General features: G+C 39.3%; 1 protein-coding gene across 4 annotated transcripts; it reads left to right on the top strand.

The window, feature by feature from the left end:
• Nucleotides 1-22361: 22361 nt before the first annotated feature.
• On the top strand, nt 22362-61586 carry VLDLR (very low density lipoprotein receptor; the record flags this gene model as incomplete). Of its 4 annotated transcripts, XM_080708745.1 has the most annotated exons (19): nt 22362-22443; nt 36519-36641; nt 45475-45597; nt 47162-47284; nt 48963-49334; nt 49475-49597; nt 49684-49806; nt 50531-50650; nt 50754-50879; nt 51345-51516; nt 52100-52318; nt 54753-54871; nt 55699-55838; nt 56165-56306; nt 57620-57766; nt 58652-58735; nt 59091-59171; nt 59943-60112; nt 61551-61586. In XM_080708745.1, 19 exons carry the CDS (start codon nt 22362-22364, stop codon nt 61584-61586), a joined length of 2625 nt encoding a protein of 874 aa, XP_080564871.1. The 4 variants fall into 4 exon arrangements, with proteins under 4 accessions (XP_080564871.1, XP_080564873.1, XP_080564872.1 ...); XM_080708747.1 differs by lacking the exon at nt 47162-47284; XM_080708746.1 differs by lacking the exon at nt 58652-58735.
• Nucleotides 61587-142917: the final 81331 nt, after the last annotated feature.

The raw sequence follows: 142917 nt of genomic DNA, 5'->3' as shown, positions 1-142917 counted from the left end.
GTGATTTCTTGTATATGATTTCAATGGCACAGGCAACAGAAGAGTATACAAACTCCCTAAAAAATAAAAAAAAATATTGTATATCCAAAGACAATGTAAACAGAGTTAACAGTTACTAATAGATGGGATAAAATATTTCTAAATGCTATATCTGAAGGTATATTAATATTCCAACTAGAAATCCTAAAAATTAACAACAATAAAGGCAAACAATACCATTTAGAGAGAAAGACTAACATAAGTAATGAATCTCCACAGATAACCAATCTTAGTTGACTGTTGGATGGAAACTCTTGTTTCTCTGGTTCTGGTGTGTGTTACCTATTTCTTCTTTGTAGTTAATCTCTTTGAGTATTTTCTCTAGTGCTGGTTTTAAAGACAAAAATTCCTTCAGTTTCTGTTTGTCATGGAAGCTTCTTATTTCTCCATCTAATTTGATAGAAAGTTTTGCTGGGTAGGAAATTTTTGGCTGGAAGTTGTTTTCTTTCAGAGTTTGGAATATGTTATTACTCCAAGCCCTTCTGGCTCTCATGACTTGGTTTGGGAAGTCTGGAGTGATTCTAATTGGTTTGCCTCTGAATGTCACTTGGCCCTTTGTTTTTGTTGCCTTTAAGATTCTCTGCTTGGCTTCCACATTGGTCATTTTGACAATTATGTGGCGTGGGGATCCTCTTCTCCGATCCTGTCTAAAGGGAGTTCTATAAGTTTCCTGGACCTGTGTATCAACCTCTTGCTCTATGTCTGGAAAATTTTCTGCTATTACTTCCTTGAAGAGATTGTTGATCCCTTTGGTTTCACTTTCTTTTCCCTCCTCTATTCCAATTATTCTTAGGTTAGCTCTCTTAAAATGGGCCCATATTTCTTCAATGTCAGATTCCTGCTGTCGGATATTTTTTTCTAGATTAGAAACTATGCGTTCATTTTTGGAATGATCATCTTCTAAGAGCGAGATTCTGTTCTCCATGTGGTCTAATCGGTTGTTCGTGCTTTGAATTGAGGCCTTTACTTCATTAATTGCATCCTTTATCTCTTTTTGGCTCTCTCTGAATTCTTTTCGAAGCACCTCTATTATTTCTACAGTTATTTTCCTGATTTGATCTTCTAGAAATCTCTGATTTTCAGTTTTATCGGGTTCTGATGTTGTGGGCATTCATTACTCCAGTGTTATTCCTCTTTCCCATGATTTCGGAAGTTTGTGTCTTCTCTGAGTTCTTCCCTTGGGTCACTATTACTTTGCTTAAGGTGCTCTGGATCTTGAGTCTGTAGTATCTCTGACCCCACTACTCCTTTACTGGGTTGTATCACAGAGTCTCCGACCCAGGGAGTCGATAGAGGCTACTTTAGACTATGGGGGGTGCCAGATTGCATGTTCTCCTATGGTGTGATATCTCTGCCACCACCACTCCCTCACTGGGTCAAGTCCCAGGGAGTACAGTACTGGGATTTCTCCTCTGTGGCCCGCAATTTGACTCACTGTTCTTGAGTACGCAGATGTAGCTGTACTGGATTCGGTGAATTTTCTGTTGCTGCTGCCAGTGGCAATATGGCGCCGCTGCCACACCCTCGGCCATGAGGCTGGCGTATTTTTTCTTGGTTTTGTTTTCCACTCTGAATCCCTGCAGCGTGTGCTGAGCTCAGCCACTGGGAGCTTTAGATTTTATCTGCGGAGAGAAATTCCGCCTGGCTGTTCCGCAGCAGCTCACCTCGGCTTGCTGTAGCCGTCCGGTGAATTTGCTGCTACCGCCGGCAGTATGGCGCTGCTGCTGCATCCTGGGGCGTGAGGCCAGTTATCTCCTCTGTGGCTCTGAGTTCTATTCTCAGTCCGCTTTCTCTCTGGAGCCTGGTGATTTTTTTGTTTCTCTGGTGATGGTGTTTTCTGGCTATGAAAGGCGCTGATTTTGTGGTAATGGAGATTGGTTGTTAGCGGGGCTCTTAAGCCCTGCTTTTCTCGGTCGCCATCTTCCTGGAAGTCCTTTTTTCCCCCTACTTTTTAAGGCCGTCAGAGAACAAAGCAATCATACACAATGGCACTGATTTTTTGAACCCATATATGACAAAAAGAAAGAAGATCAGCCTCCCTTCTTAGGGTCCCACTCTAGTACCCGGAGAAGGTGGAATGTTTTGACAGCATCTGGAGAGCAGAAAGCCACCACAATTTAGAAAAATGAATTTACCTATCCCTTCGTGGAAACAAAAGGAATGCAAAGGTGCAGAGAAAGAAGAGAAATTTCAAAGCAAGACAATAAGGAGACAAAGACATCTAGACAAGGTCAAAAAGGGCATATCAGCATCTCCAAATTATTCCAGACACACCTTCAGTGAACTCACAGTTGTAATTAAGCATCAGAATGTTTTTTTTATGTATCTGGGAGGGAAAGGCACAAAGGTTATAAAGTGAACAGCAGACCATTGAGTGCCTGCATTAGAGGACTAATTTGAAAATACACATCAGTATTTCCCTCTATAATTAATACTTTTCCCCCTTTCCATTCAAAAAGAAAAAGTTCTCGACCATGGAGGGAAAGTGATTTCTGAAAAGATGCTTTTAAGAGCCAAACAGCATCACACTTATTATGACCAGGGAACATTCTATTTTACTTCTTTTTATGATGGGGTAGATCTTACAAATGATTTTATTTTTTTTTTTTATTATTATTTTTTGGTGGTACTGGGGTTCCTGGAAGCCCTTCTACCTCTGGGCTACACTCCCAGACCTATTTTATTATTTTATACTTTTTTTAAATTTGGAAACAGGGTCTCTTAAGCCAGCGCGGCTGGCTTCGAACCAGTGCAATCCTCCTGTCTCCGCCTCCCAAGCGCGGGGATTACAAGCGTGTGCCACCACGCCCAGCTATGATTTCATTTTTAAAACTATTTCAGGAGGTGCACTTGTTCCATCTTGAGAGAAACATAAAACTGAGTCGCCAATCCCACATTCAATGAAAAGCTCTGAGAAGTTCTCCAACTCTTTCGGGGCTTATTTTCCCACTGTTTATTTTCCTTCTAATTTTGTTTCAGCTGAATCCTCCCACCCTGGGCTCTCATCTCCCACTCCCCCCTCATCCCTTTGATGACCCCCTTACTCTGTTCCAACAACCCACTCCCCACAGCACCCCTTACTCATGGTATTTGATGTGTGACACACTTGCAGAAGTTCTGAAGCCACCTGAGAATTGTATCAAGGCACCCTGCACACGCCAGTGAGATGAAATGTAATAACTTTATGCTGCTTAGTTAAGTGAAAAATGATGTGAATTTGTATGAGTAGCCTGACTGCCTCAGCGTTCCCCAGGAGGAGAAAAGAAAAAAATGAGGAAATATGCAAAAGTGTGAATAGCAATAACGGTAATAAAAATTATCATTCATCCTTTGCCTTCCATTCCCTCATTTTCTGCATCTTCCTTGAGGCGTTTGTTCTTCTACATTCAGAGGTGGGTGGCCTTTTCCAGACCCCAAACTTTTCATATTGATAAGAGCATGCTGGCTCTGCCCGGCTTAGTGAACTATCTATGGGTTTGCACTTTCTCCTCAGCTGAGCACAGCGCGGTGCTCCAGGTGCTCCTCACAGATAACCTCTAACTCCATGGCGCTCGATGTTTTGCAAAAGTTCAGCAGAAAATTAGTAGTATAGATGGCCATTTGCCTGGAGGTTATTTCTTTTCTTTAGACCCTGAAAAGCGCCAACAATGACGGACATTATGCAAAGCAGCCCTGTGCAGTTCAGTAGCAGTTACTATGGGGCATTTGAAGAAATGGATCATCGGAGTCCCAGATATCATTTTTATGAGTAACTGAGAGAAAAATTACCTCTATTCTCAGTGTCACGGACAAGTCAACTTCTCCTAAAATACTTCATTTTAAAATGATGATTTTAAAGTAAAAAGTCAGATTTTTAAAATCAGATTTTAAAATCATGTGACCAAATGAAACTTCCCTCTTTGCTGTAGCCACTAAGAAGCCCGTAGCCAAATTTTTATTCCACAGGTACACATTTTCTATATCTCACTTTGCTTTATTTATTTTCCTCTTTCTCATTTCTTTTGTATTCTTTTTAAAATTGCTCTAAAGTCTTTATGAAACAAAATCTTATAAGAAAAGCACCAGCCTTACTATTGTAAAGGAAAACAAATTTGAAAAATTACCCATGGTGATGAAAGTATATGATCAAACACACCTTTGTTCTTCATGAAAATGACTGCCAGCAAGATTCTTCTTTGGCAAAACAATACTGATAAAAGAAAAGAAGAGTGCTTCTCCCAGCTTCAATATTTGCTCTCTGAATCCTGGGATGTTTCCCACAAGAAAGTTGGATCACTTTAAGAAGTTCTGAGCTAGCAAAATATTTTCATTGACTACATTCGAACAGTTTTTCTCTGGAGTTTGTCCTAAGAGAATGTGTATGCAAGAGTTTGCCTAGTTAGTTGATTTGCATCAGTATAAGGATTTTGGAGAAAAGAATACAGATGAGAATGAATCACATGTATTACTCTTTCAGACACCTCCTATGGAGTAGTAATAGAATCTAATTCTACTCAGCTGGGAGTAAGTCTACAGGAGGTAGCTAGTTCCACTGTAAACATAGTGTACACTTCCTTTAGTATCAAGGCTTTTGTGTGCTGGTATCCTACTCTACTCACAGGTCCCAGAGGACTTCAGGATGGATATGAGGAGTAAGAACTATAGGTATTATGGGATTGAGGGAGGATGTTTGTTTCCATACTTAAAAACTTTCCGTGCAACGTGATCCAGAGCTGCATTGTCCCTCTGCCTCCCCAATTACTTTTAAAAAATACTTCTATCATCTGGGTGTGGTGGTACACACTTGTAATCCCAGCATTTGGGAGACTGAGACAGGAGGATTGTGGTTTGCAGCCAGCCTAAGCTACTTAGTGAGGCCCTTTGCAACTCAGTGAGACCCTGTTTCAAAATAAAGAATAAAAAAATAGGGCTGGAGGTGTAGCAAAAGGCCTCTGGGTTCCATCCCCAATACTGTAAAAAAAAAAAAAAATACTCCTATCCCTTTTTGTTGAAATGGAGCTATAACTTGTCACAAGGTTCTTCTATGGAGCCTTAGTTTTAAACAATGTCCTTTCCTACAAAAATAAGCCCCCCCCCCAAAGATGACTGTATTACCATAAGCAATGCTTTCTAGATGAAATAAATTTTTACCATGTATCAGGAACCATGCAAAGCCTTTTATTATTATTCTTTACCACTAGCTTCAAGATAGGTCAGAATGTCTGTGTCCCTCCAAAATTCATATGTTGAAGCAATAATCATCGTGGAAATTTTATTACATGGGGCAACTGGGATGTGATTAGATCTTTTAGGCGGATTTAAACCTTTTAGACAGAGGCCCAAGGGAGCTTGTGAGCCCCTCAAACACTGTGAGAGCACACAGAAAGGGCCATCTTTGAGGAGCAAGCCCTGAACAGGCACTGAATTTGTTGGACCTTGATCTTGGACTTCTCCGCCTCTGGAACTGTGAGCAGTAAATTTTGTTATTTATATATTACCTCCTCTAAGGCATTTTGTTATAGCAGCAGGAATGGGGCAAGATAAAAGGTCTATCCCCATTTCAACGTTCAAGCTCAGATCACAGAGTTACTTGTCCAAGGTACAGAAGCTACTAGATGACAGAAACAGGATTGAAACCCAGATATATCCAAATCCCTAAATATGAACACAGCCAAGACTCTACTTATCCAGAAGAACAGAAAGTCTAAACTCTTCATGACCTGCCCACCTCTAATGAATCTAAGAAGCCCCAGGTAATTTCTCATGGGCAAATGACCAGGTTTTTCCCCATTTGTTTCCTAGAGTCAGAGCTCAGATGGCTCCTTTCATCCTGGAAGGTCATCTTAGATCCCCACAGAAGATGGTTGCTTTGGAAAACAAAGGCAAAAATTGTGGTATCCTATTAAGCTCACAAAGGCTTCCTTTGTTTATCTCTGAGTTAACTGGAAGCCATCAGCACCTCCAGCTATGTCCTGAGCAGTGTGGTGGGGTTTGGGCCTCTACCTTGGCACTTCTCAGTGGCAGTGTTAGCACCCTCTAGAGCCATCTTGGAAATATAAGGGCAGGTCTTGCTTGTCACAAGGCCTGGAGGTGTGTTGCTTGCTTTTGTAGGCAGGGCCCTGGATTCTAGATATTCTACAAAGCAAGAGACATGCCCTACATGTCAAGGAAAATGATCCATGTGATCCAACAGTCTACAGATGCTCCCCTAGGCATTAAGAGTCTTCCCTTTCACCCCATTGCAAATTATCTGCAAAAAGGTCCTGATTTTATTTTATATATAAGCATATTTTTAAAATTTTTTTGTAAATACATTTTCTAGGAATTCAGCAATTATGTCTGGTAAAAGAAAGACTAGTGTTAATTTTGCTTGGGACATTAATTTTGCTTGGAACTAGTGTTAATTTTGCTTGTGTTGTACCTCACCATTTCAGAAAGTCTTATTATTAACAGCTATAGCACTTGGGATGATATTCCAGTCTCCCACCCAGTAGACATGAGACTGTTGGCATAGGAGGCTTCTACACATGCAGTAGAATCCCTGCATTTTATCTTCTAATTAAGGCAGGACATGTTGTTTTTTTATACCAAATTGTTTGGTATTTATTTTTCTTTAATATTATCCATAGCACATTATTTTGATTATTTGTGTAGATTATATGTGTGTGTGTGTGCCTGATTTTCTGATTTTCATTTCAAGACAGAAAAGAATCATTTATCTCTTCTATGAAGGGTAACCGATAGTATTGACAATTAACTCCCATTTCTACCAACAAACCCCTATCTAGAAAACACAGATCTTAAGATAAAAAGGGTTCCCTACCCTGTGTTATCTCAGATGAGGGTGTCCTGCATCAAAAGTGATGTGGGTTCTACACTGTTGACTCTGTAGAGTCACATAGCCTCATGCTCAAGGGAGAACCCTTGGCTTGTTAGAAAAAGGTGAGAGCCTGTGTCCCTGCTCACAGCTAGCATTTATCCCAACTAGTACTTAAATCCAGAGACCTTTAGATAGTCCTGTGGCTCCAGATCACTCTGCCCACCCTGACAGTTTCTGTAACCTGAAATCACAAAGACAAAGGTTGAAATTTTAGTCCCATCCTTCCCATAAGGGCCACTAAAATCCTTGTGCAAATTTACTTATTCCTCTCCCCAAACCTCCCCTCATTATTTTAAGTTCTGATTATCAACACATGGTTACAGCAGAGAGCTCACTGGATGCTCTGCCCAGACCAATGAGCACATTTTCATTTCAGAGCCAAGTGAAGTACTGTAAGAGTAAGGCAAGAATTAACTCCTTTCACCAGCTGGAAAAAAAAAAAAAAGTGAAGCTCAGAAGGAGTTAATGTAATAGACTTTTTTCAAGGACACAGAGCTCATGAGTGGCAGAGCCTGGATAAAAACCCCAGGTTTGAGTCCAAATGCTAGCACAGGTCACACCATATTAAGGTGGTGAAAATGGAAAAATTTTCAAAACCATGTGAGACAAACAAACCCCTTCTACAACATCGCTTTTAGAATATACTCTTTTTTTCTTAAGCAACTAAAATCACACTCTGATAAACAGAGATAATATTACTTATGATTTAGATAACATTTACTAATCAGTATGGGCCAGAAATCCTTTAAAATTCACACACACACGCACACACACACACGCACACACACACACACACACCCTGCTATTTGCTCATGAATGGGACATGCCAGGTGATTTAAAATTTTATCTAGGGGCTACCAACTTGATTTTGAAATTATCAAATGCCACTGACACCACTATTAGCCCCTTTAGTCCTGAATTCAAAAGTCTGGCAGAGCCAGGGAAAGAGCTAGAAGCCCCAAAAATCCCATCTTTAGGACACTTTTCTTACAACAGCAGGAGAGCTAAGGTTCTTGTCATGCCTCTGAAATGACAAGTGGCTTTGTCAATGACTATTTTTCCTTTCCTTTTACAAGCAGGTTGCCTTGACACCCACCTCTAAAGTCCCCTCTGAACCTGGGGAGAGCATGCCAGGCTCCAGCAGGACAGCTCTCTTGGTACCCCTCAGAGGTAACCCAGAAAGAGCTAATCTGAGAGTTGCCCACAGACCTGCAAGGAAGGGTGCTATGGGCTGGGACCTGGAAAACCAGTACCCACCAGTGGAAAATCTTCAGATAGAAACCTCAGTACTCACCTGTGAAAGTATGTGTGTGTATGTATATATATATATATATGCATCAAGATTCATGCCTGTTCCACATTATCAGTATTGACCAATACATAGCACACCAGAGATTCACACTGGAGGCTTAAAACTACACACTGTGAAGTTTTACTTAACTTCTTATTTTTACTTTAATTTCTTTTTTCAGAAACCACTCTAGGGCTGGGGACGTAGCTCAATGGTAGAGCGCTTGCCTCATATACACAAAGCCTTGGTTCAATCCCCAGCACTGCATGAATGAAAACACACCACACACACACACACACACACACAAAAAAAAAAAAAAGAGGAAACCACTCTAGTACAAAATAGGTGTTTCTTGTCCCTAATCCAGGACTGTGCTGCTACATGATACAAGGATTCCAGTGCATGTGGCATCTATGAAGGGTCTGTGCCTTGGGCTCTAAAGAATAGAACTTTACCAACACCTTAAACATTTTGGGTCTGAGTTCAGGTTCTGATAGGAATTTTAGTAGGTTATAGAAGACACAGAAAGTATAAATTGGGTATAGGTTTGCCCTCATTAGTCACGGAAGGGGGAATGGACCCTTTAAATGTGTACTAGGAGCCTTTAGTGTGGACTCCATGGCCGTGGACCCAACAGTACAGGAATGTCAATGCAGGAAGAAAAGGTTAAAAATAAAGACAAAGTTACAAGGCAAACAAACAGTAATGTTTTTGTCATTCTCCAACCTTACAGAATACATTATACAAAATGACAAAAATGTCTCCAACTCCCTCCCAAATAATACCAGAGACCAAGGTTTAAAGGTAAATGTGAAAAACATTTTTCAGAGGTTAGTGTGGGAAGAGGGGACAAGGGCCTTATAGAAATAGGCAGGAGCAGCAGGTTAAACCCAGATGAATGAGTTTATTTAGCCTTTGGAAGGAAAGACCCTGAAACTTTCTCAGCAAGAATAATGTGCACAACAAGAAAAGATGACAAGACGAATTTGGCAGCGCAACTATAAATACACGCCATAAAACATCACGGCCTCTTACTCAATCCAAATAAATCAAAGAGTCCTATCATTCCTCCAAGATTTTAAAAAATTAACAACGGAGTATTTGGGAAGAAAAATACCTCCCAAGTCCAGTCATGTCAAAGATGCTGTGGACTTGCTGCTTTGGTTGTAAACCTAATAAGTACAGTGCCAAATCTAGATGCAAGTATTCATAGCTGAGCAAGATTTATAGGGCCAGTAACATTTCACACCATAGAATCTTTGGTGATTAAGAAAATAAAGATTCTGATGGCTACCAAGAATCTGTGAGAGGAGGGGTGGAAGAGCAGTTATTAATCAAAGGGTAAAAAGTTTCAGATAAACAGGAGGAATAAGTTTGGCGATATTTGACAGAGCAGGGTCACGGCAATCAATAAGAATATATTTTCTACTCAAAATAAAATTTTTTCAGGTATCTCACCATAAAAATAGTAGGTAAATGAAGTGATGTGTATGTTAATGAGCTTCATTTGGCAAACATTATAAACATATATTAAAACATTCCATCGTACCCCATGAATATACACAACTATGATTGTTCAATTGGAAATATTTTAATAATAAATGTAAAAGTAAAATTTTAAAAATGTTAAGGATGAAGAAGAGAAGAAAAATTCAAGTGAATAGCCATCCCCTCTAACACGCACCAAACCTGTTTGTAGAAATAAACAAACTGAAGGGAGCTCATATCAGAGACAAAGGAAATGGGAAGAGAATTTGATCTGGTAAATAGTTCCTGCTTTCACCTTCAATTTCCAAATAATCCTCGTTGCAATATTTCCGATAATTTCACCTGAAATGAACTTGATTTGAGGAAATGATATTAGACCCATAAGGCACAGCTCCATTTCTCTTCATATCCTGTGAATTTTTTTATGGGCAGAGCTGCCCGAGATTTCTTAAGACAACCAAACAGGAGGCAGAGCAGGGTTTGGTGCAGGAGGTGAGATTTAAAAAGAAGAAAATAAGCCGGGCTTGCTGGGGCATACCTATGATCCTAGGACTTGGGAGGCTGAAACAAAAGGATTGCAGGCTTGAGGCCGGCCTCGGCAACTTAGCAAGATCCTGTTTCAAAATAGAGGTGGAGTGCCCCTGGGTTCCATCTCTAGTGCCAAAATAAAATATAAAGGAGAAAATAAGTAACTTTATCGGGTTATAATTCTCTTGCAAAATAGAAAAAGCAGCTATAAAATGACTTAAAATTGTAGCTTCCTTTTCTATTTCGACTCCAAGTTACTGGCAGAATTTCTAATCAGTGCAATTTGCTACAAGATCATAATCAGAGCAAGCAAAGGAGGATCACTCCATTCTCCTTCTCAGGGAGTCCTGGAAGACTCCAGGTACGACCTGTAGGAAATCAGGTTAGTGCTAGCTCTCAGTACCGCGTGTGTGTGTGTGTGTGTGTGTGTGTGTGTGTGTGTGTTCTGGGAATAAATTCATTCATTAACTCATACATGCTACACAAGCACTGTTGCACTGAGCTACATCCCCAGGCCTTTTGATTTTATTTTGAGAAGGGGTCTCAATGAGTTGCCCAGACTGGCCTTGAACTTGTGATCCCCTTGCCTCAGCCTCCTGGGTATCTGGGATTATGCCATGCCTTGCTCATTTTGTTTTTACCTTGCTTAAAAAAAAAAGATGCTAGATGAACCTCCTAAGTATGACCATTTGGAAGAAACAAATACAAAGCTATAAAAATTCCCAGTGTGCCATTTTAAAGCACGAGACAGGCTTCACTTAGATGTCATGTGGCCACTCTAAGTATTAACGCCCATTCTCCGGTGAGGGTTGGGATTGGAATCACTGGGGGACACTTTGCATGAACTCACGGATCTCTGCTTGAGCTCCTCTAAAGTGCTGAAAGGAGATTATTCTCCTTAGGGTCAGTCTCCAATCTCCTCCCAGGCAGTAATGATATTATGTTTGCACAACACTTTGAACCTACTCAGAAGAAAGGCAATGTGCAAATTCAAGACATTTTTCTCACACCATGTATGAGGCATAGCTACTGTTTTTTTTTTATTTGTTTGTCTGTTTCACGTGTAGAAAACTACCCCCCTGCCCACGCCAGTTCTGTAAAGTCACTACACAAGTAGGAAGAAATTTTTCATGACTTTTCGAGATTATCTGTTGAGTTTTTCTATGATCTTTATGCCAACCAACTCTCTCTCCCTTTATTTTTTCTTGAAGACCCTGACACAGAGGAGAAAGTGAGGAAAAAAGAAATGTAAAGATGGAGAAATGTAAAAGTATAAATTGAACAATAATCCAGCCTCTTTGTAGTTGTTTATTCCAACAAGGGTGCCTTTCTGGTGTTCACTAAGAAAACCTGATGAAAGGATCTCTGCCTATATTTCCATTTAATTCCACCAACATGGTAGCCCCTGCATTGATTTAAGCCATATTTTTTGCCTTTAAGGTACATATTTCTTGTCATAGGAAAGAGGTAAGTTTTGATCACAAAGAAGGATATTGGGATCTCATGGTTAAGAAATTGAAAAGAAAGTGTTTGACGCAGTGGAAATCTCAGGTATGCCTTATTCCCTAAGCTTCACATCCCTATCCCAAAGATCCCCCTCTGTGTCTGTTATAGAATGTCCCTTAAAGAGTTCATTTTTGATATGCAGGATTGACATAGTTAAGTGATGAGAGTTATAATCTCAGAAGTAGGATGGATTTATCTGGGTGGTGGCCTGGGCTGGGAAGCTGTGCCAGGAGAAGGTCGATCCCGGGGCTGCAGCACTGAGGAATCTAAATGTGTCCTCTTCCACTCATCCGCTTGCTTACTTCTGGCCTCCATAATGTGAGGAGCAAAGTGCTCTCCCTCTCTCCACTTTCCATCACCATGCCCTGAGATCCGGGGTTCCCGGCCTCACGTAGACTTAACCCCTAAATCTCTAGGGAAGTAAACCTTCCTTCCTCCCAGTTATAGGGTCAGTTCTTGAGATTGCTGACTAAGACACCATCTCTATCCACAGTAGACCTCTGATCTGTCCTTCCAAAAGACTTCCTCTCATCTTCTTTCCAAAGTAAATTCAAGTCAATTTAGGAAAAACATTGTGCTTCAATTTGGATAAATAACCAGGAATGCTTTTTTGGTTTTGTTTGTGCTTTGGTACTTGGGGATTGAACACAGAGACATTCTATCTTTGAACTACAGCCCAGCCCTATTTTATTTTTTATTTTGACACAGGGTCTTACTAAGTTTCTGAGGATCTCACTAAGATGATGGAGATGGCCTCAAACCTGGGATTCTCACATTTCAGCCTCCAAAGTACTAGGATTACATGTGTGCACCACTAGTCCAGCTAACAATGGACCCTTCAACTGTACAAAGAAGAGTCTCCCAACGGGTAGAGCTCCTTATGCCCCTTATTTACATGGACCTACTATTAAGAAAAACAATGAGATCCAGAAAATTTCCATAATTAACATACTTTCTGGCAGTTTTCCATTTCTTGTAGGGTAAAGGAAAATAATTCATAAGATCCCTAATCAGAGTTCCAATTTCTACCAAGTCCAAAAAATCTGTTCTCACCATGGTTTAGCACAACAACTACATCCTATACCTTGGTTGCTCTATCAGTTGAAATCACTATTCCTTTATGTGTTTTCAAAAACATATTTTCTCTTCCACATAACTCATTCAAGAGCTCCTTTAAGATTTCAGTCGGAAGACCCCAGTTCCTGCTAAAAGGCTTCTCCGGTTACAGTGCAATCCCCTTCACTCTTTGATCTGTCTATCCATTTATAACAGACTTCTGACTCTAGGAATCATTAAGTGGTCTTTCCTTTCTTAGATGGCAAACTCTGTCATGCCTCATAATTGAGTGGGCACTCAATAAATGAACGCTATAGTACTCTGAGAAATAATACACTTCCTATTGGCAGCAAATCTAAGAGAAAGTTCCTTAGCAGAGAGGACTGTCAATTACCACTTAACAAGCCTAAGCTGGCTTCTGTAGCAAAAGCAAAACAATAACAACTTGCTCCCCAACGTCAGGCACACTGCTGTCTGGATGCTGCCCTCCAGTCACCTGGCACGATATTGGTCCCACGGAAGGTGCTCAGGGCCTTGTTGGCAGATTGACTCATAAAGGCATGAGACTGGTGATATGTAATCCATCACCTGATAGGTATACGCCAGCTGGGTTCCTCACAGTGAGGCTGTGCCCAGCTTCTGACCTCCCATGGTCCTTGGCTCTCGTACAGCTGACAAATCTAGCTGGCTGTGAGATGCTGGGCCAACAGCAGGAAGCACAGAGCAAAGACTAGGAGGCTGTTTTGGAAAGGGATTAGCTTTTGTCTCCCCTGCAGCAGCAGCCCCAAGATCCCTGTCTCCCTACGGGTGAAGACTTGCTCAGACTTTCCCTCAGAAGCTTCTTTCTGTACTGCTCTGGGCCAGAAGCTCAGGCCTGACTCCAGGTGATGCACAATTAGAATGCACATTGGACTAACCTGGGAAGCCTCAAAATGCTCATGCCCAGGCCCCACTTCCAAACATCATACTGGAGCAGAACTTCAAAGTTCATATCTGTATAACCTCCTCAGGGGATTTTAATGTGAAGTCAGAGTGAAAACCATTGCCTTATATCGTTCAGACCCTAAGGCCATACCTTGAAATTCCTTTTCCTCTGTGTCACATTGGGTCTGTTATCATTATCATCGTCTTCATATCATAACAACAGATGTCATTAACAGTAATAGCTTATTGATATTGAGCATTTGTTTAAAATGCTTTAATTATATGAATGCATTTGATCCTTATAAAAAGTAGGTACTAGCCAGGCATGGTGGCACATGCTCCCAGTACTTGGAAGGCTGAGATAGAATCACAGATATTTGGTCAGTCTCAGCTACTTAGCAAGGCCCTCTACAGCTTAGTGAGACCCTGTTTCAAAAAGAAAAGAAAAGAAAAGAAAAGGAAAGAAAGAAAAAAGAATAAGAGAAAATCGGGCTGAATGTGTAGCTCAGAAGTAGAATGCCTCTGGCTTCAATCGCCAATATCACAAAAAAAGAAAAGAAAAAAGAAGATGTTTTTGCTAATCCTATTTTTCTGGTGAAAAGAACTGATGCATATAAAAAGGTTAAGTAATTTGCCTAAGATTTCATAGGTAGGAAGTGCCAGAGCCAGCCTTTGAGCCCAGGATGCCCAGCTCTATCACCCATTCTCCTAAACACTAAACTATTTTGTCTCCCTGTATACTTTCACTGCATAAAAGCTTTTAGCTACCCATTTGCTGCCCTCTGGATCCTGTCAGAGAAAATCACTTTTCAGATAGTTACATTTCTAAATATGCATATCCAATCCCAACATCTCTTGATCAAAACACTTCAACTGCTTACTAACTGCTTTTGGGCTAAGACTCTAAACAACGGACCAGTATATTCCCCAAACTGTACTTCACCTCTCTGGTGTCTCCTCCACCATGAGCTGCGCTACCCTCCAACAATTCTGAGCTGCCTGCTGTTCCTAGGTCTACAACCGTATCCTAAAATCAAGCTCAAATGCTAGAACTGTCCTCCATTGTCCAAATGGAGTTGTTAGTGGCTTTTGAACTTCTCATACGCCTATTTTCAAAACAGTATAAAGATGTTAGGATAAAACTGTCCTAAAGAGCCAGGCTAGAAGAAAGAATATTCAGTTTTTCAGGAGTACAAGCAGCAGTATGATATGAATTTAAATTACACATACATAACAAAGTAAGAAAATATTAGATTTATCGATTATGTATTTCTATAAAACTCCTAAAAGTATAGAACTGGAATTATGTTAGCTTTGGGGGGTGCATGCCTATAATATGCAGCAACCAAGGAGGTTGAGGCAGGAGAATAGCAAGTTCAAGGTTAGCCCCCAGCAACTTAGCTAGACTCTGTCTCAAAATAATTGTCTTATTAAAGAGCTGGGGAATCCAGGTGTAATCGTGCAGGCTTGTAATCCAAGTACTTGGGTGGCTGAGAGAAGATTATTACAGGTTTGAGGCCAGGTTCAGCAATTTAGCAAGGCCCTCGGTAACTTAGTGAGATCCTGTTTCAAAATTTAAAAAATAAAGTTGGGCTAGGAGTGTAGCTCACAGGTAGATTGTCCCTGGGTTCAATCTCCAGCATGAGATGAGAGAGAGAGAGAGAGAGAGAGAGAGAGAGAGAATGAATCATTCAGTGGTAGTTCTCTCACTTTAGCAGTGCCAGTCCCTAGGTTCAATCCCCAGCACTGCTGAAGAAAGGAATTATCATCATACAGTTGTGCATATTAAATAATTTACCACCTTATTTGCAACTTGTAGATAAAATTTTAGGTGTCTTCAGAAGCGATGTATGCTTAGCTATCTTAATAGGGATGATAAGTTCCTCACTTCCATTAAAAACTCTTGATTTTTAGGAGTGTTTTAAATGCTATTGTACTGTGCTCCCAAAGCTCCTATAAATTGTTTATGTCAAATGAGAATAATACAATTCGGGGCCAGAATCATAGAAATCAGTTATCATCGTTCCCAGAAAGCAAGTAAGAGTTCCCAGTGGCCCAGCATCTCCTTCTTGTATTGAAGAAAAAAAAAAAAAGGTAGCAAAACCCAACACTTTTTAAAACTAAGTACATCACGGTGTACACAGTACAGCCCAGAATGCGTCCAAAATTGATCTACTTCAACTTGGAATATAAACAACTTGTGATTTGTTTTATGTCTCCCGGGTCTGTAAATCTATCCACTGCCTCTTCTGACATTCTCATCTGTCACTGACCGGACAATGACAGTCTGTCCCTTCTTCATACACAGAGAGGACATCTCTCTATGAGGCCACCTAAGTCCTAAATAGTTTCCCCCTTCTCTGCCCCTGATAAAATGTTCATGTATTGCAGAGTTAACCTATTTCTCATAATTCTAACCCATGGTGTCTCAAGTGTGGTTCTAGTGACATTTTGAATTGGGTGACTCTGTTGTGGAGGGCTGTCTTGTACACGGTAGGGTATTCAGTAGTATCTGTGACTTCTAGCCACTAAATATCAGTAGTACTTCTGGCCCAGGTATGACAATTCAAAATGTCTGGAGACACTGACAAATGTCAAATGACAATGACAAACATTTTCTGGGGGGTCTACTTGTTCCCAGTTGAAAGCCACTAGTCTACCCATTTTGGAGTTTCTCTCCAACCATAAACTATTTTTTTTTTACCACATTTTTACTTCCTAAAATGATTCAAAAGCAGTCTAAAAATTGTCTTTGGCCTTGGGACTATAAAAAAAAAAACAAAAGTTCTTACTAGGCTGTAACCCCGAATCAGGGTTCATGTATAGTAAGTCCACATTAAGCATTTGATTTGGGGTTGATGAAGGGAAGGAGAATTGACTTGACCAGGATGCAGAAGAAAGCCGCTGGTTGAGACAGTCCTTATGAATCCCTACATTGCTCTTCTGAACGCTCTCCAGGAGGGATTGGTTACCTCCTCTCCACTGGGCGGCCCATTCCTCTAAGGTTACTACCTCCAGGAGGGTGCCTCTACCAGGCATAAGTGAAAGCTCAAGCTACACTGACCTAAGTAACAAAGGGAATTTATTGGCCCAGGTAAGCGAGGAGACCCACACAACTCAAGCTTCCAGGACAAGCTGAGCTGGGCTCAGGTTCCTGGTTTAGGTGCTAATTCTCTTCAGCTATGTCTGCTCTATGAGTGCATTTCATCTTCAAATTGGCTTCTGACAGTTCTGGCCTTTTACTTGCACCTCACATTAGTTAGAAAAAATTTGCTTTCTGGCCAAGTAAAAGTCCCAAGTTTTACCAGAACTAAAACATATTGAGTAATCTTGTGAGGGCCTAAACATTTAAGTGATGTGGCCAGAAAAGGCCATAGGTCCTCTAGTTGAGGCTCTGGACCAATCACAATGGCAGAGGGAGAGAGTTATGCAAATGAGTTTAGGATAGTGGTTCTTAAAATGTGTTCCCTGACCAGTGGCATCAGTAACTTTTGAGAACTTGTTTAAAACAAGTAAATTCCCACCCCAGACCTACTCAATCAGAAACTTTGGGGAGTGTAAGCCAGCAAACCTTTATCCCATTATGATGTATGAATACAATGCACCAATAAATTTTTTTAAATAAAAATATCTTTTGAACATCTAAGAAAAAAACCTGTCTTTAAACAAGCCTTTCAAGAGATTATAATGGAAGCTAAAACTTGTGATTCATTGATTTGGAACATCAATTCCCACTTATCGAACCCAGAGAGAAGAGTGAATTATGTGCATTTCACTGGTCTGTCACACAATTAGAAAGTTACTATAAGCCAAGTTTGGTGGCTCACGCTTGTAATCCCAGCATTTGGGAGGCTGAGACAGGAGGATTGCAGTTCACAGATAGCCTCAGCTACTTAGTGAGGCCCTCTGCAACTCAATGAGATCCTGTTTCAACATAAAGAATAAAAAATAAGGCTGAGGGTATAGCTCAGAGGTAGAATGCCCCTGGGTTCCATCCTCATTACAGCAAAAAAAAAAAAAAAAAAAAAGTTACTATAAAAATACTTTTTCAGAAAGGAACAGCTCTTTTTATCTCTCATTTCCAATGCTGAAACTATGTAGATAGGTGCTAATGAATTAGTAAGTTGGTTTAAAGATTACATATGAGACCCATAATTATTAGTCCAAGGGCCTTGAAGAAAAGAAAATGACAAGCATTAAACTTAGCATTTTGTATGGGCTCTCATCTACTCCCTTCAGAGAAATTGGACAAATAAATTTACACATATTTGATAGTAGTAAAGCTATTTAGCAATTAAAACTGCATTGAATAGATGATTCTTAAAGACAGTCTCTTAGTCGTGACTAATTCTAAGAATAAACTGGAATAGGCTTACATATACAGATTCCTGGGTCTACCCTATACCTAATGATTCAGAGGCTCCAAAGAAGGAGCCTAGGATTCTGCGTTGAGAAAAACAGTTTCTTCCTTTCCTTTCTTTACCATGCTGCCTCGCTACAGGTTTCTCTAATTTTTCTTCCTCCAGTCTTATCTTACTGCCCTCAAATAATTCACCCCTGTACCCCTTGCAAAATGATCTTTCTAAAAAATTGTATTAAATCCTTGATTAAAATGTATCATAAGGTGTTGCCATGCTCCAGAGGATAAACCCAAAGCCTTCATATGTCATACTAGGCTTCACCTAATCCACTACTGACTTTTCTTCTTCTGCATTACTTCCCAGCATCCGTCCATTTGAACCCACCCAGGAACCACTCTGAGCACCTGCACTGCCTTGAATACATGCTGCTCTGATGTCTTATTTCCCTCTATTCACCATGGCCTTCTTCCCTCTTCCCAAGTATATGTCAAGCAAATGCTATATTATACTGGGGTCACAAAACTTTAATAGATGAAGAACACAAGAATTTATTCTCATGTGCTCTATATCTAGAGTTGACAAGTTTTATTTTTTTTTAATAAAAAGCCATATGGTCCATAAATTTAACCTTTGGTGAGCAACTTATGATCCCTGTTGCTGTCTGTGTGCTTATACAAACAAACACCAATTTAAAATGTTTAAAAAGTCATTCTTGCCGGGTGTGATGGTGCACACTTGTAATCCCCATGCTTGGGAGGCTGAGACAGGAGGATTGCACAGGTTCAAAGCCAACCTCAGCTACTTAGTGAGGCTCTCTGCAACTTACTGAGACCCTATTTCCAAAGAAAGTATAAAAAATAGGTCTGGGAGTGTAACCTGGAGGCAGAAAGCCCCTAGGTTCCACCCCCCAGTACCACCAAAATATATATATATATTTTTAAGTCATTCTTATTCAAAGGTCATACAATAACAGACTACTGGCTGGACTTGGCCCATGAGTCCCAGTTTGCTGACCTCTACTATATGTGACCATTGCCAGAGACATGTACATGGTAGGGAGCTACTCAGATACATAGTTCAAAATGAGTCTAGACATTTAGAGATCTGGGCTAATGGAGAAGCCACTTCTTGAATGTTTCATGTCACCATATAGACAAAAAGAGAAGCTCTTAACACAATTTGATGTCCGAGTCTGGAAATGGCACCCTCTGACTTCTTTTTGTGTTTTTGTGGTACTGGGGTTTGAATCTTAGAGACATTCTACCTCCAGCATATGCTTCTCCTGTCTTAGTCTCCCAAGTACTGGAATTACAGGCATGTAACACTGCAACAAGTTACACTATAACTTTTTCTCATGAATCAGCCAGTGAGTCTTTCAATACCATATGGGGGCCAGATAAGTGCAATCCCACCCTGCGTCCAGAAGTTGGCAGAATTCAAATTCCTTGGTAAAGATGATGGTATACTCAGTTGAGCACAAACACTCTAGAAGCCCGTTCTCATATGCTTATCCCGTGGCCAGGATCCTATAACCCCTTGGGTATCTCTAGAATGTGGTGTGGTACGGGGAGCACTGTGATTGCCTGCTTGTCTGTCTCCCTTCTTACATCTCCAGCCTCCTCAGAGGAACATCTCCATACACCCACTGCCTTGCAGAATGCCTGTCTTTGGGGGTGTGGAATGTGCATTGCTTTAGCAAATAAATGAATGCCGTGGACAGTGGGAGAGAGTGGGATTGCCTGTGTTACCTGAAGGCTTCTGGAAACCAGTCGTGTCAAGCTGTCTGAGTCCCAGTAGTTCAACTACATCTATCTCCGCTCACAACTGACTTATTCTTTTTGTTATTGGTTATCTTCTACATTACTCAAATTAACTTGTTCTTATTACCACTTTCACATTGTAGGCACTACTTTGCAGACAGCTGGTTCATGAGGACACAGAACACTTTGAGATTACATGGGTTGCTTCTGTTTTCAGTTTACGAGTCAGGACATAGGCAGAGAGATGCCTGCTAATTTTTTCCAAGATACACAGTCAATCAGAAGTTATGCTTCCTTTTGATTCAACAAAATGCTGCAGGACCGAACAGAGCAGCAGCTAACAATGCTAACAGTTTATTTAGACTAGCAAGTATAATACGTGTTTGTCAAAGATAAATCTTGTTGTACCATATCAATGTTTAGCTTGTAATGTACATTTCTCTCTGAGTAAAATGTAAAAAACAAGCTATGTGACTGTTTATTAATGCTGTGCTTTTCCATACTGGTCCTGTTCATGCCCGCGATCTGGCCAGCCCACCTCCATGCCTGTGAGGTGGACAATACTTGGGGCACATCTGCCCTACTAAATGCCATAAATTTCGACTGTTGCACATGCAGCATGTGTGTGGCTGCTGCAGTTTGTGTTGACCATGTAACCACAGGGTGGGCAGAAGAGCATTCAGAATGCAGGAGTGTGTGAGACCTCAGCCCTACATAGAGTTAAGCCACTTTGTGTTTTCAGCCACAATCTGGATAAACTCTGGTCCTGTCAAAATATATCCTGACTCAGAATTTTCCTCACCTGTCTCCTGAGTACCATAAGCTCCCAAATAAACATCCCTTCCATGGGCTACATATGGCCAGGAGAACACAGTGACTTCTCAAATCACCAATAGACTAGAGGCAGGACACTGTATTTTTGAAATCTACCAAGTTGGAGTCATTCAAGACAAAACAACTTTTGAAAAAAGATGTATAAAAACTCTTTCTTGAAGAAAATAAAATAGCTCAGCCTCTCCTCCCACTCTTACTAGCTGCTTAACGGACCACGGTAGACAATATATCTCAACCAGGGGACAGTGTGCAAGAAAACTAAAGTACACAAGACGCAAATTATGGGCTCAGGTAATCAAACACAAACCAAAAGTCAATCCTTTTTAGGGGTGTTGCTTTTTCCTCCTTAAGCCTTTTAATTGAATGTTACAAAGCAAATCAAGAAGAATAAATCTGTGGGGTCCCCTCCCCCAAACCAGAAAAGGTTAAGCTTTTAATTACAGGCTCTCAAACTATCATTTTGTGCAATTAGCAATTAACTATAATCGTTGATGAGAGAATGCAGAGCTGCACTAGCAATTTCCCTCCTCCTTGTCCCAGACTGGGTTATTTTAGTCTTGATCTATTATAGAGGACAAGCCACAACCACGCGCGCTCCCTCCCTCTCACATGCTCGCTCTTAACTTAAAGACACATTTAATTTTTGACAAAATGGCATCTCAACGTGCAATTGGGATAGGCACCCCGAACCCCACACTGGACCCCCCTCCAGTGTGGACCCCCCCTTCCCCTACATCACTTTCCAGTTGGAGAGAGGAGGCCCGAGAAGATGCTACCTACCGGCCTCACAGTACCAGCCTCTCTTGGGGTAGAGAGATGCTCGCAGCCCCGGGAAGCTGCACCCCCCACCCAAGCTGCAAGCCCCGTTAGTGGAGAGGCGGCAGCAATAGCAGCGATAGTTGCATCAGTGCTAACTGCTGCTGCTGCTGCTGCTGCATTTACTGTAGGCGGCTGCCGGGAGGGTACAGTAATGACTGTAGGGAGCGCACAGCTGCTGCGGCGGCAGGTTCCCTGGATCAGGAAATTAGGACAGGCACTGGGGATTGGAGGCGAGGGCGGTGAGCGAGCCAACCAGCGGCCGCTCCGGGGCCGTGAGCCCGGGGCAGACGCGCGGAGCAGCCGGGCTCCTGAAGCAGTCCGGATGGCGGCGGCAGCCACCACGGCCACTGCCACTCACGCTCACACTTGCACACACACTCGCACACCCCGGGCACAGGCACCCGGCTGCCTGGCTCGGGTAAGAGGAGCGCGTGCAGGACGGCTCGAGCCACCGCCCCCTGCTGACCACTCCCCCTCCCGCCCCCTCGGGATCCTCACCCCGCACTCCAGCCACCGCCAGTGTGGGTGCTCCGCGGCCAGCTCCGCTCTTCTGTCTTCTCGGCTCTCGGCTCCCCACCCCCTCTCCCTCCCCCTTCTCCTCTACCCTTCCCTCCCCTCCCCTCCTCTGCAGCGCCTGCATTATTTTCTGCCCGCAGACTCGGCTCGCACCACCGCTGCAGCCGGGGGAGGTGGGAGGGTGGGTTGGCTGGTGGGGAGGAGGTTGTGCAAGTTGTAGGGGAGGGGGTGCCCTCTTTTCCCGCTCCCGTTCCCCCTTCTAACTCCTTCCCCCTCTTCCTCCCTCTCCCCCTCCCCGCCCCCACCGCCTTCCTCCTTTCGGAAGGGCTGGTAACTTGTTGTGCGGAGCGATCAGCGGCGGCACCATCCAGACGGGCACCATGGGCACGTCCGCGCGCTGGGCGCTCTGGCTGCTGCTCGCGCTGAGCTGGGCGCCCCGGGAGAGCGGCGCCACTGCGAGCGGTGAGTGGGGACGGGCCCCTCCCCAGACGGCCTGGGCGAGCGGGGTGCCGGGGACGTGTGTGGGGGCCGATGAGCTCGCCCACCCCCTCCTAGGAGGCGCCTCGGCTCTCCTCGCCTCCCTCCCCTCCCCGCCCTGGTGGCGCTTCTGAGCTGTCAGAGAGCCGCGGCTGCAGGGAGCCGGGCTGGGGGGACAGCGGGGTTTGGGGTGTCTTAGAGCCTGGTTTGAACTAGCTTCCATCCCCAGGTACCTCCTCCCTCGGGGCCACTGCTCTGCCTCGTTTATCCGCCCCCTTGACAGGGGCTGGGGACTGGGGCTTCCGAGCCACGAACAATGGTTCTGCCTCCTCTGCCAGGCGGAGTGTTAGGCAAGAGGCAGAAAGCTGGGCCTGGCCCAGAGGTGCGCGACAGCCCCCAGCGGGGCCCCGGGACTTGGGCAGGGGGCGGGGATGGCGGGGAAGGTGGGCGCCCTGGAGGAGTAGGGGTGCGGGCCCCGGCTGGGCAGGGAGTCCAGGCAGGGAGTCGCCCGCAGCCGTGAGCAGGCACACGTTCGGTGGGCGCTGCCTGGAGGCTCCGCGGAGCCAGAAGTGCCTGCGCCAGGGCTGAGGCTCCCCCGGCGCCCGGGGTCTGGGGGCGTGCGGGTGACAGCAGTGTGGCTTTAAACCGCCCCCCCTTGCCCCCCAACCCGAGCTTCTCCCTACCCACCCGGCGCCTGTGTAGCTGAACTGAAGAGGGGGTTGGACCAGACTTAATCGGGTTAGTTTGCTGATCCTAGGTCCCAGCGAGTCCTGATCTAGTCGCCCCGCCGTAATTAGCCTCATTCTAAACAATAGATCAAAGGCATAGTGCGAGGTGTGTGGCCCTGGCTTTTGGGGAAGGGCAGGGTGAGGGGTGACGAGTCGAGTCCCTGGATCCTGCCGCCTGGGTCTGGGAACCACGTCCAGGTCTTCAGCTACTGTCCCACTTGAGCCGGACAACTTCCCTCGCAGGGGAAAGCAAGCCCTTCCAAGGGGTGTGCTCAGAGTCTTGGCGGGTCCCTGGAGTGATCTTAGGAAGAGTCACCAAGGGGTTTGCGTGCCAGCCAGTTCTAGGGAAATGGGACAGAAAGCTGCCCCAGCTGAAATACCCACTCCGCCTCCTGTGGCCTGGTGGCTCAGAAGGCCCGCCTGCCGGCAGTCACGTGTCTCCAGAGTGGGAGCGAACTTTCAAGTGTGTGGTCAAGCAGCCTCTCGGTGATACTCGGGTTTTTGCGTCCCCCTGCCCCCTGCCCTTTGGTCCCACAGTCCCGAGCATGCGAAGCTGGATCGGGCTTTTCTTCTCTCTGCGATTGGTTACTGGCGGGATCCCGGTTAGGCGGATCACGTGGCTCCCCAGACTCTTAATTTAGCCGCCTGAGAAGCTTTATCTTTAAGAGAAAGTAAAAGACCCAATAGGCTCCCAGCAGGCTGTTCCCTCAAATGTTTTCCCTTGCCTGGGCTTTTTTTTTTGTTTGTTTTGTTTTTTTGGTGAGTATGTAGTGTCATTAGAATGTGACTTGTCCTAAACCTTAGAGCCTAGAAAAGCCCTGCTTACAAGAATGTTCAGATGCTAACATTAATCATTAATGGATGAGTAATACTAATATTAAACGATCTCTCAGAACAGTGCCATGACGTACTTGCATTATATATTTGCACCACAGCCAAACACTGAGGTGTACCAGAGACCACTGACAGTTATCCAGGAGGTGGGAGGAAAGACTCCTACTGGCTGTGCATCCCTTCATATTCATGGGACTTAAGAATAACATTCTAGCCAGGCGCGGTGGCCCACACTTGTTATCCCAGTATTTGGGATGCTGAGACTGGGGGATCATGGTTAGTGGACAACCTCAGCTATGTAGTGAGACCCTCCGCAACTTAGTGAGACCCTGTTTCAAAATAAAGAATAAAAAAAATATTGCAGGGGTTGTAGCTCGGAGGTAGAATGCCCCTGGGTTCCATCCCCAGATCTGTAAAAAAAAAAAAAAAAAAAAAAAAAAACAAAAAAAACAAAAAAACAAAAAAACACAAAAAAACAAAACAAAAACATTCTTCTTCCCTGTAGAATGCCAGAAACACACCTAAGCTGATGAAAGGAATTAGTAAAAGCCGTATGTTCACCTTGAGTTAGGTAGGTGAGGGTTGCCTTTGTCACACTGTAGAATAAGTGACATGCCGACAAGAGGAACACATGCAAACCCAAGTTCATCAAATAAGAAAGTGGTTCCTTTCTGCTCTAGAGCAAGTTTGAAATTGGCTGAGGCAGGTCTTGACCCTAAGCCAACCCAGGCCTGCTCCCATCTTAAGTTCAAAGTCCCAGGAATGGGGGTGATATTCTGGCTGCTCTTCGATTCTTACCCTTTCTCATCAACCCTCGCTGCAAACACAGTGCTGTTCCAAGACACCCTAGGACAGGACAGGAGTGCATGGAGACTGGCTTAAGTAAGACTAACAAGAAGAGTTAGCGTTAGCATGCCCGACTGCAAATCATCTGTGATTCTAAGGTATTTTCCTCCAACCTAGGTACAGATTAAAATCTGGAGTACCATATATTCTTCAAGGCCAGAGTCTAGAAGAATCAAGGTTTTGTGAGAGCTATGTTAGATATGGCTAGCAACTACCAAGAATAGGAAGAAACTTCTCTTATTGTAGGGAAGTAGGTTGATATAATTGGCAAATAAAATAAAATAAAATAAAAACCTGGAGTTGAGACCTGCAAGATGAAGGAAAAGGCCACTGGTCTGTCTAGAGAGCCTTAAGAGAAGGTCTAATGATGATACTACACCTCACTGAAATTTAAAAATAAATGGTCACGAGCCAAGCCCTGGCAGGCAATGGTAGTTTCTTGAGGCCTGGGCTGGCTTTATTCCCTCAACCTCCCTCTTGCCCACTTCATTTGGTGCCTACCTCGAGTGCCTGTCCTGCCCTTTGATTCTTTGCTTTAACCGCTCAAGTCTTCAGATACCTAAAGCATGTATAAAAAGGCCAAGTTCAATAGAGCTGTCAAGTGTTAAGACTTCTGTACAACAAACTGCATATTTAAACACCAAGTACAGTTAGCAAAGGTGGCAGCTCCACCCTCAATAGAAATACAGAGTTGATTGAAGTGTTTCTGCCTTGTATAAAACTGAATAACCATGTACTTGAATTGAGTCGTTTTGTTACAGTTCTGGGAAAGGTGAAATGTAGTTATAAGCCCCTTCTGAGCTAAAAATGAAGCTAGGATAGAGCAGGAAGCAAGCCATATGGTTGCAGATTTTGACCTCCCCCCCCAAAAAAAAACCCTAAGACTTGGCACGCATGGCAAAGAAACATAGACCACTCATAGTAAATATCTAGGTCATTTTCTATTTCTCATAGAGTGTGAAGCAAGTTGTTCTTGGTAAGGGGAATCCTGGTCAAGAGGAGGCATTACCTACTTCAAATCCTAATTAGCTTCACTTTGGATATACTGACCTAGCCCTGGAAAGGCCACCTTTACTCGCTAGCCCATAAGAAACTACCTGCTTCCAAGGTGTGGTGAGGTCTTTAATGATTCTTATCATGGCTGTATCTGCCTCATGAGAGCACCTCATAGTGGGCTAGGGCAGCTGCCCTTCACGTGGTTTGGTGGTAGATTCAAAATCACTTAGTTTGTTCCCTTCTAGTTTAATCTCAAGAGATTACTTCGGCCACAATCTGATAGGTTACTTTCAAGGCAACCAGGCCCCAAGTACGTTCTTTTTGGGTTACAAGTGTGTTGCACTTGTTGAGAAGTTAATGGTTCAGAGGCACCTGTCTTCCCCATCTAATGAGGGAGGACTCTGAGAAATGGCAATTTTTCCAAGGATTTGGGGGTAGAGTATGACCTATCCCCAGGAGAGTCTGACTTTGTGAGATCCCAATTTTACTCTCTACATTTATTGATCTAAATCAGTGTCTCTTTCCTAAGCTCTGCTGTTAACTTGAAATAAAAACATTGAACTGTTAATACCAATGAGTTAGACATACTAACAACTCTGTTAGAGCTAATGAGATAGCAGGTGATACCTTAAATTTAGCCCACCTTCCCCTTCATGTGAAGTCTCCTAGGAAGAACTTGGGTCTGCTATTATATCCAGAATATCAGCAATTAAGAGTGTATCTAATAGGTGCTATGAGAGTAGGTACAGAGATTCTGCTAGGAATAATTAATGTCTTCTCAGAGAGCTTTTACTTGTTTTATATTCTAGAGATGCTATATGAGTAGGGGAGGGAATATGCCTGGCCCTGAATTTAAGACATAACTTTAGGGGTAGAAGTTGTAAGGCAAGGACACTGGCCAGAGTGGCTGCTCCTGCCACTAACTTGGGGCATCTGGGTTGCCCCTGATGGCCAGTTATCTCTATCTGTCTAGACACAGTGTTGGGTTTGGGGATCTGCAATTTGCCAAGCAAGAAAAAATGATAAATCTTGGTGAGCAACAACATTTTCAAGTTACTTCATGGTTTATAACTTAATATTTCTCCCCAATACTATGAATAAACAGGATTTTCATTTTATAGACTGCCTCTAGTCTTTAGTGTTCTTAAAAAAGCCTTCCTAAGATCTAAGTTATTAACTGATCTGTAGGTTTACTAAGCAGGTTGTGAATTAAAACCACTCTTTAATTTACTTTAATTTGAGGCCACTTGATAAATACCTGAGTACCTCCCATGTGCCATATGGCACCAGGCAGAGGGAACCATTAAACTGGTCCCTTCATGGAATTTCTTCTAGTACTGAAATCAAACCAAGAAACCAATGATCCAAAGATAGGCTGAACTAAAGGATTTGAGTTAGAAAAAGTAGACCCAATGTCTACTTTTAATCATGAAAGTAGCAAATAGTAACAGAAGATTGCCTTATTTCTCACATGCTACTTGGTTATATCTTAGGAATTTTTTATAAGATCACCAAAACTTAAAACTTTAACATGGTGAAGCCAGAAACTGTCCTGTCTCTGTCGATGATCTTGCAAAGGTGATGAAACTCGAGCACCAATGGATTGCTGCCAACATTTCCTGAGAGCATGAAAAAGTCAGAAGTAAAATCCAAGTCTGATATATTACACTTCTAACCTTACCAGTTAGCTGCTGCTGCTGTTCTCCATGTGTTAAAATCTCTCTCCTCACATGGAAATGAGGTTGATACACTCATTCTGACAGACAAGTATGTGAAAGCACATTGTTTTAAAATGAAGACAAGCTGCAAAGATGAAAGCGCTCTCCTAGGCATAAGGGACAGGAGCCCTTGTAACTTGACCTTTCAAAGTATTCGAGCTCATAAAACATCTGATCACACATAGTGTAGAGTTTATAAAAGCTGGAAGGAATATTTGGACAGAATTCTATAGTTTAGGTTAGCTTTAGCAGTGAACAATAAGTCAATGGACACATCCAGACAAGAAACTCCTGCCTAGAGAATCATTGGGTGCCAGGCACAAGGTCCTGAATTACAAAGATGAATTCCAGGTGCTGCCTTCAGGGATCTCTGTGTCTAAAGGTAGAAACAGGTAGATAAGCATGATGTCTGTGAACAGGGAACTGTAGGAAAGCAGCCATATCACACCTGGTTCTGTCAAAAAAAAAAATCATGGAGGGACTCATGGCAGAGGTACCATCTGAGCCCCCGAAAGTGGACAAGTGATCAGGTGTACCAGGAGAAAATGGCAACAGAACAACTGTGAGGTAGGCAGGGGCCTGGGGAAGAGAGCGAGGCCTCTGGGAGCTGTTTACTCCACTGGAATAACCTGACATGTGATGACCCAGAGGGAAAAAGATTGGGGAAACTGGTATGGAACTTGGACTTAATCCTAGAGAATCTGAGAAGCCAGGAAATGACCCCATCCTTGGCTCTCCTGGCCATTTTAGGTTGCTTGAATCACTGTCTTGATTTGGACAGAGAATGTGGCAGCCTGGAGGCAAAAGAACAGGAAACCTAAATTTAGATCACGCGGGAGATGAAGATTTAGACAGGACCAGGGGTTGATGGCCAAATATCAGAGGAGAAGAATCTGGGCTCATTTCTGAGTTATTGGTTTCGAATAAGTGATGGGGCAATTAAAGATAGGATGCACAAAGAGAGGAAGATAGATTTTTGAAGGAATTTTTTTTTCCTGTGCATGCCTACTAAGACAGCCAAGTACAGTTTACCTATGTAGTTGGATCAAAGCATTGACTCAGGTTGTCACCACCATGTCTGTTCTAACAGACTAGCATTTATCCCCTTTATCCAGCCATGGACGTAAGGACTTGTGGGAGTTAATAGTATATATAGTATTACAACCTTGAAAATGAAGTAGCCTTTCCACTATGTGTAGCTTCCATAGCTTCTTAACCTTAGCGTGGTGATCTCCAAGTATGGTCCATGGCCAGCAGTGTCAACAGTAACTCTTCAGAAATGCAAGTTAGGCCCCACCTGGCCCTAGTGAATCAGACCCAGCATTCTGTATGTTCACAAGTCTTCCAGGGGATTCTGATACACAATGGGGCTAGAAAAACCACTGACTTAGTTTATCCGCCATAGAAGCTAATAATAACTTCATGGAATATTAGGTTGAGAGCCTCTGTTTTAATTTGACCAATGTGCCCTAAACAAGTAAACCAAGAGCCATAGTCCTTCTGGGAAAAGACCTAAGGAAATTCTAGCAACTATATATATATATATATATATATATATATATATATATATATATATATATATATATATGCAGGTCTGGGGATGGAACCCAGAGGCACTTGACCTCCAAGCTACACCCCCTGTCCTATTTTTTATTCTTTATTTTGAAACAGGGTCTCACTAAGTAGCTGAGGCTGTCTGCGAACCACGATCCTCCAGTCTCAGCCTCCCGAATGCTGGGATTACAAGCATGCACCACCGCACCTGGCTTAGCAACACTTTTAAAAAGTAGGATAAGAAAGAGAAACCATGTTATATCTCAATAAGGCTGTATTATGAGATTATTGTCCTGAAAATTAAAAATAATTCTAGATTAGTCTACATGGGCTCTACTCTACTACCTAACTGCCAAGGCAGCAGAATATTCTAGAAGCAAAGTCCTAAGTTAGGCGTTCTAGTTTATTCGTATGCTCAATAGTGTGGTATGTGGAGCCAGAATGCCTGGGTTCAAATCTTATCTCTGCCCAGGGTGAGTTTGGGTAAGTTACTGTATTTCTCCTTTTTAAACAGTCTTCCTGATGTGTAAATGGGGAAGTAATAGTGCTGACCGTGTGGAATTGAGGACTAAATGAGTTACAAGATGAAGCCTTAGAGCAGTGCTTGGCCAACAAGACAAAGCATTGTTATTATTCAAGATTCTTAACATCTCCATCAGATGTAAACAGAAAACTCATTTGCCAATTGAACTGCAAAATTCACTCATTTCAGTGAGTCAGAAGAATTACCCTAAGTGGCTCAGCAGTTTTCAGTTGCCCCTCAACTACTTCTTAAAGCTTCTGAGGCTGATCGAGGCCAGAACACAACCTTTGATGCCTCCATATCTCTCCCTTAATACCTTGTTGCAGTATTATTTATTTATTTATTTATTTATTTATTTATTTTGCCTCTGGTGAACTTCCTTCCCTGTAGGAAAACTTCTTTGCTGACTCAGAACTCTGCTTGTCCTAAAAGGAGTTTTAGCCTATGAATAGAAAATTGGCATTAATGTAACAAGCTGTAGAAGTGAACCAGACTAAAAATAAATGCCCTTGGTGGCCCCAGAAGTGCCAAAACAAATGGACTGAAGAAATTCCAGCAAATGATAAGGCTCTTATGCTCCAGCCATGAGGAGCTGCCTGAGAACAGCGAAGGCTTGGCCCTGGCAGCCCAGCAGTGTGGCAGCAGGAGTCCCCTCTACAGGTTCTAGTACACCCAGAGCCTGACACTCAGAGACAGCTCCCCTCTCTTCTGGGCATTCATTCTGGATGCTGCTGCCAAAGCCCTACAGGGAAATCTGCAGCCTATCATTTACTGTGAGGTCTGTGTAGTTTTTACTGAAACTTACACATTGTTCTTCTGTGTTAACCTTGCAGGAATAATTAGACAATGGCAGGCTGACTTCTATGTGTATTAAAGACCCTAAGTCTTTCAAAGCTGGTGAACTGCCACTGTGTCTGGGTAGCAGCTTTAACTATTTAGGTAAGCAAGGTTCCTGGGACAGGGGTGCTTTGAAGGAAGTTTGCATGGACTGATTCCATGTGTATAAGTAAGAGCAAGTACTTCTTTGATACTTTGGAGGATTCATTCATTACTACTGTAAATAGCCACATAAATAAATAGGTACAAGTGACTCCCAGCCTTCTAACCCAAAGCAACAGAGATATTCATTCTAAGTAGTAGAGCTAGAAGGAAAGTTAAACATTTAGTTTCTTCATATAAAAGGACCCTTTGTGTGCCAGGTGCTGTGGCATATGCCTATAATACCAGTGCTTAGTAGGGTGAGAAAGGAGGATCACAGGTTTGATGCCAACCTCAGTAACAGAGGGCCTGTTTCAAAATAGAAAAAAGGGGTATGGGTATGACTAAGAGGTAGAACCTCACTGGGTTCAATCCCTACTACCAAGGAGGGGAGGAGGGGGGGAAGGAAAGGAAAGAAGGAAGGAAAAAAAGAAGGAAGGGCCCATTTCAAATTCTTACACAAAATTTTAGTATTCAAAATAAAGTTTTTCTGATTGAAAAATAAGTAAAACATCCAGAATCCTCTCTAGTATGACCTTTTCCCCCAATTTCAACTATCCTTTTAGCCATAAGCCATTTACTCTGGGACACTGATTCTGAGGAGCCCACTAAAACTTTGCATTTTACTCCAATTTTTTTTTACCATTCCTAACAGAGAGTTCCTAGAATACAGAATACCTAGTACTTCTACATATAAAATTACATTTTTTTGAAGTGTCGCTAAAGCCAGGCGTGGTGGCACACGCTTATAATCCCAGCATTCAGAAGGCGGAGACTGGAGGATTGTGGTTTATGGACAGCCTCAGCTACTTAGCAAGGAACTTCACAACTCAGTGAGATCCTGTTTCAGAAATTTAAAAAAGGACTTAAATAATAGGGCTGGGGTATAGCTCGAAGGTGCAATGCCCCTGGGTTCCATCCCCAGTACTACAAAAAAAAAAAAAGTGTCACTAGCTCTAGCTTAGTCTAAGAATTAAAAGAACCTCCAGAGTTGATGATTTCAACTTACCCTGTTCCCTTTATAAAAATATAATACTGAACTTGAGATTTAACGTTCATGGATGGAAATAGACTACAGGTCTATAATCCTATAATCCCCAAAGCTTTGGAAGCCAAAAGCTTCTTAACTCATTTGGTGCTTTCAATTCTCTAGGACCTTTGTACAGTAGTAGTTCCAGTTGAGAACCAGAGATGGAAAGGTAGACTCTTCTTTGGAATTTGGAGCAAAACCCACAGAGTTCCAGCTGGGTGGTAGAGGTCTCAGGATTCAATTTAGCATCTGAGTTCTTCCTGCTCTGCATAAAGCAGAGAATTAAGCAGAATCAGGGAGCACTTTCTGCCTGGGAACAGTCTCTCAAAACAAAGTACTTGGGAAAGTAGAAACCAGAAAGACATGGCATGAAGCTTAAGATCTTTATTGGCCCCTCTTTAAAGGGTCCTTTATAAAGCCAGCTCGCCTGTCCACCCCCACCCTCATCTCACTCTTCTTTTAACAAGCAGAGAGGTTTTAGTAGTATAGTGTACAAATGCCAGTTGTTCTTTCTTCTGAATGGAGTGTCGTGTGTGTGATGGTAAAGTACAGCTTTATGACAATCGGACAGAAGCTTGGATGAAGTGCACATATGTGAGATAAGCAAGGGTAGGAATTAACCTTATTGTCTTAAGATAGTGGAATGAATCCCAAGAAAATGCTTATGTCTGCTATGAGCCTGCTAAATATTCACTCTCGAGGCAGAGTTGCTGAGATTTTAATATAACTTACTACTGTTCTTGGCTTGTATATTATAACTAAATTCAGAGACCTCTTTAAGGTGATAGTGAACTAAATATCAGCCTTAGAGTATTGTATGCTGATTTTTAACCCGAGGCCAGCTTGAGCAGCTCTGAAGTCTATAGCTTAACATCTCATTTTTAAGAAAGGCTTCTTGCTGAGCATGATGGCACATGCCTATAATCCCAGTATGTGGAAGGTTGAGACAGGAAGATTGCAGGTTTGAGTCCAGCCCCAGCAGCATCTTGAGACTCTTAGCAACCAAAGGAGACCCTATTTCTAAACAAAAAATAAAATAGTGTAGGTTAGAGGTAGAATGCTCCAGGTTCAAGCTCCAGTAACCCCTCAAAAAATGATAGGGCTTCTTTTGCCAGCATGGAGGAGCACATTTTTAATTCTAGTACTTGGAAAATCGAGACAAAAGGAACACAGGCTCAAGTCCAGCACATGGTAACTTAGTGAGACCCTGTTTCAATATAAAAGATAAAACAGGGCTGGAGGTGTAGTCAGAGATGGAATGCCCCTGGGTTCAATCCTAGTACCCCCTGACACACAGACACACACACACACACACACACACACACACACACACACACGTCTTCATCTTCCAGGTACACGAAAATGGTACCATCTTTTTGACAATTAAAAACTATCTTTTGACATCTACTTTTGAGTTTCTATCCAAGTGTGACTATATGGTTAGCGTTCTATTTCAATGTCAACATTTTTGTCTAATTTTGACTTAACCTGTACTTAATTAACTAAAACTCTTTAAAAATTCGGAGCCTTTCAGTCTTTCTTGTCTCCTATGTGGGACCTGACTATTCTATGTATATCTTTGTTCTCTCACCTGGTTCTTTTACCATTTTTTCAAAGCACTCAAAGTAGAGTCTTACTACTGCACAGTCCTCACAGGTGCTGAGGATCTGGAGCTACAGCATATGGGCCCTGGACACACACCCAAGCACTGACAGTGCTCAGTGCAGCGAGGTGGGGAGGCGGCCGGGCACTCCACACTGCTTAGTGGTAGAAAACAAGCAGGTGATGTTTCCAAACTACAGTCTCTACCCTCCTCTTGTTCCCCCTCCTAACTCCGGAGTATCTTATATCCAATAAATTATTTATGGAATGAATAAACATGATGAAATGTTGGTAGGAAATGCCATTAAGTTGTATTGCTTTGTAGCTGGGTCCTAGCTTGACTCGGCTCTTGGGAGGAGCAGAATTCACAAGCAATATGTTTAGTACCTGGAAGTAACCTCACCCACACAGTAAGTAATCTTTACCGGGACCAAACTTGAATCTCCCTGGGAATTAGCCTCAAAGCACAGAATTCTCCCCGATAGCAGGGAGTAGTTGACACTGGGGAAACCAACCAGAGTATTGTGCACATAACACAAGAGTTCCAGTCTGTGCTTGTCTCTGTAGTTTCTGTTTTTATGCCAGCATGCCCCAGCTGCAGATGCTGAGAGTGGCAGAAAATCAGAAGGCTTTCTGCTGGGACCCTCCCCCACCCCACTCCGCCCAGTGACCTGCACGCACTGTGTGGGGCTGCCGGTGTCCTCAAATATTTGCAGTACATTGGCTTTAAGAGACCAGATCCGCCTTTTATCTCAAAGCAATCCAGTCCTCCAGAAGGACAGAACTGCCAACGATAGGAAACGCCTGGAGTTAGCTAGCCTGTGCCAGGCAAAACATAGAGTGCCCTTCTTCCGATCTTAGTTGAAATAACTGTGAATTAAGTGTCCATACCTCATACAGGGGAGACTTGAGCACAGAGAAACAGAGCCCAGGCCTGGAGCTCTACCTCACTCCATTTTATTTTCTCACTAAATTAGAAACAGTCTCCATTTGCCTCTTCAATACACTTTCTCCATGCTTTTATCTTATCTTGGAGCTGTTTTGTAAATGTGTTTGTTCAATTAGGCCTCAGTACCTAAGATGAAGAGCCATGTATTAAACCTCTGCACTTACCCTCTCCTTGATGACCTACTTCTATATCTGCTTGATTTTGCTCATGATGGGGGCATCATTCACGAATAATAGTGTGCATGTGGACAAGAAATTCTGTGAAAGGAAGAGGGTTTGGCTGGATGATTACAGCCACAAAATGTGGCTTAAACAAATGAGGAAAGTGAGCCCTGAGGCAGATGTGATGCCCGTTGCTGATATCTGGGCAAACTGGGTTCCTTTGCTTTTGGTCTGGTTCCTTTGGCCCAAGATCATTCTTCTAGCCACCATATCCATTTTTCAGGAATCAAGAGCAAGAAAATGAACCACTGTCCTTTTAAGAATACAGTCATTCCTGACTAAATACTAGGGTTACATTCTGAGAATTCTGATGTTAGCCGCTTCTGTCACTGTTAGCATCATAGCATTTACTTACACAAATCTAGATGGTGTAGCTCCCTACACACTAACTAGACTATGTGGTACAGCCCACTTACTGCTTGCTCCTGGGCTACAGACTTGTACAGCATGGAACTGTACTGAATCCTATCAACAACTGAAACACAATAGTAAGTATTTGTGTCTCTAAACAAAGAGAAAGTAAAGTAAAAATATGGCAGGAAAGATTTAAAGTGGCACACCAGCGCAGTGCACTTAGCATGAAGGGAGATTTCAGAACTAGAGTGGCTTAGATGAGCCAGTGAGTGAGTGAGTACTGAGTGACTCTAAAGGTCAGGGGCATTCCCATGCGCTGTGATGAACTTTATAAAATACTCTCTGCTTAGTCTACACTAAGTTTCTAAACAAGATATTTTCTTTCTTTGATAATAAGTCATCCTTGGTTTAGTACAACTTTTTTGTTTTGCTTTGCCTTGATCTTTTGTGCTGGGGATGGAACCTAGCAGTCAGACACCTACTAACTGAGCCATATCCTCCACCCTTAGTGTAGTGTTTTGTTGTTGTTTTTGTTTAATAAACTTAATTTTTAAAAATCATGTGACTCTTGTAAAACCACTTAGCTTAAAAGATAGCTACATGGCACAGCTATAGAGAAATACTTGTATCTTTATTCTATAAGCTTTTTCCTTTTTTTTTTTTTGTGTGTGTGTGTATGTGTGTGATACTGGAAGTGGAACCCAGAGGCTTTTCTACCTCTAGGCTGTATTTGGAAACAGGGTCTCACTAAGTTGCTGAGAGCCTCACTAAGTAGCTGAGGCTGGCTTTGAACCTGTCTCAGCCTCCCAAGCACTGGGATTACAAGCGTGCACCGCCACGCCCGGCGCTTTTTCCTATTTTTAAGTTTCTTATTTTCTTTTTTAGGTAAACTTTTTGTTAAACACTAAGACAGAAATGCACACATTAGCCTAGGCCTACCCAAGGTCAGAATCATCTGTGCCACTGTCTTCCACCTCCACATCTTGGCTCCTGCATGATCTTTTAGGAAGAAAAACACACATGAAATTGTCACCTCCTGTGATAACAAGGGCTTCTTCTGGCATCCTCCTAGAGGGCCTGATTGGTTGGGCCTCTGCTTGAGAAGTTATTATTCAGAAATATGTCCATGGTGGCTTGCTTGTTTTTTTTTTGCCATAGATTTTCTTTTAAGTACACAATGCTCCCTAAACATTGCTCTCTATTAACAAAAAACTCTCATTATTGCGGTCCATGTTTTTGACTTATAAAGGAGTTTGTTGAAGTCCACAAAAGATTGTACTAAAACCTTCCCTGAATTTTCTTAGGAATTCTTTTTATCTTCTCCTTCTTCACATTCTCTAGACAACAGGAATTCTTTAGTTCTATCATAGTCTTATGGGACCACCATTGTGTATGCAGTCCATATTGACCAAAATATTATGTAGCCCATGATTACATTTCTTAGAAGTTTTATATACCATTCCTGTTTATATTCTATTAGGCAAAACTTAGTCTTATGAAAATGCCTCCCCGCATGAAAGGCTAAAAATCCATTGTTTAGTATTAGCGTGTGCCCACCTGAGAACTCATTTCTGTTGTTCACTGCCTAAACACCCTTCCCATGCTGGCCCTTATGTCTGCAGCTGTCCTGAGAGGGTCCGTCCCTATCTATGGATGTTGGGTAACTTGCGTCTCTAAGCTATTGCCCTTCTATCCTTGCTTTGCTAAATGTCTCCTCCTGATTCTAGGGAGAAAAGCCACCAAATGTGAACCCTCCCAATTCCAGTGCACGAATGGCCGCTGTATTACTCTGCTGTGGAAATGTGATGGAGATGAAGACTGTGCCGATGGCAGTGATGAAAAGAACTGTGGTAAGTAAAGAGCTTGGTAATCTTGCCATTCACTCTGCTTTGACTCATGCATTTTATTGAAATGTGATGATATTATCTTAGTTTCTACAAATGTGTCAAGATTCTGCAAATAAAAATTACTCCAAAGAATTGCTCTGAACCAGAGTCCAAAGAATCTGGGCTAGAGAAATATAATTAAATGTTTGATATGGAGTTATCAGCTTCAGTATGGAATGCTGAAGATAAAGTGGGGTTTCTTTCAAATGATAGGACCTGGTTTATCTTAGATTAGGCAAACATGTAGTATAGGAAGCTGAGAAAAGGGGAGGACCAGAAATAGAGGATCACAGAAACTGCTTACAAGTAAATTTTAAATAAATTCTTCTATAACTTTTGAAAATTCTGGACACTACAAAATCCCTTATAGTTCCAGAGGGTTGATTATCTTCTGGCCTAGAATCTACAAGCCAGCACAGATCAAAGATTAGGTAAGAATTCTTTCCTAATTCTTTGCCCATATTTTTGCTGATTCTAAAATATTAGGCAGGAGGGAAGACATTCTCTCCTCTCGAAAAATGGGGATACAATATCATGCTATTCATTAGTATCTATCAAAAGATTAATGTGAGAAATGCCTATGTGTGCAATCTATATAACTTCATGTTAAACGGAACAGCTGAGAATTGTTCTGTGGAGAGCACACATTTAGGTGCCTTGAATACATGCTGGAGTTTGCTTTTTGATACCTTTGTTCTGTGTTATAAAAATCCTGAAGCTGGGCCGGGCGTGGTGGCGCACGCTTGTAATCCCCACGCTTGGGAGGCGGAGATAGGAGGATTGTGCAGGTTCGAAGCCAGACTCACTGACTTAAGAGACCCTGTTTCCAAATAAAAAAATATATTAAAAAAAATAGGTCTGGGAGTGTAGCCCGGAGGCAGAAGGGTTTCCAGGAACCCCAGTACCATAAAAAAAAAAAAAAAATCCTGAAGCAATTTTGTATGGGAATATATTGGTGCTGCTGTTGTTATTTATCTTTTAGAAGATGTTATACACAGATGTTCACGCTACAAACTAGAAACACAGAAGAAAAATAGAAGCTAACTGGGGCTTTCATTGACTACCGTCTTCTTACGCTCTTACCTGTTTCTTCACTTGGCTTACTAAAATGTTATTAAGATTGTGACAGACATTGTCTTAAGCTTACGCTTTTCATGTACAGATCTTTTATGTTTCTTTGGAAGCATAAAAAGTCCATTCTGCAGTCTCAGGGAAAAAATTTTTATCTCTAATCTCAAGACCAAGAATAGTTCTCCAGCGCTACACTTTTCATTTGCATTTGGCACTGAGATTTTAATCTACCACACAAGACAATGAGTCCCATGCTATTTCTGGGTTACCTAGGTAATATAGTTCTCTCAGCAAATGTCTCACTAGAAGGACCTCATTCTTTCAGCTGTTCTCATGGTGTATGTAGCAGTTCTTCCTCTATTCTAAACTGTATTTTTGGAAAACCCCATTACTCTTTCTTAAAAAGTAATTGTTCTCTTTATGTTGTAGAAGTCTTCTTTTCTCATCTGACTTAGTAGGTATTGGCCTGGCTCATCTTAGGGGTAATCACTGGCTTTTCTTGAAATGATTTGCATAAATGCCCTCTACTAGCCTCATGGTAAGAGAGTTCGGGTGAGGGAGGGAGGCAAATGAATAGTGTAGTGAATCAAGACCATTTGAGAGGGCAATTTTAAATATATGTTTTGTCCAAAATTTATCATTGCCTCTCAGATATGAAGGTAGAGGAAGAGGAATCATTGCCCTAAAAGCTCTGAATGCTTATTCTGAAATACCCCTTGAATGAAAGGGAATTGCTACATAAGTACTTAAAAACTTCCCATGCCACCTCCTGATTTTCCTGTCTAGCCTTCTGTTTAAAAAATGTATTGGAGTTACACTCTGCCACCCATGCACTACCCCCAAGGTGTACTGTCTCACTATAAGTCTAAAGAGACAGGGCCAATCATCATGGACTGAAGCCTCCACGATTGTGAACTGTAATAAACCTTTTTTCTTAAAAGTTCATTATCGACTTCCGGGAAGATGGTGACCGAGAAAAGTGGGGCTTAAGAGCCCCGCTAACAACCAATCTCCATTACCACAAAATCAGCACCTTTCATAGCCAGAAAACACCATCACCAGAGAAACAAAAACAATCACCAGGCACCAGAGAGAGAAAGCGGACTGAGAACAAAGCTCAGAGCCACAGAGGAGATACACCGGCCTCACGCCCAAGGACGCAGCAGCAGTGCAAATACTGCCGGCGGCAGCGGCGAATTCACCGGATGGCTACAACAAGCCAAGGTGAGCCGCTGCAGAACAGTCAGGCGGAATCTTTCGGCGCAGGGAGCATCTAAAGCTCCCAGTGGCTGAGCTCAGCACACGCTGCAGGGCTCAGAGTGGAACTCAAAACCAGAGAAGAAAAAATACGCCAGTCTCATGGCCAAGGGCGTGGCAGCGGCGCCATATTGCCACCGGCAGCACCAGCAGTGAATTCACTGAGTCCAGTACAGCTACATCTGTGTACTCAAGAACAGTGAGTCAAATTGCAGGCCACAGAGGAGAAATCCCAGTACTGTACTCCCTGGGACTTGACCCAGTGGGGGAGTGGTGGTGGGAGAGATATCACACCATAGGAGAACGTGCAATCTGGCACCCCCCATAGTCTAAAGTAGCCTCTATCGACTCCCTGGGTCGGAGACTCTGTGATACAACCCAGTAAAGGAGTAGTGGGGTCAGAGATACTACAGACTCAAGATCCAGAGCACCTTAAGCGAAGTCATAGTGACCCAAGGGAAGAACCCAGAGAAGACACAAACTTCCGAAATCATGGGAAAGAGGAATAACACTGGAGCAATGAATGCCCACAACCCCACAACATCAGAACCCGATAAAACAGAAAATCAGAGATTTCTAGAAGATCAAATCAGGAAAATAACTGTAGAAATAATAGAGGTGCTTCGAAAAGAATTCAGAGAGAGCCAAAAAGAGATAAAGGATGCAATTAATGAAGTAAAGGCCTCAATTCAAAGCACGAACAACCGATTAGACCACATGGAGAACAGAATCTCGCTCTTAGAAGATGATCATTCCAAAAATGAACGCATAGTTTCTAATCTAGAAAAAAATATCCGACAGCAGGAATCTGATATTGAAGAAATATGGGCCCATTTTAAGAGAGCTAACCTAAGAATAATTGGAATAGAGGAGGGAAAAGAAAGTGAAACCAAAGGGATCAACAATCTCTTCAAGGAAGTAATAGCAGAAAATTTTCCAAACATAGAGCAAGAGGTTGATACACAGGTCCAGGAAACTTATAGAACTCCCTTTAGACAGGATCGGAGAAGAGGATCCCCACGCCACATAATTGTCAAAATGACCAATGTGGAAGCCAAGCAGAGAATCTTAAAGGCAACAAAAACAAAGGGCCAAGTGACATTCAGAGGCAAACCAATTAGAATCACTCCAGACTTCCCAAACCAAGTCATGAGAGCCAGAAGGGCTTGGAGTAATAACATATTCCAAACTCTGAAAGAAAACAACTTCCAGCCAAAAATTTCCTACCCAGCAAAACTTTCTATCAAATTAGATGGAGAAATAAGAAGCTTCCATGACAAACAGAAACTGAAGGAATTTTTGTCTTCAAAACCAGCGCTAGAGAAAATACTCAAAGAGATTAACTACAAAGAAGAAATAGGTAACACACACCAGAACCAGAGAAACAAGATTTTCCATCCAACAGACAACTAAGATTGGTTATCTGTGGAGATTCATTATTTATGTTAGTCTTTTACCTATCTCTAAATTGTATTGTTTGCCTTTATTGTTGTTAATTTTTAGGATGTCTAGTTGGACTATTAATATACCTTCAGATATAGCATTTGGAAATATTTTATCCCATTCTATTAGTAACTTTTAACTCTGTTTACATTATCTTTGGATATACAATATTTTTTTATTTTTTAGGGAGTTTGTATACTCTTCTGTTGCCTGTGCCATTGAAATCATATCCAAGAAATCACTGCCAATTTCAATGCTGTGAGGTTTTATGACCCAGATTTTCTCCTAAAAGTTTATAGTCTTAAGATTTATATTTAGGTCTTTTATCTATTTTGAGTTAATATTTATATATGGTGTTAGGTAGGGGTCCAATTTTATTCTTTTCCATGTAATTATTATTTTTCAACAATATTTAGTTAAAATATTATTATTTCCACCACCAAATGTTCATGGAAACCTTGTCATTAATAACTTGACAATATAGGGAAGAATTTAGCTCTAGGCTTTTATTTAACTCCAATGGTTTATATATCTGCCTTTAGAACAGTACTACACTGTTTCAATTATTGTAGCTTTATATGGTTTGAAATCAGAAAATATATATCTTCTAGCTTTGTTCTTTTTTAAGATCATTTTGGGTATCTTGAGTCCATATTCCATATTAGGATAGATTTTTTTCCTGAAAAATCAATATATAAATATATGATAGTTTCACCTAAAAAAAATAGAAAAAAATATTCTCTGGTAAGAAAGAAAGCAAAAAGAAATATTGAAATGTTATCTTTATGTTATCAAAAGCTTGGTATCAGACAAATGAAACTTATGTGAGATTATCATTTTTAATTTTGGATAAATTGCTATAATACTAGATGTCAACCACTAAGCCAAGCATGGGAAGGAGGGATGGGGAGGGAATGGGGTGGGGATCAGGTGGGGGTTAACTGGCGATGTGTGCATGTATGTCTACAAAAGTTTTCTTTGTATCCCACTATGATGTATGAATACAGTGCACCAACAAAAAATTTAAAAAAATAAATAAATAAAAGTTCAAAAAAATATATTGGTCTGTTTAGGTTTTCTTTCTTTCTACCACCAAAGGGAAATGATTTTTATATAGGTAGAATCTACAGTATCTTATATAAAATCCATAGTGTACACTATGGATAAAAATATACTATGGATTTTATATAGATATATGTATATTTAATTGGCACGTTGTAATCATGAGATTCAGAATGATAGAGGCATTACATGCACAGAGCACTCAGTGAGCTCCCTTAACTCCCGCTACCTCTGCCTCCCCATGCATGACATTGAGATTGGCATTTGAACTTGATTACAAGCCTCAGCAGAGCTCATTCTTTCAAGCATAACAACTAGCATATTTAGTCAACTTGAGTTTAGATTCCATGAGCCATGTGTTTCTTTTGGTCCCAGTAACTCCTTTTTTAAAGTGTTAGTCCGAGCTAGTTAATAAGTAAGTAAGATGCCCTAAGTATAAAAATGCCAGTTCTCTTCCCCTGGGGAACACCTAAATTTTTATCCTTATCTCAAGGTAGAGTTAACTATCTTTCTTTGCCTTCTCAGTCTATACTCAGATAGAAAGAGATGAACTCTGTAACAATTTGTTGATCCCTATTTATCTTTGCTCATATGCTTTGTTACACAGCCAGTCTTTCATATCATTATGACATTTTCTACTTCTTAAAATCGTGTCTTTTTTAGGACCATTCCCCTATTTTGTTTTTTAAAGCCTCTGAAAATTACTGCAGGTTGAATGGTAGCAACTAACCTTGAAGACTGGCCTCTTCCTCCATTCTGTGGAAAACATGGGCCTCGGATAGCACTTAATGTGTTAACCCTGGGGTTTGTATATTAAGGTGATTTTAAAAACAGGTATGATACAGTACTTGGGAGGCTGAGACAGGAGGTTTGTGGGTTTGAGGCCAGTTTTAATAACTTGGAAATGGGTGGAACTGGAGAACATTATGCTAAGTGAGATTAGTCAGTCACAAAAAATAAGAAATTGGATGCCCTCCCTAATATATGAAAGCCAGGGAGAAATGGATCATAGGAGGAACTCTTGACAAAGAAGGATATACTATAGATGAGCAAATAAGGTGACCTAACTGACGGGATGGGAGGGGGGGAACAGGGAAATTCTCTAATGTTCATGATGTACATTAACAAACATATCAAAGTCAACCATTAAGCCAAACATGAGAAGAAGGGAGGGGGACGGAATGGGGCGGGAATTGGATAAAAGCTAACTGGGTGAAGTGTGCATGTATGCCTCTACCATCTTGCACTCCATTAAGATGTATGACTACAATGCACCAATAAAAAAAGTTTAAGAAAATTAAACATAAAAAGGACTGGGGGTGCCGGGCATGGTGGTACATGCCTCTAATACCAGTACTTGGGAGGCCAAGACAGGATGATCATAAGTTCGAGGCTAGCCTTAGCAACTTAACAAGGTCTGTTAGCAATGTAATGACACCCTGTTTCTGTTTCAAAATAAAAAAGTAAAATAGGGCTGGGGATGACTTGGGGTGTAACATGGAGGTAGAATGCCCCTAGGTTCAATCCCTAGAACAAAAAAAGGAGTAAGGAAAAAGCAGCAGCTGTGGATCTCTAGAATGGCCTTTCTTGTTTCCTTGGCTGTATATAACTCAAGGAGATGAATAATCGATCATCATAATTCATCAACCCATCTTGAATGTTAGAAATTGACTAAAATCACTATGGCCCAACTTCACAATAGCTAAGGCTAAACTAGAATGGCCCAAGAGTAACCCCTAAACTCTGAGACCTCTGCTTAGCTTAAACTCCTGATTGAAGTGGTCTCTTTTACATTTCCAGTAAATTGTGGACTTGTATCTGAGTTGCAAGCACAGCATAGTTGTTAAAAAGGTATGTTTTTAAATGAAAATTAAAGTAAGAAGTATAGTTGCATAGGCAAGGAAAGAATATAGTGTTAAAAAGGAAGGATAAGTTTAGGGTATTTTGTCTGGCTACTTTATTAAGATTCTTCCATTCTCTATGACTTCTTTGAATTAGGTGATCAAGATGCCTGGTTTGCCTAGGACAACCCTTATCTATGCTTATTTTCCTGTTATGATTAACAGTGTCCCCTTGGACAACAAATCATATTTCACAAGTACTGAAGAAAAGATCTGCCAAGGAAGAATTGGTAGAACTGAATCCCTGCCATAGGTTGCTATAATGCTAGCAGTGAGTTATGAGTATTATTAGTGGCTGCTTCATTGACTTGTAGCCAGTAGATGTTAGACAATCCTTTGGCTGGAAGAGCTAAAATCTTCTCTCCCTTGAATTCTAGATAGGACCACTATCCAGGACTGCCTTTAAGTCCTATCTAACTGTCTTTAAGTTTTCTCCCATTTCTACTGGGTAAGTACCTTTTTTCCAGTAGATCAAGAAGGGTGACGATATTCAATACTGGGGCTTCACCTTCTATCTTTACACTAAATGCATGTATTATCAAGAGATATCCTAGACTGGTGTCTTGCTTCAAATTGCTATAACAAAAATACCATATGCTGAGTGGCTTAAGTAACAGAAATTTACTACTCATAGATTTGGGAGCTGGGAAGTCCAAGATCAAGGTGCTGGCAAATCTAGTGTCTGGAGAAGGTGACTTCATGATTGTCTTTTCATATGGTGGAAGACAGAGAAAGCAAGCCATCATTCTTTTTTTTTTTTTTTTTTTTTTTTTGCTGTTGTTTTCTGGTACTAGAGATTGACTGAATGAAAGGCATTCTACATCTGAGCTACACTGCAATCTCTTTGTATTTTGAAATAGGATCTTGCTAAATTGCCAAGTCTGGCCTTGAACCTGAGATCCTCCTGTCTCACCTTCTCAAGTACTGTGATTACAATCATGTTCTTTTTATATTTGTGTGTGTGTGTGTGTGTGTGTGTGTATGTATTTGCTGTACTGAGGATAGAATCCAGGGGAAGTCTACCTCTGAGCTACACTTCCATCTCTATTTTTTATTCTTTATTTTGAAACAGAGTCTCACTGAATTGCAAAGGCCTCACTAAGTAGCTTAGGCTGTCTGCGAACCATGATCCTCCTGTTTCAGCCTCCCAAATGCTGGGATTACAAGCATGCGCCACCCATGCCTGGCTAATTATGTTTTTTATAAGGCACTAATTTCATTCATGAAGACTTCCTTCTCATGACCTAATTGCTACCCACTCCTCCTTCTCATACTATCACGTTAGGTATTAGTATTTCAACCTATAAATATGGGGAGGACACACATATTCAATCCATAGCAAACAATTGCCCAGTGTTTCAGTCATGCAACAGATTATTTGAATTGTTGTGGTTTGTCTCTTTGGAAACTCATGCTGAAAATTAATTTCCAATATAATGGTGCTGAGATGTGGTAGGGTGTTTAAAAAGTGATTAGATCATGATGAAAGAATAGAGCTCTTCTTGCACTGGATTAGTTACTGAGAGTGTGATTATTATAAACAAGGCTACCCCTGTGTCAAATATTCCCACTTTCCCTCTCATCTTTCTGTCAATGTCCTGGCATAGAACAAGGCCCTGATCAGAAACTAAGCAGATACCAGCACCGTCTTCATAGCCTTCTCACCCTCTAGCCAAAATAAATTTTCTTCCTTTACAAATTATCTCAGGTATTGTGTTAGAGCAACAGAAAATAGACTTGGATTAAGACACTTAGGAAATATGTGAATGACTTGGAAGAAATGCATGAAGAGAATTTAACTTACTTGATGTCAATGTTATAAACGGGCAAAAAGTTCATTGTAAGGGGTCCTGGGTTGTAATGACAATGGACAATCGTTTTTTCTTGGCTTCAGGAGCTGCCCACTGAATGAGTTTTCTAAAGTTGTCCTGGATGTTGGCAGTTGAGTGTCAATTGACTTGGCTTTACTTTAGGGAAAAACATAACACAAATTAGCCCTAGTACAAAGATGAGCGTCTTGGGTTAGTGACTTCAATTTTAACCCCATGAATAAACTTTTGTAGTGAAGAAGACATGTGCTGAGTCTGACTTTGTGTGCAACAATGGCCAGTGTGTTCCCAACCGATGGCAGTGCGATGGGGATCCCGACTGTGAAGATGGTTCTGATGAAAGCCCAGAGCAGTGCCGTGAGTGTGACTTGATTTGGACTGAACTTTTCCAAGCTGTTCTGTGTCTCATAGTGCTAAGTAATGCTTAATCTACTATGTGGTGTTCATTTTTTTTTTTTTTTTTTTTTTTGCCTGCCTTAAAGTTTAGGTCAATTGACTCCGAGGTCAGACAAGTTATTCATAGTCTCCATTAAAGAAAGTTCTCCCTGGTCTAACAAGACTGACATTCTCTTGGGTAGCTTCACTATTGAATATTTAAAACTGAAGGGAGCAGATTTGATTAACAACTCCTTGACTAGGTGCATAGATTTTTAAATGCTTGATAATAATGACTCTGAGCAGAAGAAACTGTGGTCCTGGAAGATGTGAGGGCTCCCCAATGGCCAGGTATAAACCTTAAGATGCACAGTTTTTTATGCTATGGAAAAAATCTGTAATAAAGGGGTAAGGAGTCTAGTGAAAGGATGAGTTTGTGATTTCTTTTTAAAAATATTTAACCTATAGTTACTAAAGCAGGGATCTGACAACTTGTTCTTAAATGAAAGATACTTCATAGGTATGCAAATGTATATCTCTGTCTGTAGGCTGATACTGCAGGGGAAAAGTCTAAGACCAAAGAAGATGATGGTTTGGAACAAATTTGAATCATTGGAATGTCAAGATGAAGGAACTCTTAGAAGTCATCGTAAAGCTGTAGAGGCCTGCTGACATAGGAAAAAGGATTAACATGAGCAAAGTCTAGGCCTAAAAGCAGAAACTTTCAATTTTCTAGGCAAGAAATTAAGGGAATAATTATAATATTAGTTAAGGCAGATCAGGGAAAGACCTCAGAGTTCAAGACAAGGTTTTTTTGTTTTTGTTTTTTGTTTGTTTTCAGTACTGGGGATGGAACATAGGGACATTCTACCTCCAAGCAGAGCAACACCTTCAACCCTATTTTTTATTCTTTATTATGAAACAGGGTTTCACTGAGTTGCAGAGGGCCTAAGTAGCTGAGGCTGTTCATGAACCATGATCCTCCTGCCTCAGCCTCCCAAATGCTGGGATTACAAGCATGCACCACCATGCCCGGCTCAAGACAAGTTTTATAAAGATTCAGACCCAAGTTTTAGTGGCAGATGACTAGTAAAATCAAGGCGTAGGGCATATTTCTGAAAGATGTAAATCTAAAAGAAGTTTCGAAGGAGGCCTATCAAGGGACCTAGGCATTGGGAGATTTCATAGGTGTTGGCCCATCTGGTCTATAATGGAGTTGGGTTTAGGTGGCAATGCCTGGTGTGCCCACTTGTTATCCAACAGATACATAATAATCTAGCAGCAGGTCAGCCAATCAACATAAATGTGCCAAGTAAAACAAAAGCCAGAGCTGAGCACGCCATGGGACCTTGAAGCAGTGACATGCTCAAGGCTTTCAGGTACTCTGCCAGGTGGCCTTGGTTGGCATGGCTTCTAAGGAATGGAACTGGCAAAGGATCTGCCCAAGCCTCAGCTAGTTGCAGGTGTGACACTTGTAGGCAGCACAGGAGCAGCAGCTTTGCACGATCAGTTCTGAGGCTCTTTTGAGACTGTATATCATCAACAGATATGAGAACATGCCGCATAAATGAAATCAGCTGTGGCGCCCGTTCCACTCAGTGTATCCCAGTGTCCTGGAGATGTGATGGTGAAAGTGATTGTGACAGTGGAGAAGATGAAGAAAACTGTGGTAAGAAGATCAGTGTGGAGAGGCATCTCCCAAAGACCCCTTTCCTCCAAGCAGGGTGGGCAAGGGATGCTAACATAGGTGTGAAGATCCAGTAGCATGGCCTCACTTTTCAGTGCTTCTGCTATCTGCTCGATGCTAGCCCTTCCTAACTGCCCTGACACTCCGAAAGACCTTCTCATGGCCACTGACCATTGCTTGTAGTTTCTTTTAGGCAAATAGAGATAGGAAGGTGAGTCCTATGGGGGCAGTTAGATTTAACTGTAGCTCAGTGAAGCAGCAATTGTAAGGGCTTTTGTCTCCATTTTGACTGTAATTCATGAACTGCCCAAGCTCAATAAAACTAGAAGGTGAACAGGGCCAGCAAACACGTTCCTAGGTCTTAACTAGATTGGCTTATCAGAATAAATTACTTGATTAGTATATAAGCACTCCTTATCCCCAAGCTAGATTCTACTATGACCCTTCCCAAAGTTAAACTAGCAGTGAAGCATGAATGAACATGTGGTTAACAGACGCCTAAAGAAAAGTCTACCCAAACTTTGTCTTCTGTCACAATTCCTATTTCACTGTTTTCTATTATTTTACCTTTTCTTCTGGGAAACTCTGCAATAAAAAGCTACATGTTAAAGGTGAGGCCCTGGGAAAATCTCTAGGTTGAACAAACATTACTTTGAGTGTTCTATAAAGCTACCGCCCTTTTTATAAGCTTCTACAACCTCCAGCTCCCAAGTGTAACAAGTGTGGCCTTCTCACACAGTCAGGTCCCAGAGAGCTCAGGGCCCTTGCAGTTGAAACACCAGTCTTGTGTGTAGAAGTCACCTCTTGAGGTAGAAACCGCTGCACCTAGTCCAATGAGTTTTAGTGTTCAAGCCTAGAATTCAACTTCATGCATTGGTGAGCCCTGGGGCTGCCAAGTGTAAATTTCCCTCATAAATCTAGACTTTGCTTCCCAAGAGAGTCATGGTCTCCATTCCAATCACCATCCAATTATAACCTTAATGTGTTTGGCAGGAATTTATATCAAAGTACAAACTGGCTAATACGATTAGCTTATCATTATTAAAATACATGGTGGCTAGATTGTGATTCTAGCCCTAGAAGTGACTTTTAAAAAGTGAAAGTGTTTAAGACTTGTTATTCTTGATCTTCAATTAAAGGACCAAAAAGGAAGGAACTGTGTATACTACTACAATAACATATGGCTTGCTTCTTTTTTGGTAATAATGTCTTATTGTTTAGTGTATTCCATGGCCTGTATGTGATATTCTCAGCTAGTGATGCAATCTGGCTAGACACAGTGTGTCAATTTAGGTATAACTTAGTCTCTGCCTTCCAAAATGAAATCCCTTCAGTTTCAGTTATTCATTACTGTTCCTTTAAGAGTCAATTGTATTTCTCTTCTCAAATTAATTTCTCATCTTCGATTATTTTCCTGGTACTTTATTTCTTTTCTTATTCATGACGTGCCTGCATTTTTTTTAACATGCTGAGACTGTTCCTTTGTACTTCAAGAACATGTTCCTGAGATAACTCCACTACAGCTTTTAAGTTAAGCTAGGAAGCTAAAAGTAATGATCAAAGATCCATTTTTGTTTTGTTTTGTTTTATTTTTGAGAAAAAGAGTCATATAAAAAACCAAGGCCGAAGCACTTTTGATGGGAATCTTCTCTCCTCCCAGGCAACATAACGTGTAGCACCGATGAGTTCACCTGCTCCAGTGGCCGCTGCATCTCCAGGAACTTTGTGTGCAATGGCCAGGATGACTGTAACGATGGCAGCGATGAATTCAACTGTGCCCCTCCCACCTGCGGCACCCATGAGTTCCAGTGCAGCACCTCCTCCTGCATCCCCATCAGCTGGGTATGCGACGATGACGCAGACTGCTCGGACCAGTCAGATGAGTCCCTTGAGCAGTGTGGCCGCCAGCCAGTGATACACACCAAGTGCCCAGCCAGCGAGATCCAATGTGGCTCCGGCGAGTGCGTCCACAAGAAGTGGCGATGTGATGGGGACCCAGACTGCAAGGATGGCAGCGATGAGGTCAACTGTCGTAAGTAGTTTCTCATCAGCATGACACATTCGGTTCCCTGCCATGTCAGTTTGGCTGGCGTCCCCTCCCAAACTGGTGTCCCCTGCTTTTGTAGCTTCATGAAAGTGTCATAGCTATCATGGCGTCCCCTCCCTTTGTAGCTTCCAGAACCTGCCGGCCTGACCAGTTTGAATGTGAGGATGGTAGCTGCATCCATGGCAGCAGGCAGTGTAACGGCATCCGAGACTGTGTCGATGGCTCCGATGAAGTCAACTGCAAAAATGGTGAGGGTCTTTGTGCATTGGTTAGGCAAGGGGCTGCTCAGATCAGATCTGCTAATGGAACCTCTCTTTTATGTTTCTCTTTGTAGTCAATCAGTGCCTGGGCCCAGGGAAATTCAAGTGCAGAAGCGGGGAATGCATAGATATCAGCAAAGTGTGTAACCAGGAGCAGGACTGCAGGGATTGGAGTGACGAGCCCCTGAAAGAATGTCGTAAGTAAAGGGCTTACTTGGGGACAGAGGGAGAAACTTAACTCAGTCCACAGTCACTAATGCTGTTTGGACCGTGCATGATGACTGGTTATGCTTTTAATGAACTAAAATCTAACCTAACTATTAGGCTTAAGAGTAAAATTTTATGACTTGAAAAATCTAGGCAGTGATGCAATCTGCCTGGACACACAGTAGGTCATCATGTAACCTCATCATAGTTTTACTTCCTTAAAGATAACTGGTCAGCAATAGAGAAACTTGGCTAAATGCTGTTTAACTGGTAACTTGCCAAGGAGACAGGGTTTACTAGTCTCCCTATCCACCCTAAGATGCACATCTTTGAAACAAATAATTAAGTCTTAGAAAAGCCTTTGGGTTTTGCCAGGCCAACTTGATAAGTTATCACAAAGATTTAAAAATTTAAAATGTTATAAGACAGCCAGGCGTGGTGGTGCACGCTTGTAATCCCGCACTTGGGAGGCTGAGACAGGAGGATCGCACAGGTGGGAAGCCAGCCTCAGCTACTTAGTGAGGATCTCAGCAACTGAGTGAGACCGTGTTTCCAAGTAAATTATAAAATAGGTCTGGGAGTATAGGCTAGAGGTAGAAAGCCTCTGGGTTCCACCCCCAGTACCACCAAAAGAAATTAAAAAATAATAAAATGTTTTAAGACAAATATCAATTGAGCATAAGTTGCCAAATGACTACTACCTTTTTATTCCAGATGTCAATGAATGCTTGCTAAATAACGGTGGATGTTCCCATATCTGCAAAGACCTAGTTATAGGCTACGAATGTGACTGTGCAGCTGGGTTTGAACTGATAGATAGGAAAACCTGTGGCGGTGAGTTGGAGAAGAAAACCCAGCCCCCGGGGAAGATGGAAAAGGGCAGTGTACTTCTAGTAAGGTATAGGAACAGCAAGACTAATTCTAATTTCCCTCCTAGATATTGACGAATGCCAAAATCCGGGAATCTGCAGTCAAATTTGTATCAACTTAAAAGGCGGTTACAAGTGTGAATGTAGTCGTGGCTATCAAATGGATCTTGCCACTGGCGTGTGCAAGGCAGTAGGTAAATGGACTTGGACTGGTGTTGCTCTGGTACCTTTATGAGTAAGTGCTTATAAAAGGTACAGCCAGTGACTGCAACAGTCAGACTAAGTATGAAATTTTGTAGTACTTGAGAGCAATGCTATTAAACTCCTAGTGCACTAGGATAGGTTAAACAGTAGATCATCTACACATCTGCCTTGGTCATTCCTTTTGCATACATGGAGATTTGCTTACTTTCTGCTCCTGAAACCTAGTACAATTTCAAATTAAGCAACTTGCTCATCGGCTGCCCTATTGTTGAACATTGTAACCCCAGGACTGCTTTTCTAAACAGTGGGAAACACTTGCAGGCCCCTGGGGCAGGAAATCCAGGGTGTTCAGCACTACCTATGCTTTGTTAAGTGCTCCTCTGCTGAAAGAAGGTAACTTAGAAGGACCTTACCTTTTACAGCCAAGCTAAGTCTTCTTAATTCCTGTCTTGCAGGTAAAGAGCCAAGTCTCATCTTCACTAATCGAAGAGACATCAGGAAGATTGGCTTAGAGCGGAAAGAATACATACAACTAGTTGAACAGCTGAGAAACACTGTGGCCCTCGACGCTGATATTGCTGCTCAGAAGCTGTTCTGGGCTGATCTAAGTCAGAAGGCCATCTTCAGGTAACTTTTCTTTCCATCCCTGTGTCTAAGCATAAGTCACTGGCACTTGGACTCCGGGAAGGTTTTTAGGGGTTTCTTTTGCCTCTTGCTCCAGTCTAGCATCTAATTACCTGGGAGTATTAAATCCAACACTGATTCTTAGCTGTTTTTCTTAATTGGAAACTAACCACTGTCTGTATAATAAGCGGTGGCTACAGCTGTAAAACGGTAGCACATGACATCTTAATTTCTCATATTTTCTCTCCTTTCTCCACTGAGAACTATTCATCGTGCTATAACTAGAGACGGTATTAGCAGCCTTTTCATAATTGTAACTGTAGAAACTCAGATGATGGCTACTGAAACAAATAGCTTCACCTAGAATTTTGTGCTTGTATATAGCATACATATATATCAGAAACTAGATAACCTATAGTATTATTGATTTAGCATCACAGTTGAATAACTTGAGTGATGAGCTATGGTGCTACCAGAGACCTATCAAAATAAAGTTCTTGACCATTTTATAAGCAGAAAGTCCATTCATTCTCTAGGCTCTAATGGTGACATACTTTTAAATTTCTTGTGACCTATTCTGTTTCAGTGCCTCAATTGATGACAAGGTTGGTAGACATGTTAAAATGATCGACAATGTCTATAATCCTGCAGCCATTGCTGTTGATTGGGTGTACAAGACCATCTACTGGACTGATGCGGCTTCTAAGACTATTTCAGTAGCTACCCTAGACGGAGCCAAGAGGAAATTCCTGTTTAACTCCGACTTGAGAGAGCCCGCCTCCATAGCCGTGGACCCGTTGTCTGGGTTCGTATTGTGCTTGCAATCATGTACCATTTTGGATGCCATCTGCATAGGTCAGGAGCTATCCTCATCCATCCTGAGAGTGATCAGAAACAAAATTATCTAGTTCACATGCCACAGTGGAGTGACCTTGGGATGGCCCCCTATACATGGCAAGTCCTCCCTGTCTGACTCCCATGTATGTGACTGCTTGCGGGAATTAATAAATCCATGCTTCTGGTTTGATGTGTTATATACACTAAATCTGTGTCTGAATCCTTAAGTCCACCCAGATTTTATCCAAATGATCTTTTTTGTCTGAGTACTTTGCTAGGGTAGTTTTGGGTGATCAAATGTATATACTAGTATGAAATGCTGGGATTTCGATTACCACTTTGTTTTCATTTAAAAGTTCAAGTTGTTCAGAAATTCAATTGAAATAAATACCTTCCTAGAAACATTTCACTGAGCGGTTTCTCTAAATTTATATTAAGTAATGAGACAGGCAGCTTACGAAGTGAGGCTTTAGTAACTACAACTAACTCCATGAAGTATCATGAGAACACAATTAGCTGGCTCCTGCTATAAAACTTAAAGGATATCCTTTTTTTTTTTTTGCTATACTAGGGATGGAATTCAGGGGCATTGCACCTGCAAGCTACATCCTAGCCCTATTTTTTAGTCTTTTTGTTTTTATTTAATTTAATTTATTATTTATTTATTTATATTTGGTGGTACTGGGGTTCCTGGAAACCTTTCTACCTCTGGGATACACTCCCAGACCTATTTTATATTTTTTTTATTTTTGAAATAGGTTCTCACTGAGTGGCAAAAGACCTCACTAAGTAGCTGAGGCTGTCCACGATCCGCGATCCTCCAGTCTCAGCCTCCCGAATGCTGGAATTACAGTCATGCACCATCACGCCCAACAGGATATCCTTATTTTAACCCTCTGATAGAATTTGATATTTATAAAGGAAATATATAGCCTTGTGGCTTTATATTTTGAGCTGAAATTTAAATATCAAACTGATACATATTAAAACAGCTAACAATGAGCTGTGGATTTTTAAATTAAATTATAATTATTAAATTATGTTTACCTGTAACATAAGTTAGACCCTGAAGTGTTGCTGTCTGTCTCTAAAGAATAAGTCCATAGAGTTTTCTGTTTACTCTTTTGTTCCAAGATACAACTTTACTAGAAGAAAACATAGAATTAACTCTTCATTATCTAGGCACTGCTAGGAACTTCCTCAATAAAACCCCTAAAGTTCAGGAAATAAAAGTAGTGAATCAATAAATGTAATGGCTCCAGTGAAAAACCTGTGCAACAAAGGAAATAATCAAGAGTTTAAAGAAAGAGCCTCCAGAGTGGGAGAAAAATCTATGCCAGCTATTCCTCTGATAGAAGATTAATATCTAGAATATATAAAGAACTTAAAAAACTTAACACCAAAAAAGAAAAACTGATAAAAATGGGCAATTGAACTGAATAGATACTTCTCAAAAGAAGAAATACAGTTGGCTAATAAATATATGAAAAAATGCTCATCATCATTAGCACTCAAGGTGCAAATCAAAAATACACTGAGTTTTCATCTAACTCCAGTTAGAATGGTAATCATCAAAAACACAAATGATGGTAAATGCTTGAAAGGAAGTAGGGAAATACAGCTTCTTATATCCTGTCAGTGGAATTGTAAATAAATTCAACCACCATGGAGATTACTATGAAGGTTCCTCAAAAGATTAAGGATGGAACCTCCATATGACTCAGCCACACCCCTTCTCAGTATCTTTCCAAAAGAGATAAAGTCAGAATACTATAGTGATATACGAATATACAAGTTTATAATGGCACAACGCACAATGCCAACTTAGGTATCCATCAACAGATGAATAGATACAGGAAATGTGATATATATATATATATATATATATATATATATATATATATATATATTAGAATTTTACTTAGCCCTACAGAGAAAAAATTATGTAACTTATAATAAAATGGATAGGACTAAATATTATAATTCTTAGTGAGATCAGCCAGTTTCATAAAGTTAAGAGTTGCATGCTTTCATATGTGAGAGCTAGGGAGAAATTAGAAACATAAGGACTTTAGATAAATGAGGATAAGAAACCATTAAAATAGTGGAAGGGGGTTGGAAATAGGAGAATAGGATAGAAAAAAGGAGAAATGATAAAGGCAACATTCAAATAACACCAGGTCCACATATGAGGGTATCACTACCAGTCTCACTAACATGTACGGGGAGGGTGGGGGAAAGTGGGGCAGGATACAGAAGAAAGTGCTGTGTGCATGCATGTTTGTATCACTTTGAACCTCACTATGATGTATAATTATAATTCACTAGTAAAACCATAAAAAAAGATACAACTTTCTTCCTTTTAAACCACTGAGGCTTATTTTTTCTTTGCTTTTTTCCAGCTTTGTCTACTGGTCAGACTGGGGTGAACCTGCTAAAATAGAGAAAGCAGGAATGAATGGATTTGATAGGCGTCCCCTGGTGACCGTAGATATCCAGTGGCCTAATGGAATTACACTTGGTATGTCTGTTCTTCCTTCTTGCTCACCAATTTAACTGTCTTGGTAGTTTTTAATTCATCTCCATCGTCAATTTTCTTACTATAGCATATCACTTTTATAGTTGCTTGTATAGCAGGAACTTTGGATGATAAAACTGAACAACACAAGTATAATTGGTGGACTTCATAAATTACATTCTTCATGATGACTAGCTTGTTATCTGTCCTAATATGTAACACAGATTCAGTGAATCTTGGGTCTTGGGGATTCTGATACTGAATACTATAGACACAGGTGCCTTAGCATTTCAAAAACTGCATTATTACAACAGTTTTATTGTGCCTCATTGGGGGAAAAATAAAGTCCTAGCCTTTTAAACACTTTATAATATGCTGCATTTCTTGTCTGTAACTTTGTGAATCTTGGATATCTCCACTGGTTGCCCAAAGTGAATGTAGATGCAGATTCTGTGTGCAGCTTCATAAAGATTGTGGGACCCCTATTAAGAACCTCTGCTAAGCTGGGCGTGGTGAGGCATGATTGTAAATCCCAGTACTTGGGAGGCTAAGACAGGAGGATCACAGGTTCGTGACCAGCCTCAGCAACTTCAGTGAGGCTTTCATCACCCTAGTAAGACCCTGTTTCTAAATAAAAAATGAAATAAAATAGGGCTGGGGGTATAGCCTGAAGGTAGAATGCCCCTGGGTCCCACCCCTAGTACCGCACACACAAAAATCAACCTCTGTAGAAGAAACGATGAAAGTAGAATATTAACTTCCTCAGATACCATATAGGAAGGCCAGAGCATCAATGGTTTATCATATAATGCAATTCTTTTGCTACCTAGACCTTATAAAAAGCCGTCTCTATTGGCTTGATTCCAAGTTGCACATGCTATCTAGTGTGGACTTGAATGGTCAAGACCGTCGGATAGTACTGAAGTCTTTGGAGTTCCTGGCTCATCCTCTTGCACTAACAATATTTGAGGTAAGATGTGTGTTTCATACCTAAGTTTCTACCATTCAGTCACTATAGCACTTTGAAGAGAAAGAACAGACAGAGAGGAAGGAGGGAAGAATACAAGACAACTTGAAAAATTGCTTTCACTTAAAACCTGGTACAATTTAGACACTAATTCCTCAAAGCACTTCGAGAAACCTGATCTTGCTTCTCTTACGATTTTATATCTAATGTCTCAGAGCAGATTTCAATTGCCTTGGTCCATTAAATGGCCAGTAACTAATGATGACCTTAGATAATTGACTTGTGTTCAAGCCTGGGAGTACATGCTAATTGTGGGAACTCTTTTTTAGGATCGTGTCTACTGGATAGATGGAGAAAATGAAGCTGTCTATGGGGCTAATAAATTCACTGGCTCAGAGTTGGCTACTCTAGTCAACAATCTTAATGATGCCCAAGACATCATTGTCTACCACGAACTCGTGCAGCCATCAGGTAACATAGAGAAACACAGCCCTTATTGACCACTTTTAAGGCAGTAGCTTGACCCAGAACCTATGAGGTATCAGTAACTCCTTAGCAATTCAACTCTCTTTAAAATAGAATTTTGCCCTTTGGTATCCTCAAACTCTTCACACTAGATGCTTGTTATCTTATTTCTGCCACATTAGTGAAATGGCTTAAGAGCCTCAGCTGTTATCTTGTGTTCAACCCTCAGTGCCAGAGCCTTTATTTCCATTTCTCCCATACCCCTTTGTCCTTCAGACACTTTTGTAAAGCATGTTGCTCCAGCCTCTACCATAGCTTCTGTGTTACAGTTTCTCTACTCTTAGTTTTTTAGGGTTTCTGTAGCAAAGAGCTACAAATGGAATACACAGAACAACAGAAGTGTGTTCTCTTGAAGATTTGGGAGCTAGAAGTTCAGAATCAATGTGCTAGAAGGGTTGATTCCTCCTGAAGACTGTGAGGGAAAGCTCTGTCCCAGAGCCCTCTCCTTGGCTGATGGATAGATGGCCACCTTCTCCCTGTAGCTGTTTATACAATCTACCTTTTTTACATGCTTCTGTCCAAATTTCCTCTTCTAAAAAGGGCACCAGTCATGATGGACTAGGGACCACCCTAATGATTTCATTTTAACTTGATTACCTCTGTAAAAACCCTGCCTCAAAATATTGAGGTACCAAGAATTAGAACTCCAGCATATAAATTCTAGGGAAAAATGTCATTCAATCCATACTACCTATCTTCCCACTGTGTTACATCTTATATAGGGCTGTGCAAATACTCATACACATCTGCTCTTATTTTCTCCTGCTCAAAACACTCAGCTGGTCTATCTAAATGAAATCCTCAAGACTTCCTACAGCTGTATTCCTTTCCATTTTGTAGGAGCAAGTCAAGATGAAGCCAGGAAGACATGCTCTCTTTCTCCTGAGACTTTATCCTAAGCCTTGAATGAATAGTGAGAGCTCAGGATATTCCTAGCACATTCAGTGTCCTGGGTTCCATCCCCAACACCTCAAGATGAAAGATAGATAGATAGATAGATAGATAGATAAATGGGTGATAGATAGCCAGCCAGCCAGTCAGCCAATACAGTCCCCTCACTTCATTTCTTTGGCTCCTCCCCAGACACTCATCTGTTGAAGACATCATGCTCCCAGCATTTTGATACCTACTCTTCATTAATAATCATCCCACTTGAAGGTTTGACAGAGTAGACAAGTTTAAGCTCCATGGAAACAAAAGGCTTTATAGAAGCAGAGATTGGACTGCCTGTTTTAAAGGAGATTTTCTCTTCTGACTAGGTACAAACTGGTGTGAAGAAGATATGGAGAATGGAGGATGTGAATACCTATGCTTGCCAGCACCACAGATCAATGATCACTCTCCAAAGTATACCTGTTCCTGTCCCAATGGGTACAATCTAGAGGAAAATGGGCGAGGGTGCCAAAGTAAGGCTCTTTGCATTTCAACCACAAACAGGACATACAGCAGGCAATATATGACACTCACTATAACAACTGGCCTCGATTTTAAGAACCGTGCTTTAGCTAACTCTTAGATGAGACTGGAGAACCCACCTGCATGCCAGATGTTGCATGCCAGATGTTTATGTCAAATTTTCAGAACTGACTTGTAACCCATTTTAACATTATAGGTGACTAAAGTGTCAGTGTACTTTATACTAATTGGTACTTGTTAGCCCCATAAGAGCACTGAGCTAGCCAATTTGTAGATAAAGTCTTACTCTTACCATTTTCCTCCATAAAGAGCAGATTGCAATTATTCTAAAGGCAAATTGTGGTTACAAGAAACTCTGTGGCCTCTGTGGGTGATACTAGCTTAAACTGGACTGGCATTTTAACCTTCTGTTCTTGGCTTTTAAGTAACAAATTTAAAGTACTTGTTATGAACATTGAACTCATATGATGAGGTTTCATTAGCCTAATTCTGGAGCATGATGGACTAGCTCAGCTTATTTAGAAAGTAGTTGCAGGACAGTCTTGTACTTTTGGTACACCGGAGCATCTTGAGCACGTTTCTCTTAACTTGCTGGAGCCAGGGATATCAATCAGAAGTGTTAAGTGTGGCAGTGCATCTTTTTGAATTTTCACATCTCAAATGCTGGCTGTTCTGCCAAAATTCTCACGTGCCTCTGTTCTTGCATAAAGACTGCTGTCTCTTTCCATTTGGACATATCTACTGTGCAGCATAGTTCAGCAGTGGTTGGTCTATTTCGCCTGGTGTTTCAGTAACCTTTCGCATGATGTGTCTGGACTAAATCTAGCCACTCATGAACTTTGGCATTAACAAGGTTCTTGGTTTTTATAATCCAGGTACTACAACTACTGTGGCTTATAGTGAGACAAAAGACACCAACACAACAGAAATTCCACCAACGAGTGGACTAGTTCCTGGAGGTATTTAGTCCAGTACTGCAAACTGTTAATCTCAACTAACAGCCACATTCTTTATAGCAGGAATAATTAATGCAGCTTTTAACTACTAGTTCTACCCCTGACTGATAACCTACATTTCAGCTCCGAAGACCTGCATATCCTAGACTTACCAAGGGTTCTGTTATAGAACTGTTAGTGAAATGGCTCTATGGCATGTGACTCAATTCCTCTAGGCCAGAGTTGCTCCTGGTATACAATTGTGGTAGATACTAAATATCAATATTTGGTGCAAGGGTATGAGGCTTTCCATCTGATTGGTACATTTTAAAATCTAAATTCAGATCCATGTAAACTGACTCCTTTTATTCCCCTTTAGGGATCAATGTAACAACAGCAGTATCAGAGGTCAGTATTCCCCCAAAAGGAACTTCGGCTGCCTGGGCCATCCTTCCTCTCTGTAAGTAGATTCCCTCCACATGTTGAACTTCTTAGACACCAGTTAGACATTTCTAGTTCATCTGGAGCCACCTTCTCATAGTGGCTAGAATCTGAGTTACATTTACCACATGCTACATGAATAGTCCATATCTTCTCTTCAGTGCTGTCCTTAGCATAGTAACAGGCAGTGATGAATGTTCACCAAGTCCAAGGAAGGTGTTCTTTTCTAAGTAAGAGTCATTAGCCTGGCTCATCCTCATTTCCAATAAGTTCCATTAAGAAAAATTCTGTCCCATTCCCTTTAAAACATGTATAATGCTTCATGAAGAGAAGATGCACAAAAGCTTAAGTGCTTTCTTGAGGAGAGGTGGGACTTGTAGAAGATAAGTTAATAGTAGTTAAGGATGTTAAATGTTCAAAAGGACCCTAAAGCAGTTTTCAGATACGTGAATTCTAAGGCACTTTGCTTTAATGGACTTTGTCTTAAATGACTGGATTCCAATATTACCTAACACACCAGGAGCCCCTAAAACTTCTGCAATTTTAATTCAGGAGGCCCGGGGGTGGGTCCCAGGACTCCACATTTTCATGGATGAATGGTGCTAGCTCAGCTCTAACCACTGAGCACGACGCATTTCAAGTGCCTGTCTGTTATATTCCAAATTCAAGTTATCCCAGCTTCCTAAAATATGAACCTTATATTAATGCCAGTTGCCATGGATCCCCAAGCACTCCCCTTTGTATATATTCTGCAACATGGCCTCATCTAGCCCCCTCTGACTTTTCTCAGTGCTCTTAGTGATGGCGGCAGTAGGAGGCTACTTGATGTGGCGGAACTGGCAACATAAGAACATGAAAAGCATGAACTTCGACAATCCTGTGTACTTGAAGACCACCGAAGAGGACCTCTCAATAGACATTGGTAGACACAGTGCTTCTGTTGGACACACATACCCAGCAGTAAGTCAGCCTTGTATCTTTACATACCATGGCTCGAAGTGAGACTTTTTGGAAAGGAGACCACTAACTCGAGATGTGGCTACCCGGGCTCAGAAGGACCCTTAGGATCCTAGAGTCTCCAAACACTTCATCTACTACTGGCTATTAGACAGTCAAGCTTGTTAGAATGTAAATCAGTCAGTCAATACATATCTCACCCACACAGCATGTCAAGTAGGTCAATTGAAGGTCATCACTCGGTCATTTGAGATATTTTTGGTCATGGAAGTGACGTATAAATATTAGCACATACCAAGTAGCTCCTTTTTGAACTATTAAGTCCCTTGCCTACTAGATGCATAAAGGTCAGCATAGCACACATAGGGATTATAGAGGGGAGTTGGCATAAAGCCAGTGTATTAGGTAAGATTCACTTAGTCAAAAGTAATAAACACTATACTCAGAAAAGGCTCCCACTCCAACAAGCATTAACTCACTTTTTTTTCAGCAAGACTTGTTCTCTAGATGAAAAATCAAATGAGTATTTGGCCTTCATGTAGGGAACAGGCTGAACAAAACATATGCTAAGTACTCCCCTCTCGCATTCTCTGATGAAACAATGGTCAATTCCTGGCACATATGTGTCTTCTCACATTTTCTCTAATGTTTACAATCACTAAGTAGAACAGGGACAATCAGTCACACTATTGTCACGCTCTACAAAATGGATACAGGTTATCCCTTACCCAAAATATTTGAGACTAGAAGTATTTTGAATTTTGATTTCTTTTGGATTGGGGAATATTTTTACACATTTGAACCCCATGATCTATTTATGTTTTATGTACAATGTATGCACATAAAGGTAATTTTGTACAAAATGTATATTTTTTTGCAAGTCTGGGGATGGAACCCAGGGGCATTTGACCTCTGAGCTATTACCCCTGTCCTATTTTTTATTCTTTATTTTGAAACAGGGTCTCACCAAGTTGCAGAGGGCCTCACTAAATAGCTGAGGCTGTCCGCGAACTGCGATCCTCCAGTCTTAGCCTCCCGAATGCTGGGATTACAAGCGTGTGCCACCACACCCGGCTTGTACAATATTTTTAATGTGTGTGTCTGTGTGTTTTGACTGCAACCCATTATAGGAAATCAAGTGTGGAATTTTCTACTTGTGATAGCATGTTGATGCTCTGAAAGTTTCAGATTTTAGAGCATTTCAGATTTCAGATTTTCAGATTGGGAGTTAAATTCAACTTAAATGCATGCATGCTATAATGCAATCTTGTTTTATATCTGACTTCCCTCCTAAGCACTCTGGGTCTTTGAATAACCAACTCAAAAGCAAAACCTATTTTAGAGACTGGAGTCTATACCAGTCACTCCAAGAGAGAGACCTATGATCCAATGGTCTCTCCAACGACCACCAAGCTCATTCTCAACTTTTTCTTTTCCACAGATATCAGTTGTAAGCACAGATGATGATCTAGCTTGACTTCTGAGACAAGTCTTGACCTTTGGGGTCTAAACCAATAGTATCCCACTTCGGAACGGTAACCAAGCCAGCAGCTGAAGTCTCTTCCTCCCATCTGGAAGATCGTCAAGATATCTGCGTGGATCAAGCTTGTGTACTTGACCATTTTTATATTCCTTTTGTAAATATTCTTTTCCACATTCTACTTCAGCTTTGGATGTGGTTACCAAGTATCTGTAACCCTTGAATTACTAGACAGTATTGCCGCCTCTGGCCAAATATGCACTTTCCCTAGAAAGCCATATTCCAGAAATGAAACTTGTGCTATAGTGTATACCACCTGTACATACATTGTATAGGCCATCTGTAAATATCCCAGAGAACAATCACTATTCTTAAGCACTTTGAAAATATTTCTATGTAAATTAATGTAAACTTTTTTCAATGGTTGGGACAATGGCAATAGGATAAAACGGGTTACTAAGATGAAATTGCCAAAAAATTTGTAAACTAATTTTGTACGTATGAATGAGATCTTTGACCTCAATGGAGGTTTGCAAAGACTGAGTGTTCAAACTACTGTACATTTTTTTCAAGTGCTGAAAAATTAAACAATGCAGCTTAACCATGGTTTGTGCCTATTCCTCTAAGATGATCTGCTATCAACAGCCTGAGTAATACCAAGCAGTCTAACTAAATATATGGGCTATAGCTCTTGATAATATCTAACTAAACCTATGATTGGGCTAGGTTCACTTACAATCAGGTACTAGCTAAAGAATGAGGTGCCATTTAACATATTCTCCTCCAATTTTTTTTTTTTTTTTTTTTTGCTTATGGAAGAGTTCTTTTTTTTTTCATTAATCTGCTGCCTGATCTAGAAACATGTGCTAAAACTTCTATGAATTCTCCTGCTTCATATTTAAGTCTCTATTTTCATGTGCTGTCATTATATTTAAGTCAAGGACAAGGGTCTTCTTAGGCGTAGGGATGAGCTTTCTTCCTGTTAAAGTCGGCACTCTTACCATGAAGATGGCTAGGGAGGATAACAGGCAGCATCATTCTTGAACAGCCTAAAATGGTGTTTCTCAGTGTGGTCCTAAGAACATCAGCATCTGTGTTACCTGGGAATTTAGTAGAAATATAAATTCTTAGGCCCCACTCTAGACTTACTGAATCAGAATCTCTGGGGGTAGGACCCAGGAATCCAAGTTTTCACAAACCCTTCCAGTGATACTGAAGTAAATTAAAACCACTGACCTAGTGTGACTTCATGGGGAATGTAATTGTAATATCTTCAAAACTGTCAGCTTTGATGCATAGGACAGATACTATCTATGGGCCATTTCTGGAACTTTTTGTATGAAAGTGGATAAAGAGTTGAGAAGAAGAAGAAAAAGTTCCATGGGGGAGTTTAGGGAGTTTCCCATCAGGCTGATCTTCACTTCCTTCCCCTTGAGTCTCAAGATGCCTTGAAGCAAAGGACTATGCAAAGCCTGAAGCCCGAAGCACTTCGAAGAGGACGCTCGGTGTTCAATGGGAATGAGGAGCAATTACAGCAGGTGCGGTGATCCCTCTGGATTAAAAAGCTAGTGCAACCCCAAGAGGATGAAGAGAAGATGCTAAAAGGATTGGTGGATGACTCATATTTCATTTGCATATGGAATATAATAATTTTGTTATTCTTTTGCCTTAGACAAGGAGATCAACAATTCTAGATGAAAGAGAAGTGGATTCTGTCATCTTGTGGACACTTCCTTGTGATTTTGATCAAATGGATGAAAGAAAAAAAAACAGGCTTGGACCTTTATTTTGTGAGAGATGTGGAGGTCCAGCATACAGAAGGCAAAGGCTATAATCATTAAGATGGGACTGTTTGCTGCCCACCTGTTTCTTAATCTAACAGTCATCACAATGAACGGTGAACATACCAAATTTGGTCAGGTGATAGGAAGTGACTAAAAGTGCCTGTTCGGTGAGTAGGTTAGAAATTCATCATCTCTAAACTCTAAATGCCATTTCTTTGGTGCTTTGATCCTACTGGGATACAAAAGTCACTGGTTTTTTAATTGGAGCGCTACCAATTTTTTTTTAGAAGCTCAGTGATACCCATACTTTCTCCTATTATAAGGATACATAATATTAATCAACTTTAAGGCTCAAAGCCATAGCTTTAGCTTTGCAAGTAAAACATTATTGTCTATCATATTCTTAAGTATTTCAATCCCTAGTGTGTTCTTTCATATTCTAGGTACCAGTTTTTAACCCCCAAAAGACTCTTAAGACATCTCACTTTTTGAGCCTTGTCCTCAGCAAAAATCGATTGTACCTTAAGAGGTACAAATTTACTTTTAAAAAACAAAACAAATATATCTATTGAGACAAGAATAGTTATATGGCTAGACTGCTAGCCACTTCAACATGTAATAATAGTTCATGAGGAATTAGAGCTCTAGAGTTTATCACTCAAACAAGATCTTAAGAATCCTAGGAGATATGTTGTATATGTTAATTGTGCCTCTAGAGTTTAATGTTAAAAAATTAAGAGGCACAATATGAAGCTTATCAATACTAATGGAGAATATTAGCAATTAGATGAGCTTTCCACATGAAGTGACTGAAAGTGGGTACTCCAGAGGCCTTAGGAATTGGTACAAAGGAAAGATTTTTGGCCCCTGGTAAAGAATTTTTTTGTGTGTGTATGTGGTACTGGGGATGGAACCCAGAGGCTTTCTACCTCTGGCTACACTCCTAGACCTATTTTATATTTTATTTGGAAACAGGGTCTCACTAAGTTCCTGAGAGCCTCACTAAGTAGCTAATGCTGGCTTCGAACCTGCACAATCCTCCTGTCTCAGCCTCCCAAGTACTGGGATTTACAAGCGTGCACCACCATGTCCGGCAAGGAATCTTGCCAAATCTCCAGGTCCAAATTTTTCAGTGACCTTTGCATGCTGGCTAAATATTTGGAAGAAGTAGTCCTAGTTGATATAGTTCCCTTAAAACATCCTCACAAACTATTTGAAGCCTTGGTATCATTTCTGACCTCTTACTTTTTGATGAATACAAGTAAATAAAATTGAGGCTTCGATTTTGTTCCTTGCTTCTGTGCCTTTATAGCTTTGGAAGTCAGATAGCAGATAGCCCCTCTCAAAAAATAAGGAGTCAGGGTTTGTTGTTGTTGTTGTTGTTTTGGTGGTACTGGGGTTCCTGGAAGCCCTTCTACCTCTGGGCTACACTCCCAGACCTATTTTTTATACTTTTTAATTTGGAAACAGGGTCTCTTAGGCCAGCGCGGCTGACTTCGAACCTGCGCGATCCTCCTGTCTCTGCCTCCCAAGCGTGAGGATTACAAGCGTGCGCCACCATGCCCGGCTGAAGTCAGGTTTTAAAATAGCATAGCTACGGGATATTTAAAGCTCTTACTCTAGTTAAGAACATGTAGCAAGGTAAGACAAACTATCCCAAACCAAAAGATTCTGTCAAGGTTTCTGTTGTATCATGTAGTTAACAGAAGTGATTTTCTGCAATTCTTACTTAGCGAAATCTTTCTTAGTTTGTTGTTTAAAACCCAAATGAAAGCTACACTCTTTCCTTATAATGATGACAAAACTTGAAGAAACCTCACAGATTCTCTTGATAACTAAGGTTCAAAAACAAAAATTATTCCAATCTTGATTTCTAAATTTGAGTCCTTTCATTTCATAATCTAGCGTTTTAGACTCATTCTTTGGGAAATCTGAGAACTGTATAATCTATGTTTCAGTCCATATTATAGACCTAAACTGAAGGATTTCTAAGATACATAGAAATAGAAAAATTCTTCAAAGTCATTTTGCTTTTAAGTATAGGGAATTAACTGAAAGATGAAACAATGGTTTGTAGGGTTTTTGTTTTTTGTTTTTACTAATTTCTTCCAAATCCATCATGGCAGTTTCTAGTTCAAAATAGTTTCATGTGAAGGAGAATCATTCGTGTTTGTATTTATCTTATCCACATCTATCTCTACATGTGAAAAGCTAAATGTAACTTAGTATTGATGTCCTAGATGTGAAGTTCGGGGTTCCATGGAAAAAGCCCATCCCGAGTTTATTGGTATTTTGGGGCCTGGTCATCTGAGAAACAGGAATGAGTGGGGCCACGGATTCAGAGTGCGTCTGTAAATCTCCTTCCATACATGGACACTGAGGCAGGAGTAAGACAGGCTGAAGGTAGAGAGTTTGAGCTCCTCAGATCATCCTGTGGCATCTCAAAATGGTTTCCTTCCTCACTATGTTCAAAGGAACGGTCAGATAGAGACCAGGTGGTTCTAATTAGGAGCAGGAAGCACATGATCTTGTGTGGGTCTTGTTCATGGCAGCTCAGGCAAGTTACTAAGCCTCATGGTAAAATGGAGATGAGAGAAACAATTTCACTGTGACACAGTAAAGATTAAGAGAGATGTACTCAAAGACCCAGCACAGTGTGTGGCATTTAGTATGTGCAGGGAAAACATCACTGCTGAGTCTATGCATGCTCAGTGTTGGGCCTCTGTGTGCTGTATAGCACAGTCTAGAAACTGCTGAGTGACTTAGCCACCAAGAGTTACAGGTTACTTTACCCACTGAGGGTAACCTTCATTTGACCCTGACCTAAGTGTTCTCCTTTACAACTTTCTAATGAGATCTGAGTCTGAAATTTAGGTAGCAATAATACCTTGTATAGGTAAGAAGTCTTATAGAAGTATGTGATTCGTACCTTAAAATCATGGCTGGAATATATCTGCCTCAATCTTTTGATTTTCTGCTTAGGGCATAGAGACAAATATTTAGATGGCAACTAACATGCTTTAAATCACCCTTAAGTTCTTAACAATTGCTTAACATTGTGCTAAATAAATGTTCTCGTGTCTTATATTGTATCTTCACAATAACCCTGATAGGCAAGTATTATCTCCATTTTACAGATGTGAAAGCTGAGGATACAGTGTGAGATTCTGTACCCTCTGAGCTTACTGCCAGCTCCTATCAGAAGAAGATGCTGTACTAGTGAAGGTTAAGCTGGATGTCACGTTGTGTTTTCTGAGATTTTTTCTACTGATTTTCAGATGTTTCAGCAGGTTCTTGGGTATTGCAGATGCCCTTCCTAATAATGGTAGCATATGGAAATAATCAAGCTAGTCTTACTATGTAAGGACAGCACAAAATAAGAGTTATGCCTTCATGATGCTAGACATTCCAGAATTATTGTCCTTGGTCATCTAAGAGAAGGAAAAGTAGATTATTAAACTGCAAAAAAAAATGATAAAGATTCCCTAAAGGAATTTATAAGCAGGTAACATCATTCCTGTATGTAACATGTTGGGAGGAAATAAGCAAAAGCACAGTAAATCTTAATTTCTGAGACTCTCATATAGGGAGAGACATGCTCAAGAAAGTAGGAAGAACTCCGGCTTTTCAACTGAACAGTAATATTGTAAATCCAGAATTGGATCTTAGATATTCTAGAATATATCCTAAGACCTGGGTATTTCTCAATTTATAACCATGCACAAGGAAGAAACTTGAACAAAATGATTGGCTTTGAGAAAACTATCTCACCCTTTTAAAATGTTACACTTGATACTAAAATGTGATTTAAGAACATATAAGGCCTAAAGAGTCCAATGCATACAACTAAATTATTATACTCAGGATCCTCAGAATTATAAAGGCACATGTTGGAACACATCAAGTCCTGCTGATTTGTAGATAAACATTTTTCTTTTCCTAATGACCTGTACATTTATCTTAAATAAAAGTTTATTTTTGAGATAATTGTTGCAAGCCTTTTCTTTTTTCTAGGGACCTTTTATAAAAGCTTTTCCTCAAATATTTCTCCTTTGCTCAAGTGACTCACTGAAGATGAAGTCACCCATTGCTAAGGAATGACTGGGACCACCCAGGTCTAAAGTGATCCAGCTGAGAGATGTCCCCTTCCTTGCTACACTTTGAAGAAGGGTTGGTGCCTCACCACAGGCAGCAGTGTGTTCCTCTCTTATCTGCCTTCTTTCCACCCCTCCCATGAAGGAAGCAAAAGCCAAAGCTACTGTACCCAAGGAATGCTAGTCCCGTCTTCCTCTCCACTGGCTATGTGAGAACAGGCCATACGTGACTAAAGGAAGGATGCCCCAAGTGGCAGACAAGAAAGGTCTTGACAAGCAAGAAAAAGCATTTCCATCCTTTCTCCTCATCAGGTCTTACAAAGTCTACATTGGAATTCATGTATAAGGCTAGATCATTGTGAGCTTTAAAATAATTCCACCAAGTTTTATTCAGACAATGGCTTCCATCGTTTAAATTATACTGGGCTCTTAATCTTCAAATTGACTCAGGGTAACTAAAAACGTATCGGAGAAAAATAAGAAAAACAAAGGAAATGTGTGTGTGTGTGTGTGTGTGTGTGTGTGTGTGTGTGTTTTTCTTCTATATGTTTCTCATATATTTCATATATATTTACATATATATTCTTACATATATTAATATATATCTAAGAAGAATACATATAAAAATTTCTTACTATATATATAGCGATATATATGTGCATATATGTATATATATATATCTTTCAAATATATACTTTCAAGATGTATATCTATAATATATACATTATAGACATACATCTTTCAAGTATCAGCAGTGAGTCCTTAATGAATGCAATATGGAGCTCATCAGCTTTGCAGTGAGGTGAGACAGGTGTGGACGGTTTTCCACTACCTAGCCAGCTGTGGCCACAGGTAAGTTGCTTACCATCTAAGCTTCTGTACTCTTCTGAAAACTGATCTTCATGGAGGTCTCACAAGAGAAAGAAGCAACACATATATAGTATTTCATTCATTCAAATAACAATGGCTACTTATCTGGCCCCCAAAACATTACAATTCGTTTTTAAAATGTAAAATTAAAATCATTTACCCATATTCGTTTGGGGGCATGATTTCGATCTGTACTATTGTATTAATATTCCATTCACAAGTGTTCCTTGTTAAATTTCTCCTTGAAATGCTAGTATTGACTTTTCTTTTTCTTTTAATACAAAAAAATCAAGAAGATTAATCATCCTGTACCTATTAGCTTTGCAGAAAGCCTCATGTGTATGACCTTCTGATTAAGAGTCCAGGTAGCTGGTGTAAGTTCACCAATTATACAGAAAGTCCTTTTTAATCACTGGGGGAAAGAGAGGCTAGACTTTGTACTATTCAAGAAGGTGGTATTAGAATGCTCTTTGGATTTATTATGATCAGCAAATATGGTTGGCCTATAATCCAGGAACTAGAGAATGCTAAATTTCAGGTCTGAAGATCTAATGCAGAGAGTATGTTTTTAACTCTTATTGTTTACATTTTCCTAAATTCATCCATTTATGTGTGAGAGTTGGGAGGATTAGTTGAAAGCAAATTTGCCTTTTTGCCTGATCCCAAATGAATAGGCCTGTGGTTTCCTAAGAAGATTTTCTAAATGCTGGAGGATGCTTTTAGATAAGTAGACAGCAATTAGCATTCCTCCTCAGGCTTCAGGGGACCGACAGTAACAGTCTCTCAAAGGTTCTGGGACAGTTTTTAACGTACATGGTCTAGAATGAACACTGGTTAAAAGGAAATGCCAACATTCAACTTTTAATGAAATTGAAGAAGTTGTCCTTACACACACACACACACACACACACACACACACACACACACACCACATGCACTATCATTACTCCATTCAGTTGTTCAGAACTTCCTATGTGCCAGGCATCATTGTGGATTCTGGGGAAGCAGAAAGAACAGGACAGGAAGCTGGGCATGGTGGTGATGCTTGTAATCCCAGCATTTGGGAGGCTAAAACAGGAGGATCACGTTTCAAAGACAGCCTCAGCTACTTAGTGAGTCCATTTGCAACTCACTTGAGACCCTGTTTCAAAATAAAGAATAAAAAATAGGGCTGGGGGTATAGCTCAGAGGTAGAATGCCGATGTGTTCTATCACTGGTATCTAAAAAAAAAAAATAAAAAAAAAGAACAGGACAGGATAAAGCCCCATCTTCATCGTGCTTCTTCTAGCTGGGAGTCAGGTACTGGACAGATATTAATACATAAGCAAGGATAAGAGCTAGAAAGAAAATCAAACCAGAGCACAGGAATAGAAAGTGGGAGAATGCGCAATTTTCAATATGGTCAAGAAAGCCCTCCAAGCAGGTTACATGCACAGAGAATTCAGAGAAGCATTGTGATGAGCCCACAAAGGCAAGGTCCAGAGTCACAATCATGCTTGATTCATCTTTTTTAAAGCTAGTTGTAGCTGAACATGGGAAGATTGAACAAAAATCAAACAATGTTGAATTTGAGAGCTGTGGTTAGAACTCATGAGTTTCTTTTAAAGATGGGACTTCAGAGGGCTTGGGTTAAGCAAAATGACATCTAATTTTAAAAGGCTCATGCTGGCTGCTTTGACTGGAGTGGATTGGAGGGCGGGCAGGGCAAACGCAGTAAGTGAGAAGATTGTGGTAGCAGTCCAGGTAGGTGGCCAAGCTTGGGCTGGGCTGGTGGAGCTGGAAAAAGTTTCATATTCAGCCCACCATGTCAAGAGGGGATGGTGCACAGGATGTCTCCCTGAAATGAAGAATGTGGCATAACAGATGTCTCCTGACCCGCGGTTCCCATCTCAGCTGTGCCCTCTGCCTGCAGACACCTGTATGGCTGTCCCTCTAACTGGACAGGGATGCTAGGCATAACTCGAAAACCAGGTAGAAAAACTCAATGAAATTGCATAAAAAACTAAACAGAAAGCTATGCTTCTCTTTCCCTCCCAAAAAAGCTCGAAACTAGAAGAACTAGAATTTATGCTTGGAGCATAAATTCGCACCCACAAAAGTACAAGGGCTTCAACCTTTTCAAGTCAGTCCTTCCTACCTTTAAGGAGAAGCCCTTCCACTCTCACATTTTGGCAGGGTCATTTGGGTATGGAGTTCTGTGCTAGTCTCGAGTAATGATCACTGAAGGCATATTTTCTATAGATGGTACTTTTTCTCTTTTAATGTATTGGCCTTAGACAGGGTGAGCATTTTCTATCAAACAGCCCCATACTTTCCTGATACCTACTTGGTCCCTAAAGGAGAACAATCAAAACTACTTTTCCTAGGCAGCACAGAGACACATGCCTGTAATCCCAGTACTTGGGAAGCTGAGACAGGAGGATCACAGGTCTGAGGTCAAGCCTCAACAATTTAGCAAGGCCTTCAGCAACTTAGTGAGATCTTGTTTCAAAATTTATAAATAAAATAAAATATCCGGGGGTGGTGGCGCATGCTTGTAATTAGCATTCGTGAGAATGAGACAGGAGGATCCTGGTTTGTGGACAGCCTCAGCTACTTAGTGAGGCCCTCTGCAACTCAGTGAGACCCTGTTTCAAAATAAAGAATAAAAATTAGGGCTGGGGGTATAGCTCAGAGGTAGAATGCCCCTGGGTTCCAAAAAATAAATTAATTAAAATAAGATAAAATAGGGATGGAATATAGATCAGAGGTAGAAGGACCCTGGATTCTATACCTAGTACTACCAGAAAAGAAAAAACCCTCACTTTGCTGAGAAACTTTAGAATCCTGGCATTTCTGAGTAAAGAGAGACTTTGAGAGTCTGATAGAAGATGTAACACGCTGCAGTTGAGGAAGCAGCAAATGGTGGCCTAAAGTTACCCGTTAAGGAATCCATTCAATGATGATTCCCATCATAAACCTATGACTTCAACAACAGCTCATGGTCCTCTAATGTAAAAAGACAGAAAAGGATACTATTTCAGAAAACAAGAGCCTCGTAGGACCCAACATTTGATAGAAAGATTTTTTTTTACTTGATTAGGAAGTCAGGTGGGTCTCTGAACTGCATCCAAGCATGTTATAAACTCAAAGCCAAACATTAACAAACAGCTTATGAAACAGAAAGTAGCCTCTTTCCAGACACTAGTCCCAGTACATATTTCTATTCAGAAAAGCCCGCCTCCTCTATCTCAGAACCTGGTGACTCCAGAAAAGATGATTCTGAGACCAGAGACAACGTGCAGTTCTCCTCACTTCCCTGTGTCTACACAGACACTGAACTCCCAGCACTCTGTGAACCGTCTCCATTACAGATAAAGACTTCAACGGGCTTAATTAGTAGTGCCAATTCAATAAAAGTGGCACACCTGCCTTTTTGGAATATCCTTTTCCAGAAATCTACTGATACAGGGGTGGGAAAAGATTATTTAAAAGTAAATCTAACTGTATCTTCTCCCTCCTTGATGAGAGTAATGGGCAGTCCCTGAGAAAGGCAATTTCTATACGGTAATGAGAAAAGTCTTAGGATTTGATAGATGTGTTCCTTCTGAAGCCAAGTTTGGGGACTGGGCTACAAGACAGCTAAATTGATCTGCATTCTAGAAAGAAAAGAATCAGGTCAGGAGTTGGGGAAAGGGTGGAAACAAAAGGTGTACAAGTAGAAGTTTTGGCTTTTATTGACAGAGAATGAAAACCTGGATTTTCACATTTTCACATTGGATTGCTCGTGTTTTCTACACTGCAGAACTTTTCAGCTCCCTGGTCCTTCAATAAAGTCTGTGGTACACACAAACACCTAATGTGAGGGGCTTTCGAGAAATATCATAGAAAGGAGTCCAGCCTTAGACCTAATAGGTGGATGTGTCAACAAAACCAGGAAAGACCTTAGAGAGCAACTCATTAACTGAACTAAGTCAGTCACTGCTAGAGCAAGTACCCCAAGAGTGTGAGCACTGCAGAGATGCTTAGGACTTCTCAGCTGCAACCACAGACTTTCTGCAGGTTATGAAACAGAAGTTCAAGCCCATATAAGAGGAAGTTTAAAAGGCAGAGTAATGTCTCTAGGTGATAACCCAAGTTATTAAGTTTATTGGATGGGATCAAATGGCTTTTAACATAACAGGCACCCAGAAATTTTTAGTCAGAGTACAGAACTTACAGCAATGGCCTGTAGGAACTTAGGATATTTTAAACTATGGAATCATCATTCTAAGCTATCATTTCCTATCTTAGATGGCATGTTTATGCTTTTATTGGTACATTATACCTCATATAATGATATAAATCATGTTGACAATGACATACATGTATACAGTACTTGGTGGTCTCCCCTTACCTCCCCATTTCCCTCCCTCAATTATCTAGAGTCCTTCTTTATCCCATTGCTCCCTATCCTGCACATTAGAAAAAACATATGACCCTTCACTTTCTGGGATTGGCAAATCTCACTTAACATAATATTATCCAGGTCTTTTCATCTTCTTTCAAATGACAATTTTGTTCTTTATTGCTGAGTGGAATTTCATTGTGTATATTTCCCATAATTTTGTAATCCATTCATCTGTTGATGGATATCTAGGTTTGTTCCATAATTTGGCTAATGTGAATTGTGCTGCTATGAACATGGATTGCATATATGATAACAGTTGATCATAGTTCCCTTTGGAAAGATACCCAGTAGTGGTATAGCCAGATCATATGGAATATCCATACTGATCTCCATCACCCCTGAACTAGTTTGCAATCTCACCAACAGTGTAGATGAGTTACTAGTTCCCCACAGCCTTGCCAACATTTATTGTTATTTGATTTCTTTAAGATTGTCGTTCTGTTTGGAGTTAGATGGAATCTGTGTAGTTTTTAATTGCATTTCCCTCATTGCTAATGATGTTGAACATTTTGTATGTATTTATTGGCCATTTGTATCTTTCCTTTAGAGAAGTATTTATTCAGTTCAGTTGCCCATTTCATAGTTGGGTTGTTTTTCTAGTGTAAAATATTTTAAGTTCTTTGTATATTCTAGTTATTAGCCCTCTGTCAGAGGAATAGCTGGTAAAGATCTTCTCCCATTCTGTAGGCTTTCTCTTTAGACTCTTGATTTCCTTTGATGAGCAGGAACTTTTTAGTTTTATTCCATCCCACTTATTTTTTCTAATTTCCTGACTTTGGGAGGTCTTGTTGAGGAATTTTCTACCTGTGCCTATATGTTGGAGTGTTGAGCCTATGCCCTCCTCTAATAGCTTCACAGTCTTTTTGTCTGTGGAGTAAACGCAAGGTCCTTAAGGTCACACTCAAGACCACTACCACCTCCACCTGGCCCCTGCTTCCAGGTCCTCCTGTATTCTGCAACTCTCCAAGCCAAACATGATGCTCTGCTAACACTCAACTGTTCATAATTCCTCTTCCTCTTCCACCATACAGCTGCTTTCTATACAATGCTATGCTATTCTTGCTACTCCTTCCTCAGAGAGGAGTGCCCTTCCCATCATTCCTCACCTGCCACTTTGTTTTCCCTGTTTTAGCTGAAATGTCACCTCCTCCTAGAAGCCTTCCTTATTGCCACAATTTGAGCAATGTGTCTTTTGTCTATAGAGCATTTCATTCTATAATAATATGTATATCATTATATCGAGATTATCTGTTTATGTTTACAACTTCCTGACAATGAAAAGTAAATTTTTGTTGCAAGAATTTATTCTTGGTCATCTTTGTACCTCTAGTGCATACCACCAAATTGTGTATTTTAAATTTTGTATGTGTTCAAATACTGATGGTTTTTTTTGTTTGTTTTTTGTTTTTTGTGGTACTGGGGGTGGAACCCAGAGGCTTTCTACCCCTAGGCTATACTCCCAGACCTATTTTCTATTTTATTTGGAAACAGGGTCTCACTAAGTTGCTGTGAGCCTCACTAAGTAGCTGAGGCTGGCTTCAAACCTGCGATATCCTCCTGTCTTAGCCTCCCAAGCGCGGGGATTACAAGCGTGCGCCACCACGCCCGGCCCAAATACTGATGGTTTAACTAAATTGATTACATGAGTGCAAGATATAAATTATTTTTCTAAAAAGAATATCAGACTTTAAGCTTTTAATTGAGCATTGTGTCTCAAAAGAAGTTCTCATGAGAGAATATTTATCTATTTTTGTGATGTCCTACATCTCATATAAATTGAGGTCCTTTTATGGATTTATGTTCAATGAGGGCAAAGCTGTCTTTTGTGAGCACAGCATTATTGCAAATCTTACATCTTTGAGGGTACACTTAATATTTTGAAACAGCAAAAAAAATTACTGAGTTTTCCTTCAGAAAACATAACTTGGCATCCTGGTTAATGCCATATTTAGACACTTCCTGGTTGTCTTAATGAGTAACGAATTCTTAAAAAAACATGATACTGATGTCATCATATTTGAAATACACATATAACCAGCCAAAAGAATTACAGTAAATGGGGTGATACTCATATAGGTTACTATATACTTGTGGGGCTATTTTTATTATTTTATTTTGTGATTCTGGAGATTGAACCCAGGGTCTAATTATTTAAAGACAAGCATTGTACCACCTCGCTAAACCTCCAGCCCTGGTGCTAATTTAAACGTTATCCTACAACTTCATATTCAGACTTGTTACTTCATTTTTACATTTAAAAATTATTTGTCAACTAAGTACCTTAATCAAGCATGGTTACCAAAAGGTTGGATCCCACATTCTTCATGTGTTCTTGCCCTAATTATCAGAGTGGCAAAAGTCAACATTCATGAAATCATGATTAATTAAGCATTTACTGCATGCATAGCAGGGCTCTGAGTACCCTGAAACAAACAGAGATAATTAAGATCAAGTCCCTCTATTTATAACAGTTAAGTAACATAAGCAAAGTCTGCCAAATAGAGACCAAATGAATGTGGCAGACAAGTAATAAGCTCTCCAAGAGCTCAGGAGATGGAAAAAGTTCTGTGCCTTGTTTGGCGGGGACAAAGACATTGTTTTTCTGTCCACTAGAATAACAAATCCTTAAGAAATAAGTCCAATGAAGCCAAAGGGTCCCACTAGGAAAAATACATGCATAGTTAGCCCACTTTATCAGTGTGATCCACATCCATTGACTCAACTACTCCTGGGTCAAAAATATTCAAAACAAAACTGTATCTGTAATGTTCGTGTGCAGGCTTGTCTTTTAATAATTCTCTAAAAATATAACAACTATTACATAGCCTTTACATTGTATTAGGTATTGAATTACAGGTTGACTATTAACTATCTGAAATTCTTAGAACCAAAAATGCTTCAGGGTTCAGATTTGTGCATACACATAATGAAGACGTGTTGAAGATGGAACACCCCCAGTGTAACCATGAAACTCCTTTGTTTCAGATAAACCTTACATGTACAGTAGGAGGACAATTTTATACAATTTAAATAATTCTAACAAAGTTTCATAGTGTGAAATTTCTTACTTCTGGCTGTCTTGTTAGCACCAGAAATATTTCTAATTTGGGAGCATTTTGGAGATTGGATTATTTATTTATTTATTTATTTATTTATTTATTTATTTATTTTTGCAAATCTGGGGATGGAACCCAGGGGCATTTGACCTCCAAGCCACACCCCCTGCCCTATTTTTTATTCTTTATTTTGAAACAGGGTCTCACTAGGTTGCGGAGTTCCTCACTAAGTAGCTGAGGCTGTCTGAGAACCACGACCCTCCAGTCTCAGCCTCCCGAATGCTGGGATTACAAGCGTGCGCCACCACACCCGGCTTGGATATTGGATTTTATATTAGGGATGCTCAATCTGCAATCACACGATTTAGGATTCACAAGAAGGTGTAGGAAGGTTATATGCAAGTACTATGTACAACTTTATACAAGTATCTCGATCATCTGTGGTGTTTGGTATCTACACGGGTCCTGGAACAAAGCCCTTGTAAACACTAGTGGACAACTGCACTCACATAGATTTACATTTAATTTCAGGGATTCCTATATCTTCTGATGCCTATCTATGATTTCTAAAGATTATATCTCAGCCAGGTATAGTGATATACCATTCTAATCCCAAGCTACCCAAGAGGCTAAGTCAGTAGGACCACAAGTTCATGGCCAGCCTGGGCAATTTAGTGTGGCCTAGTCTCAAAAAATCTAGAAGATGTCCATATCTCAGGTTAGAATTTATACATTTAAATAAAAAATTATTTAAATTTAAATTTAAATAATTAAAAATGTGAATTTAAATAAATTCACATTTTATAAGATTGCTTCCCCCTTCCTAAGATCTTATACATTAATTCTCTGAGATGCCATCAAAACAGAGAGAATTAGTGGTATGATTGGTATCTTATTTGAAAGCAAAATAAATAAAACAATCTCTTTCTCAATGAAAGTGTCACTTGGAAGCTTACTGACAAAATAGTCAACCTCAAGGATGCAATATTGACTTGACCTGTGTTATGAACCACGTTTATGTATTTTGATCCTGAAAACAACTCATTCGGTCACTATATCCTTATTTCCATTCTGGAGTGGCAGTGTGGTAAAGCAGGAAAGCCAGAGTCAAATGCATTTAATTCCACCCTCAGTTGTACTTCCTCGCTTTATAATTCTGCTAAATTGCCTTCCACCGCTAAACCTCCATTTCTTCATTTGTAAAATGAACCAATGACAAAATTTGACTTAGTCATTTTACACTGCTATTATGAGGACCAGATGGAAAAACAGATATGTACTATCCAAATTTGAGCTCCCCCTACCCAGGGCTGTTTGAATAAAGGAAATCTGCCATGTGTACATTTTGCAGGTTCACTTCCCAAGTCAAAATTTTATTGAAGTTTGACATCATGGACTTCAGGTTTACAATGAAAATCACTGTGCAGGATGTTCTGTGGTTAAAGTAATGCTCTCCACATTAACAGTGCCAAGTCATTCACACTAAGGCCAACAGAAGCCATCCTATAATCCATTACATTTTCCAATGATGTTGACTGTGACTTCCTCCCTAAAACAGATTGTTATCTTAGAAAGGTGTGTGTGCCTTCCTAATAGAGAGGCATTGTTTGAGTTGTAGTCCAGAAGGAAATGTCAAAAAATACTCTCATAAAACTTACATTTTAGGAAATATTTTCATGAGCTGTAAAGGGCTTGTAAAATATAAAATAGGTTTTAGTCTTGAAACAAATTCATATCATTATTTTTATAGTTCAAGTTACTAAGCTTTTTGCTTGGTCCTGGCCTATCCTATCCGGAGATCTGATGCAATAAAGTGCAATTCAATGAGAGTAGCCTTTGCAATCAGATAGATCAAGTGAAATATTGTTCTTTAAAAATAATAAACAGTACAGAAGGAAATACGTTAGGGACTATGCCCAGAATAGGAGACTGTGCTGGTTCAAAATGACAAATCTCCAGAGTTGTAGGGAGCCAGCAACTTTAAAGAGTTGTGTTTTAAATAGTTCCTTCAGATTCCTGTTTATTTTATGATTCTAAACATATAAAGAAAAGAAAATCTCTAAAATGGTCTTACAAAAATCCCAGTTACTTAAAAATATTTCAGTCTGACTCTGGCCTTGGAACTTCATAAAGCAAGTGTCAAGCCAGGCTGGATTTATTTTCTTTAGAAACTCCAGGCACCAGGACCATGTTTTAGTCATGATGGTGGCAGCCTCCTCATAGCCTTTTCACACAAAAACTTGCACACTATTGCAATTCTCATCATATGGATCACCTTCTCTTCTCTATGGAGAATTCCCTAAGCCTTTGAAAAATTAAACAAAGCTTAAGCCAGGCATGGTGGTACATGTCTGTAAACCTAGTACTCAGGAGACTGAGGTAAGAGGATCACAGGTTTCAGGCCAGCCTCCACAATTTAGGAAAAACTTATATCCAAATTAAGAAAAAAAGGGGGAATATCTGAGAGAGAGAATGCACTGGGTTCAATACCCAGGAACATAAGAAAAGACAAAGCTTTATCTTTAGGAACTTCAGAAATTCGAATACAAGGCTTTTCATGGTAATCACTGCTTGTGACTGCCAGGTTCATCTGCCCCAAACTTTGCAACAATATTTTTTTATTCTACTTCAAAGACACACCTCCAGGCCTATTTTGTTTTTATTTGGAAACAGGATCTTGCTAAGTTAATGTGAGCCTCACTGAATTGCTGAGGCTGGCTTCAAATATACAATTGTCTTGTCCCAGTCTTCAAAATCTTGGGATTACATGTACCCCCATGCCCTGTGCAACGTCGTCTTTTTAAACATAGAAACCACTAAAAGTTTATGAGCAAAGTCCAAGTTCTTGATCTTGATATCCAAGGTCCTCCAAATGGCTTTGCTGATTAATTCTACAAAATATTTAAGAAATAATACCATTTACTACTGAATCTCTTCCAGAACATTAAAAAAGATGGAATCTTTTCAAACTCATTCCAAGAAACCAACATTATCCAGATACCAAAACCAGATGAAACATTAAAGAAAATGCACAATATTCCTCATGATCACTAAAGAAAAAAAAACTTAGCAAATCTAATCCAACAATATACAAAAAGGATAATATATCATTATAATATGAGGTTTGTCCTAAAGATGCAAGTCTGGTTTCACATTTGGAAAATGAATGTAAATTGTGATAATAATGGATTACAAAAGAAAAATTAGGTCATCATCTCAATAGGTATAGAAATAGCATTTAATAAAAGTGTCTATTTCTGATAACAATTCTCAGCAAACTAGAAATAGAGCTCTCAATACCTCAAAAATTTTTGAATAATGTTAACAGCTAACATCACTCTTAAAAATGAAAAACAGAATGATTTATGGCCAAACATCAGGAAAAAGACAAAGATGGTTTCTCTCACTACTTTTGTATTTTGTTGGGGATTCTTGCCAGTACAATAAATGCAGAAAAGGAAAAAGAAATAAAATGAATACAAATAGAAAAGCAAGAAGAAATATTTCTTTATTCACAGACAATAGTATGGTCTGGATAAGTATCTCCCAAAAGTCCATGGGTTAAAGGCTTGTTCCCCGGGATATTGTTATTTGGAGACTGTGGAATTTTTTAGGAGGCAGGGGCATAATGGGAGGCCCTTAGGTCATCAGGGAGGGTGAGCCCTTGAAGAGGACTATGGGTCTCTAGACCCATACACTTTGTTCCCTGGCCATGAGAAGAACATTAGCTCTACCATGTGCTCCCCACCGTTGCCATCCAGCATGCCCACCAGAGGCCTAAAGATAGATCCAGCTTTTTGAACTGGAATCTCCAAAACTATGAGTTAAAATAATCCTTTTCTTTATATAAGTTAAGCACCTCAGGCATTTTGTTATAGTGATAGAAAATTGACTAACAGATGACATGATCATTTGTATGAAAAATTCTATGAAATTGTTTTCTTAAACCATCTAAAATTAATGTGCTTAGCACTTACAGAATATCAATGTTACATGAAGGATTAGTCATTCTTATATAAACTAGCAACAATTAGAAATTGAAACTTAAGCCAAGTATGGTGGCACACACTTGTTATCCCAGCATTTGGGAGGCTGAGACAGGAGAATTGTGTGGGCAGTCTCAGCTATTTAGTGAGGCCATTTGCAACTCAGTGAGACCCTGTTTTAAAATAAAGAATAAAAAATAAGGCTGGGGATATTGCTCGGAGATAGAATGCCCCTGGGTTCCATCCCAAGTACCACACACACACACAAAAAAAGTGAAATTGAAACTTCAAAGAACAATGCCTCTTACATCATAAAGACATGAAATATATAGATACAAATTTGACAAGAAATGAAGATCTGAAAATAAGAACATAGTCTTGAATAAATGTTGCAGACACAACTTTAAAAGTATATGTATTCTGGCCAGGCATCATGGCACATGCTTGTAATCCCCGTGTTTGGGAGGCAGAGACAGGAGGATCACACAGGTTTGAAGCCAGCCTCGCTGGCTTAGGAGACCCTGTTTCCAAATAAAAAAATCTAAAAAATAGGTCTGGGAGTGTAGCCTGGAGGTAGAAGGGTTTCCAGGAACCCCAGTACCACCAAAAAAAAAAAAAAATAATAATAATAAGTATATGTATTCTGCTGTTGGCAAGTGTTCCATAAATGTCAATGAGACCAGATTGGTTGATGGTGCTGTTCATATATTTCATATACTTTGCAGATTTTCTGTTTACTTGTCTTATCAATTGTTGATAAAGATGTATTAAAATCTCTAAGTTTCTATGAATTGTCTATTGCTTCTTATAAGTCCATCAATTTTTATCTGTGTATGATTCTCTGCTTGTGTCTAAAGTAATCCTATTCCACACTTGATGATAATAACTTGCATACATGCAAACAAATCACACACACACACACACACACACACACACACACCATGCCTACAGATCATTGTCATTTATAAATGCAAATTTTAAAAATACCAAATAAAAAGCTAGAAAATCAAACTCAAAGATAACATAAAAGGCATAATCCACCATGATGAAGTCATAATTCTAAAGCTATGCTAGAAAGATTTAATATCAAGTTATTTAATAAGGCATAACAATGGATCAAATAAAACAAAACATATAATAAAATCCCCAAATGACATTCCACAGAATTCAATAGTCAAATTTAAATAAAAACTCTGAAAACCAGGATTATAAGAATATATCTTTAAAATGGTAAAAAGATAGATAGCAATCTTAAACCAGTACCTATTTTTATACTTGACTAACTATGCTAGATATATTTCTCTTGAGAGCCTCAATAAAACAAAATGCTGTTTTACTCAAAGATGTTCGTAATTTGTTTACTTTCATTCTTCATTTTATCTGTCCTCTGGCTCCAGGGTCCTTAAGTTTCCCTAGTTCATGACAGAGTTAGTTGCTGCAGAGTACTGGACCCCTTGGTATCAAAAAGCTTAGACCCCATTTCCTAATTTTGCCAAATAGTTAAGTAAGAAGCATATGTATTAAGATAATTATAGGTTATATAATTTGTTATGATATAGCTGTAGCCTATTTTATTTAATCTTTTCCCTATTGATGAGTACTCATTTTGATTCCTGTTTTTCTAAATTAGACATTTTAAGGAATATTTTCAACTCCTCTCATCCTTATAGTAAATAAAAAATGCCTTCAGTTTCTCTCATAGCCCTGATTGAAAGGGCTACTTACCTGATCATGATAGAAATCGTCAAGTGTAAACTCAAGAAGAAATAAACCAGTGAACTTTGGGTAAAAATAAAATGCTAGAGAGAAAAAAGGTCATAGGAGAAACTCTAGACAGAGAAGAAGAAACCACAGAGAAGGGAATAGAAGGAGAAAAGAGGGAAATTCCCTAATGTAGATGATGTACATTCACAAACATATCAAAGTCAGTCACTAAGCCAAACATGAGAAGGAGGGAGGGGGCAGGAATGGGGTAGGAACTGGGGAAGGGCTAAACAAGTACGTGTGCATGTATGACAACAATGCACCAATAAAAATCAAAAGTGTTTTCCAAAATAAATAAATAAAAATAGAATTATCAAATTGGGAGTCAACATCATTCTTCTTTAGGTCATTAATCTCCTTAGTTTCCAGAACATTTCAGCCACAATTATTTGTTTTTACATGTACATCCATACCTAGAGGATTAAAAGTTTAATACAACAACAATATGTAGTCATCGATGCTTAGAATTCCTTTGAAAGTGCCTATATCTAAACTAGACCATGTATATGGAAAGCTATCAGTCTTGCTCATGCATAGCTTTAATCATGATTTTAGTCCCTCACTCTTACATATGAACATCCAAAAGATCATTCAATGTTTTTTAAAGTCTTGCAATATAAAAACCAAATGAAGTTGAGTAAAGACAATTTAAAAAACTACCAATGAAGGAAACAGAATCTCAAAAAAACTTCTGTAACTCACAGCTTTCAGACATAAGATATTGTATGTTAAAAAGTAAGATGTTATAAAAAAAAAGGAAGATTCAAAGAATAAGAAAAATTCTTGGAAGTTAAAAATACTGTAACTAAAAATTAAAAGGTCAGTAAAGAAAATCAAAGATAAAATTGAAAAACATTTTCAAAAAGCATAATAAAAGACAAAGAGGAAAAAAACACAAGACAAAACATATGACAACTAGAGGAGCCATGTAGGATTAGGATGTCCAACACTCAAAGAGAGACTTCCAAAAAGAGTGAAAGAATATTGTTGAAATAATATGAGAATTTATGGGAAGTAAAATATATGAGTTTCCAGATTGAAAGGGCTTACTTACTAACCAACACAATCAACACACACCCGACAAAATATAAAAATACTTCAGAAAATCAAAATCCAGCCAGGTATGGTAAGCTTGTAATTTCAGTACTTGGGAGGCTGAGATAGGAGGATTGCAGGTTTGTAGCCAGTCTCAACTACTTAGTGAGGCCCTCTGCAACTTAGTGAGACCCTGTTTCAAAATAAAAATTAAGGCTAGGAGTTTAGCTTGGAGGAGTTAGGACAAATAAAAAATACAACAATGGAATGCCACTGGGATTCTTACCATCATCAGGAGACAATGGAATGTTTTTATTTAATAAACTTAAATATTAATGTTTAATATATGTTTAACCTAGAAATCTATATACTACATAAAACTATTAATCAAAAAGGAGGGGGTGACAAAAATATATTTTCAGATATGCAAAGAATGCCAGGCATGATGGTGAATGCATGATGGCGAATGCCTGTAGTCCTATCTATTAGAGAAGTGGAGGCAAAAGGATTGCTTGAGCCCACATATTTGCTTTCAGTCTCAGCAACAGAGCGAGACCCTTTCTCAAAATAAAATGAAATAAAATAATTTAAGCATACATACATAGTCTTATAAAGATATAGCAAACAAATTTAAAAGTTAGGTAATTATTTTCCATTATTTCGAAGGAAATAAAAGGTAGCTGTATAAAAAATAAAAACACAAAGGATTCAGTTCAGAACAATAGTTCCATTACCATAAAAATGTAAATATCCACTACTAATACAATATAAAGTTGTGCAGAGTGAAAATATAGCAAGGGAGAATGTGAAGGCAAAGAGGTGGGAGGAATTTTAAGTAAAATTTTCATATTTAGTGGTAAGGAGTCAACTGATCAAATCTAACTCAATAAAAAAATCAAGATAATATCTAAATTTTAAAATCCTTAAAGTTCATTATTTGGAAATAGAATAAAATATTAATAAAAGCAGTAACAGTGAGTAGTACTGGCCTCTGGGTGGCTAGGAACAAGGGTAGAATAGAGTAAGAGAGGAAAACTGGTCTTCATTATAATTACTGTAAATCTTTTGACTTTACAAACTATGCCTATGTTTTTAAACAAAAATAACTCAACTGAAAAGCATTAACGAGGACTTCCAGGAAGATGGCGACCGAGAAAAGCGGGGCTTAAGAGCCCCGCTAACAACAAATATCCATTACCACAAAATCAGCGCCTTTCAAAGCCAGAAAACAACATCACCAGAGAAACAAAAAAAAATCACCAGGCTCCAGAGAGAAAGTGGACTGAGAACAGAGCCACAGAGGAGATCCTCACACCCGAGGACGCGGCAGACGCGGCAGCAGCGCCATACTGCCGGTGGCATCGGCGAATTCACGGGACGGCCACAGCAAGCCGAGGGGAGCCGCTGCGGAACAGCCAGGCGGGATTTCTCGGCGCAGAGGACATCTAAAGCTCCCAGTGTCTGAGCTCAGCACACGCTGCAGGGATTCAGAGTGGAAATCAAAACCAAGAAAAAAAAAAAAAAACCCAGCCCAACAGCCGAGGGCGTAGCAGCGGCGCCATATTGCCACCAGCGGCAGCAGCACCGAATTCACTACAGCTACATCTGCGTACTCAAGAACAGTGAGTCAAATTGCGGGCCACAGCGGAAAAATCCCAGTACTGTACTCACTGGGACTTGACCCAGTGGGAGAGGGGCGGTGGCAGTGATATCACACCATAGGAGAACGTGAAACCTGGCACCCCACACAGTCTAAAGCAGCCTCTATCGACTCTCTGGGTCGGAGACTCTGTGATACAACCCAGTAAAAGAGTAGTGGGGTCTGAGATACTACTGACTCGAGATCCAGAACACCTTAAGTGAAGTCATAGTGACCCAAGGGAAGAACCCAGAGAAGGCACAAACTTCCGAAATCATGGGAAAGAGGAATAATACTGGAGCAATGAATGCTCACAACCCCACAACATCAGAACCCGATAAAACAGAAAATCAGAGATTTCTAGAAGATCAAATCAGGAAAATAACTGTAGAAATTATTGAGGTGCTTCGAAAAGAACTCAGAGAGAGCCAAAAAGAGATAAAGGATGCAATTAATGAAGTAAAGGCCTCAATTCAAAGCACAAACAACCGATTAGAACACATGGAGAACAGAATCTCGCTCTTAGAAGATGATCATTCCAAAAATGAACGCATAGTTTCTAATCTAGGAAAAAATATCCGACAGCAGGAATCTGATATTGAAGAAATATGGGCCCATTTTAAGAGAGCTAACCTAAGAATAATTGGAATAGAGGAGGGAAAAGAAAGTGAAACCAAAGGGATCAACAATCTCTTCAAGGAAGTAATAGCAGAAAATTTTCCAGACATAGAGCAAGAAGTCGATACGCAGGTCCAGGAAACTTACAGAACTCCCTTTAGACAGGATCGGATAAGAGGATCCCCACGCCACATAATTGTCAAAATGACCAATGTGGAAGCCAAGCAGAGAATCTTAAAGGCAACAAAAGCAAAGGGCCAAGTGACATTCAGAGGCAAACCAATTAGAATCACTCCAGACTTCCCAAACCAAGTTATGAGAGCCAGAAGGGCTTGGAGTAACATATTCCCAATTTTGAAAGAAAACAACTTCCAGCCAAAAATTTCCTACCCAGCAAAACTTTCTATCAAATTAGATGGAGAAATAAGAAGCTTCCATGACAAACAGAAACTGAAGGAATTTATGTCTTCAAAACCAGCGCTAGAGAAAACACTCAAAGAGATTAACTACAAAGAAGAAATAGGTAACACACACCAGAACTAGAGAAACAAGATTTTCCATCCAACAGACAACTAAGATTGGTTATCTGTGGAGATTCATTATTTATGTTAGTCTGTTACCTATCTCTAAATGGTATTGTTTGCCTTTATTGTTGTTAATTTTTAGGATTTCTAGTTGGAATATTAATATACCTTCAGATATAGCATTTGGAAATATTTTATCCCATTCTATTAGTAACTTTTAACTCTGTTTACATTGTCTTTGGATATACAATATGTTTTTTATTTTTTAGGGAGTTTGTATACTCTTCTATTGCCTGTGCCATTGAAATCATAACCAAGAAATCACTGCCAATTTCAATGTTGTGAGGTTTTATGACCCAGATTTTCTCCTAAAAGTTTATAGTCTTAAGATTTATATTTAGGTCTTTTATCTATTTTGAGTTAATATTTGTATATGGGATTAGGTAAGGGTCCAATTTTATTCTTTTCCATGTAATTATTATTTTTCAACAATATTTAGTTAAAAGATTATTATTTCTACCACCAAATGTTCATGGAAACCTTGTCAAAAATAACTTGACAATATAGGGAAGAATTTAGGTCTAGGCTTTTATTTAACTCCAATGGTTTATATATCTGCCTTTAGAATAGTACTACACTGTTTCAATTATTGTAGCTTTATATGTTTGAAATCAGAAAATATATATCTTCTAGCTTTGTTTTTTTTCAAGATCGTTGTGGGTACCTAGAGTCCATATTCCATATTAGGATAGATTTTTTTTCTGAAAAATAAATATATAAATATATGATAGTTTCACCTAAAAAATAGAAAAAAATAGATTCTCTGGTAAGAAAGAAAGCAAAAAGAAATATTGAAATGTATCTTTAAGTCATCAAAAGCTTGGTATCAGACAAATGAAACTGTTATGTGAAATTATCATTTTTAATTTTGGATAAATTGCTATAATACTAGATGTCAACCACTAAGCCAAGCATGGGAGGGAGGGATGGGGAGAGAATGGGGTGGGGATCGGGTGGGGGCTGACTGGGCGATGTGTGCATGTATGTCTACAAAAGTATGTATCCCACTATGATGTATGAATACAGTGCACCAATTAAAAATAAATATGAAAAAAAAAAGAAAAGCATTAACATCTTCAATGGTGTGAACACATGAGGTTGAGGAAGTTCCTTTATTATTTGGAATAAGAAGATAAAGTGATGTTCCAAGAAACAGGTTGGACTCCAAATCGCATGGTGTGTTGAGGTATGTTTACTCTGCAACAGCAACACCAGAGGCACAAAGAAAGGATCCGAGCTCTAGTAGAAATAACTGCACGGAAACTTCCAAACATATACCTGGACCAGGAGCTGCTTTCTCTATGGGAACTGTTCCCTGAACTCAGCCAGAAAGAATACCATCTGTCAGAAATGTAGGTCCTGGACCAAAGGACCACACTTTTGCAAAATGTAAAAGATGGAAGAGGATGATAATAGAGGCAGAAGCAGGTAAGGATGAGGGAGAATAGGCAAGATTACAAATTAACTGTTTATGGCCTGCCTGTGTGTCAGGCACTATGCTAAGCATTTTACATATACAACACATTTATTCTTTTTTCTTTTCTTTTCTTTTTTTTTGGTGATACTGGGGGTGGAACACAGGGGGCTTATCTACCTCTGGGATATACTCTCAGAACTATTTTATACTTTATTTGGAAACAGGGTCTCACTAAGTTGCTGAGAGCCTCACTAAGTAGCTGAGGCTGGCTTTGAACCTGTGCAATCCTCCTGTCTCAGCCTCCCAAGCTCTGGGCATGCCACCACGCCCAACCAGCACATTTATTCTTATATCACAATAATTACTTATTTCCCTGCTTTCTCTTTTACCAATGAAAAAGATAGAATTCTGAAAGGTGAACTACTTTGATTCATGCCAGACCATTAGTGAATGGTGGGGCTCAGATTTGAGCCAAATATGTCTGATGCCAAAGTCCTTTGTGCCATGACAGAAAAAAATAAAAAATAAGAGAGAGAAAAAAGATGAAGTTTCCCTCGCTTCCTGAGTATATCAAAATGTCAGGTTTGGTTGTTTATTTTTTAAACTGTTATAAAATATACATAAGAAAATATTTGCCATTGTAGCCATTTTAAAGTACATACATATTAGTATTAAATATATTCACAGTGTTGTATAACTGTCACCACTAGATATTTTCAGAACTTTTTCACCATCTCAAATAGAAATTCTGTAATCATGGTATATTCATTTCGAGTCACCCCCCCCCATGCCATTTTGGCTTAGGGCTGTATTTCTATTTTCTGTATTTCTATCTTTCTAATAAACTTCTTTAAATCTTCAAAAAAAAAGAAGTTCTGTAATCATTAACCCACTAACCATTAACTCCTTATTCTCCTTTCTCCAGCCCTGATAAACTGAATTTTAATTGCAGTATCTGTACATTTTTCTAGTCTGTTTACCTCAAATAAGTAGAATCAAACAACATGTTTCCTTTTGTGTCTGGCTTAATTAATGTCTACCATGTTAAGCATAATGTTCTCAAGGTTCATCTATATTGTAGCATCCACCAGAATTTCATTTCTCTTAAAGGCCATAGCATCAATATGACATTTTAAATCTAATCATTTGTTGATAGACATTTGCATTGTTTCAATCTTTCAGCTTTTTTGAATATTGCTGCCATGGACAATATATGTGCAAGTGTGTAGTCAAGTAACTGCTTTCAATTTTGGGGGTGAGTATATGCTATTTGTTTATTCTTAAGCATTTAATTCTCTTTGCACGTTATTCTCTAAGAGAATCAAGTTTTTGCAAACTCTCTCCCTAACCCATTACTCTTCTATTCCACTCTTCAAACCTCTTTAGCCCATAAGCACAGATAAAAAGCCTATTTTCAATAGCTCTTTGTAGTATTTGGACCTACTAATTAATGACCAACACACTTTCATTCAACAAATATTTTGAGCATTGTTTTATGCCTGACACTGTTCTAAGCGCTCAAGATACTTCAATTAACAAAAAATATCTCCACTACCATTAAGTTTATATTCTGTTGATTCTTCTGACACAAGACCAGAATATTTCCAAATCAAAAGAATGGTTTTTATAGAACAGGCAAAGGTAAAGAGTATTATAAATCATCCAAGAAGGCCATTCTGCCCTCTGAAAAAATTCATCCCCCTTTTGTAGGACATGAGTGATTAGTTGACCCTTTCTTCTGCATCCCGAGGGAAAGATGAACACAGAAAATAAGCAGGAGAAGAAAGAAGCAAGAGACTAATTCAGAGTTTTATATCTAGTACTAGTACATCTCACTTTCACAAGTCCTACTTCCAGGAGCAAGGTATGATGGCATTTTTATTCTTTCATCATATTTGAAAGGTTAGATTTCCTAGTGGTTTCACCTGATGACTTGATAGATGACATGTACTATTTTTGTACTGAACTCAAAGTCCATCAAGGATTCTAACAAGTTGGAAAAGATGATTTTTGCAACTTTGCCTCGTACAAAGGCACAGAATTTTACATTGTTTTTTTTTTAGATTAAAAAAAAAAAGATGGCAGCATAGAGGGAGACACAGTGTTTGTGGAGCTCTGAGACTCAGAACTCAACCAGCTTCTGGCAAGGAAAGACAAGTAGTTAGAACTTAACAGAAGAATGACTGTCAAAATGTGGTGAAATTAGATGCAACACAGAGAGTTAGAGGACTGAAGAGAGCCCCATGCATCTCACCTGCTGAGCAGAGAGTGGAGGCAGTACCATCGTGGTGAGCCCTTAACTAGGGCCATCAAAGACAAACTAACAAAGCAGCAGCAGAATCTTGCTGAGCCAATGATTGCAGAAAGCTATCATCAAAAGCAATGATACTCTTCTCTTCATGCTTAACTACTTCAAGACTCAACTTCCTATACAGCGCAGCCAGACCATGTGGCAAAATCCTGTGGCTGCAACTGAACTCATCTCTAGACCTGCAGGAATCTGAGATTCCCTTGTTAAGACCCTGAGTTCACAAACCGTACCAGCAGGAGCCTTCCCCAGGTGTACACAGGGTCTTGCTTGGCAAAGGACAGAACTGTAGGATTGGTGAGGCTGCAAATCATTCTTGTGGAGGTGGGGGTAGGTACTGCAGTCCGACACAGCAGAAACATGATTTAGCAGACAGTCTCTAGGAACATTCAGGTAGCAGGGACCCAAGGCCAGCAGTTGGCCACACCCTTGTAGGGCCTCTAGCAATCAACATAGAACCAGCAGCCATGGTATCTATGGGATTAAATAACTCAGCCAACAGTGCTGCAGGCTCAGAAGGCCATAAATTAATGCCTGGAGGTATCTGGATGCTATAAGCACCAAGGTTAGCGGCCAACAAGTTTTCATGTGATTGCAGCTGCTCAGAACAGCAGTGGTATCCCTGGGGCTAGACAACTGAGTCACCCAAGCCTCAGGATCAGACAGTACAATCTCTCCCTGCTAGTATTTTCTCTGAAATCAGGGAAGGCAGAGTCCAGTAGGGGCTCACAATGATAACACCTACAGGCTTGGAACTCAACACTCTCTTTACCAGCAGACTTGGGTTTGTCCTGCATACATGCCAGTGACTAACAATTCCACATGATTACAACCAGTAGATCAGTGGTGATGTCCCTAGGCCTTCAAAACTCAGTCAGCCTGGCCACAACTTGGAACATAGTAATCTCTGGCCATGCTGAGCTTAGGCCACTGAGGGCAGAAGTCAGTGCTCTGCAGAGTTTCATTGTTCACAATCAGCAAAGCAGTGGTGGTGTCTGTAGAATATTAAATCTCAACTAGCAGACTCAAAATGTAACATTATAGTCTCTGTCCCTGTGGAGTTTGGGCCTGGAGAGCATGATGACCCACAGTCAGTCAGAGACTCTTGTTTGCCTGCACTGAGAGCTATATTTTGTTAAAGAGGCTCTTGGGGTCAAACTCAAAAGTGTGATATGAGACAAAATTGTAGAGGCAAATAAATGCCCAATCAAATAACCCCAAGGCATTATTATAAAAGGATAACAAATAAACATATGATTCCCACACAAAAGAGGATGCCAAGACAATAGAAAACAAAACTGAGAGCTCCAAAAACATGAGAATAAGACCAGTGAGGATACAATAATCTGCTACAACTCAACAACAAGGGATATCACTGATACTGAGCTATAGAAAATGCTAGAAGCTGGGTTTGGGGGTACATGCTTGTAATCCTAGCATTTAGGAGGCTGAAATAGGAGGATCACTGTTCACAGATAGCCTCAGCTACTTAGGTACTTTTTTTTTTGGTGGTACTGGGATTCCTGGAAACCCTTCTACCTCTGGGCTATACTACCAGACCTATTTTATAGTTTTTTTTAAATTTGGAAACAGGGTCTCTTAAGCCAGCAAGGCTGGCTTCAAACCTGCGTGATCCTCCTATCTCTGCTTCCCAAGCATGAGGATTACAAGCATGCGCCACTTCACCCAGCTACTTAGGCACTTTGCAACTCAGTGAGACCCTGTTTCAAAAAAAAGAATACAAAATAGGACTGGGGGTAGAGGTCAGAGGTAGAATGCCCCTGGGTTCTATTCCCAGTCCTGCAAAAGAAAAAGAAGAAAGAGGAGGAGGAGGAGGAGGAGGAGGAAGAGGAGGAGGGTAATGAAAATGCTAGAAGAAAAATTCAGAATTTTTATTTTCAATATAATAAAAATTCTCGGAGATAAAATCTGAGAAAGTATACAGAAAATGAAAGAACATTTGAATAGAGAAACTGAAGTCCTAATTAAGAAAAATAATGAGTCTTTCAGCAAAACAAAGGTGTCAATAAATGAATTAAAGACCTCAATACAAAGCTCTCTGGCATGATAAACCATATGGAAAATAGAGTATCACTCTTGAAAGACATCTAATTCAAAACTAACCACACCATCAACAATATAGAGAAGACAATACAACACAAGAACATTCAATAAATATGGGATCATATGAAATGACCTAACTTACAGATGATAGGCACTGAATAGGTCTAAAGCACAAACCAAGGATACCAGAAACCTTGTCACAGATATAATAGCAGAGAATTATTCAAACATAGAAAAAGACTTAGACATCCATGTACAGGAGACATTCAGAATACCAATAAAATATACCAAAGAAGAACTTCCCCACACCACATAGTAATCAAAAGACTAACCTAGAAGCCAAGGAAAAAATCTTGAAAGCATTGAGAACAAAAGAATGGGTGACATATCCATCAAAGATATCATTCAAAATTGAGGGGGAAATAAAAACCTTCTAAAACAAGCAGAAACTAAATTAATTCATTACCTCCAAGCCAGCACTAGAGAAAATACTAAAAGAAATAAAACACAAAGAAGAAAATAGAAGCAAAATACTAGAATCAAAGGAGAGGTACATTTCACCAGGCAGGCAACTAAGTGAAAGAGAAATAACACTGTATTAAACAAAATATATAACTCAAAATGACAAGAAACAAAAATAATCTCCCAATAATAACACTAATGTAAAAAAATCTAGATTCCCCAATTAAAAGACATAGACTACCAATTTAGATTAAATAACAAAATACAACTATATGCTACTTAAAAGAAATTCACAAAGAAATCCATAGGCTAAAGGCAAAAAAATGGAAAAAGATATACTATGCAAATAGAGACTGAAAACAAGCAAGGATAGCAACGCTCATATTCAAAAAGGTAGACTTTAAGTTAAAGCATATCAGAAGAGATAAAGTGTGTCACTTCTTATTAATAAAAGGAGCAATCCAACAAGGTGGAATGATAGTAAATATTATGCCTCAAATGTGGGTGAGCCCACTTTTATAAAACAAACTCTTTGAAACATTAGGTACTAAATCGACCCAAACACAATAAAATTGGGAGACTTTAATACATCACTCACACCACTAGATCAATCTTCCAGGTAAAAGATACCTAAAGAACACTGTAAACCAAAAGGACTTAATAGACATATATAGAATATTCCAACCAACAACAGCTAAATATACATTATTCTCAGATGCTCAAGGAACTTCTCCAAAATAGATCACATTCTGGGCTATAAAGCCAGTACAAGAAAATTCAAAAAACATAATTTTCTGCATCTTTTCAAATAAAAAAATTTATAGCATTGACTGCCCACATAAGAAAAGCAGATCACTAAATAAACAATCTAATGACCTTAAAGACTTAGAAAAACAGAGCAGTCTAATCACAAAGTAGAAGGCAGGATATTACAATAGACCAGAAATAAATGAAATAGAAGACAACAACAATAAAAAATACAAAAGGTCAACAAAGCAAAAACCTGGTTCTTTGAAAAGATTAAGCATGATTGATAAACACTTAGCCAACCTAACCAAAAAAGGGAGAATCAACCTAAATTATTAAAATCATAAATTAAATAGAAGACATCACCACAGGAAGTAGAGAAATCCAGAGGATCACCAGAAACTATTTTAAAAATGTATACTCCAGTAAACTGAAAAAAATCACAAAAAATTCACACATTTCTAGACACATACAACTGGTCGAAATTGAACCAGGAATATACAGAAAATCTAATCCAACAAATATCAAGCAGAGAGAGAAACAGCAATAAACAGCCTTCCATCAGAGAAAAGCAAAGGTCCAGGCGAATTTCCAGCTGAATTCTACAAAACCTTTATAGAAGAACTAAACTCAATACTTCATTAGTTGTTATTTGAAAGTAAGAGATAGAATCCTTCCAAACTCATTCTATGAGGCTAGTATCACTTTTTTTTATGGTACTGGAGATGAGATGTAACCCAAGGGTATTCTACCTCTGAGCTACACGCCCAGCCCTATTTTTTATTCTTTATTTTGAAACAGGGTCTCACTGAGTAGGGCCTCACAAAGTAGCTGAGGCTGTCTGCAAACTGTGATCCTCCTGTCTCAGCCTCCCAAATGCTGTATGCCATCATGTCTAGCTTTAGTATAACCTTAATACCAAAACTGAATAATAATCCCTCAAAAAAAGAGAATTGCAGACCAGTATCAATGATGAACATAGATGTAAAAACCCAAAACAAATATTAGTGATGCACATTCAAAACCACATTAAGAAAATTGTACACCATGACCAAGTTGGTTTTATCCTAGGGACACAAAGCTGGTTTATAACATGCAAATCAGCACGTTATTCACTACATAAATAGAACTAAGGACAAAAATCACATGATCATCTCAATAGACACTGAAAAAGAATTTGACAAAACACAACACCCATTCATGTTAAAAATACTGCAGGAAATTTAAATAGAAGGGACTTCCCTCAAATTTATTAAGAAAATATACAATAAACCCAAAGCTGACATCATATTGAATGAAGAAAAACTGGGAATTCCCATTAAAATCTGGAACAAGACAAGGATGCTATCATTACTCCTTTTCAATATAATCCTAAAGACTCTTGCCAAGAAAATAAGCCAAGATAAGGATATAAAAGAAATTCAAATAGAAAAAGAATTGAAATTATCTGTTTGCAGAAAAAAATGATACTATATTTACAAGTCCCAAAAAACTCAACAAAAAGACTTCTAATTGATTAACAAATTCATCAAAGTAGCTGCATACAAAATCAACCTAAAAAATCAGCAGATTTTCTATATGACAACCTTGAATCTACTAAAAAAGAAATACAGAAAACAATTTTATTTACAATAACCTCAAAACCAAACCTAACCAAGGAGGTAAAAGACTTGTACAATGAAAATTATCAAGTACTAAAAAAAGAAATTGAAGATCTTAAAAGATAGAAAGATCTCTCTTGCTCTTGGATTGGCAGAATAAATATTATCAAGATGGCCATTCTACCAAAAGTGATCTTTAGATTTAATATAATTTCTATCAGAATGCCAATGTCATTCTACATAGACCTATAAATATCAGTCATAATTTCATATGGAGAAACAAAAGAACAAAAGGTTCAGAATAGCCTAAGAAATTCTTAGCAATAAGAAACATGCAGGAGGCATCAAAATTCTTGACTTCTAATTATACTACAGAGCAATAGTAATAAAAGCAGTGTTAGTGACACAAAAACAATTGTATAGATGAAAGGAACAGAAGACACATAAATATATCCACATGCTTATAGCAAATTGAGTTTTTACAATAGTGCCAAATACATATGTTGGAGAAATGATAGCCTTTTTTTACAAATCATGTTGGGAAAACTGGTTATCCATCTGTATAAAAATAGAATTAAATCATTACCTCTCATAAGAGTCAACTCTAGATGGATCATAGACCTGGAAATTAGACCAGATTCTCTGAAGCTACCAGAGGAATGTATAGGTCCAACACTCTAACATATAGGCACAAGCAGAAACTTCCATAATAAGACCCTTAAAGTTTAGAAAATTAAAGCAAGAATTAATGGGATAATATTAAAAAGTTTCTCTTCATTTAAAGGAAACCATCAAAAGTCTAAAGAGAAAACACAGAATGGAAAGTCTCTGCCAGCTATACCCTTGATAGAATATTAATATCTAGAATATATAAAGAATTTAAAATACCATTATGCTTAAAAATAGTAACCCAGTCAAGAAATGGCAATTGAAAGCCATGTGTGGTGGCACACACTTGTAATCCCAGCATTTAGGAGGCTGAGACAGGAGGATCCGGGTTCATAGCCAGCCTCAGCTACTTAGTGAATCCCTCTGCAACTTAATGAGACCATGTTTCAAAATAAAGAATAAAAAAATAGGGCTGGGTATAGCTCAGAGGTAGAATGCCCCTGGGTTCAACCCCCAGAACCACACAAAAGGCAACTGAACTAAATAGATACTTCACAAGAGAAGAGATACAAATGGCCAATAAATACATGAAGAAAATGTTCAACATCATTAGCAATCAGGGAGATAAAAATCAAAACTACACTGAGATTCCATCTAACACAGATCAGGATGGAACTCATCAGGAAGATAGCAATGAATTCTGGTGAAGGATATGAGGAAATAGAAACTCTTCTACACTGTTGGTGAGATTGCAAATTAGTTCAGGGGCTACGGAGATCAGTATGGAAATTCCTCAGTAAATCTGGAATATATTCGCCATATGATCCAGCTATATCACTCCTGGGTATCTTTCCAAAAGGACTACAATCAGAGAAATACAATAGCATATGCATATTCATGTTCATAGCGGGACTATTCAAATAATGGAACCAACCTAGGTGTCTATCAACAGATGAATGGATTACAAAATTGTGGAATGGAACACAATGGAATTCTACTCATCAATAAGGAAAAAAGATACAATATTTTTAGGAAAATGGATGGACCTCAAGAACATAAATGTTATGTGAGATTATCCAGTCACAGTAAGTGACTAGAGGGGCTACAGATAATGGAGGAGAAAATTTAGTGGATCCAGGGAGGTGGTCTAGGAGAAGGGGAATATAATGCACCCAAAGAAGTATATAAAATACTTTTTAAACCTGGCACTACTATACACTGGTGATTCCATGAACTATGCTAGAAAGCACCAACTTTGACACTTAAGTCACTTGAAATGCATCAGTGCCATTGCAAAATGGGGCTTACACTTTCCCAAAGACATGGATTTGGGTTCCTTAACTGGCATCCACTCAAAAGCAAATCTTGGTTGAGTTCAGCTCCAGCTGGCCTGCAGAGCAGTACAGCACAGGGGTTGCTTGTTCTTTTCAGGGCACAGCAAGAAGTCAGTGAGAACCAAACAGGTGCACATTAGTCTTTCTAGGTCAAAGTCAATATTACAAATTGACATTGAAAAGTGATCTTAAAGAAGTGTGCCTGTAGTTTGGGCAAAGAGGGGCCAAAGGAACAAAGAACTGGTTATGTTCAGTGACATATAACCAATATTAATCCTTCTACCAAAGCCATCCAGGGCTGCCAGAGTTAGCACAGTATGTTCTAATATCCTAGCAACTTGACTGGAAATTAACCCCAGCAAAGCAAATTGGGGACACTGCCTGAAAATGTTTATTGGATTTACCTAGGAGGCCAGGAAGCAGCTGGAATAGACTCTTTACTCTTTTTTTCCCCCTTTATTCATGTAACCTCCTTAAATGCAAAATCCATCTATCCTCATTTTTCTAGGACAATGATGTTTTTTAGGATATCAAGATAGTATAATGCCCTCAGGCAGGTGAATTTGAATAAATGACTATTCAAATTAATTTTAAAGTCTGAGAAATCTCAGGAGAATGTTTATAAAGTAAATGTTCAAGTGACCCCTCCCTTTGCAGGGTCTCAGGGCGGAAGGAACAACACAAGCAAAGATAAGGGAAGGAGGAAGTGAAAAGCTCCCTCTATGGGTTTGAAATTCAGCACTGCAAAGGCCATCTCAGTTATACTTTTTGTGTCAGCACTGTACATTTAGCTAAAGTAACTGACCCATGCACACTCTCTGTAGTTGGCACTAACAAATAACAACTATGAGCCTCCAAGTCCTGGTTACAAAGAGGCTCCTGGAGCCCATTTCCCTCTCTGCAGTCTGGTTTCTATCTTCTTCTTTATACCTGTGTTTGCCCATTGCTTGATATACAGGCTTTGTCACAGATTGCATTCAATCCTTCACCCCAAAAGTTCAAGTGTTGAAAGCATTGTCCCTCCCCATGTAGGAAGACTCAGAAGTAGGCCATGGCTACAGGAGGTGGGTCACTGAGGGTGTGGTCTAGGGAACCATATATGCCCTTAGTTCTCTCACATCACACCCTGGCAACTGTGCCTAGGATTTTGCCTTAGAGCCAGCTAACCACTGAATGAAACTTTGACCCTCTGAGCCCAAATAAACCTTTCCTCCTCTAATTTGTTCTTAGGTATTTTCATTACAATGATGAGTGAATTGACTAAAACAGGTATCATCCTCTAGTCCTAGACTTCACTCACTTTTGAATGAACTTTACTATTTTTTTTTTTTGCAGTAGTGTTAAAGGAACCCAGGGGCATTCTACTTCCAGCCCTATTTTTTATTCTTTTTTTTTTTTAAACAAGGTCTCACTGAGTTGCAAAGGGCCTCACTAAGTAGATGAAGCTGGCCACGAACCTCAATCCTCCCGTCTCAGCCTCCCAAATTCTGAGATTACAAGTGAGTGTATAAATTGAATATAAAATGTGTAATCAGAAATACTTCCAAATAAAAAAATTCTTAAGTACTGACATTTCACCATAAGTAGAAAATTTTACATGATGGGTTATAGCCAAAATGTAGGCACACTAAAAACATTGTATAAAAATTACCTTTATTTAGACCATGTGTTTGAGGTATATGTGAAACAATGAATTTAGACTTGGGTCTGATTTTCATTGTGTATATGCAAATACTTCAATATATCTGGAAAACTGTAAAATTTGTAACACTTTTGGCTCCAACCATTTCAGATAAGGGATATTCACTTTGTGCAGACAAGTCCCTGACCCTCCACCAACCTCAGTGGGTCTCCCTGTGCCTCCCCACATCAAGGAAGAGACTTAAGCTACACTTTCCACACTCTTTATACAAACTCTATGTTGTAGGTGACTCTTCAGGCATGAAGGTTGAGTTCACTATGTCATGTTTCCATAGAGAAGAAGATAATAAGCTACAATAGAAGGTATCCTGATCTTGGATTTAGATAACTTGAATTTCACTCTCTACCTGCAACTTATAAGTTATATGACTGAGTGACATGTGTAAGCTTAAACATTATTTCTCTAGTTCACAAGGCCCTTCATTGTGGGATTACGAACAAATTCCTTGGTTTCATCTTTTATCACTACCTCCATTACTTCATTCAATCAAGCTGCACAGCCCCAATGATAATTTATCATACTCTATTAAATTGAAGTGACTTTTGTGCATATTTCTCCTTTAGTCTAAACTGCCCTCCCCCTCAGTTCTCTTTGTCTCATTTATTCTTTGAAACACATCTCAGATTCAGGCATGGTGGCATACACTTGAAATCACAGTACATGGGAGGCTGAGATAGTTCATAGCCAGCCTTGGCAACCTAGACAGATGCAGTCAAAATTTAAAAAGGCTTAAAGTATAGCTCAGCAGTAGATTCCCACTGGGATCAATCCAGAGAGAGAGAGAGAGAGAGAGAGAGAGAGAGAGAGAGAGAGAGAGAGAGAGAGAGAGAGAGAGAGAGAGGGAAAGAGAGAAGAGGGAAAGAAGGAAAGGAAGAAAGGAAGGGAGGGAGGAAAAAGGGAGGAAGTTAGTTGAGAGAGAAGGAGAGAAAGAGAAAATGAAAGAAAGAAAAAAGAGAAAGAAAGGCAGACATCTCAGGGGCCACAATAGGATGCCTTCTTTGTCACAATACCATCATCACCATCACTGTGTCCAGCCTCCTTTATATTTCCTTCCTAGAATCCTGATGGCTTCATCTGCCTTCACTAATAAGACTCTGAGCTCCTCTAGGCAAGGTACTATGCATATTTGAGTTTTAGTTTTCTTCCCTAATGTGCCTGGAATGGTGCTGTATACACTTAATGTTTGCAGAATGAGAGCTACCCTGCTTCCCATGCCTCCTCTCACTTAATCATCAAAACATCTATATTAATATTCTATTTGGAAATTGAAATTTGGAAATTCCATTTGGAAAATGAAGAAACTAAGACTTTCATTGGCTATTTGGTTAAAGTCACACAATTTGAGTGGCAAAGGGGCCTTTCTAATTCAGGCAAGCTCGATTGTAAACCCCATTCTTGTTTCCATCACACTGGCCTTCTTCCACTGCATGGAACCAAACCCAGTGATGAATTTGAAGCATGCAGTTAACCTCATGTGGACTTAACCTCTCCCCCCAAGGCATCTAGACCTTAAGAGAAAGGAATCTGCCATTCCATTACCTCTAACTGGTAACTTTTCAATTGAGATAACCCTTAGATCTGTAGAAAGCTAGAGGTCTATTTTTGCAGTTTTGTACTATAAAATCATCACCACCTCAGACCTTCAAGAAATGGAAGGAAGAAAAGTGGGTGGGTAGTGAGACATGGTAGGGAGAAAATAAAAATTATGAAATAGTGGTTGTAAGATCTGAAAAGGTTAAGACAGCTCAGAACCAAAAATGTCCTAACCATAAAATTCAGTGGCAAGGCTCCTTTGCTGCACCTGGTAGAACTTGTCAGTGAATGTTCCAAAGTTCTTTTCTTCTTCTCTATGCTTAGAGTTCAGTGGTGACACCTAAAAGCAAAGATTGCTCTGAAATTGTTAAACATAACAGGGTAGTGGACACCTGTCTCTAGAATCTTCAAAAAACTCAATGCAACTAAAAATTCAGCTTTCAGGGTCTTTTAAGCAAGTGTTTACCATGAGCCACTGCCAAAGTCCCAAGTATGTGTGCAGGAAAGAGTGATGCTGTGTTGAGGTACAGGTGAGATGTGTGAAAGGGTATTATCCAGCAATTAACACATATTGACACGTCTAATAATAGTTTATCCTTAGCTAATCCTACAATTTGCTTCCATAATACCATAGCTCATCACAAGGAGCTCTGAACTTCTAGTAAACTTGCCTTTGTACCCAACTTCCTGCTGTGGGTAGGGCACTGAGGAAACTCATAATTGGCATTTCTCTATCTTAAAGGTACCAATACACCTGTGTGTGCTTTGCCTGCATTTCACTGATTTAGCTATCCATGTCAATATCTTGTTCTTGCCATGAATTTCACATACAATTTGGAATGTTTTTGCCTGTGACCTTTAAAAAATTAGTTTAAGAAAGCTAATTTATTTATCTACTTACTTTTGTTTGTTTAGTTTTTATTCCTGTAATATTAGGATTGAACCTGGGGGCATTTTACCTCCAGGTTATGCCCTCGGCTCTTTTTATATTTTGTTTTGAAACAAAGGCTGAGAGTCTTGCTGGGGCTGTCCTCAAACCTGTGATCTTTCTCAAGCTCAGTCTTCCAAGTACTGGGATTACAGATGTGCACCACCACACCCAGTAAGGTTACCCCATTTTAAAATGGAAATTTCTACTAATCCATCTCATAAATAATTTTTAAAATGGCCTGCATCTGTACTCTCTCTGTCTGGTTTATAAGATTTACAACAGGTATTATACTTTTATTAAATCAATACTAGAATCTTGACTACATTAGTAGTTGTGGGTCCCAGAGAAAATACAGGGCAGAGGGAGGAGGGACATGACCCCACCCAGCCACAGGTGTGTAATGATCTTGCACAGTCACAGTGTGCATGCACACACAATGATGTGGATGTGCACCATTCATGCCTATGAGGACATAAGCCATTTAGTGCAGACCCCTATATGAGGGATGTGTCTGAGAGTTGCTCTTTGCTGTTTGTTCTCCTCTGGATGATAGCTGACAGTAGTTGATGCTTCTTAAAATTTTTCATAATAGTAGAAAAGGACAAGAGAAATATATCTTTATTTTCTGAGCACTGAGCTCCAAGTTTTAATCAGTGAAGAATCTTCAGTTGTTACCAATCATCTACATAATGACTGTAAAAGTGGCATATCACTTAGGATGGTTTTGGCTGCAAGTAACAAAGATAAACTTATCTACTCCATAAAGAACTTTTTTATTTTATGGTATGGGGGTGGAACTCAGAGGTTTTCTACCTCTGGGATATACTCCCAGATCTATTTTATATTTTATTTGGAAACAGGATCTCACTATGTTTCTGAGACCCTCACTAAGTAGCGGAGGCTGGCTTTGAACCTGTGCAATCTTCCTGTCTCAGCCTCCCAAGCATGGGGATTACAAGTGTGTGCCACCATGCCTGGCTAAGAACTTTTCATTTCTAAACAATCCAGAAGCAAAGATGCTCCAGAGTCAGTGCCCTCATAAATTCTATATAGTCATCATGGACTCGGGTTATTTTCATTTTTACTCTTCATTCTAGGCTTCTCAGCTTGGCCTCAGACTCACTCTCTCATGATAAAAAAAAAAAGGGCTAAGTAATTTTGGAAGTCAGGTAGACATATCAATGGGAAGACTGTTTTCCTCAAGGGATTGCATCTGATCAGTAAGAAAACTGTCCCAGAAGCAATTTTTCTCACTTATTATTAGCTATAATTATATCAAATGACCATGTTGAGACCAATCACAAGCAAGAGAAATGGAATAACTATGGTTGCCTAATGGCACCTTCTAGCACTACGACTGAAGACTTATGTCCTGAAATTTTTAGCAACGTGAAGGATAGCAGACATGACAACAGTTCTATAACAAAGGAGAATGAGGGAATAACTGTTAGACTGAACAAGAATCTACAAAAAATGCAAAAGCTTCTGTAATATGGTAATTTTATAATCCCTTTTTCATCCAGTAGCAAATGTTTCCTGGGTATACTCCACACCTCATGCATTTTTCTAAGTAGCAGGAGGACACCACAGTAAGAAAAAACAGACACTGTCTTTAACCTCATGGACTGTAATCCTCTGAGAATTTCTTGATTGTCCACATTGTGTATAGTACTGAAGCTGGAAGAGATCAAATATCACAACTTTCATTTTATAGGTGAGGAGACAGGAAACAGGAGTGTCTAAGTCATTTTACATGCCAGGTATATATCTAAATTTAGATTGCATTTTTGTGACACTGATTAACCTGGATGGAAAAAATATTTGTGTTATAATAGAATTTGTCATATTCCAACCTAAAATATGACTAATAAAACAAATTGCTTTAGGGAGAACTATTTAGGGTGAAATAAACTTTAGATTGAGATGATTCACCACAAAATTGATTGATTGATAGATTGATTGATTTTGTAATACTGGGGATTGAACCCAGAGGTATTCTACTTCTGAGCTACACCCCTAACCCTATTGTTTATTCTTTATTTTGAATGGTCTGAGTTGCAGAGGGATTCACTAAGTAGCTGAGGCTAGCTACAAACTTGCAACCCTCCTGTCTCAGCCTCCCAAGTACTGGGATTACAAGCATGTACCACCACGCTTGGCTACAACATTAATTTTTTTTTATGGTACTGGGGTTCCTGGAAGCCCTTCTACCTCCGGACTACACTCCCAGACCTATTTTATTTTTGGAAACAGGGTCTCTTAAGCCAGTGAGGCTGGCTTCGGACCTGCGTGATCCTCCTGTCTCCATCTCCCAAGCACAGGTATTACAAGCCTGCGCCACCACGCCTGGCTACATTAATTTAGATGGTACCTATATACCAAAAATAAAATTTATAAAATGTTTAAAATCCTTTTTGGAGGTAATTTTCTTGTAAATTATGACAATTAAGATTTCCTACTTTCATATCCCTTTTCAAACTTTATTACTCTCCCCCTCTAGCTCAATGTATCACCAGTTTCTGTGGATGAGAAGGAAGCCCCCACTCTACCTCAAAAGGTCATCTGCAGTCCTCAGAGTCTTCTGAGGGATGAGTCCATCACATACTACTTACCATTCACTTGACACACCAGTAGCTAAGATATGCCTGTACCTACACATTTTGTCCATATCCTCTGGGATGCCTCACGACTACCCAGTATATGGTCTGGACATGAAAAGTGTTTCAGAAGTTGTCAAATCTCTGGTCAGAAACTTAACTATATTTATGCCAGGTTGTCAGTTCTGATTACTCTTTTGTGAATTCTTTTTCTACAATCACAGAGGTGCACAAATGAAAATGTACAAAGATATCTACTGTAGCACGACTTGTAAAAGGCAATTATCAGGAACTCAATCTTAATGTTCCTCGATGTATCACAATACATACATGAACACTACATGAAAGAAGAAATAAAAGAAGTACTTCTACAAGCTGATATGGAATCATGGCTAGGAAACCTTAACAAAAATATCCCACTATAGAACGATACATATGGCATGAGCTTGTGTGTAAATAAATAAATTCAAGCAATACATACATATTGACATGTGATTGAAAATGCAAAGAATACCTGTAACACTAGAAGTCAGTAAACTATGGTCTAAGAGCCAAATCCATCATACCACCTATTTTTGTGTGCTATGAATAGTGTATGTATATGTATGTATCCATCTACTTATCTACACACACACACACAGACACACACACACACACTATATAGGGATATAAGTACCTATATACAATATCTACGAACCTAGGTTAAATGTACTTTTATTTTAAAGTTAAAAACTATTACTAACCATGTCACATTTTTAGCCCTTTCTTTCTATGCATTTTTATTTTTGACAGATAATAAATCATATGTTTATAGGATATAATAGTTGTTTGATACATATATACATTGTGGAATGATTAAATCAGGGCAATCAGCATATCCATAATCTAAAATATTTATCATTGTGTTATCGTGAGAACATTTAAAATAATTTTTAGCTATTTTGAAATATAACACACTATTAACTATAGTGAACTTGCTGTCCAATAGAGCACCAGGACTTATTCCTCCCATATAACTGAACTCTATAACTGTTTATCAACATCTCCCTTTCTACATCCACCACTACCACCAATCTTTTAATGGTTCAAAAAATCAATAGAAATATAAACCCAGAAGAAGAATATAACTTGACGGGCGGTAAAGTAAATTCAATTTAACTATACATAAAGAAAGCTTTCTTGGAACATGGATATACTCTATTATTTGGCTGTTTCTATGTAACTATGGTAGAGTTGAATAGGTGTGACAGACTTTATGGACCACGAAGGGTAAAATATTCACCACCTGATTCTCTACAGAACAAGTTTGCTGACCCTTGCTCAAGAAGAATTTATAGCAATTAATAACCATAGTTTCCTCATGGGAAGGATATAGGAATATAAGACAAGGGCAGAAAGAAGACTTATGCTTTACTTTCTACCTTTGGGTGCCTTTTAAAATTTTGTATAATTACCTAACTTTAAACATGAATAATTAATTTATTATTAATAATTTTTTCTAAAGTATGTAATTAATAATGCTCAGGATAAGAAATAGTATGCCCTGGATCATTCTGTCACTAGAACATCTTCCCAAGGTGGTCCTCAGGAGTGTCCAGAAATTAGGGAGCCAGATTGGCATGTATCCTTTGTTATGCTTATCCCTAAGTTTAAGAGAGTCATTTCTGGGTGTGTTTTTTTTTTAAAGAAGACAGCATTGAATATTCTTCTTCCTTCTCATGAAGAAATAAAAATGCATGATTATTTTTGTATTTTATATATAGCATCACATTAATTCATGATCATTTTCTCAGTGGCTACATTAAAAAGTAAAAAAAAATAAAAGTAAATATTTTGGCAAAAGAAAATTTAAAATAAATAAAAAAGTAAATATGCTTCATATTATTGGCTGACCTAGTCTCTGCAGGTACAGAGGGGAGGCCCCTGACTGCATGTGATGGAGGAAGGGAAGGTACCTAAGAACTTGGAAATGAGCAATCTAGGGAGCATTGATTCCCCACACCAGCTTGGATATTCCTTAACTTAGAGAATATTGATTTAAAACAGGGTGGCCCTTATTCTGTTTTATGCATCTTATTTTTCTAAAAAGAATATTGTTTCAAAAGTGATATGATTTCAGAGATGGGCACGATGATATGCACTTGTAATTCCAGTAATTAGAAGACTAAAACAGGAGAATATTGGGTTTGAAGCCAGCCTCAGCTACTTAGTGAGGCCCTTCACAACTTAGTGAGATCCTGTTTCCAAATAAAGAATAAAATAGGTCTGGGGGTATATCTCAGAGGTAGATGCCACTGGATTCAATCTCCAGTACCATGAAAAAAATTGTTTGAATTTGAATCAAAATTAATGGGAATGGGTCTCCCTGGAGAGTCTCAATTACATCCAAGGTTAAGAACTCTTACTCTAAGAGAATTTTAAAAATTATAATTTGAAATAAAGTATGATGAGAAAAATACAAAAATATAATTTGGGATCATAACCAAGTATCTGAAAATAGCCTTAATGATAAAAGTATGTCCTTATACAAAGAAAATAATGAGACTTAAATTAAGTCTTGATTAAATACAGAGCAATATCTCCTATGACTAAATATTTAAAAGATACTAATGTATCTCCCCTCTCCCCCTAAAAAAAAAAAAAAAAAAAACTAATGGAATTTTAGAAACTTGAGTGATTTTAGAATTATAGAAAAAAAAACTATGCCAAACATTTAATTGTGAAAAAATGGCAGTAGAAGAATTTATTAAGCAGTACATTAACCATCCTTCCTTTCCTGCAGACATAACTTCACCCAAAGTTTATCTAATTCTCTGAGCCCTATGTCAATTCAGGCACAGGGAGGCAAACTGCATACTCATATGACACCTTAATACTAGGAACCAGAGGGAGCTTGTCCCAGAGCAAGGAAGCAACAGATGTTAAAACAAAACAAACAAACAAAAAAAACCTTTAAGCCTGACTTGGTGGTGCATGCTTGTAATCCCTTCCCTTGGGAGGCAGAGACAGGAGAATTGTGCTGGTTGGAAGCCAGCTGCACTGGTTTAAGAGACCCTGTTTCCAAATAAAAATATTTAAAAAATAGGTCTGTGAGTGTAGCCCGGAGGTAGAAGGGCTTCCAGAAACCCCCGTACCACAAAACAAAAAACAAAAAACAAACAAAAACAAACAAAAAAAAAACTTTATCCAGGGATTCCCTACACTTCAGAGAAGAAAGTGGAATTGAGCCAGCCAGTGTTCCCTAACACTGGCCAGCCTCGCCAGACCAAAAGGAGCTGAGGGGAAGTGGAGAGTGAAACAAGCCTGAGAAGGCTGTGGAAAACATCCACCTTGTTCCCCACTCTTCACTCCATGGAAAGGAGCTGACAATTTCCCACTGCAGCCCAGCCAGCTGTCAGGATCAGACCACCACACCTCTGTCAGAACCCCTCCTCACCTTCAATCCCAGTTAAGATATGCTAGCAACTACTGCAATGAGTAGCAAAGGAAAATAACCAGATCTTAAGGGGACTCAAGCATCAGAGAGAAGAAAAACAAATAATGATTGAGCAGGTCCTCTATAAAATAAAGCTACTGGAGCAGACAGATACACACACACACACACACACACACACACACACACACACACACGGAATTTTCAAAACATGAGTGATTCTAAAATTACAGGAAAAAATAACTATGCCAAACATAATTGTAGAATACATGGCAGTAGGCAAATTTATTAAGCAGTGCATTAACCATCCTGCCTTTCCTACAGACACAAAGACACATATATTTCAAATATATATATCACCTAGAAGTCTTTTACTTATCCCTAAGGAGACATTACAAAAATTCTGCAGATGGCTAAAAGCACAAATAGAATCAAGAACTATGTGTACTATGTATACTATGCTTTTTCCTATACATATACACTAATCATAAAGTTTAATTTATAAATGAGTCATAATAAGAGAGTTATATTAAGTTATATATAACTATAATAGTTATATTAAGAAAAACTAATAATAAAGTTGAACAATTATACCATTACATTGGAATTAGCTATTTAAAACTTATAAATTATTTTTGAAATTTTTCATTTAACATTTTCAAGTCATGATTGAAAATGGCTAACTATTTTAATCAGCATTCTCACCACTGTGACCCAAACATCTGACATACAAAATTTAGAGGAAAAGAAATCTATGCACTCATGATTCTGGAGAATTCAGAGGTCACGGTCCATTTATACCAGCTTTCAGCAAGAACCAAAGCTATAAGTCCTCAGAGCATCATAGTAGGAATCAGAGAGAGGAAAGAGCTTGTTATCAGCTCATAAGGGACAGAGGAGAGAGAAGAAGGAAGTTGCAGCAGCAGATAGGAAAACACCATCCCTGGGCATGACCCCAGGGACTCTTCCCAACAAACCAATTTTCACATCCAACATGGCCCTGCCTGTCTACCACATGATGTTGGGAAAACATTTTAACTCTAAACTATTAGAGTAAATAAAACTACAAAATTGAAACTGTGGACAAAGGATAGTCACTGCAATTGTAATAAGAGCTCTTAGAGCCAAGTGTGATAGTGAATGACTGTAACCCCAACAGTTAGGAGGCTGAGGTAGGAGATTCATAGGTTAGAGGCCATCCTCAACAACTTAACAAGACCCTGTTTCTAAATAAAAATAAAATATGGCTTGGGTGTAGCTTGTAGGTAGAATTTCAGTACATAAAGAAAACATGGTGCTTTCAAAAAAAATCAGTAGATAAATTAAAAGAAAATACTGTTGGTACTGAAATTTATTGGCCTGGAGGGACAAAAGAATCAGTAAGAAAAACAACAAGGCAAAACTACAACAATCTAGACATAAGAAAAAAGATAAGAAGCATGTACAGTAGACCTAGGAAACTAATGTGAATAGTAATGTCCTATAAAACAAGTTACAAAAAGGGAGGAGATGAAGAAGAAACAAAAGTTAAAAAAAATTCCCTGAAAAAAGTTTTCAGATCAAAAACACCTACTGAATTTTAAGCAATATTATTATAAGAAGAGGTATAAGCAATCAGGAGTATCTATTCATATATCTGACAAAATAGATTTTAAGACAAAATTTATCAGAAGACACAAAGATGTCACTTCTCACTCATAAAGGGAACAATCTAACAAGAAGATATAATAATAGTAAACATTTATTCTCCAAATATTGGTATACCCACTTACATAAACACTACTTAATATTAAGACTCAGACCCCAATACGATAATACTGGAAGACTTCAACACACCTCTTTTAACATTAACTAGGTCATCCATATAACAGATCAATACAGATTCTTCAGACCTAAAGAATACTATAAATCAAATGGATCTGGCAGATGTTTATAGAATATTTTACCCAATAACAGCTGAATTCACATTTTTCTCAGCTCCAAAATAGACCAAATTCTAGGCCGCAAAGCAAGTATTAGCAAACTCAAAAAAATTGATATAATACTTGGCATCTTTTCAGATCATCATGGGATAAAATAAGAAATCAACAGCAAGAATAGAAGGACAAATTACATCAATATATAGAGATTGAACAATTCAGTTTTGATGAGAACTTGATCATAGAAGAAATAGGAGAGAAAATGAAAAATTCTTATATGAGAATGAAGACATACTATAACATTTCTGAAACAGTGTAATTATAGTTATAAGATGAAAGCATATAGTCTATAGCACATTAAAGAAAAAACCCAAAGCATAAATATTCCAAATAATCTAATGATATATCTCAAGGCACAGGCACTAGGAAATCAGGAGCAAACTAACCTTAAAGCTAGCAAAAGGCAGAAAATGATTAAAATCAGCACATATACCAGTACTATATAGAATAAGAGACCATACAAAGGATCAAAAAGTTGTGTTTTGGTTGAAAATAAACAAGATTGATAAACCCTAACCAAAAGAAAGAGGAAAATGACCAAATTTACTAAAACAAGAGATGAAAAAGGAGATATCACCACAGATGGCATGGAAATCCGGAGAAAAATTAGAAATTCTTTTGAAAATGTATACTCCAATAAATCATAAAACCTAATTGATTTCTAGATGCATACAATCTATCAAACTGATATAGAAAAGTTAAATAGACCAATCATAAAAAATTGAAGAATAAAAAGCCCCAACAAAGAAAATTCTAGGACCAGATGGATTCCCAGCTGAATTCTACAAGACCTTTAAAGAGAAAATGAGTCCAATGTTCCTCAAATTATGTCAGGAAATAGGAAGAGATAAAATATTCCCAAAATCATTTTATGAAGTATTATTATTTTAATACCAAAACAAATTAAGAATCCTCAAAATTACAAATAAATATCCTTGATGAATATAGATTCAAAAAATCTTAATAAAATACTAGCAATTCACACCCAAACCCACATTAAGAGGATAGTACACTATAACCAAAGAAGGTTCATTCCAGAGATGCAAGATTGGTTCAACATATGTAAGTCAAAAAAATGTAATTTATAGCTGGGCATGGTGGAGCATGCTTCTAATCCCAGTACTTGGGAGGCTGAAACAGGAGGATCATGCAGGTTCGAAGACAGACTCGGGTACTTAGTGAGGCTCTCAGCAACTTAGTCCCTGTTTCCAAACAAAATATAAAATAAGTCTTGGAATGTAGCCCAGAGGTAGAAAGCCCCTGCATTCCATCTCCAGTACCATAAGAAAGAAAAAAGTAATTTATCACATAAACAAAACCAAATACAAAACCACATAAATCATCTTAATAGATGTAGAAAATGCATTTGATGAGATCCAATATACATTTATGTTTAAAAAAACTGAAAAATTAGGGATAGAAGAAACTTACTTCAATATTATAAAGGCAATATATAATAAACCCAATAACAACATTGTTCTGAGTGGGGAAAAACTGAAAGCATCTCCTTTAAAATCAGTAATATATAAGAAAAGGATGGACTTCCAGGAAGATGGTGACTGAGAAAAGCAGCGTTTTAGAGTCCTGCTAAAACTCAATCTCTGTTGCCACAAAATCAGTGCTTTTCATAGCCAGAAAACAACATCAGCAGAGAAATAAAAATATAAACACAAGGGACAGAAAAAAAAAAAAAGACTAGAAGAACAACCAGAGACCACAAATCAAGCCTGCAATGCAGAGGCGGAGCAAGCCTGAAGTGAGCAGCTGCGGATCATTCGGGTGTAATTCAGCAGTTCTTTCAGCACAAAGAATGCCTAAAACTAGCAGCAGTGCCATATTGCCAGCAGCTACAGCAAGTTCACCGCACCCCGCCACAGCTCCAGTTCTGTGTGCACAATAACTGTGAGTGTAATTGCGGCCCCTAAAGGAGAAATCCCTGTACTGCACTCCCAGGGACTTGGGTAGCTTTGATAATCTCATTGGTTCGGATATTTTGCAGTCCAACCCAGTGAAGGAGTAGCAGTGGCAGAGATACCACACACTAGCTGCAGCTCCCTATGGGAAAACGCCCAGACTGGCACTCCCACAGTCTTGAATAGCCTCAATTAACTTCCTGGTTAAGACTTTGAGATACAACTCAGTAAAGCAATAGTGGCAGCTGAGATTACAACAGACTCGAGATACAGACCACCCTAAGTGAAGTCATAGTGACCCAGGAAGGCACAAAATTCTGAAATCATGGGAAAGAGGAACAATAGAGCAATGAATGCCCACACCCCACAACATCAGAACCTGATAACACAGAAATTCAGAGATCTCTAGGAGATCAAATCAGGAAAATAACTGTAGAAATAATAGAGGACTTTCGAAAAGAATTCAGAGAGAGTCAGAAAGAGATAAGGGATGCAATCATTGAATTAAAGGCCTCAATTCAAAGTGTAAACAATCGATTAGACCACATGGAGAATAGAATCAAGCTCCTAGAAGATGATCACTCCAAAAACAAATGCATAATTTATAACTTAAAAAAAAATCCGACAGCAGGAATATGACATTGAAGAAATATGGGACATTTTAAGAGAGCTAACCTAAGAATAATTGGAATAAAGGAGGGAAAAGAAGGTAAAACCAAAAGGATCAATAATATCTTCAAAGAAATAATAGCAGAAATTTTTCCAAACATAGAGCAAGAGGTCGATACACAGGTCCAGGAAACTTATAGAACTCCCTTTAGACAGGATCAGAGAAGAGGATCCCCATGCCACATAATTGTCAAAATGACCAATGTGGAAGCCAAGCAGAGAATCTTAAAGGCAACAAAAACAAAAGGCCAAGTGACATTCAGAGGCAAACAAATTAGAATCACTCCAGATTTCCCAAACCACGTCATGAAAGCCAGAAGGGCTTGGAGTAACATATTCCAAACTCTGAAAGAAAACAACTTCCAGCCAAAAATTTCCTACCCAGAAAAACTATCAAATTAGATGGGGAAATAAGAAGCTTCCATGACAAACAGAAACTGAAGGAATTTATGTCTTCAAAACCAGCGCTAGAGAAAATACTCAAAGAGATTAACTACAAAGAAGAAATAGGTAATACACACCAGAACCAGAGAAACAAGATTTTCCATCCAGCAGACAACTAAGCAAAGAAGAATATATTCATGTTTTTATAGGTTAAAATCTTTGGAGATTCATTATTTATATCAGTCTTTTACCTATTTCTACATTGTATTTCTAAATTGTATTGTTTGCTTTTATTGTTGCTAATTTTTAGGATTTCTATTTGGAATATTAATATACCTTCAGATATAGCATTTGGAATATTTTATCCCATTCTATCAGTAACTTTTAACTCTGTACAATATTTTTTTTTATTTTTAGGAAGTTTGTTTATTCTTTTGTTGCTTGTGCCTTTGAAATCATATCCAAGAAATCACTGCCAATTTCAGTGTTGTGAAGTGTTATGACCCAGGTTTTCTTCTAAAAGTTTATAGTCTTAAGATTTACATTCAGGTCTTTTATCTAGTTTGAGTTAATATTTGTATAGGTGTTAGGTAAGGGTCCAATCTCATTATTTTTCATGTAATTATTATCTTTTAACTAATTAATGAAAGGATTACTATTTCCTTCACCAAATGTTCTTGGAAACTTTATCAAAAATAACTTGACCATATATGAAAGAATCTATTTCTAGGCTTTTTATTTTACTCCACTGGTTTATATATCTGCCTTTATAGCAGTACTACACTATTTCAATTATTGTAGCTCTATAAGGTTTGAAATAAGAAAATATACATCTACTAGCTTTATTCTTTTTCAAGAGTTTTTTGGGTATTTAGAGTTCATAGTTTTACCTTAAAAAAAGGAAAAGGATGCCCACCATCACCATTTTTACTCAATATATTTCTTGAAATCTTAGAAATTTCTTGAAATCTTAGAAATCTTAAATTTCTTGAAATTTAGCAAGAGAATTAAAAGAAATACAAAAAGAAAATGGTAAAGTGAAATTATTTCTGTTCACAGATTAAATGATTCTATATTTAGAAGATGCCAAAAGCACACCCTAAAGATGATATACAAATTCAATAACGTAGCTGAGTACAAAATCATCTTACAACAATCAGTTGCTTCTCTTTACAACAACCACAAATTTACTTGGAAAAAAGTCTAGGAAAAAATTCATTTGCAAAAGCCTCAAAATAAAATACAATACTTAGAAATACATCTAACCTAGGAGATAAAAGACTTCTACAATAGCCGGGTGTGGTGGCGCACCCTTGTAATCCCCATGCTTGGGAGGCGGAGACAGGAAAATCACGCAGGTTTGAAGCCAGCCTCGCTGGCTTAAGAGACTCTGTTTCCAAATAAAAATATAAAAAATAGGCCTGGGAGTGTAGCCTGGAGGTAGAAGGGTTTCCAGGAACCCCAGTACCACCACCACACACACAAAAAAAGACTTCTACAATAAAAATTATAGGACACTGAAAAAATAAATTAAAACAAATCTGAGATGAAAAGACCTTCCCTGTCCTTGGATAAGCAGAATAAATATTGTCAATATGGCTATACTGCCAAAAGCAATCTACATGTTCAATGCAATCCCTACTAAAATACCAATGACATTTTTACAGAACTAGAAAAAAAAATGGTCCTAAATGTCATATGGAAGAACAAAAGACCCAGAATAGCTAAAGCAATCCTCAATAAGAGCCATTCAGGAAGCATCACAATACATGATTTCAAATTATACTACATACTGTTTTATACTAAAACAGCATGATATTGGCAACAAAGAGAGACACATAGAACAGAAGATACAGAAACAAATTCTCACACTTATTGCCAAATGATTTTTGACAAAGGCACCAAAAACGTTTTGAAAAAAAGACAACCTTTTTAACAAATGGTGTTGGAGAAACTGGATATCCATATGTAGGGGAATTAAATTAGATCCCATCTCTTAATTTAAACAAAAGTCAGCTCAAGATGGATTAAAGACCTAGAAATTAAACTAGAAACTTTGCAATTACTAGAAAAGGGCATTGGTCCAACTTCCCCATATTTATACAATGGTAGAGACTTCCTTACGACCCCTAGAGCTTAGGAAATAAATTGAGGATTGGTAAATGGAATGGCATGTAATTTAAAAAAAACTTCTATATAGGAAGGGAAAAATACCATGAAGATCAGTATTGAGGCTACTCTTAAGACTAAGAATGGAACTACCATACCACTCCTCCATATACCACTCCTCCATATCTTTCCAAAGAGACTGAAGTTAGAATACGATAGTGATACATGCATATCTATGTTTATAGGCAGCACAATTTACAATAGCCAAATTATGGAACCAACTTTGGTGACCATGAACAGATGAATAACAAAAATGTGGTATATACACACAATGAAAATTTTACTCAGCCATAACAAGAACAACAAAGTTACACCATTTACAGCAAAATGGATGGTATTAGAGAATATTATGCTAAGTGAGATAATCCAGTTTCAGAAAGTCAAGAATCACATGTTGTTTATTATATGTGGAACCTAGAAGAAAAATAGTATGCAGAAAGGACCTCAGTCAAATGAGAGAAAACAGTAGAATAATGGAAGGGGTTAGGAGATGGAGTAGAGATGGGGGAAAAAAAGAGGACTGATGAAGGGGAGAGTTAAAATAAAGTCCATAAAAGAAGGTTTCACTATCAATCATACAGAGAAAAATACAAGTGATGTGTGCATGTGTGTTTGAAATACTTTAAATCTCACTATGATGAATAATTATATCACATCAATAAAAATATATAAAAGAAGTCAGGCTTGGTGGCTCATGCTTGTAATTCCAGTGCTTGGGAGGCTGAAACAGGAGGCCACATAGTCACACAGGTTCAAAGCCAGCCTCAGCTACTTAGTGAGGCTCTCAGCAACTTAGTGAGACCTTGTTTCTAATATAAAATTAGGTCTGGGAGTGTAACCCAAAGGTAGAAAGCCTCTGGGTTCCATCTTCAGTACCACAATATATATATAAAGAAAAAGATACACTTATCTATATTCTGGCAAGATTCCCATACTCAAAGAGAAAATTTCGAAACCTAGGTTGAAAAAACAATTATCTTAAAACAGAAAGAAAATCCTGTAAGTTTGAAAAATCTTCATCCTAGTGCTATTTCAAATAGAAAAATGAAAAGTCATACATTTCTGTCAGAAGTATAAGAAATGAGCAAATTTATGTAAAACTTTATGCAGCCATCAAAACAATCATGAAAATGATTCTTATTAAATGAGAAAGCACAGATATAAGATAAAACACATTGCAAAGTAAGACACCAGACTATAAAACTGCAGTGTGATTAAAACTGTCTTAAAATATTCATGTAAAAGAAGGAATAAATAAGATAATAGTGAGATTAGAGTAAATAGTATTATTGAGTTTTTTCCCTCTCTGCTTCATAAACTTTATGTTATATATTATTACAGTGATGTTTTAAAGTAATAGTTAATATAAAATTCAGATTTATAAAATGAGTTTTTAGAAAAATAAGTTAAAAAAATGTCGTGATTATAGCCTATAGATGCTGAGGGAAAGTTTGCACATGACATGTGCCTTGAAACTGGACCAGATATTTTAGGACTATAGGATCAGTATATGCTAATATCAAATTTTTAAATTAGAATTATACTGAGCCATGAAGAAGAATAAAATTATGTCACTTTCAGGGAAATGGATGGAACTGGAGAATATTATATTAAGTGAGATTTATTGCATACAAAAAGTGAAGAGTCCTGTGTTTTCTCTCATATGTGGAATCTAGAGAGAAATTGGGAAACAGAAGAGACTTCAGGTAAAGTAAGAGAGACCCCAGAGGAGTGATGGAAGGGCTGCTGGGGAGGAATGTGACAAGGGGAAAGACTTGATAAAGGATACATGTCAAATAATGTCATGTGCATATACAAAACTATCAATGCCAATCTCAGTATCATGTACAGGAAGAAGCTCACCAAGCCCTGTGTGCATGTATGTCCCCATCACTCTGAACCTCATTATGATGCGTGACTACAATACACCAAAGTATATTCTAAAAAAGATCGATACTCCCCAAGGCAAGAGTTTCCCTAAAACGTCAATGGGGTTATAATATTCTTATGTTACATGAGATAAAATAGGCCTTAATGCTTTTATTTGCCTGTATGTTTGAGCAGATTAAAATTAAAGTTTTAGGTAAAACTTTTAGAGAAAAATCATGCCTTTCTTTGAAAATATTTTCTCCTTGTTATCCAGTGAGGTTCCCACCCTGATTAGGTTTCTCAATCCACAGTGTCAAAAGGAAGCTGGCGTGGCACTCAGACAGGTCCTGGTGTAGATAGAAGGCAATGTCAAACAAGGTCACCCTTATTATGATAAAGTGAGACAAAGTAAGTCCACTCCGTAATAATATTTGAGCACAGGCAAAAATAATGTCATGCTGAACAGCCCCAAAGGTTTCTTCCATTCTACTTGTAATAGGACTGCAGCTCCTTATCAATCGAAGGTTCTGCCATGCCTCCTTCCTTCTACCTTCTGGATAAAAATCCAAATCCCAAACCAGAATTGCTTGAATTCCTGATAGCACCCAATCCAGAGTAATCTGTCATTTGCAGCAACAAGAATGGAACTGGACGTCATTATATTAAATGAAACAAGCCAGATATAGAAAAATAAGTACTACATGTTCTCCCTCATTTGGGGAAACCAGTAAGTCAGTTATGATATATATTTCAAAATGACACATGAAAAAGTACAAATTTTCTCACACATAAAAATGACTAATGCATGAAGAGGTATAAATGCTTTTTACACTGAGTTTATAAATATACATTATATGCATGAATTGAATTACCATAATGTGTCTCATAAAATGTATAGATTAAAAGTATAATAATTTTAAAAGGTCCACTGAAACAACACAAACTATCTAAAGCAAGAATAATTTTCTCTCTTCCTCTAAGATTTCTAAAATCCATCTCTCAAGTCAAGGAGACTGGCAAAGATCTTTGTACCTGAACCCTGCTCTTGTCCTCTGTGGAAATGCCCTTACTGATTTAAACTTCGGTAAAATGCTGGGAGAACTTCAGAAAATCCCATCTCTGTCAAGAGGCTGAGATGCTATTCATTATATATAGGAGTTTTAGAACTCTTGAGAAAAATGTATTTCTTTCAATAATACCAGGAATAGTGATTCTTCTTCTGAGCAATCAGTTTGTTTCCATTTTCAACACAGTGTGAATTGTATAACTGTAAAGCTTCCATCTTCAAGTTGGTTTCTTGAAAAGTGAGCTGAATCCATGGCAAGACTAGTCTGCTTTCAGATGTTGGTCTCATTCTTGGCTCCCTTTTATATCTCTGCTGTTATTTTCATTTTCCTCTTTTGCTGAAATTATGCTATCTTTATCTATTTTCTGTACCTGTATAAGCTGCCTAATTTTTTTTTTTCAATTGGGTAGACTGTCAAGAAAGAGAAAAAGAAAAATCAAGCCTGGGACAGGGTGGCACAAATTATAAAGAAGCAAGACCACTTAGAAGAAGGTAAGGGGACTGGGTGAGGGGAAAGTCAGAAACTGGGACTTGAGGTCTGGGCAGGTGGATGACCAAGGAAAGACATTTCAAGTTGGAGGAGCAAGAGCCTCCCACTAGAATCAGAACACAGTAAGGTACCAACCAGGGCAGAGAAACAAACAGGGCAGAAATACATCTGACTTCCCTATAAAGTTCATGCCAAAAAATATGCCTGGGGCTGCAAAGCAGGAAGGGAGGTTGGGAGAGGATGTTAAAAAGGAGGAACAGGAGTTGAGGTTTGATATATGTCACCTCTGGTCTTTTTGTGTGTTTAGCTAACACAATTACACTTATCCACACACTCTGGAGCTTTTGATGAAGGTGGCAGAGAGGACACTGCAGTAGTCTGCTAGGGCTGCCATACAACACAGTAAATGAAGGTGTGTAAGCAACAGAAATGCACTGCTTCTAAGTTCAGAAACCTAAGTCTAGTGTCGAGGCATCAGCTGGATGTTATCTCCTGAGGCTCTCTTCTTGGTTTGTAGACGGCCATCTTCTCCCTGTCTTCACATGATCTTTATTTTCTGTGTGTTAAACCTTTTTTTTTTCTTGGTGGTACTGGGGTTCCTGGAAACCCTTCTACCTTTGGGCTATTTTATATTTTTATTTGGAAATGGGGTCTCTTAAGCCTCATGAATCAATTATATCAACCCTGAGTATTAACAAATGAGCTCTTTAGGGGACATTTATATCTAACTATAACAGACCTCATTTTACCTTAATTAACTCTTTGAAGTCCTGCCAAATATAATCCCCAAATACCAAACTCTCCAAAGCTTGACATCCCTAACGTCTAAAATCCAGAAAATCACAATCTTGAAAAATTAAAACCAAAAACACATTTTTAATCTGAAATTCTCACTGTGGCAAAGCCCTCCCACAGAATTTGCATCTCTACCCCTCATATATCCAAGGGAATGATGATTTTTGACTTTCAAAATTTCAATGTTTTTCCGGGTGTGGTGACGCATGCTTGTAATCCCCACGCTTGGGAGGTGGAGACAGGAATCGCGCAGGTTCGAAGCCAGCCGTGCTGGCTTAAGAGACCCTGTTTACAAATAAAAATATATAAACAATAGGTCTGGGAGTGTAGCCCGGAGGTAGAAGGGCTTCCAGAAACCTCAGTACCACACACACACACACACACACACACACACACACACACACACACACACAGAGAACAATAAAAAATGAGATTCGCAATGCTGAAGACCTAAATCAAGATATCCCATCTTCCTCTTTGAAGGGGGCAGTAGGGGACTGTGGATCAAACCCAGGGCCTTAGGCAGGCTAAGCATGCACTCTACCAATGAGATAAACACCAGCCCCCAATTCTCTTCTATAATTCTCTGATTACTTTTCAGAGGATCTTTATAGATTTTTGCTAACATACCCCAACTGAATTCCATGGAAGTGGCTTTGCTTATTCTCAATCTTCTAAAAAATGCTGGCTGCTTCTTACATAATCCTATATAAACTTGTACTAGCTTGTGTGAGACTGGACCCCTCTTCCTCTTGAACCTGTGTTTTAGGTCAATTTGGGCAGCTGTGTGTGCTTCATAGAAACAGCATTCTCTTCTCTATGGAAACACCATTTCTGGCAAAAATCTCCAAACTCTGTCCTGCTATGTGTATGGGAAGAAAATATTACATTTTTAAACAGGATGGATTGCTTCCTGTTGAGGTTCCAAATTAAAAGAAAGTGAATTCTTCATCAGGAAGAAACATCAAGACTATGGCATTTTCTGCATTACCTATTGAATGTACTCTTTCCAAAAATAATTCCTGATGTTATAGTTAAGTCACTTCAAGATTTGTTGGGTTAGAAAGTAAATTCTCCTACCTTTATTGTAATCCTTTCATATAAAGTTTTGCCTTTCTGTAACCCTGTCCATACAACATTTGACAGGTTGACTGCCATTCCTAAAAGTTCTACCCATTTTAAATTCAATTGACTGAGATTTCCCTCCATTATTATGCTAAGTGGATATTTTCTAAGAGAATAACACTCTCTGGATAAAAGTGCCAGATTCAGCTTGAAAAGGCTGCCACTGAAGAATAATTTCAAATTATTGGTTGAAAATAAGGAAATTCTGATAGTTGCATTAAAGCCTTTAAATAATTGTTTAGCAGACATTTACAGCAATCCCATCTTAACATGATAGTTCAAGTTCTTCCTGAAGCTCTGAGAAAATCAAGAACCATAGAAACAAGGAATATTAGAAAACGCCCACAGTTAAAGGAGAAAATATAGACCAGCCAAAAAGATAGGACAAGAGTCACTGAGAAAGGATGATATAACCCATGTTTTGAGCTAGCAAATTTTTTGAGACCCTATGGCCTAATTGCTCTAATTTTAGACAAGACTTCAGAGGTGAGCTCAGTGTCACAGTCTTCGGTCCAGACTCCATGCCTCAGTGATAGAAGGCTCATCAGAGTATCTCAGTGAGGTCAAGGAGGATAATATGTTCCTAAAAGAAGCTATTTACCTCCTCCAAACATCTCTCTGTGAACTGTCCCTGCACCTGATGAGATTCCTAGCTGCCCTGACTTTGATACTGATGGGGTGAACAACTGTGATTTATGCTATCACTGCAACTGCTCAGCATCACAGCCTGGCTGCCTCCACTGACTTGGTGGCTCTGATTTAGTGATATTGCACTTGTTGATGGGAACAAACAACTGCCAACGCTCTGAAATAAGAAATAAAAGTCAATAACCTTGCTATCCAGAGAAGTGTAGGAAAAGACAGGACATACACTGAAGTATTTCCCCCACGCCCTCTCTTCATCCCTTACTAAGAAATAAATATCATGCTTCTGGGAAGGCCACATGTTTTAGGGCTTACTATGGAAGGTCAGATCAGCACTGAGAGGGAGGGAAGATGACAGGGAGCTGGCAGGGAGGCTGAGGAGGGACACACCACCTGCATTCAAATTCTAGTCCTGCTACTTTCAGGCTGTGACTTTGACTGCTATTTTACTTCCCTGAGATTGAGTTTTTTCATCCAAGAAAAAAAAAATAATAAAGATTCCTCTGCAGGCTGTAGAAAAGAAAATGTATGATAATTCTAACAACATAAAAATGCTTTAAAAATAGCAGCCATTACTGAGAAAACAGTGGCATTAAAGAAAAGTAATGTTGCAAAATAAGCAATCTGGCCAAAGAATATTGACCATGTTCTTTGTGCCAGGCAATGGCCAAGCACAGTTGACTTGAATTACTTCATTGAATTCCCATATCTGCTTTATGAAATAGATGTTATTATCCTGACTCAGACAGGTACAACCATTAGCCCAAGGTCACTTGGCTCTAAAGCCCTGGCTTCAACTGTCATCCTCCCCCTCCCCCAAGGCGGGTATGTTTTACTTTAAGGCTTCTAGCAGATGACAGGTTTAACCATGTGTCAATGGCTCCGGTTAGGGTATTTTTCAAAGAATAGTGTTATTTCCCTACACTTTTATGACTTTGCTGCTAACTGGCTGATCTTGTAAAGTTGTTACTATGAAGACAGTCTAGGTCATTGCATATATTCAGTTGCTTCTTAAAGAGAATTAGACATGGATTTATATTAGGCATGGCTCTCTTTATATTGCAACAAGCAAAATACTATTTTCAGGTTGTTTGGTTAAAAACTCTGTAATCACTTTATCCTTGGATTATGGCAGGTCATACCAAATTTTGTCTGTGTGTGTGTGTATGTGTGTGTGTGTGTGTGGTACTGGGGGTGGAACCCAGAGCCCTTCTAGCTCCAGGGTATCTATAACTCCAGTCTTATTTTTTATTGGAATAAAGATCTTACTAAGTTGCTGAGAGCCTCATAAATTGCTGAGGCTGACTTTGAACTTGTGATCCTCTTGTCTCAGCCTTCCAAGTACTGGGATTACAGGCACCATGCCTGTAATTTCAAGGCCACCATCCCTGGCCTATACCAATATTTTAAGCTACACATTTTTCTTCCCACAGATGGCTAAGTAAGTATGTAGGGAGACTGATGAATGAATTCATTAATCAGGGTTCTGTAGAGAAGCAAAACCAACAGGATAAATAGGCACATGCCTGTGCACACATGCACATACACATACACTCAAGACAATCTGTTTTATGTAATCAAAGAGATTAAATGCTGTTATCTGCTATTTGTATGCTAGAAAATAGTGGTATAATTCCAGTAGAATCCAAAGGCCTGAGAATAAATAGTGAATGGTACAAATCCCAGTCCAAAGGCAGAAGAAGACCCATGTCTCAGCTCAAGTAGGTAGGCAGGAAGAAAAGAGGACCAATTCCTCCTTCCCTAGCTTTTTTATTCTAATGAGACCCTCGGTAAATTGAATGATGCCCACCTCTACTGGGGAAGGCAATTTACTTTATTGAGTCCACCAATTAAAAAACTAATCTTATTTGGCCAGGCGTGGTGGCACACGCTTGTAATCCCCACGCTTGGGAGGCAGAGACAGGAGGATTGCGCAGGTTCGAAGCCAGCCGCGTGCGCTGGCTTAGGAGACCCTGTTTCCAAATAAAAATGTAAAAATAGGTCTGGGAGTGTAGCCCGGAGGTAGAAGGGCTTCCAGGAACCCCAGTACCACCAAAAAAAAAAAAAAAAAAAACCCAAAAAAACAAAAAAAAACAACTAATCTTATTTGGATATATCCTAAGAGAAACACCTAGAAATAATGGTTAGTCTGGATACCCTGTGGCACAGTCAAGTTGATACATTAAATGGACTATCATAATAGATATAGACATAAGAAATAGACATAAGAAAAATATGGGGATATGATTTTATATACACACAAACCCCAAGATTTTGCAGTTACAGTACTAGAATTACAGAAATAAATAATAACCCCAAATAAGCCAAGTTTTGAACCCAGGCTTCTGGAGCTAAGAGTCCTCGCTCATAACCACTGTGCTTTGCTGCCTGCCACCAATGCTTGATGAGTATTATTAGAAACAATAGTAGTTAGAAAAGAGACCAGAGATGACCAGGGATGGAGTAAAGAGGAATTTACTGAGCCCTCCAATTCAGAGGCTAATATCATCTGGAAATATCCTAATAGATACATAGAAACAATATAGAATACTATAAATATATTTTTCTCATTTAATTGCATGCTTAAAAATAGTTAAAATGACACATTTTATATTATGTATATTTTGCTACAACAATAAAGATGCCAAATAAAAAATAGTGATTACTACAGGTTGAGCATCCCTTTGAAAATCCAAAATCTGAAGTGCTCTGAACTTGAAACTTTTGCATGCTGACGTAATATAATACAAAATTCCATACCACGAAACCCTCTTTAACATATCATTTAAAATATAAAATTAGCTGGGCATGGTGGTACATGCTTGTAATCCCCATGCTTGGGAGGCTGAGACAGGAGGATCACACAGGTTCAAAGCCAGCCTCAGCTATTTAGTGAGGGTCTTAGCAACTTAGTGAGACCCTGTTTCCAAATAAAATAGAAAATAGGCTGGAAGTATAGCCCAGAGGTAGAAAGCCCCTGGGTTCCACCCTAATACCACCAAATGTGTGTGTGTGTGTATATATATATATAATTACCTTATATAATATATATAATTACCTTATGTAATAAATATAATTACCCTCAGCCTATATAATATATAGATAAAACTCATATGAGTTTCACACATGCAATTGTTTTGCACTTAAATTTAGATCCCATTCCTGAGATATGTATATGTAACTACTATAACTATTCAAAATCTAAGAAAAATTCTAAAACACTTTTGGTCTAAACAATTTCAGGTAAGTGATACTCAAACTTGGGTTGCAGTTTCCCAAGTTTTAGTCCCCTCATCAGTAAAATATAAACAATAGTATCCGCCATATAATGCTCTTGTGATAATTAAACTCTAACATCAGGGAAAGCACTTAGGGGAAGACCCATTGAGACACCTGCCTGTGTGCATCTCTTTTCTCTACCAAACATGAATATGCCTATGAACATACTTCTTAGGCTCATCTGGAGGAGCTGAAGAATGTGTAGGCTAACTGGGAAGCTTGTCTGTTGCTTAAACATAGTAGCATATATTATACAAATTCCTAGGATTTAATAGGTGCACAGTGAATGTTTGTTCAACCAAACTGCATTGAATAGATAAGCCACAAAGGAAAAATAGAAGAGTGATGGGTGTTCTATTTTGAGATGGTTCTTGATGCAGGTATCAAATACCCTTAATCCATAAAGAATATAAATAATGTGTTGTTGAGGAGGCAACCTGAGTGTGGGTTCACTTGATTTCATTTTGGATTTATGCTATTTTTAAGCTGCCTTTTTATGTGTAGTTTTACTATCGTGAACAACTGTAACTAATGGGAAATGGGTGTTTGGGGAACTGTCTATAATAAAGGCAATGGCAGTAATAGGTACAAGGAGCAGATTCACAGGGCACAAGGGGAGAACACATAGCCCTAGTCTGCAGGCTAGGACCAGGCAAGCACCCTTTGGGAAACCTGGTAAGCCTCTTATCAAGTTCTTGCAGTATGAAGAGAAAGATAAAAAGTAAAATGACAATGTGTAATTTGTTATGGGCTCAATGCATCTGTCTCATTGGGAAGATAGGATTTCAGTGTTTTGGGGTTCCCTGGCCTATCCACCATCATAAGACTATCAAAACCTCACCTTTGTTCCTTATAAACCATTTCATATGTGGAAAAGCCTGGCCCAAGGATATATTCCTGACCCTGCTAGTGAAAAGCTCTGTATTTTTCTTCCTCCTCAAACAGGGGTTTCAAACATTTACCTCACAGGACTGTGTAAGGCTTATATGAGACAAGTACTTTGGCAAGTTTGAGACCCACCATTTGCTAACGTTTTATCCTTATCTTTATTCTCAGCACAAACTCACATTCTGAATTCTCCTTCTTGGTCAAGCACCTACTCTTATACTGATGCGCATCTTCCCAGGCAGAAAAACGAAATCTGGAAGCCAGTAAATTTCAGCCCCTGTCCACATTCCTTGTCTTCATAGGGCAAAGTTGCTTCTTGTGTCTTCAGCCACAAATATAAAATAGAAAAGGCTGGTCTGTGACTTCTCAGCTCAAAATGCTACCGAAAGAAGGAACCCTGCCTTCAGGAGTCCTACATGGCAAATGAGAGTCCACCCATGATGTCCTTGTGTTGCCAACTGTGTGGTGAAACTTCTTACAGTCAGCTCAGTGTTCAATATAGGCTGAGGTGGACCAGTGAGGGTGCCTCTGACACCACTTCTTGGATCCATACCACTTGACAAGCTCACTCCAAACTCCCTCGTTGTCATATGCAGATGGCCAAGCTACTTCCAGTATTGTCATATGACATTTTATGAGGTTTTACCACTCATATGTATCCTAGAACCTTGTGGGTTTTTTTTTTTTTGGTGGTGGTACTGGGGTTCATGGAAGCCCTTCTACCTCTGGGCTACACTCCCAGACCTATTTTATATTTTTGAAACAGGGTCTCTTACGCCAGCGCAGCTGGCTTTGAACCTGCGCGATTCTCCTGTCTCTGCCTCCCAAGCAAGCGTGCGCCACCACGCCCGGCAGAACCTTTTAAAAAAAAAAAAAAAACATAAATACTGACATAAATTAGTTCACATAAACTGATTTTCTTCATAACTAAATACCTTACTTTCCAATCAAACTGAAAAAGGGGTGCAGACTCCTTGGTTGCACAACTAACACAGTCTACATATTAGAAATGAACTTCTAACATGTACTGACACTCATAGTCCCAGTCTTCTTATAACTTCAAAGCACTCATGTGATTTGGGCATGTTGAGTCCTTTTATTAGAAGATTAAACTAAAGACAAACAGGCTAAGCAACTGGTAATTGGTCAGACAGTGTCAGAAATCAGAATACAAATTGACAGGTTTGGTTGCTCAACAGGTAATTGTGAAAATAAGAGTGCAGAGATATTCTTTGTTTTATGTTTAACCACCACACCGAAACATCCCCCAAAAGATTACTTGTATTCCTACATCACAGGTATGTCCATGTTCCCCATCTTTCTTCTTAGGCAACAGTGATTTCCGAATCTTTACCCAATGCTTTCCTTATTTCCCACAACGTTCAAAGGTCTTGAGAGTAGGAAAGGGCAAGGGTTTTGTTGTCCAGTCTCTTTTCTGAGACTGAGCATGGATCTTGCTCCTCAGGCACAGTGGAACCCAGAAAATGCCACCATCCACAGCACAAAGCAGAGGAGAGATCCGAGCATTGAGATTTTGTCATGAAAATAGTGTTATCAAGCATCAATCACATAACCAAGCCTAGGGCCCAAGTGAAAAGGTTAATGCAAATAGACTCTAAAATCATTCACCTCTTTTCTCATGAAATGGTTGAAAAGGAAGAAGAGAGTTTAAAATGATTTGCAGCTGGCATGTGGCAAGTGTTCCATAAACTATTCTGAAACATGTTTTCATGAAAAAGGAGAAGAGGTCATGGATAATGGCAGTGAATGGCACCTGAGACAGAGGCATTTCCCAAACCCATACTCCCCAAAGCTCGTCAGTCCTGCTGCCTCTACTTAGTGCATCACTAACTTTGAACATTAATTATCTCTAGAAGACTTTAGAATATGTAATTTCTCAGGACTGGGTAAAAAGCCAAAGAGTACAAATCCAAAGAATAAAAATCAGATTTGGAATCTGACTTTCACTTATCATTAGCTGATTCTAATAGAGTCGGTCACCCAAGAACCAGCTATCTTAATGGACATTGGCACAGGAGACAACTTTCTGGAAGAAAAAAGAAAACCATCTTAAATTTAAATCAGAGATCCTTACCATCTGAAATGCTTCTGGGAGATCTGAAGACAGTATGACAGCATGGGCTCCTCAAAACATTTCATCCCTTCTTTGCTTCCTCTCCCAAGTCCCAGGAGAGTCACATGTTTATTTTTTGACATCTTTTCTGCATAAGGAAATTCCAATAGAGTGTGTGTGTGGTGGGGGGGAGGGGGGAGGTACTGGGTATGGAACCCAGGAGCATTCTAGCTCTGAAATATACTCAGCCCTGTTTTTTTTTTTTTTTTTAATATTCTTTCTTTTGAAACAAAGTCTCACTGAGTCGCAAAGGGCCTCATTAAGTAGCTGAAGCTGTCCCTGAACCATGATCCTCCTGTCTCAGCCTCCCAAATGCTGGAATTACAAGCATGAGCCACTATGCCCAGGAAAATGCTAATAGTTTTGTCACATAGTATTTCCATTTGTATTCTGGACCACAGAGGAAGCATGCTTTGCTGACAGGCAACCCTATCACATTCCCATGGAGATATTGACAAAGGAAAGTGAATCCAGAGCCAGCTTCCCTCAAAGCTGCTCTCTATCCACACACAGGTGACACAGCTGAAGCTCAAACCCTGGCTTAGGTCAACAATAAAAGGAAGACAGGGAGCAATTGAATTCACTTCCTGTTCCCAAAGCTAAGCTGTTGAATATGTTGGCAAAGTCTTCTGGCTGGCTCCTCTTCATCAAATTGTTACATCAAGTAATATTTGCATAGCACTTAGTTTGCAAATCACTTTCCCTTTCATTACTATCCCATCCAACCATCAGAATCACACAGAATTGTTTTCTCCATTTAGCCTAGAAAAGGGAGGCTCAAGCAAGTTAAATAATCTACCCATGGACACACACTAGGAAGTTGAATAGAGATGACTTAGAACTCTTTTTCAAGTCTTCTTATGCAGTCCTTATATCTTTATAAAGACTTAAGAAGTATATAAAACAACTAATGGACAGATAGATGGTCTTTTATTAAGACTATTAGATAAAACCAAGGAAGATGTCAATGCATAAATAAGAACTCACTCAAAATGGACTGTCAAACAGAAACCCAAAATGTGAATTTGCTATTTGGTCTTTTCACAGCAATATTTTCCAGGAATGTGTCTTCTGAGCTGTCAAAAAGGAAGCACAACAGGGTGACTAAGGCTCTGGAAGCAAATAACCTCAGTGTGAATATCTGATATGCTACTTAATAGTTCTGCAACTAAGTAGAAGTTACTTATTTATGCTTCATTCTGTCTATAAAATGGGAATAAAAATTATATGTAACCTAAAGAGTTGTTGAGGATTAAAAGCATTAAATGCCTGTTATACATTTAAAATTTCACCTGACATCATATATTTTCTTCATTCTCGCCCATGGACCAGACATGGGAAGCCAAAGTTCCAAAATAGATCCCCAGTCCCTGCTGGGTTATCTCCTTGCTAATCTCTGGACCCTGGGGCTATCAGAGGATTTATGCCCTGAGCACCTCTGCTTCTATTTTAACATGGCATGGCTTCAGTATGAATTGGATGATGGGTGTTGGTGGCCCGAAAACAGAACTCTGGATTTTAATCTCCTGACCGATCTCTGAAACTTTTGTAAGCAGTTTGGTAAATGGCCAGAAGTCCTTTATGTCCAGGCATTCATTTTCTTGTATTCCTGCCCCTCCCTTTGTTCCCACTGTTCCACCCGCCAAGTCCTAGTGGCTAGGGACCCCCATCAGCTACCACTTTCTAATTCTGCTTGGTCACAGTCGCCATCTTGTGACCTTGCTGAGTTACAGGTGCTACCTTCCAATTCCACCCCTGATCCCCAGAATCTCTCCTCACTACCCTATCACCCTACCTTAAGATGGCTTCTTACCCTAAACTGCTCCTTTTCCCCCTGCTCTCCTCCCTTGAGAGACCTACCCTTACTTCCCCCTTATCTTCCCCCATAAGTCATCATACCCACTCCAAGGACCACCCTTCTATCTTAAGTCTATTCCACGAGGTGGTTGGTGCAGAGAGCATGATGCACATCTATGACCCTTTCTCCCGGAACTTGTTCAAATTGAAAGAAAACTGGGTTCTTTTTTTCTGCCAATCTATCTGGTTTTATTAAGGAATTTCAATATATTGTTCAAGCATACAATCTCACATGGTGGGATCTTCATGTTATTTTAACCTCTGCCTTAACTCTTGACGAACAGGATCATATTTTATTTTATTTTTATTTTTTTGGTAGTACTGGGGGTGGAACCCAGAGGCTTTCTACCTCCGGGCTATACTCCCAAACCCATTTTATATTTTATTTGGAAACAGGGTCTCACTAAGTTGCTAAGAGCCTCACTAAGTAGCTGAGGCTGGCTTCGAACCTGCACGATCCTCCTGTCTCAGCCTCCCAAGCATGGGGAATACAAGTGTGTACCACCCATCAGGATCATTTTTTTTTTTTCGGGTCTGGGGATGGAACCCAGGGGCATTCGACCTCTGAGCTATACCCCCTGGCCTATTTTTCTTTATTTTGAAACCAGGTCTCACTGAGTTGCAGAGGGCCTCACTAAGTAGCTGAGGCTGTCTGCGAACCACGATCCTCTGGTCTCAGCCTCCCAAATGCTGGGATTATAAGCATGCGCCACCACACCCGGCTCCTCAGAATCATATTTTAAAGGCTGCCCAAGAACAGGCCAGCCAGGCCCATTTGACTAACTTGACCCTCCCTACTTGAGTGGCTGCAGTACCTTCTGAAAATCCCCATTACCAGCCAGCCCCAAATGATGGGGGTGAGGGATTAAAAAAGAGAAACCATATAATCCTATGCTTTATTGATGGCATGCAAGCTGCTTCCCATAAGGTGGTTAATTATAATAAAATTAAGGAACTCACCCAAGGTCCAGATGAAAACCCAGCCATTTTTCTTATCAGCTTCAGAGGCTTTTATCCTCTATATTCCCCTAGATCCATCTACTGAGGCAGGATCGTGGTGATGACAACACATTTCATTGGGCAATCAGCCTCAACATTTGAAAAAATTTTAAAAAGTCTGAGGATGGCCCTCAGACCCCTATTCAAGATTTGGTGAACATGGCATTTAAAGTTTTTATTTCCTGAGAGGAATAGGCTGAAATAAAGTGTGCAGTCCAACTCTGCCAAAAGGCAGATTTGCAAGCCTATGCCTTGGTAGCAGCCTTGCGGCCAGTGGTGGCAGCTCAGCCCTCTGGACAATGAGCACCACCTAAAGTGGAGAAGAACAATGACAACTATCTCTAGGAGCTTGCTTCAAATGTGGCAAGGAAGGACACTGGGCTAAGCACAGCCTCAGCCATGCCCTCCAACCAGACCATGCCTGGTGTGCAGCCTGGAGGGCCACTGGAACAGTGATTGCCCTTGGAAAAGCAGTGAGCACCAGGTGCATCACAAAGGGGGGCTACTTTTCCAGACCAGGCTTTGTCACTGGCCCTACTTGGCCTGGCTGAAGACTGGCAGCTCCTGGACTTGTCAATTCCAAACACCCTTGCCAAGCCTAGGATAACTCTCAAGGTAGCAGGTAAGCCAAACTCCTTTTGGGTTGATACGATATGTACATACTCAGTCCTTCCATTCTTTTCAGATCCCAGTTTTTCTTCTACAATCTCAATACAAGTGATTGATGGTAAGCCTTCCTGCCCACACACTACAGGCACCCTTTTTGGCGTTACAGTTTCCCATCCATTCCTGATGATTCCTTCCTGCTCTGCCCATATTTTAAGTAGAGACTTTTTAACCAAACTTGGGGCATCCTGCACAGATTATGGATGGCTTATGATACAGAACAAAATTGTCCTGCCTAAGGCTCAGGATGAAGCGGTCATTAACCTAATACATAATCCCCTACATGTTGGGCCTATAGCACTTAAACATTTCCTAAACCCCTTATTTTATTCTCCCTCCAGCAACAGCTGATTAGTAAAATTATTGCTTTCTATTCTACTTGCACCACTATTTCTCCCCAAGGAGGCCTATGTCCCTCTTTTCCTACCCACCAAATAAGAGGACATTTACCAGAACAGGACTGGCAAATTGATTTCACTCATATGGCCTCTCACAAAATCTAAAATATCTTCTTACCATGGTTGACACCCTAACAGGATGGGTAGAGGCTTTTCCCTAAAAGGATGAGACAGACAGCACAGTGGCCAATTCTCTGTTCTTGGACATCATCCCTGGGTTTAGACTTCCTAATTCTTTACAGTCTTATAATGGACCAGCTTTTATTTCTAAAGTTAATCAACAGGTGTCATAGGCCCTTGGCATTTCTTGGAAGCTCCACATCCTATATTGACCACAGTCATCAGGAAAGCAGGCCCACCTGTTTATATCTGGAAATTCACCATGAGGGAGACCTGTTTTCCCCTCTCCACAAAATTTTGGAATGACCACAAGGTGGGATCAGCTCCATGCTCTTTCTTTCTGGATGCCAGACAGCCATAAGTATTGAACTCTCTAAAATCTGTTACTGATGCTCCTGACCCAATAGCATCTTTTCCATTTAACCAGACTGACCCATATTGCCTAACCCAATCAGAGGTAACTTCAAGTGGCTCTTGAATCTCCAACCTCCTCTTTGGCTTCCCTTCAGCAACAAATTACCTCCCTTGGTAAGGTAGCCCTCCCAAATAGACAGGCTTTCTATTTACTCACTGCTAAAAAGGGTAGTGTTTGTCTCTTTCTCAGGGAAAAATGCTGCTATTACATTAATAAATCTTGTCTAGTGGAGGAAAATGTCCAAACTCTGACCAAGCTAGGTGAGAATCTAAAAACACAATATTAACAGTCTACCTCATATCTGGAATGGTTTCTAGGGCCAGTAGCTGCTGAGCTCCTTCCCCTCCATGAACCCATTATCATGATTTGCCTTTTATTCTTCATAACCCCTTGTCTCCTAAAGTTCATTCAAATGTGTATTACTGAGCTGTCCAGGGTAACCTTCAATCAACTCCTGCAGCAGCCATATTCCCACCTACCTGTCCACTTCCAAATGACCCGATCTCTCCTGTCCAAGGGGGTCTTATAATGATGTCTCCTCTGACAGCAGGAAGTAGTTACTGACTCGGTTGTCAACTAATATGATGAAAGGTCAGATTCCTTCCCCTCCTCTCACAGGACTCTACAGCAAGGACAGGAGGCGGAACCCCAGAAACCAGAAGCGGAGATGTCACAAGGCTCCAGATGTCACAAGACTCCAGATGTTGCAGGGGAGACTCCCGATGTTGCGAGAGGACTGGCATTCCCACCCCACTAGCCTCCACCCCCAAGACCCTTGCTACATAAATACCCTTACTTCCTCTCTGCAACATAACTCTTCTGACTGAACATCGACCCCTTTCTCCACGGTCAGCAGATCTCGCCCAAAGGTGCCATTTAATTAAAAAGGCCTGGTCTCAGACAAAAACTTGGCTGGTTTTTGCCTCCTTTGCAACCCCTGACTCAATTTCAATGTTACACTCACCACATAGCAAGCATGCAACAGTTATTGACAGTAAAAGTCAGTTCAGTATAATGATTAGGAGCATGAAGTTGGAAGTCAGATTGCCAGTGTTTAAATTCTGACTATGTTACCTAGGAATGGTGAGATCTTGAGCAAGTTATTTGATTCTTCTGTGTCACAACTGCTCACCTGAAACCTGTGAATTGCCATAGAACCTAAATCAGAGGTTCATATGAGAACTATATAAGCTAATATAAATAAAGCCTTAGAACAGTGACTGGACATAATAACTCCTATATAGATAGGAGGATTAAATAACTTAGGAGGAATTCAAAGCCTTCCTTAAATGGAGGAATAGGCTTAGTAAACTGGGAAAAACAAATATTTACAAATTGTTACATGGATTAAAAATTTACATAGATGTGACTTTTTATAGAGTAATTTGTTAATATCCTATAACATTTTAAATGTTTGTGGAGACTTAAGATGGTGGAATAGAAAGAACCTGTGTTTCAGTTGCTCTGAGACTCAGAACTCAACCAGCATGAAGATTGATTCTTGAAGAGAGAAGAAAAGTAGCCAAAATTTAACAAAACAACAGTTGAAATGTGGTAGAATTGGAGGCAGAAGAGAGAGCAGAGTACTGTAAAGAGCTGCACAGTTCCTACTTGGTGAGCAAAGAGTGGCAACGGTGGTGCCATTTTGGCTAGTCCATGCTGGAGTTGGTGGCTGCTGAGACTGCAGCAAAAAGGCAGCAAACTATTGTAAAGCCAGCTACTATTGACCATCATCAAAAGCAGTCAATCTTTCTCTACACATTTAACAAAGATCCAAATAACCATACCACCCAGCTAGATGCTGCAGCTATAGCTGAACTCCTCTCTGCCTGCAGAGACCTGGAGCAGCACTCATCAAGACTTTGATTTAATAAGTCATCCCAGCAGGAGACTGCCCTGCATGGCCACAAGGACTTGAAGGGCAACAAACAGATTCAGAGTCTGAAACTTTCCAAATAATTCCTGAGGGAGTGGGGGTGGGAGATACAGTCAGATATAGCAGATGCATGAATTAGCAGACAGCCCCTGGAAACATTTTGGTAGGAGAAAGCTACAGTAGCAGTATATAGGGTCCTTGCAGAGTCTTTAGTGATCACCACAGTATAGTCAACCATGGTGCTCATGGTAAAATAACTCATCCTACAAAGTTGCAAGTTTGGAAAGCTATAAACTCCCACCTGGCCATGTTTGGGCACTGCAAGAAACAACACCAGAGGCTAATAAGAGCTCTTGTAGTCACAGACATCCAGGGCATCAGTGGTATATTGGAGGCTAAATAACTGATTCACCTAAGCTCAAGGCTCAGAACTGTACAATTTCTCCCTGCCAATGCTTGGGCCCTGAAATCAGGAAGGTCAGGGTCTGGCAGGGGTTCATGTGATCAAAGCTATAGGCTGAGAACTCAATTCTCTCTCCATCAGCAGAGTTTGTGCCTGTGCATGCCAGTGACTGACAGCAATCCATGTGGTTGTAACCAGCATATCAGTGGCAGTTTCCTAGGGGCCATCAAAGATCAGCAAGCTGAACCACAGTCAGAATACAGCAACTGCTGGCCCTGCTGAGCTAAGCAACCTGGCCACAGAGGCTAATGGTCAGCACTCTGCAGTTTCATGGGCTCACAATCAGCAGAGCAGTGGTGATTTCTGTGCATGAAACCAAACCAGCAGGCTGCAGGCTCTGAAATAAACATCATAATTTCTGGCCCTATGGAATTTGAGCCTGGAGAGCATGGTGACAGACACCTGTTTGCCTGCACTAAGAACTGTATCTAGTTAAAGAGGCTCTGAGAGAAAAACATAAAAGTTTGATTATGTGAGATAGATTTGTAAAGGCATATATATATATATATATATATATATATATATATATATATATCCAGCATAGACCTTATTATAAGGGGATGTCAAATAGACACAGAATTGACTCACAAAGAGGAAGAATATGTTAAGACAACAAAAATACAAACCTGAGAAGTATTTCATATGAAAATGAAAAATAAGAAAACAATAAACTCCCAAAACTCAACAACAAGGGAGATCACAATAAGGATATTCAGAGAATGCCAAAAAGGAGAAATTCAAATTTTGATCTTGAATATGGAGAAAAGTCTCAAAGAAACTATACAGGAAATGAAAGAGCATATCAATAAAGAAATTGAGACACTAAGTGAGAACCAAAAGAGGCTTTGAGAGAAATGAAGTCAATAAATGAATTAAAAAACACAAAAGAAACCACCTCTATCAGACTAGACCACATAGAAAACAGAATCATTCTTAGAAGGTAGTGCATTCAAAACTGAAAACAACTTAGCGTTGTGGCACACATTTGTAATTCCAGTGCTTAGGAGGCTGAGACAGGAGGATTGCACAGGTTCAAAGCCGCCTTAGTCCTGAATGAGGCTCTCAGCAACTTAGTGAGACCCTGCTTCCAAATAAAGTATAAAATAGGTCCGGGGGTATAGCCTGGAGGTAGAGCCACTGGGTTCCACCCCTAGTAACACACACACACACACACACACACACACAGAAAAAAACCTGAAAACATAGTCAACAATATAAAGAAGATAGTACAACAACACAACCTGAACTTTCAAAAATCATCGGACAATATGAAATGTCCTAACTTACAGATAATAGGCAAGAAGTTATAGAAGCACAAACCAAGGGTATCAGAAACCTCTTTAGAGAAATAATTCCACAGAATTTTCCAAGCATAGTAAAAGACTTAGAAGGACTTCTCCATACCACATAATAAATTTTAAAAAATGACTAAAACAGAGTCCAAGAAAATAATCTTAAGGCAACAAGAACAAAATAACAGGTGAAATTCAGGGGCAAAACAAGAAAAATCACTCCAGACTTCTCAACACAAGTCCATGAAAGCCAAGAGGGGCTGATGTATGTATTCCAGATCATGAAAAAAAACAAAAACAAAAACAAAAAAACTTCCAAGCAAGACTGCTATATCCAGCAAAAATATTATTCAAAATTAATGGAGAAATGAAAACATTCCAAGACAAGTAAAATCTAAAAGAATTCATTATTACCAAGCCAGTGCTAGAGAAAATACATAAATACAACATAAAAAAGAAAAAAGAAGCAAATAACAGAATCAGAGGAGCAAACTCCATGAGACAGGCAACTAAGCAAAAAAAAAAAAAAGAATAACAGGCATTAAACAGAATATAAAACACTGAAACTGTGCATGGTGGGGCAGACTTGTAATCTTAAAACTTGGGAGGCTGACACTGGAGGATCACAGGTTCACGGTCAGCCTCAACTACTTAGTGAAGCCCTCTGCAACTTAGTGAGGCCCTGTTTCAAAATAAGGAATTAAAAATAGAGCCAGGGTATAGTTTGGAGGTATAACACCCCTGGGTTCAATCCCCAGTACAACAGTAATAACAACAACAACAAAAACAACAACAACAACACTAATGCTAAAGTTCTTATGTCCCCAGTTATAAGATATCCACTGGCAATGCGATTTCAAAATTAATCCAAGCTGGGCGAGATGGTGCATGCTTGTAATCTCAGCACTTGAGAGCTGAGACAGGAAGATCGCACAGGTTCGAAGCCAGCCTCAGCTACTTCGTGAGGCTCTCAGGAACTCATGAGACCTTGTTTCCAAATGAAGTATAAATTAAGTCTGGGAGTATTAATGGAGAATTAATGAGGTAGAAAAGACTCTGGGTTCCACCCTCAGTACTACATCATCATCATCATCATCATCATCATCATCATTATCATCATCATCATCATCATCATCCAACTGTATGCTGATTGCAAGAAACTCACTTTACAATGCTAAGTTTAAAGAATGGGAAAGGATATACCATGCAAAACAAGACAAACCCCTAATCCAACCTAACCAAAAAGAGAGAATCAACACAAATTATTAAAATTAGAAATGAAAAAGGAAACATCTTGACAGACTTTGAGAAAATTGAGATGAAAATTTATATTGCAATAAACTGGAAAACATGGATAAGTTGACAGATTTCTAGACACACATAACCTACCTAAATTGAACCAAGAAGAGACAGAAAACCTAAACTGACCGATAGCAAGCAAAGAGATAGAAACAGGAATAAAAATTTTCCATCAAAGAAAAGCCCAGGTCCAGATGGATTCCCAGCTGAATTCTATAAAACCTTTACAGAAGATTTAAACACAATAATTCACAAGTTATCCTTAAAATTGAAAGTGATGAAATTCATCCAAATTCCCTCTATGAGACCAGTATCACCTTAATACCAAAACTGAATAAACATTCCTCAAGAAAAAAATTATAGGCCAATATCATTGATGAACATTGATGCAAGAATTTAAAAACCATTAGCTATACACAATAAAAACCACATCAAGCTGGGTGTGATGCCACAGGCTTGTAATCCCAGCATTTGGGAGGTTGAGACAGGAGGATCACAGTTCAAGGACAGCCTTAGCTACTTAGTGAGGCCCTCTGCAACCCAGTGAGACTGCTTCAAAATAAAGAATAAAAAATAGGTCTTGGAATGTAGAGATGTAGGTTGGAGCTGGAATGCCCCTGGGTTTCATCCCAAGTTCCAGAAAAAAACAAAAAGCACATCAAGAAAATTGTGCACCATGACCAAGTTGGTTTCCTCCCAGGAATGTAAAGTTGATTTAACAAATACAAATCAATACATGTTATTCACCACATGAATAGAAGTAAGGACAAAAATCACAGGATCATCTCAATAGATACTGAAAAAGCATTTTTCATACTGACAAATTCAACATCCATTCATATTAAAAACAATGTGGAAAATCAGAATAGAAGGAAAATACCTCAATATCATTAAGGCAATATGAAATAAACCTAATGCCAACATCATACTGAACAGGGAAAAACTGCAGGAGTTCTCATTAAAATCAGGAACAAGACAAGGATGCCCACTATCTCCACTCCTTTTTAAATTTTTATGCTTTTATTGGTACACTACAGTCTCATATCACAATGTAAATTATGTTGACAGTGACATACATACACACAGCACTTGGTGCTCCCCCACTGCCTCCTAATCTCCCCCCTTTCCCATACAGAGTACTGAGATTATCAATGCTATTTTCACATATGTACACATAGCCTTTATTGGACCTCACTCTTTCCCATCTGTTTTCTTGGAAAAACTCCATGACTTCACTGAGGTTTCCCCTCCATTGTCTGGAGTTCCTCTGGTATCCCCATTACTCCCTAGTTCCTATATATTAGAGAACACATATGACCCTTCATTTTCATACAGTACTTGAGACTCTTGCCAAAGCAATAAGAGAAGGATATAAAATAAATTTAAATAGGAAAAGAGTAATTAAAATTATCTCCATTTAGGGATTACATGATTTTATATTTGGAAGATTCACAAAAATTTAACAGACTACTAGAGCTGATTAACAAAATCAAAAAAGTTTCAGGAGCCAGGAGTGGTGGTGCACACTTGTAATCCCAGCATTTGAAAGGGTCAGACTGGAGGATCATGGTTCACAGACAGCCTCGTCTACTTAGTGAGGCCCTCCACAACTCAGTGAGATCCTATTTCAAAATAAAGTATAAAAAATTGGGCAAGGGGTATAGCTTAGAGGCCAAATGCCTCTGGGTTCCATCCCCAGACCCACACACACACAAAAAAAGTTGCAGGATACAAACTCAACCTAAAAAATCAGCAGCTTTTCTATATTCCAACCATGAATCTACTGAAAAACAAACCCAGAAAACAATTCCATTCACAATAACTTCAAAACCAGTAAAATACTTTGGTATTTTGCCAAGGAGGTAAAAGACTTCTACAATGAAAATTATGAAACATGGAAGAAAGAAGTTGAAGGTCTTAGAAGACGGAAATATCTCTCTTGCTCTTGGATATGCAGAATAAATATTGTGAAAATAGCTATTCTACCAAAAGTGGTCTACAGATTCAATGCAATCTATCAAAATACCAATGTCATTCATTACAGACCTAGAAAAATCAGTCATAAATTTCATATGGAGTAACAAAAGACCCAGAATAGCCAAAGCGATTCTCAGTAATAAGAACCATGCAGGAGGCATCACAGTTCCTGACTTAAAATTATACTACAGAGCTATGTAACAAAGACAACCGGAGAGTGCTGAAGATGGTGACTGAGAGTAGCAGTGCTTAGGAATCCTGCTGATACTTATGATCCCCATTGTTCCAAACACTGAACGATACAAAACCAGATAAAGCAATCAGCAGAGGAATAAGAATATTAAATACAAGTGACAGAGAAAAAGACTAGAAGACCATCCAGAGAGGGGGACAAAAAGCCCTGCCCACAGTGGCAGGCGCTGACTTGGGCACAGGCTTCCCACACAGCACCGCACACCAGTGACAAAAGGAGAACAAGGACTTGAAGGGAGAAGCAGTAGATACACAGGTTGTAAGTCGGCCTGCCTGAAGACCTGCTACAGCAAAGGGGAACTAACCTCACCACCTAGGAACCCAGAGTTGAGCTCAACACCAGAAGAGCTCACCACATTTGCTGCGAACCACTGTGATGCCATTAACCCAGCAACAGCTCAGCCACCATGTGACCCGGAGTTCCAGTCGGCGAGCATCAGAAGTCTGGCATGTAGAAACTGAGAGAAATTCATCAAAAGCAACAGAGGCAAATGTCTGAAGTCATGAAAAGGAGCAATGAGCACCCACAACCTCCACAGTACAGAATCTGATAACACAGAATTGCAGAGTTCTCCAGAAGACCAAATCAGAAATGTTACTGTAGAATATAGGAATTTTGAAAATAATTTAGAGAGAGTCTGAAAGAAATAAAGGATGCTATCACTGAAGTAAAGGCATCTATTCAAACTATAAACAATTGCTTATACCATATGGAGAGTAGAGTCTGGCTCCTAGAAGAAGATCAATCCAAAAATGACACATAGTTTATAGCATAGAAAAAACTATTCAAAAGCAGTATTAGACATTGAAGAAATATGGACCCATCTTAAATTAGCTAATTTGAGAATAATTGGTATAGAGGAGGGAAAAGAAGACACAACCAAGGGGCTCAGCAACCTCTTCAAAGAAGTAATAGTAGAAAATTTTCCAAGCATAGAGCAAAAAATTGATACACAGGTACAGGAAACTTATAGAACCCCCTTCAGACAAAATCAGAGAAAATGTTCTCCATGCCACATAATAGTCAAAATGACCAATGTAGAAGCCAAGGAGAGAATCTTAAGGCAACAAAATTGAAAGGCCAAGTGACATTCAGAGGCAAACCAGTTAGAATCACTACAGACTTCCCAAACCAAGTCATGAAAACCAGAAGGGCTTGGAGTAACATATTCCAAACTCTGAAAGAAAACAACTTCCAGCTAAAAATTTTCTACCCAGCAAAACTATCTCTCAAATTAGATGGGAAAATAAAATTCTTCCGTGACAAGCAGAAGCTGAAGGAATTTATGTCTTCAAAACCAGCACTAGAGCTGGGTGTGGTGGCAAACACTTGTAATCCCCACTCTTGGGAGGCGGAGACAAGAGGATCATGCTGGTTCGGAGCCAGCCTTGCTGGCTTAAGAGACCCTGTTTACAAATAAAAAAATATAAAAAAATAAGTCTAGGAGTGTAGCCCGGAGGTAGAAGGGCTTCCAGGAACCCCAGCACCAAACCAAACAAAACAAAACAAAACAAAACTACAACAACAACAAAAATCCTCAGCACTAGAGAAAATACTCAAAGATATCAACTACAAAAAGAAACAAGAACTTCACGCCAGAACCAGAGAACAAGAATTTCCATCCAGCAGACAACTGAGAAGAACAAAATTTCATACAGAAGTAAAATCTCAACATGTTGAGAATTAAAAATCATCTCTCAAGCCGGGCGTGGTGGTGCATGCTTGTAATCCCAGCGCTTGGGAAGCAGAGACAGGAGGATTGCACAGGTTTGAAGCCAGCCGTGCACTGGCTTAGGAGACCCTGTTTCCAAATAAAAATGTAAAAATAGGTCTGGGGGTGTAGCCCGGAGGTAGAAGGGCTTCCAGGAACCCCAGTACCACCAAAAAAAAAAAAAAATCATCTCTCAATAATCACACTGAATGTAAATGGACTCAACTCCCCAATAAAAAAACATAACGTGGCAAAATGGGTTAAAAAACAGAATACAACTATATGCTGCTTGCAAGAAACACACTTTACAGGTAAAGATGGCAACAAACTCAAGGTAAAGGGTTGGAGCAAGGTAATCCATGCCAATAGAAGCCATAGACAGGCAGCAGTTGTAACTATAACATCAGATAAGTTAAACTTCAAGCCCACAGTTATTAGAAGAGACAAAGATTGTCATTTTTACTGTTAAAAGGAAAAATACAGCATGAGGAAATAATGATGATCAATATTTATGCTCCAAACTTAGGTACAGCTACTTTCATAAAACAAACTCTTTGTAATATTAAGTCACATATAAATCCCAATACAATAATACTGGGAGACTTCAACACACTTCTTACTCCACTAGATCGATCTTCTAGACAAAAGGTTACTAAAAGACACCTCGGACCTAAATAACACCATTAATCAAATGGACCTGTTATACACATATAGAATATTCTACCCATCTACAGCAGAGTTCACATTTTTCTCAGCAGCTCATGGAACTTCCTCTAAGATAGATCACATCCTGAGCCACAAAGTGAGCACTAGCAAATTCAAAAAAATGTGACATACTTCCCTGTCTCTTTTCAGACCATAATGGAATAAAGCTAGAAATCAACTATAAGAAGACTCAGAGAAACCACATAAACATGTGGAGACTGAACACAACACTTCTAAATGAAGAATGGTTAATAGAAAGAGTAAGGGTGAAATCAAGAAACTCATAAAAACATATGAAAATAGAGATACAACATATCAAAACTTCTGGGACACTTTGAAGGCAGTATTAAGAGGAAAATTTATAGCACTGAGTGCCCACATAAGAAAAACAGAAAATCATCAAATAAACAATGACACACTTCAAAGACCTTGATAAACAGGAGCAATCTGAACCCAAAGCCAGTAGAAGACAAGAAATGGTCAAAATCAGAGTGGAAATAAATGAAATAGAGAATAAAAAAATATAGAAAATCAACAAAACCAAAAACTGGTTCCTCAAAAAAATTAATTAGATAAACCACTAGCCAATTTAACTTTTAAAAAAAGAGAAAATCAACCAAAATTTTGAAGATAAGAGATGAAAAAAGAGATATCACAACTGACAGTACAGAAATCCAGAGGATTATCAGTAATTACTTTGAAGAACTATACTCCAACAAAATGGAAAATCTGGAGAAAATGGACAACTTTCTAGATAAATACAACCTTCCTAAACTAAGTCAAGAAGACATAGAAAACTTAAACCAACCAACAGCAATCAAAGAGATTGAAACACCAATAAAGACATTACCATCAAAGAAGAGCCCAGGACCAGATGGTTTCCCAAGTAAATTTTATAAAACCTTTATAGAAGAGCTGATCCCGATACTCCTCAATCTATTTTGCAAAATATAGAGAAACAGGACTCTCTCAAATACATTCTATGAAGTCAATATCACATTAATACCAAAACCAAATAAAGACAGTTCAAGGTAGAAAAACTACAGGCCTGTATCTTGATGAACTTGGACACAAAACTGCTAAACAAAATACTAGCAACACATATTCAAAACCACATCAAGAAAATCATATACCATCACCAGGTAGGCTTCATCCCAGGGATGCAAGGCTGGTTCAACATATGAAAATCAGTCCATGTAATTCATCATATAAACAGGTCCAAAGACAAAATCACATGATCATTTCATTAGATGTTGAAAAGGCCTTTGATAAAATCCAACATCCATTTATGATAAAAGCAGTGCAGAGAATCAGAATAGAAGGAACACACCTCAACATCATAAAGGCAATCTACAATAAGCCCACCGCCAACATTATATTAAATGGGGAAAATCTTCAAGAATTTCCCCTAAAAACCAGAACGAGACAAGGATGTCCATTATCACCACTTCTCTTCAATATTGTACTTGAAACTCTAGCCAGAGTAATAAGACAAGAAAAAAAAATCAAAGGAGTACAAATAGGAAAAGAAGAACTCAAACTTTCACTATTTGCAGATGACATGATACTATACCTAGAAGACCCAACAAATTCAACCAAAAGACTTAGACCTGATCAACAATTTCAGCAAAGTGTCTGGATACAAAATCAACCTTAAAAAATCAGAAACTTTTCTGTACACCAACCATAAATCCACTGAAAAAGAAATTCAGGAAACACTTCCATTCAGGATCTCCCACAAAAAAATAAAATACTTAAGAATTAACTCAACTAAGGAGGTAAAAGACCTCTACAAAGAAATTATAAAACATTGAGAAAAGAAATTGAAGAAGATCTTAGGAGATGGAAAGTTCTTCTCTGTTCATGGATAGGCAGAATAAATATTATCAAAATGGCCATACTCCCAAAAGTGATCTACAGATTCAATGCAATACCCATTAAGTTACCAAGATCATTCCTTACAAACATAGAAAAATCAGTCATTAAATTCATTTGTAACAACAAAAAACCCAGAATAGCCAAAGTAGTTCTCAGCAACAAAACCATGCAGGAAGAATCACAATACCTGACTAAACTGTACTACAAAGCCACTGTAATAAAAAAAAAAGGACTTCCGGGAAGATGGCGACCGAGAAAAGCGGGGCTTAAGAGTCCCGCTAACAACCAATCTCCATTACCACAAAAAGAGCGCCTTTCATAGCCAGAAAACACCATCACCAGAAAAACAAAAAAAACCACCAGGCTCCAGAGAGAAAGCAGACTGAGAACAGAGCTCAGGGCCACAGAGGAGACACACGAGCCCGAGGATGCGGCAGCAGCGCCATACTGCCGGCGGCAGCGGCGAACTCAACGGACGGCTACAGCAAGCCAGGTGAGCCGCTGCGGAACAGCCAGGCGGGATCTTTCGGCGCAGACAGCATTTAAAGCTCCCAGTGGCTGAGCTCAGCACACGCTGCAGGGATTCAGAGTGGAAATCAAAACCAGAGAAGAAAAAATACGCCAGCCTCATGGCCGAGGGCGTGGCAGAGGCACCATATTGCCACCGGCGGCGGCAGCAGCAGTGAATTCACCGAGTCCAGTACAGCTACATCTGCGTACTCAAGAACAGTGAGTCAAATTGCGGGCCACAGAGGAGAAATCGCAGTATTGGGCCTCCTGGGACTTGACCCAGTGAGGGAGTGGTGGTGGCAGAGATATCACACCATAGGAGAACGTGCAACCTAGCACCCCCCATAGTTTAAAGCAGCCTCTATCGACTCCCTGGGTCGGAGACTCTGTGATACAACCCAGTAAAGGAGTAGTGGGGTCTGAGATAATACAGACTCGAGATCCAGAGCACCTTAAGTGAAGCCATAGTGACCCAAGGGAAGAACCCAGAGAAGGCACAAACCTCCGAAATCATGGGAAAGAGGAATAACACTGGAGTAATGAATGTGCACAACCCCACAACATCAGAACCTGATAAAACAGAAAATCAGAGATTTCTAGAAGATCAAATCAGGAAAATAACTGTAGAAATAATAGAGGTGCTTCGAAAAGAACTCAGAGAGAGCCAAAAAGAGATAAAGGATGCAATTAATGAAGTAAAGGCCTCAATTCAAAGCACAAACAACCGATTAGACCACATGGAGAACAGAATCTCGCTCTTAGAAGACGAGCAATCCAAAAATGAATGCATAGTTTCTAATCTAGAAAAAAATATCCAACAGCAGGAATCTGACATTGAAGAAATATGGGCCCATCTTAAGAGAGCTAACCTAAGAATAATTGGAATAGAGGAGGGAAAAGAAAGTG

The sequence above is a fragment of the Muscardinus avellanarius genome (assembly GCF_963383645.1).
Source record: "Muscardinus avellanarius genome assembly, chromosome: 13".
Lineage (NCBI taxonomy): Eukaryota > Metazoa > Chordata > Mammalia > Rodentia > Gliridae > Muscardinus > Muscardinus avellanarius.
The sequence above is the reverse complement of the archived record's forward strand: the minus strand, read 5'-3'. Positions and strand labels throughout refer to the sequence as shown.